The 118276-nt window shown below is 39.3% G+C and overlaps 5 protein-coding genes across 5 annotated transcripts; 1 reads left to right on the top strand and 4 right to left on the bottom strand.

Moving 5' to 3' along the window:
- Positions 1-25511: 25511 nt before the first annotated feature.
- LOC121379985 (G-protein coupled receptor GRL101-like) lies at positions 25512-36623 on the top strand. The gene is made up of 5 exons (XM_041508693.1): positions 25512-27080; positions 27962-28089; positions 29816-29867; positions 32578-32798; positions 35102-36623. Exons 1-5 carry the CDS (start codon positions 25553-25555, stop codon positions 35237-35239), a joined length of 2067 nt encoding a protein of 688 aa, XP_041364627.1. The 5' UTR covers positions 25512-25552; the 3' UTR covers positions 35240-36623.
- A 17000-nt stretch (positions 36624-53623) lies between these two features.
- Positions 53624-54448, bottom strand: LOC121379646 (KRAB-A domain-containing protein 2-like). Its single transcript, XM_041508293.1, has one exon. The coding sequence runs from the start codon at positions 54446-54448 to the stop codon at positions 53624-53626; it is 825 nt and encodes a 274-aa protein (XP_041364227.1).
- Positions 54449-65399: 10951 nt separating this feature from the next.
- LOC121379645 (sodium-dependent phosphate transport protein 2B-like) lies at positions 65400-83230 on the bottom strand. The gene is made up of 9 exons (XM_041508292.1): positions 83217-83230; positions 82750-82899; positions 78999-79127; positions 76958-77210; positions 75613-75620; positions 75127-75374; positions 70827-70914; positions 69393-69479; positions 65400-66696 (listed from the first exon to the last, which is right to left on the bottom strand). The coding sequence occupies exons 2-9, from the start codon at positions 82895-82897 to the stop codon at positions 65768-65770; spliced, it is 1890 nt and encodes a 629-aa protein (XP_041364226.1). The 5' UTR covers positions 82898-82899; positions 83217-83230; the 3' UTR covers positions 65400-65767.
- A 13459-nt stretch (positions 83231-96689) lies between these two features.
- LOC121378760 (toll-like receptor 4) lies at positions 96690-102050 on the bottom strand. Its single transcript, XM_041507062.1, has 2 exons — positions 101837-102050; positions 96690-99615 (listed from the first exon to the last, which is right to left on the bottom strand). The coding sequence occupies exon 2, from the start codon at positions 99602-99604 to the stop codon at positions 96929-96931; it is 2676 nt and encodes an 891-aa protein (XP_041362996.1). The 5' UTR covers positions 99605-99615; positions 101837-102050; the 3' UTR covers positions 96690-96928.
- Positions 102051-116709: 14659 nt separating this feature from the next.
- LOC121379644 (toll-like receptor 4) lies at positions 116710-117894 on the bottom strand. The gene has a single exon (XM_041508291.1). It carries the CDS (start codon positions 117325-117327, stop codon positions 116710-116712), a length of 618 nt encoding a protein of 205 aa, XP_041364225.1. The 5' UTR covers positions 117328-117894.
- Positions 117895-118276: the final 382 nt, after the last annotated feature.

Genomic DNA, 118276 nt, shown 5'->3' with positions numbered 1-118276 from the left:
TTTAATATGTGATGGACCACACCATTATTTATTTAAAGTTTAAAAAAAATTCTCTTACACTTTGTGAATTATTGATCAAATGTCCCATAAGTCACAATGTAATTCACCAAATAAGCTACCCCAAATGAAGACGGCTTTAAACTACATAGCCGTGATGCTCTACCGGCTGATGACATCGCGACACGTCACCACACCAAGTAAGCTACCCCAAATGAAGACGGCTTTAACCTACATAGCAGTGATGACTCTACCGGCTGATGACATCGCGAGACGTCACCACACCAAGTAAGCTACCCCAAATGAAGACGGCTTTAACCTACATAGCAGTGATGACTCTACCGGCTGGTGACATCGCGAGACGTCACCACACCAAGTAAGCTACCCAAATGAAGACGGCTTTAACCTACATAGCAGTGATGACTCTACCGGCTGATGACATCGCGAGACGTCACCACACCAAGTAAGCTACCCCAAATGAAGACGGCTTTAACCTACATAGCAGTGATGACTCTACCGGCTGGTGAAATCGCGAGACGTCACCACACCAAGTAAGCTACCCAAATGAAGACGGCTTTAACCTACATAGCAGTGATGACTCTACCGGCTGATGACATCGCGACACGTCACCACACCAAGTAAGCTACCCAAATGAAGACGGCTTTAACCTACATAGCAGTGATGACTCTACCGGCTGATGACATCGCGACACGTCACCACACCAAGTAAGCTACCCAAAATGAAGACGGCTTTAACCTACATAGCAGTGATGACTCTACCGGCTGATGACACCGCGACACGTCACCACACCAAGTAAGCTACCCAAAATGAAGGCAGCTTTAACCTACATAGCCGTGATGCCTCTACCGGCTGATGACATCGCGAGACGTCACCACACCAAGTAAGCTACCCAAAATGAAGACAACTTTAACCTACATAGCAGTGATGACTCTACCGGCTGATGACATCGCGACACGTCACCACACCAAGTAAGCTACCCCAAATGAAGACGGCTTTAACCTACATAGCAGTGATGCCTCTACCGGCTGATGACATCGCGACACGTCACCACACCAAGTAAGCTACCCCAAATGAAGACGGCTTTAACCTACATAGCCGTGATGCCTCTACCGGCTGATGACATCGCGACACGTCACCACACCAAGTAAGCTACCCAAAATGAAGACGGCTTTAACCTACATAGCCGTGATGCCTCTACCGGCTGATGACATCGCGAGACGTCACCACACCAAATAAGCTACCCAAAATGAAGACGGCTTTAACCTACATAGCAGTGATGATTCTACCGGCTGATGACATCGCGAGACGTCACCACACCAAGTAAGCTACCCAAAATGAAGACGGCTTTAACCTACATAGCAGTGATGCCTCTACCGGCTGATGACATCGCGAGACGTCACCACACCAAATAAGCTTCCCCAATTGAAGACGGCTTTAACCTACATAGCCGTAATGCCTCTACCGGCTGATGACATCGCGACACGTCACCACACCAAATAAGCTACCCAAAATGAAGACGGCTTTAACCTACATAGCAGTGATGATTCTACCGGCTGATGACATCGCGACACGTCACCACACCCAAACGTGAGTTTGGAAATGCTGCATTGAGTGGTTTTGAAAAACTGTTTTAGCGTATGTGGTACCCAAGCTAATGAACCAGGTTTGATGTTACCCACAATTGCTGAACAACCCTATACGAAAATGACTGTCCATTGTTTTGTGCTTCAAAGAGTCGGTGATCATGCTTTGACAGTGGATAACCATGCAGAACATCGGGCAATAAATGAACCAGATGATTATGTTATATGTAAAGATGATAGTGAGATGAAGCCGCCAGGGCACCAGATGGTAACTAGTATCTAGTATGTGGATATGAGGACGGTAGTATGCATAGCACTGTACTCATTTTATATATATTACCATTAGTGGTTTTCGTGTTATGGATTTGTTAACAATTCATTCATTCATTCATTGTTAATTCGCAAATGGTTTGGTATTGTATTTGTGGTAAATTGTGAGTGCTAATAGCTCTATAATGACAACAATGCTTGTAACTCAATGAGCAATAAATTAATCAATGGTATAGCATATATACCTCATCTTGATTTATCATTTTAGAAGAACAGCTACAATTTTAGGTTACATTTTGTTTTAGTAGTCTTCAAAACATGTCATCTAAACTTATGAACCATTAAAATTTAATATTTAACATAAAACGTGTCTTTCCAACAGAAATTATTATATTTTTATGCAAAAAAACCCACCGCCATTTTCGTCAGCCATTTTAACTGTTTGACAAACAATTATCTGACAGTATTAAGAAACCGTTTTGATGGAATTATTGACTCCATAAACATCAGTTTTGAAACCAAGATCACCTTTCTAAGTGTTGTAGATATGCAATTGTATTGATGGACTGGTGGCTATTTTGGAAAATGGCCGCCATCTTGTTCACACCAACTTTAGTAAATATCATCTTAGGTCTCACTACACAGATGTCATCTGCCATTGAAACCTATGTTAAATTGCCCAACTTCAAACGAAGATAGCCAATAGAACGGTTTCTCGTTGGCACTAACAACATACACCACTGCGAACATACATTATATAAGCATTTATTTTCACAAAATTGAGACCATTTTCGTCTCAGTTTTATGCTATATGACCGCATCTGACTGTAGTACCGGTCCGAACAGGTGGTTCATTAACTGATTCACTCCGGCTGTCACTTGAGCTATATACCCATGTCCCAAAAGGTCGGTGCACAATATTACAAAATTATATGGGCAAAATACAGCCAGAAGGCTTACCATTAAACATACATATTGTATTAATTCTTTACCATGTCCTAGAAGTGAATATGTGAACCATAACATGTGTCACAATTAGGAACTATAGTGGACCGTGATGAATGAACTCTCACCCGGAAGTGATCTGTGTAGTGAGACCTTAAAGTCTAGTGACAGATTTTGTCAAACTTGGTTTGAAGTCAGTTTGATAATTTGGGTCATTTACACCATGAAAAGCTATACTAGAGCCGTGTAACTTATGAACTCTAACCAATACACCAAAAGATAGATGCACCATACCATCCAATAACATTTCATATCACATTGTTACTCCTTGGTCATCCACACAATAGATGGCCATCAAACAAGCAGCCACAATATGGTAATGTATGACCTTGTTGGTAGTTCTGATATGGGGAACATACAAAGAAGCTAATTATCTAGTTAGTTCATTAAAAATATTAGTTTCATCAATTGTTGCTATGGGCAACAATTGTTTCATAATGAAGTGTTGAAATCCTGGGTTTTTTCTGTATATTTCAGCATGAAGATCCACATATTATTAATTGCAGATACAAATTCTACTTTTATAGTAGAATACTATGTTATATATTCGCCATCTTATATGGAGTAGCTGAAGGCCTCGCACTGGGCAGACGACAGACACAGAACGCTACAGCTACCAATACACGACGCGTTCATCCTGCCGGACACGGAGTCGAACACGGCTCAGACTAGCAAATGGATAGTCGTAGATGTCGTGACAGCAAAACATTGGCCAAATTCCTGTTGGCAGTAGGTAGTCTGATCCTAACATTAGTCTCCTAAAATTAAGCGAAGTCCTTAAACAGTTTTACTGGGACGGTACTATAAAATGGAGACGGGGAATAAAACGTCTTTTTTGTTTAAATCCCCAAAAGCAGATTTAGCGGATTTTGGTTTTGTTGTTTTACAAATAAATATGCTTCAAATGATATCAAAATACTTTCTATATCATTCCCCCCCCTCCCCCTCCCCCCTTTAACGTTCAGACTGTAATAGAAGTATTGACAGGTGAAGCTTAGTTATACTCACGAATGCAAATATATATATATACTACTCAAAAGAATTTAAGGGTCAGACGATATTTTCGACATTATTTTCTGAATGTCAATTATATTAGCTAGACCATAATGTCACACATGGTATTGTTCCATTTTGACGAAAGTGGGTCTAAGCAACCCATAAATGAATTAAAATCCACTGTCATTGACACTGTCGACTAGTTCTAATGGCGAAAACATGCTTACATTTGCACGTAAATTAGGGCGAAAGCGAAAGGTCTGCTAAGTGCCCATAACTTGCTTTTTCACAAAGCGCTTCATTTGCACGCTTTGCATCTGTATTCCATGTTACCAATGCTGAATTTCCGTATAATTGGAGCTTGCGTTCGTGTACGGTGCACACTCCAAATTCGACAATGGTACGACTTCAACTGACTATCGAAGATCGAGGAAGGGCTATTGCTTGGCTTCAGGATGGCAATTCGCAAAGAAATGTTGCTCTGAGACTTGGTGTCAGTCAGAGTGTCGTTGGCCGACTGTGGCAACGGTACCAAGCAACGAATTCTGTTCGAAATCGTCCACGTTCGGGAAGACCCCGAAGCACTACAAATAGAGAGGACCGCTACATCACCAATATGGCTCTACGTCAACGCACAACCACTGCACCCGATTACGTGACAATCTGCAAATTGCGACTGGAACTCGAGTGTCTGATCAAACCATACGCAATCGTCTGAGAGCCAGTAATCTACGCTGCCGTCGCCAGGCTGTTCGACCACCACTCCTACCACGTCACAGAACGGCCAGACGTCACTGGTGCACGCTTCATCTGCGGTGGCAACGTGTTCAGTGGGGTCGAGTGATGTTCACTGATGAGTCCAGGTTTAGTCTCCAGTTCAACGACGGTCGGGTTCGTTTCTACAGACGTCCTGGGGAGCGCTTCGCTGACGTTAACGTTAGACAACGTCACCGGTTCGGTGGTGGCAGCGTCATGGTGTGGGGCGGCATCTCTATCCACCACAGGACCCCCCTCTATGTGGTGGATGGCAATCTGAATGGAATCCGCTATCTGAATGAGATTATCCGGCCGTTGGTTCTCCCAGGCCTTCAGTAGATTGGCGGCGGGGCAGTTCTGCAGGATGACAATGCCAGACCCCACCGCGCCAGGGTGGTAACGGACTTTCTCAGACCACAAGGTATCGCCAGGATGGATTGGCCAGCATATTCGCCTGACTTGGCCCCAATAGAGTGCGCCTGGGACGAATTAGGCAGGAGAGTTCGGGATAACCATGCCCCTCCGGCCAACCTTCATGATCTGGGTCAACTTCTTATGGCAGAGTGGCAGGCCATTCCCCAAGAGTTCTTCAGACGTCTGATCAACAGCATGAGGCAACGATGTGTCGAGTGTATTCGCGCCAGCGGTGGATTCACACACTATTAAACGAATGTTCTAATGTGTAAAATCCATGTTTGACAACCTTCAACTTTGACAGCATGTCATGTGACTTTCTTGTATACAGTGACGTTTATTTGTGTTTTTTTGTAAATATGGAACAATAAATTTAATTTTTGGTGTAGTTTACATCATCAATCTAATACACTCTGAAACTTATTTGGTTATAAATTTTTGACCCTTAAATTCTTTTGAGTAGTATATATATATATAGTACTTAACACTTCAAGGTATCGCTCTCCGCTGACAGGTACGCACGGTGCGCGGCAGACCAAGCCAGGTATTTGACAGGTAAATTCAATAATAGAACATGGAGTGATCAACACTTATTAAACCAGAACCTGGCATAATTACCATTGGATGCTTACCCGATTCACTGTTGTCGCGGAAAGGTTATAATGACGAAATTCAAGCGAAATTTAGGTAAGTCACAAATGTTATTTATTTGTTGTTGCCTTCCAAAATTGTATTTCCATATCCACGCATTGTTTTGAACTGGTGTGGCGATAAATACGAACCATGGATAACAATTATAACGGAAGTACGTGAGCTACATAATTTTATTTTGGGATTTCTGCAATAATGGATGCGCCTCCACAGTTATATGGCGTCGAATCGTGTAGATGGATACAGAGATAACATCATATGATTTGATTATTAATAGTCATTTTGGTAGGACTTCCCTTTGGTACTGTGACGTATAAAGAACATTATCAATACTTATCATAAATAGAGTTAGGGTTAGTGACAGTGCCAAAGGAAAGTCCTTCCCCCAGTGGTAAAGCGTTCGCTTGATGCGCGGTCGGTTTGGGATCGATCCCCGTCAGTGGGCCCATTGGGCTATTTCTCGCTCCAGTCAGTGCACCATGACTGGTATATCAAAGGCCATGGTATGTGTTATCCTGTCTGTGGGATGGTGCATATAAAAGATCCCTTGCTGCTAATCGAAAAGAGTAGTGCATGAAGTGGCGATAGTGGGTTTCCTCTCTCTATATCTGTATGGTCCTGAACCATATGTCCGACGCAATTAAAATGTGTTGAATGCGTAGTTAAATAAAACATTTCCTTGTTTGTATGTTTGTATGTATGTATGTATGTCTGGCTGACTGGCTGACTGGCCGTTTGTATGTTTGTAATATATACCTGGATATTAATGATGCACCTGTTGGTTTTGATTGTGACTTGCACTTCACGAGTAATTGTGTATCGATCGTACAAAACACTGAAATTAACGAGGATATCATTTAAGATGTACAGTAAGTGACACTGTCATAAAATCGATATGTAATGTGTTCTGTTGGTAGAGGAAGGAAGGAAATGTTTTATTTAACGACGCACTCAACACATTTTATTTACGGTTATATGGCGTCGGATATATGGTTAAGAACCACACAGATATTGAGAGAGGAAACCCGCTGTTGCCACTTCATGGGTTACTCTTTTGGATTAGCAGCAAGGGATCTTTTATATGCACCATCCCATAGACAGGATAGCATATACCACGGCCTTTGATGTACCAGTCGTGGTGCACTGGCTGGAGCGAAAAGTAACCCAATGGGCCCACCGACGGGGATCGATCCCAGACCGACCGCGCATCGTGGGTATAGGGGGTAACACTGTCATTAAATCTATATTTATTGTGTTTTGGGGGTGGAGGGGGGGGGGGGGCGGGGCACTGTCATTAATCGATATTTAATGTGTTCTGAGGGTTGGGGGGGGGGGTGGAGGGAGAACAGAAAAAGTAAATATGCAAGAAAATATTTGGTAATTAACTGTGGAGCTGAAATCACACTAATATGCTTATTATATAAGTAGTTTATTCAAGCCATATCTCGATACATACCCAGTAGTTAGATAATATGTGAACACTCTATCACGATCCCGTCTGAATCCGTTTATATTACAACGAGTGTGTTTTCAATCATGTACGAGCGAAAGCGAGTGATGTACGATTAAAAATACACCAGTTGTAATATAAACATTTTCACATGGGAACGAGTTTAATAATTTATTTATTACACCGCACATCAATAATAATAATAATAATAATAATACAAATCGCACAGATGACTTCCAAAATAACTAAACAAGACATGAAAATGCACAGATTAAAGACCTGGGAAATGACGTCGCTTCACTTAGCTATTTATTAATGGAACGTTGTATTCTTGCGCCACACACCTATCAAAGAAGTTTACACAAACAGTATTATAAACATATTCTTCTAGGCGCCTTTTTGGCTGTAGTACAATTTGGATGGTGCTTACTTCGTTTCTAGGTGTATACATGTCTATCTTGGTTTCAGGTAGCCATAAACTGAAATGGATACTGATTACAAATGTGATCATTTGCCTGGTGACCGGACAACACGAACCAGAAGGTATGTATGGCTATTTTAAAAGACAGATTTAAACAAAAATTATAAATATTAAATTCCATGTCATGAGTTAAATATAGCGAAAGCATGTTACATGTTAATATAAAACATTAATTTATTTGAATATAATTTATTTATTGACAAGAGTGGTAAAGTGCTCGCTTGATGCGCGGTCGGTTTGGGATCGATCCCCGTCGGTGGGCCCATTGGGGTATTTCTCGTTCCAGCCAGTGCACCACGACTGGTGTATCAAAGACCGTGGTATGTGCTATCCTGTCTGGGGGATGGTGCATATAAAAGATTCCTTGCAGCATTAAAAAAATGTAGCGGGTTTCCTCTGATGACTATGAGTCAGAATTACAAATTGTTTGACATTCAATAGCCGATGATAAATCAATGTGCTCTAGTGATGTCGTTAAAGAAAATAAACTCTTTTTTTTTATTCGAATTACGAGGAGGTGGGATCTAGCTCAGCTGGTAGAGCGCTCACCTGAGGTGCTTGAGTCGTAGGATCCAACATCCCCCCCCCCCCCCTTTTGTTTTGTCGAGGGTTTTTTTTCGTGTTTTTTTGTTGTTGTCCCAACTAGTTCAGGCGCGTTTGCCAGAATTTTAGCGTGATGGAGAGTCTAGACTGTGGCGACCAAAGATTATAGGGAGAGTCGAGGCATGCTCAATCGGAAAATATATTGAGAAAAAAACCCATTTGCTTGAGCAGGGAGGGGTTTTGACCCGCGGAACCGTCCCCCTGCACACGCGCCTGCAATGCCCCACGACTGATATATCAAAGGCTGTGATATGTTCTGTCATGTCTGCAGAAAGGTGCATATAAAAGACCCCTTGCTTCTAATGGAAAGCATGCAGCGAGTTTCCTCTAAAACTATGTTAGAATGATTAAATGTTTCACATCAGTGGCTGATTATTAAGAAATCAATTTGCTCTAGTGATGTCATTAAACAAACAAACACTTTAACAAATACCTTTGAAATTCTAGATAAACATACACGATAAGAAAAAAGTTTGAAAAATTGTTCTCCATTGACGAAATGTCTACTGGAAAATAATTTTATAATAGTAATTACAGGTAATATGGTTATAAAAAGCATAATACTATTAAGTTAAAGTTTGTTTTGTTTAACCACACCGCCACAGCACATTTATTTATTGATCATCGGCTTTTGGATGTCAAACATTTAGTAATTCTGATATACATAGTTTTAGAGAGGAACGCGCTATATTATTTCATTAATAGCAAGGGATCTTTTATATCCACCATTCCACAGCCACGGCCTTTCATATGCCAGTCGTGGTACACTATCTGGGACCAGAAAATAATTAATACTAACAGACTGATCATTTGAATTTCAGATTCTAATGCAGATACACACTCTGGATTGCAAACCTGTGAAACGGGCAGGCCGCCGCTGTTCTCTGATTGTTCTCGGGCAGAAGCAAACTTTGTCTTTGTTTTGGGAACCTCTTTTGAAACACGCCTCGCCACCAAACAAATCTTGAAGGAAATTCTGAATCATTTCGACGTGGGCGACATGGTGCACGTTGCTATAGGAGTCGTCGTGGATGAACAGATCATGTTTTTAATCTACCCCGGGGAACACAGACGGAAATCTGAAATAGTCGACACCGTTGATCGACTCGACAGTTTTAGATCAAACAAACCCGAACGTCTGCTTCCGATTATAAAACGGGTTGATGCTGTCATTGATGCAAGTTCCAAAAATGGACGGAAGACTGTAGTGCTTTATCTTTGGGAAAAGCTGGTTTTTCTCGATGTTAATATTATATCTGAAGTGCTTAGTAAGATCCAGAATCGAAATGCAAGTGTGTTCCTGATCGGTGCGACCTCTGAATCATGGGTACTCTACTGTCATTTGTAGGCTTACTCAAGTTTTGAACAAGGGTTTCAAATAATTTATATTTCAGACACGGCGGAGCAGGGAAGGGGTGTTTCTAGCCCCTCCAATCATTCTGAATCAAAAATATTACTGGTAGTAAATCTTAAGGCAGAGATGAATTTTACTTGTAGAATGTAGGAAATTAGATTTCAAAATTTAAAGGGGGGAGGGGGGGGGGGCAGCTTAACCCCGAACACTTTGAAACTGCTTTGCGCCCTCGATCTCAGTCAGCCTCCCCCCTACCCCTGCCAATGTCGACTTGCTTCCCCCGTGCCTGTATTTATATAGTAGAGTTGTATGCACTGTAAATGATTTCAATTAATCTAAAGGCAAAAACTAACTGCAGCGCAGTGTTCTTGGGATAATCGTTTTATACAAGTTTTCACAACATGGATTTTATACTTTTGAATTCACGGGCTACGCTTAAATACAAAGCCATGCTACAACCGCTTAAAAATTAATATAAGGTTAAACTTAAATAAGTATTTCATGTACTCCGAGTTTTTAACATGATCGATGGAACTTTGTTGTCAGAATGTTCGCACTTTTAGCTAATTATAGGTAGGCAATCGCATGTAAGTAATCTTCGTGTTATGATTGGATCATACCATACAATACCATACCATACATTTACTGCCCAGTACCATATCATATATTTACTAAAATTACATGTGGATTGGTGTGCATTTCGAACTTTGACCCAGCCGGATTTTATTTGGTATAGTGCTACCTTATGTCCAAAACTGAGCTTACTTGTTTGTGGTTTGTCATTCCCGTAGGAACTCGAGTGCCGGAAGGGGTGAAGGTGAGAGAGAGAGAGAGAGAGAGAGAGAGAGAGAGAGAGAGAGAGAGAGAGAGAGAGAGAGAGAGAGAGAGAGAGGGGGGGGGGGGGGAGGGAGAGAGGAGGCAGTGGGCAGCTGCTAATTAAAAAATCTGAAGACTATGAGTCAAAATTAACAAATGTCTGACATCCAATAACCATTGATTAATAAATGAATCTGCTCTATTTGTGTTCTTAAACAAAACAAACCTGTTTTTTCCCCACTTTATTATTATTAAAATGGCTTTTATTTTACAGCAGTGTCCTGAGATTTATAGCTCGAGGCACGACTCGCTGCCTCTACGTATTATTACCGTCCAGTTACCGTGGCAGATGCCAAGAGTAGCAAGCACTGTGACAGACGCCCTTTGTCCAGGTAAGTATACGATGTCACGCTTCAGATTTATTTTTGTTTACCTAATAGGTTAATAGGCTAATAGGCCATACTACTGTTAATAGGCTATATATACTACACGACAATAATCATCAATATGTTATATTTATGTATATATATATAAATAATCGACGCAAAAGGAAATTATTTGAAATTAAAACTGCAGACTTTAGTATATTTTTAATGTTTAAGCTTTTGAAATAGACCATCAACTTCATTTTCATCCTTTAGATCGTATTTTATAATACAGGTCATATTGAAATGCAGACGAGTTGAAATAGACGCTTGGTGAATGCTACAATTAAAGAAATGCAAGTGCCGAATTCGTGTATGAAAATACGTGATCCGCACGAAGAAATGATGAAAAATATAGTTCTGAACATCTTATTACCAAAAGACTGGGGAAATATCCTTATTCATTAAAATATAAGGCACCTAAGGTCAAAAGCGATTACGAGTATTTATCTGTTTTATATGGCATATCTCAATGGCGAAGTCGGGCGCAGGACATAGCCCAGTGGTAAAGCGACCGCTCGATGCGCAATCGGTCTGGGATCGATCCCCGTCTGTGGTCCCATTGGGCTATTTCTTGCTCCAGCCAGTGCACCACGACTGGTATATCAAAAGCCGTGGTATGAGTTATCCTGTCTGTCGGATGGTGCATATAAAGGACCCCTTGCTGCTAATCGAAAAAGAGTAGCCCATGAAGTGGCGGCAGCGGGTTTCCCCTCTCAATATCTGTGTGGTCCTTAACCATATGTCCGACGCTATATAACCGTAAATAAAATGTGTTGAGTGCGTCGTTAAATAAAACATTTCCTTCCTTCAGTGGCAAAGTCAGCGGTTGTCTCCACAACAGATGAGCTTGGACAGGGTTTTTTTTAATGGAAGCACGCCAAAAATTACCCCCACTCATACAATGTTTTGTATTAACTTCTTCTTTTTAATGTCAACCAGTGTGTGATCCGGAATGGGTGTATTACGACAGTAGATGTTACGTCATGATGGTGCCAGCCGGAAACGCAACGGAAAGATCTGTGCGCGGGTGGAACGGGGTGAAGTGGTTTACCGCCAAAACCCTGTGTAATACCGTCAGCAGCAACCTCGTCAGCATCAACAGCTTAGAGGAGGAGACGTTCCTTGAGCAGACGTTCATTGAGGACCTGAGAACAAACCATACAGAGATGTTTGGGTCAAGTCAGGCAGCATACGTACACATTGGTATGTGTTTTACCCAAATAGTCAAAGCGTATTTTTCTGCTGGGTGTCGTTAAACATTGATTAATTCATGCGTTGCGTTTAATATCTTTTTAAAATGTTTGTAATACCGAAACGTCTAGATTTCATTATTCTGTGCTGTTTTGTTCTCAATGTTTGCAATTAAACGCTAAACAGTACTCCTTGTTACACAATTTCTAGGACTAAGGCGATATATATTTGACGATTTTTGCTACCATTGCGATATAATTGCACAACCATGTCGGAATTTGCACTGGCGGTGGTGGTTGGGAGAGGGGATAGAGGCCATGACCCTCAATCACACGTCTTTCATACTTACCTGTCGCCCCATCACACAACTCATAGACAGTGCGGGTGTCCTTTTTGCTAATGTAAAATCCTGGCTACGTCAATTACTGAAGATTCAAAATAATATTTGTAGGCCTGAAAAGAACTGGGAAGAGAAGTCTGAAAATATACGAGGGTACGTTTCACTGGGATGGAGGTGAACCAATGGTGTATGTCAAATGGTAAGCAACAGCTAAACGTAAAGTGGTTGATCAAGAAGATACCTTAACAAACAGCTAAAGTGTAAAGTCAGTGATCCAGATGATACCTTAACAAGCACCTAAAAGTAAAGTCGGTGATCCAGATGATACCTTAACAAACCGCTAAACGTAAAGTCGGTGATCCAGATGATACCTTAACAAACAGCTAAACGTAAAGTCGGTAATCCAGATGATACCTTAACAAGCACCTAAAAGTAAAGTCAGTGATCCAGATTATACCTTTACAAACAGCTAAACGTAAAATCAGTGATCCACAGATGATATCTTAACAAACAGCTAAACGTAAAGTCAGTGATCCAGATGATACCTTTACAAACTACTAAACGTAAAGTCAGTGATCCAGATGATACCGTAACAAACAGCTAAACGTAAAGTCGGTGATCCAGATGATAGCTTAACAAACCGCTAAACGTAAAGTCGGTGATCCAGATGATACCTTAACAAACAGCTAACCGTAAAGTCAGTGATCCAGATGATACCTTAACAAGCACCTAAAAGTAAAGTCGGTGATCCAGATGATACCTTAACAAACAGCTAAACGTAAAGTCAGTGATCCAGATGATACCTTAACAAGCACCTAAAAGTAAAGTCAGTGATCCAGATTATACCTTTAGAAACTACTAAACGTAAAGTCAGTGATCCAGATGATACTTTAACAAAGCTAAACGTAAAGACACTAATATAGAACACATTGCAAGAAACTGCTAAACGTGAAGGTCCTGAATTTTCGAATCCTGTTTTTCTTAAACGCAGTTATTTAAGCATTGCAAATGTTACACGTGTGTAAGACATAAACAGGCTTTGTAAATTCGGGTCGAACTGACTAAAATAGAAGACATCTTAAGAATCAACTAAACGTAAAGTGATTAATCCAGAAGACATCTTAAGAAACTGCTAAACGTAAAGTGACTAAACCAGAAGACATCTTAAGAACCAGCTAAACGTAAAGTGACTAAACCAGAAAACATCTTAAGAAACTGCTATACGTAAAGTGACTAAACCAGAAAACATCTTGAGAAACTGCTAAACGTAAAGTGACTAAACCAGAAAACATCTTGAGAAACTGCTAAACGTAAAGTGACTAAACCAGAAGACATCTTAGGAACCAGCTAAACGTAAAGTGACTAAACTAGAAGACATCTTGAGAAATTGCTAAACGTAAAGTGACTAAACCAGAAGACATCTTGAGAAACTTCTAAACGTAAAGTGAATAAACCAGAAAAACATCTTGAGAAACTTCTAAACGTAAAGTGACTAAACCAGAAGACATCTTCAGAAACTTCTAAACGTAAAGTGAATAAACCAGAAAAACATCTTGAGAAACTTCTAAACGTAAAGTGACTAAACCAGAAGACATCTTCAGAAACTTCTAAACGTAAAGTGACTAAACCAGAAGACATCTTGAGAAACTTCTAAACGTAAAGTGAATAAACCAGAAAAACATCTTGAGAAACATCTAAACGTAAAGTGAATAAACCAAAAGACATCTTAAGAAACTGCTAAATGTAAAGCGAGAAATCTAGAAAACATCCTATGAACCAACTAAATGTTACGTGTGCCTGAACCTTGAAAGGATATAGGCACGTAAATAGAGTTTAAGTCAAATGTAATGTAACTAAGCGATCTTAGCACTAAGATCACCTTAAGTGCACATGTTAGCTGTGCAGTTACGGTGATCTTAGGGCTTAGGATCGCTTCGTGGAACGGGGCCCATGTGTGTTATTAACCAACTTGTGACTCGTTAGTAAACGGTCAGTTTATTTAATTGTTAAATATATTGAATCATAAAAATATTTGAATTTAGTTAATATGCATTTTTTAGAAGTTCGTGGTTAGGCCATCGGTCTACAGGCTGGTAGGTACTGGGTTCGGATCCCAGTCGAGGCATGGGATTTTTAATCCAGATACCGACTCCATACCCTGAGTGAGTGCTCCGCAAGGCTCAGTGGGTAGGTGTAAACCACTTGCACCGACCAGTGATCCATAACTGGTTCAACAAAGGCCATGGTTTGTGCTATCCTGCCTGTGGGAAGCGCAAATAAAAGATCCCTTGCTGCTAATCGGAAGGAGTAGCCCATGTAGTGGCGACAGCGGGTTTCCTCTCAAAATCTGTGTGGTCCTTAACAATATGTCTGACGCCATATAACCGTAAATAAAATGTGTTGAGTGCGTCGTTAAATAAAACATTTCTTTCTTTTTAGAAGTTAGGATATGTTGAAAGTGAACACTGACATTTTTTATAGACATAGTAGACAGCGGTTTTGATATTTCTTCAATTCTGAGTATACAAATCACTTCGATATTTTCACTGTTTCTACAATTTACCAGTTTTCAATTTTCTTCTGTTTCAGGGACAATGAAAACATGTGCACTAACTCTACTCAGCCCGATGGAGCTAAACTAGAAGAGTGTGTTTCATGGAAGGTAACCCTGAAAGCGTCGTGTGGCTGGCACGACATTGGGTGTGGAGACCCTATCGGAAATGCGTTCATATGTGAAAAACCGGCCCACAACGCCACCATACGCAACGGTATTATCTACGAACGCTTTTTTTTACTTTTCTTTTTCTCATAAGCTACCGTTGAGGATATAATAGGCCTACCTTTTAACCACTTACAACAGCATTACCCACCTTTTAGAATCACATCATTAAGATGCCAGCTCCATTATAATTAATTATTCTACATTTTCATGCAAATTGACACTTTTTAAACGTTTTAGATAACTAGCACATCATTTTAAAGAATAGGTTTGATTTTAACTGTCTGTAGATAGGGTATGCTTTTTTTTTAAAGTTCACTCGTAACATTAAGCGTATGTTTCCATCTAGTACAATCGCTAAAACAAAAGACCCGATACCACTATAGGAAACGCAGTCTATTACGAATAGTGATGAGGGTATTCTCTATCACTGACCTAACATGTAAACGGACACAGCTTGCGGTTACTCGAGCTACTCTACCCGAATGCTTAAAATGTGTTTGTTGTTTTATTTAGGACTTCCATAACATTATCATAGCCTATGGGGGAGGGGTGTACTGAATATAAAATCTGCCAGGGCTGAAAATAGACATTTGAGTGGGGGGGGGGGGGGGGAGGAGAGACTAAGAAAAACAGGGCACATGGACTAACTTGTGAAAAGGACAACCCTATGACATCATATTGTTTTTTTAAGCTAGAAAAAACGAGACACCTGAATATATTTCAAGGACGGGTCCCCTAATAATCTCATTTGTATCCGCCGCTGACTGATACTAAGCCAATCGTTCATATTTGTATATAAATTTTGTATAATTGCAGTCACCCCGCGGCTACCAAAGGTCACTTCGTTTAACAGCACGTCTAAAATGGTCACGACATTTAAGTGTAGAAACCAGGAACTCATATCACTGTCTCTGGTCTGCGACAACACGTACCACTGCTACGATGGAAGCGACGAAATCGACTGTGGTATGTATAACATGTATATATTATACTCTTCAAAAAAAAGTAGGGGAACTCTAATAAGAATTTACAATTGCCAAAATTGTAAGGTATATTAGCTGTGGGGAATGGTTATATGATAATAGTCAATTAATTGGACAGACATTACAGTAGGTTTTATGACCACCAAAGATCTTGAAGGACGATTGGGGTCAGAAGTGAAATTTGAAAGTTGACGTTTTTTTTTATCAGTAAATCGCAAATTCAAACAATAAAAATTACTAAAAACAAAACAATAACAACTGTATGATCAACAGAATGAAAAATATTGACAGAAATAATGTTCCACAGTGATTAATCGACCTTCCTGGAAATTGTCAAAATCGAGAATGACACCACAAAAAACAACATGATGTACGGGGCAACTGCGTGATGCTCATGCAAACTATGGAATGTGTTTCGGTGTGTTGAATAAACAGACCAGAACGTTCTTTACTAGGATGTCTGTGGTTAAAATGTATGTTCGGTCTAATAGTTGATATTAACATTAATATTTCAGGTTCCCCTACTTTCAAGAGTATATATTCCATTTCTATTAACTATAGCAGGCCACTAGGAACCCAACATTATTGACCAGGCGTATTTTGACTCCACCACGCGTGGTGGAAGTGAAATAATAACCCCCTTCACCCGTACTATTTTCTTTGTTTCTTTTTTATTTTTTATCGTGTTTTTAAAAATATATAATATAAACGATTTTGCTGTATTCTGCGGCATTTTGAATTAGAAATATATGCTTCGATCAAGTGCATAATAATATTATATTTCGAGCCGGATTGATGATACTATGCTATACGTGGGTTTTTTTTACTTTAGTTTTTGTGTTTGCTTTGTTTTTGTTCTGTTTTGTTTTGTTTGTTTTAATTTTAAAATCAGGCATTACCGCTTACTACGGCCTTGTAAAGTCAGACTTAATGCGTAAATAGGGAAATGAGAAAAGCAATACCACGGTCAGTTTGTCATACCACGAAATCAATCTCATAATAGACAACAGAAGTAATATTATATGGTTAAAGCTTCATTCAAATGCATCCGGTGTAGTTGGTCGGTTTGTTTGTTTGTTTGTTTATTTGTTTATTTGTTTTTAAAAATAATTATTGTTACCAATATGAATTATTCGATCATCTAGCAAATAACCGCACCCCATAATGGCAAAATTAAGGTTCCCAGTTTTTTCGTTCATTTCTATTCTACGTCTTGAAAGAATATTTCTTTGTTACAAATAAAAGCGCCTGAAAACCAATACATAATTCATATGAAAGATGTGTGCAATGCAAGATATCGCCTGAATTCACCGGTAACAAATACCACACGTTGCACACCCGATGCATAAGAAAACTGCTCAACATTTCATTTTTAAAGTGCTGAATGATATTGTTTTTCTTAAAATCAGTTTTGAAGGAATATTTCTTTATATTGAAAAATGATTATCAACCGAATTTACAAAGCCTGTTTTTCTTAAGCATTGTAAACGTTTTATTTGTAGTTAAACGCGTGTAAGACATTTAGACTTTATAAATTTGTGGGTGGGACGTTGCCCAGTGGTAAAGCGCTCGCTTGATGCGCGATCAGTCTGGGATCGATCCCTGTTGGTGGGCCCATTAGGCTATTTCTCGTCACGGCCAGTGCACCACGACTGTTATATCAAAGGCCGTGGTATGCGCTAACCTGTCTGTAGAATGATGCATATAAAAGATCCCTTGCTACTAATGGAAAAATGTAGCGGGTTTCCTCTCTATGCCTTTGTTAAAATGACCATATGTTTGACATCCATTAGCCGATGATTAATAAATCAATGTGCTCTAGTGGTGTCGTTAAACAAAACAAACTTTGTAAATTCGGTCCTTGATCTTTTTCATAATGAGTATTTATTTTACAAGTACGAGACATGTAGTTGATTACACGTGAATTCTTTTGGACATGCGCAGGTGACGACTGTAACTGGAATCAATTCACATGCGCCAACACCAAATGCATTTCTATGAACTTCTACTGTGATTTCAAAGATGACTGCGGCGACAACTCCGATGAAGAAGAGTGTGGTAAGTTCTTTTACTTAACCCATATGCGGTAAGTTCTTTTTCTTAACCCATATGCGGATAAACGTACGGAACGGGGCGGGGGGGGGGGGGGGGGGGGGGTCAACTGTCCCCTAGTGCTGGAGCAAAACCTGAAATTCGGGCAAACATTATACAGATATTCAGGCAAAATGTGCTAACCTGAGACCTTTTTACCGTGTATTTCCATAATTCTACCCTCAAAATTAGTTGTAATCCATGTAAAAATGCATAGTCATTCATTTGCATTCCTATATAGCTGTTTGGCAGTAATATTAATATGAATAAATGTTGTTATGCAGATTCAGGCATTTTCGTTTAATGTGGGAAATAGCCAGCCTGCCCCCCCCCCCCCCATACAAAAAGGGAGCCCGTACACTTATGCATATGCTGATTCAGAGAGAGGTCACACAGGTCCCGTGACACCCCTTTCCTCCCCTTTTCAATGACTTTTCTGTTTCATTAACCACAATAGCCAACACTAAATTTCCGGGGAGCATGCTTCCGAACACCTCTACAGATCTCGCTATCGTTTTAGACTTTTGTCACACCCCCTCCTTTACAAAATCCTGGATCCTCCCCTGTATCCTGCAACCGCTATTGACAGATGGTCCAACCGGCCTCGGTGGCGCAGTGGTTAAGCCATCGGACTACAGGCTGGTAAGTACAGTGTTCGCAGCCTGGTACCGGCTCCAACCCAGAGTGAGTTCTTAAGGGCTCAATGGGTAGTAAGGCCACTACACCCTCTTCTCTCTCACTAACCACTAACAACTAACCCACTGTCCTGGACAAATAGCCCAGATATGTGTGCCCAGGACAGCGTGCTTGAACCTTAATTGGATATAAACACGAAAATAAGTTGAAATGACAGAAAGTCGTTTACTTTAACAGGATCTTTAGATCAAATACAGGAATTAAATTTAGTTGAAATAAAGTTTTTTACTCGGTATAAATTATTTTTACATAACATTTGTATTCAGTATGTACACCATAGCAGCAATGGGATACTCTGTAAACATACGATATAATATTTTGTACCATAGCAGAGAGGTAATTGTAAATGTGATATTTGTTACTCTAGCACAGGAGAGCAATAACTTGAAAATGTAATATATAGACGATATTTCATTTTTTTTTTATCAAATATGATTTATATCTCATCGAGTGAAGTTTGCAATCATATCTCACGAGTCGCGATTGAATATAACACTTTCTACAGTGACGATAACACATTTTAGAGTGAAATAGTCAAATCTTCACTCTAAAATGTGTTATCGTCACTGAGCGACTGATAACACTTTTATTTCACTGATATTTTAAGATTTTTTCACAAAATGTTATATAATATATATATATGTTATATGTTATATTGTACTGTAGCATGGGACACATGCCCTATTACGATGTTTGAGTGTAACAACCGTCAGTGGGTACCTCAGTCTGCACGCTGTGATCTTCGAGAGGACTGCATCGATAAGACGGACGAAACTGACTGTGGTAAGTACTTATTATTATTATTATTATTATTATTATTATTATTATTTTAATTATTATTATTATTATTATTATGATGCTAGGTTTAGCCCGCGTTTATCACGGGAATAGGGACGTGACATAGCCCAGTGGTAAAGTTCTCGCTTGATGCGCGGTCGGTCTGGGATCGATCCCCGTCGGTGGACCCATCGGGCTATTTCTCATCACAGCCAGTGCACCAAGACTGGTATATTAAATATCGTGGTATGTGCTGTTCTGTCTGTGGGATGGTGCATATAAAAGATCCCTTGCTACTAATGGAAAAATTTTAGCGGGTTTCCTCTCCATGACTGTTAAAATGACCATATATTTGACATCCAATAGCCGATGATTAATAAATCAATGTGCTCTAGTCGTGTCGTTAAACAAAACAAACAAATGACGGGAATATTCAGATGGGATGTAGTGACCTTAAACTGGGCTTTGCCCCCTAAAATACGACAGCCGTATAGATAGCGAGCCCTCATTCACCGAGGCTATATTCACGGCTGCCGTATATATATCCACTTTTATGTTAAGTTGTTAAGATTGTGGCTTCCATTGCCGTTGTATTTATGGAATTCATATTTGTACGCAATATTTAGCACGATGTATGTATAGTAGCAGATTGGACCTCAGCGCAAAAAAAAGATCCTTATGAATAGCAACATCTAGTAAGTACAAAGAAGGCTATCAGCAGTGCAGATCAAAAGTGATGAAGCGACCAGAACGATCGGAAACAGTTAAAATGGCCTTGATTGTTATATTCTAGATCCACCTTTGTGTTAGATTCCAGTGGGGCTGATAATGTTATCGATGATGAAACGATGACGATCATTTGCAGCCATCGTTGTACTAGATATTGCCATGGCTTTATAGTATTGCTGCAAAAGGTCAAGGTCAAAGGGTTTGACGTATACATTCAGAGCATGCTGTTGTAGCGCACGACTGTCATGAACGCAGACATCGACTTCCGCCGGCTCGTCAGACCAAGACAGGAAATGTTGGCTTTTATTGTGTTTGTTTTGTTTATTTGTTGTTGTTGTTGTTGTTGGGTTTTTTTGTTGTTTTTTTTGGGGGGGGGGGGGGTTGGATGTGTGGCGGGGGTGAGAGGGGGTCGCTTGCTCTGGGCCTAAGGCCTCCCCCCTTAATTTTAAATTTTACGAGTTATAATTTTATTACATATTAATTTTTTTTTTTTTTACGATTTCCCCCCAAACCTCCCCCAAAGTTCCTTTGGCATTCCACCTCATGTCCCTGCCCCCCACCCCACCCCTAAGTGGATTTTTCTGGATCCGCTACTGGACCCCACCCGAATTTTATAGAAATTCGAACAACTTGACCTAAACAAGTCTCAGCAGTTAAATCCCCAGAAAAGGCATATAATCAGTGACTATGTGACGTGCCGTTTTATCTGATCTTAAAATGCCTTCAGTATTAAAATTTGTATAAATTAATAAGTGTTTAACAATGATCATTATCCAAATAACGGTATATTAGACACCAAATAGCGATAGCTGAAATATTTTGATATAGTAATGTTAAACAAATAATCTTTAGGTTTGTTTTAAATCATTATATGTGTTTTGGGTGTGGGGGGGGGGGGGGGGGGGTTGTGATGCAGCTTGTATTTCAAATGTAACTAAGGACGAGTTTTGGTTCAGAGCACTTTAAGGGTGTTCGTGTTATGAGGGAACTTGCAAATGTAACATAAAGAAAACAAAAATCGTATCAGATCACTCTAAGGGGTTTTGGTGTTATGATGAAACATGTATTTCAAATGTATTTAAAGACAACGGGCCGAATGTACGAAGCCTGTTTTTCTTAAATGCATGTGTTTAAGCATTGTAATTGTATAAGCTATCAACAGGCTTTGTAAATTCGGCTCAACATGTTTGGTTTTAGACCACTGTAAGATATTTTTGTGTTAAGATGGAACTTGTATTTCAAACGTAACTGAAGACGTTTTGATTCAGATCACTTTAAAAAACATTTTAGATGTTTTTGAGGAAGCTTGTATTTCAAATATAACTAAATACATGTTTTGTTTTAGACCACTGTAACGGGTTTTGGTGTTATAATAGAAATAAAATGTAACTAAAGACAACATGTTTTGTATCAAACTACTGTAAGGGATTTTGGTATTATGGTGGGAGTTTTATTTCAAATGTAACTACTGACAGCGTGTTGTGTTTCAGACCACTGTAAGGGGCTCGGTGTTATGATGGAACTTGTGTTTAAAATGTAACTAAACACATTTCATCATAACACCAGTACCCCTTAAGTGGTCTGAAACAAAACATGTTACACCATAACACCAGAACCCCATACAGTGTTTTTTCTGACCACTGTAAGGGACTGTGGTGTTAATGATGGAACGTGTTTTGTTTCAAACCACTGTAAGGGGTTGTGGTGTTATGATGCAACATGTTTTGTTTTAAACCACTAAGCGATTCTGGTCTCATGATGCAACATGTTTTGTTTCAGACCACTGTAAGGGGTTCTGGTGTAACATGTTTTGTTTCAGACCACTTTAAGGGGTTCTGGTGTTATGGTGTAACGTGTTTTGTTTCAGACCACTGTAAGGGGTTGTGGTGTTATGATGCAACATGTTTTGTTTTAAACCACTAAGCGATTCTGGTCTCATGATGCAACATGTTTTGTTTCAGATCACTGTAAGGGGTTCTGGTGTAACATGTTTTGTTTCAGACCACTTTAAGGGGTTCTGGTGTTACATGTTTTGTTTCAGACCACTGTAAGGGGTTCTGGTGTTATGGTGTAACATGTTTTGTTTCAGACCACTGTAAGGGGTTCTGGTGTAACATGTTTTGTTTCAGACCACTGTAAGGGTTTCTGATGTTATAGTGTAACGTGTTTTGTTTCAGACTACTGTAAGGGGTACTGATGTTGTGACGGAACGTGTTTTGTTTCAGACCACTTTAAGGAATACTGGTGTTATGACGGAACGTGTTTTGTTTCAGACCACTTTAAGGGGTACTGGTGTTATGACGGAACGTGTTTTGTTTCAGACCACTTTAAGGGGTACTGGTGTTATGATGAAACGTGTTTTGTTTCAGACCACTTTAAGGGGTACTTGGTGTTATGACGAAACGTATTTTGTTTCAGACCACTTTAAGGGGTACTGGTGTTATGATGTAACGTGTTTTGTTTCAGACCACTGTAAGGGGTTCTGGTGTTATGATGAAACGTATTTTGTTTCAGACGACTGTAAGGAGTTCTGGTGTTACGATGGAACGTGTATTCCACATGAATGGACGTGTGACGGTTGGGTAGACTGTTTGGGTCGAACCATCAGCGAAGACGAAAACACCGAACTGGCATGCCCTAATGGTTCTCGATTCACCTCTCCTCAAAGCAAGTTTTGTTTTTCATTTGTCATTTTTAATACTTCGTATAATCTACCTGAAAATAAAGAGCTAAAGTCTTACATAATTATTAGTAAATTAACTGAACATCCTGGTATTAACGGTGACTGTTTGAGACTCGCAATGTCTTGAGGGATATTGATTTAATTGTTTACACTAATATGTATGCGGGTGCACAAGAAAAGACATTGCACGTTTATGTCATGTAATGTGTGTAACCTTTCTGTCACCATCTATTTTAGGAGGCGGGATTTAGCCCAGTCGGTTGTGTGCACGCTTGAGGTGCATGCGTCGCAGGATCGAATCACCTATGTGGATCCATTCAGCTGATTGGTTTTTTTTTCTCGTTCCAACCAGTACACCACAACTGGATAAAGGTATGTGCTTTCCTGTCTGTGGAAAAGTGCATATAAAAGATCCCTTGCTGCATTATGAAAAATGTAGCGAGTTTCCTCTGATGACTACGAGTCAGAATTACCAAATGTTTGACATCCAATAGCCGATGCTTAATTAATCAGTGTACTTCAGTGGTGTCGTTAAACAAAACAAACTTCCATCTGTTTTAATTTTAGATTATTCTGTTTTCAGAATCGGAGTACAGATGTCATCTGATACCAGATGGATATGGCAGATTCCTCGGACCACGAGACATGACGCATCTTCATAACTGTGGTTTGTTCTGTTTTTGTTATATGAAACCATCACGTTACTTTGTCCATTTATGGAATTTTAAATATTATATACTTAATACAAAAAAGGGAATTAATACACATTAATTTAAATAACATTAAAACAGATGTTTTTAGAACTTGAAGTAGGAGGGCTTTATTGTTGTTTTTAATTACATATATATTTTATATCATCATCATCATCATCATCATCATCATTTCATCATCATTAATATTATTATCATTAGTACTGTTATATTTATTTATTTTAACTGGGCCACAGCTTATTGTAAGCGTGTATTATTTATGTTAATGGACACCATTTAATGTTTTAGTATACGGTATATTTATACATTTTTATAAATAAAATAAATTAAAATACACATGCATTTCTTGTTTTATTTAAATGTTTTATAGCGAATTACCCCTGTCGGGATGAATTCTTCCGCTGTTCCACTAATGAGTACTGTATTTCACCTGAGCTGGTTTGTAATGGAGTACAGGACTGTCCACAAGGAAATGACGAAATGGACTGCGGTAATGCATACATGTACTATGTATTATACAGCCTATGCCATGTCATTTTAAACCTATTCCTTTTCACCCAGTCTCATGTTCATTTGTTGATTTAAGCCATGAAAAGAATCCAGTAATATACAGTGCTTCTACGCGAAAAAAAAAAATCACTTAATTTAACAGTTAATTTTGCAAACAAAATATCCATGTCACTAATTGTATGAAATTCGCTTTTCTAAACGAACACTCTGTGTCGGTAGTGATTTAATAAAATCCATTTTCTAAAGCAGCCAGCCGTTGTTACTTACTGTTTGTGAATAGTATTTATATACGTGATCTCATTGTGGCAACGGGTTCCCTCTCTTTCTCTTACCGGCCTCGGTAGCGCAGTGGTTAAGCCATCGGACTACAGACTGGTAGGTACTGGGTTCGAATCCCAGTCGAGGCATGGGATTTTTAATCCAGATACCCTGAGTGAGTGCTACGCAAGGCTCATTGGGTAGGTGTAAATCACTTGCACCGACCAGTGATTCATAACTGGTTCAACAAAGGCCATGGTTTGTGATATCCTTACTGTGGGAAGCGCAAATAAAAGATCCCTTGCTGCCTATCGTAAAAGAGTAGCCTATGTGGCGACAGCGGGTTTTCTCTAAAAAACAGTGTCAGAATGACCATATGTTTGACGTCCAATAGCCGATGATAAGATTAAAAATCAATGTGCTCTAGTGGCGTCGTTAAATAAAACAAACAAATAAAACCCTCTCTTTCTCCTTTTTTCTATCGGTCTCTCCATTCAGTTTCGAAATCGCCATATAGCCGAATTTTAAAATGGTCTGAGGTGTTCCTTTCCTTTTTACTGTTTTGATTTGTCACATATATATGCTTTATATTATGTCTAAATTTATTTAATAAAATTAAAGGCATATTGTCACAGACCACTGACCTATTTAATGGTCTAACAAAGTATTACCTGAACAAATATAATTCGATACTTTATTCATCCATCTTCATAACCATCATACTCCATTTATTAATGACATTTTGTAAAAATAATTGAATTATGGCAATGGTCCATAATTCAAAAACTAAAATTGCCGAGAGTGATGACATGGATTTTACTCCATCATCGTACAGTTAAGGTGATGCGATAGCTAGATTTGGTTTCCAACAATTAATGTAATTTTTATTTATTATCCATTTTCAGAGAAATACGGTCACAGTGACAGTATGCCTTTAATGATTTGTATACGGTAACAACGTGACTTGTATTGTTCTTCCAGACAATTTTACCTGTCCGGGGTATTTCCGATGTTCTGGAACGAAGACCTGTTTACGCATGCACAACATCTGTGACGGCGTGAAGAACTGTCCCAACGGCGACGACGAACTTCACTGTGTCCATTCTGACCACTGTCCGCCCGCCTGTCGTTGTACTGGTCAAGTGGTTGTCTGCCACGGTGAACTGTTCGACGGAAACTGGACAAACCTTCACAACCAGATACGCAAACTAGACCTCAGTGGGGCTAAGCTACAACTACTGCCGCAGAGTTACTTCGAGAGTTTAAGGAGTAACTTTCACTTTCTAGGCAGTCTTAATCTCTCCAATTCTGGACTTAAAATGGTGCCACGCTTTCCAAAAATGCCTAATCTTTATGCCCTAGATCTGAGTTACAACAATATCACTAAATTAGTCAATCGAACCTTTGCGACCTTAGCAAATTTGAAATACCTTAAAATTAGTAACAATCCATTCTTGGAATGCATTGCCAAGTACAGTTTTGTTAACCTTGGTAAACTGCTACTTCTCGATTTGTCTAACACCGCTTTAAGACACCTCACAAAGAAAATGTTTGAAAATCTGAATAATTTATTGCATCTAAATCTTTCGGACAGTCAGATAGTTTCTGTAGCAGACAATACATTTTATAACCTGCATCAACTCAGAGTGCTAGATATTACAAACAATCCCATAGAACTCTTTCACAGTAATATGTTTTCTGGTTTGGAAAGCATGGAACACTTGTATTCTCCATCATTCAAGTTCTGCTGCAAGGCTCTGTGGCCTGGACACAGTATGGACAGCGACGATTGTCATGCGTTAGAGGATTCTATTTCGTCATGTAAAAATCTTATGCAGCGATCCATTCTGCGACTATTTCTGTGGATTCTTGGCATCTGTGCCCTGATGGGCAACATTGTTGTCGTCAGTTATCAACACTTTTTCAACAAGCGATTTGTTGGTCGGACGTACAGTGTGTTTGTAACCAACCTAGGGATTTCCGATTTCTGCATGGGCATCTACATGATAATCATATCTGCAGCAGATGTTAAATATCGAGGAACGTACCTGTGGCACGAGTTGGACTGGCGAAACGGTATAATCTGTAAGATGGCCGGATTTCTCGCCACGCTATCCAGTGAAGCGTCTATTGTGTTTGTGTGTCTAATAACCACCGACCGATTTCTCGTTATCAGGTTTCCTTTCGGCCAGATTAGGTTCAGACGTCACTCTGCCATCACGACGGCCATCATTGTATGGGTTGTCGTTATTGTTGTAGCAACAATTCCTCTAATTCCGCCCATGGACCAGTGGGCACTCTATAGCCAAAATGGCGTCTGCTTACCTCTTCCCCTGTCTACGGAACAGCGTCCAGGGTGGCAGTTTACCACATCCATCTTCATTGGATTCAACTTTCTAGCGTTTCTCTTTATAGCCGTTGGCCAGATAGCAATATATAAGTCTATGATGAACACTTCAGTGTTACGCGATAAAGTAAGAACTGCACAGGAAATGAGGGTTGCCAGGCGACTGTCGCTCATTGTGTTGACAGATTTTATTTGTTGGTTCCCTGTTTGCCTCATGGGTAAGTTTGTGTCTCTTTAACAATATGTATATAGTAATGATTCTGCGTAATGTGTTACTTAAAATTCAAAAACATTGAGATAAAAAAAAATATATCTATATATTAACATTTTCTGTTATAATTTTATAATGGAATATCTGTTATAATTACAGTCCGGCTCTAAGATGACATTTCTTTAATCCTGAAATATGCCTTAAACACGGATCTCTCTGATGCGAATGTGGTATATTTTAACATGCTCATATATCACTAAGGTTTTGAGCATGTCTGTCCCGGATCTCGTCTCTGGATAGTCAGAAGCCTGATCCGGGACAGAATCTCTCTGATACGGAATCTGTATGTATCATCTATAATTAAAAATATTATGATTCCATAATAGAGGATATTGATGGGTTTTCTATGCTTAACTATAGACAATCGCTTTAGCTTTCCCCCATTCTAAAGCTGTTACCAATTGCCATATAAGTTTTCAGTGACTACTTAACTGTTCTTTATTGTTTTTGGACGAGATCTCGCTCAGTGGGTAGAGTGCTCACCTGGGGTGCTTTGATCGAACATAGAGCGCTCTCGGCTGACCCATTCTCTGATTGTTTGGGTTTTTTCTGTTGTCCCAAGCAGTGCCACACGACTGCCATGTCAAATACCGTGGTATGTGCTATTCTGTTTGTATGTGAGCGTGGGGTGTGTGTGTGTGTGTGTGTGTGTGTGTGTGTGTGTGTGTATAAAAAAAGATTCTTTGCTGCTAATGAAAAACAATATGTACAGTTTCCTCGGAAAACTACGTGTTAAAATTCAGAATTATATAATGTTTGACATCCTGTAGCCGATGATCATATAATAATATTTCTGCTCTAGTGTAGTTGAGTTTTATTCTCTATCAGGCCTGCTTGCACTGAGTGGAACAGAGATTGGCGGAGAGGTGTATGCCTGGACAGCAGTGTTTATTCTGCCAGTGAATTCCGCCCTCAATCCATTTCTCTACACCATCCCGTCACTGCTTCGCAGAAGGGTGGGTACATTCATTCATTTGTTGTTATATCCGTGCTTATAGCCAATTACGGTCCAAGCACACTGTCTGGACTGTTTGTCCAGAACAATGGGTTAGTTGTTAGTGAGAGACTAGTCAGTGTAGTGGTCATACACCTACCCATTGAGAAGTTAAACACGCTCTGGGTGGGATGCGGTACCAGGAGACGAACCCAGTACCTACGAGCCTTATGTCCGATGGGTTAACCACTAACACTACCTGAGGCCGGTGGGTACTGTACACAGCAGTCCTTATTACTACTTCAAGAGAAGAGTCATAATTTAAAAAAAAAAAAAACCTTTTTTGTTTTTTTTTTTTTGGGGGGGGGGGGGGGGGGAGGGGGAGGGCAAGGACAAAAGGGCACATGAAGTTAATATAGTAAACATCCTAGATGTGACAGATACTAATACCCATGAACAAACAAAAGTAAACTTGCTTATAAAACCTATCCAGTGTTGTAACGTTTGCTTCTAAAATGAATTGATCTTTGAATGTGATCCAACATTATGATTATCCAAACACACACTGGCACAAATTGTGAAAAAGGGGGTCTTTGAATTTTTAGGGGGTGAGGGCGCTGGCCCCTGTTGGATTCGTCTCTGGTCAGTTTGTGATCAGAAATCGGCCTTGGTGGTGTCGTGGTTAAGCCATCGCACATAAGGCTGGTAGGTACTGTGTTCGCATACCGGTACGGGCTCTCACCCAGAGCGAGTTTTAACGACTCTGTGGGTAGGTGTAAGACCACTACACACTCTTCTCTCTCACTAACCACTAACATCTAACCCACTGTCCTGGACAGACACCCCAGATAGCTGAGGTGTGTGCGCAGGACAGCGTGCTTGAACCTTAATTGGATATAAGCACGAAAATAAGTTGAAATGAAATTAAAATGGAATGTGATAAAAAAAAGTAGCTTTGTCCAATACTGGTGAATGCCTAGAAGATAGATTAGTGAAAGAAGAGTGTGTATATACTCAAAGTACCGTGCGTATTGTTTATTTTATTTTACGGCGTCGTGGTTAGGCCATCGGTCTACAGGCTGGTAGGTACTGGGTTCGTATCCCAGTCGACGCATCGGATTTTTAATCCAGATACCGACTCCAAACCCTGAGTGAGTGCTCCGCAAGGCTCAATGGGTAGGTGTAAACCACTTGCACCGACCAGTGATCCATATCTGGTTCAACAAAGGCCATGGTTTGTGTTATCCTGCCTGTGGAAAGCGCAAATAAAAGATCATTTGCTGCTAATCGGAAAGAGTAGCCCATGTAGTGGCGACAGCGGATTTCCTCTCAAAATCTGTGTGGTCCTTAACCATATGTCTGACGCCATATAACCGTAAATAAAATGTGTTGAGTGCGTCGTTAAATAAAACATTTCTTTCTTTTTTCATTTGTTTATTTTACGAGTGGAGGTAATGGGAGTGTTAAGTTAATCACCATCGCTGAATGTAATGGCCTACACTGATATCATTAAGGTGGCGTTAAACATTCATTCATTCAGTCATTCATTTACACTGATATCAGTCCATACTCGTGTTTACCCGGCAATTGATTTTTTTGTCTTCATGATATGTAATGGTAATGTGACATGATATACGTATTATTATATATATTAATTATTTATCACTCACAGAATATGGCTGACAGTAAAGAGAGGACACAATTATTGTTTTGTGACTATTCAATAAGCATTTCCTTTCTTTTATTAGGGGAAAGACGAACTCGCCTTTTTAAGCCAGTTTTCACCGGTGTTGAGATTATGTAAGAACTGTTGTAGTTATTTTACTATCTTTATACCATAAAATATAATGTATTTTCATATATAACCTGACTTAGATCTATAGCAGTCCCCCTCCACCCCTAATCCAGTAGACTGGTCCGAACACCCCAACAGTCTATCAAACGGCTTTTCTTTCTCTCACCGACGCCATATAACCTTAAATAAAATGTGTTGAGTGCGTCGTTAAATAAACTTTCCTTTCTCTTTTTCTTTTACTTAATTTCGTGCTTTTATTCAATTAAGGTTCAAGCACGCTCTCCATGGCACACATCTCAGTTATCTGGGCTACAGTGGGTTAGTTGTTAGTTGGTTAGTGATGGAGAAGAGGGTATAGTGGCCTAACACCTACCCACCGAGTCGTTAAAACTCGCTCTGGGTGGGAGCTATTACCGGGCTGCGAACCATGTACTTACCAGCCTTATGTCCGATGGCTTAACCAAGACGCCACCGAGGCCAAACGGCTAAAAAGTCTTCCAAAGAACCACAAGCATCCTGTTCCGGTCACATAATAGCTACTTCTTTATTCTGCCATTGAAACCCATGTTAAATTGCCCAACTTCAAATGAAGATTGCCAATAGAACGGGTTCTCGTTGGCACTAACAGCATACACCATTGCGGACATACATTATTCAAGCATTTATTTTCACTCCAAAATTGAGAACATTTCCATCTCACTGTTTTGCTATATGACCGCATCTGGCTGTAGTACCGGTCCGAACAGGTGGTTCATTAATCGATTCACTCCGGCTATCTCTTGCGCTATACACCCATGTCCCAAAAGGTCAATGCACAATATTACAAAATAACATGGGCAAAATACAGCCAGAAGGCTCACCATTAAACATACATATTGTTTTAATTCTTCCCCAATTCCTAGAAATGAATATGTGAACCACAACATATGTCAAATTGGGAACTATAGTGGACCGTGAAGAATGAACTCTCACCCGGAAGTGACCTGTGTAGTGAGACCTATTGCTCCTGCTTATCCAAACCATCATGTGTTTGGTTTTGGGTATGGCTATTCAAGAATTCATTTAATTAATTAAAACCCCCAGAATTGACATATATAAATAGGTTTTCGTGCTAACATCCAAAAAATAATTGGGGGGGGGGGGGGGGGGGGGGGGGGGTGTGTGTCTAGGGGACATTTTTTTTTTTTTAAATCTGGATACCTTGGAAAAAATTTAAATCAAAATCAATTTTAAACATAAAGTGAACATCATTTTCCTAAAGAACCCAATTCTGAGACCGATATTTCGAATTACGAGAGTAAAATTCATTAAACCCCTATCATGTTCAAAACATACAACATCGTACAATTGTAACGTCAGGATGATGCTATTGGTATCAAATGAAAGCAGCTACGATAGTGTAGAATAGCAACCAGGTAACATACATTCGATGTGTTCTAGTGAATAAGAAAATATTACAAAAATTGGGATATTTTATGGGAAGCCGCAATTGAAAGTGGAGCGTGGCCACTTAATGATGACTTAGTCATACATTTTTAGTGGATATCCTACATTAAAGCATGTTATGCGGACTAGTAGATCATAAGCTTTGATTTGATGTATAATACATGCCACTGACGCATGTGTGTGTATTTTGGTGCACAAAAATTAGTGGGTATCGATTATAGCCTGACGTCAACAAAATAAATATCATTTTCCCTTAAAGGGCGGGACGTAGCCCAGTGGTAAAGCGCTCGCTTGATGCGCGGTCGGTCTAGGATCGATCCCAGTCGGTGGGCCAATTGGGCTATTTCTCATTCCAGCCTTTGCACCACGACTGGCATATCAAAGGCCGTGGTCTGTGGGATGGAGCATATAAACGATCCCTTGCTGCTAATCGAAAAGAGTAGCCCATGAAGTGGCGACAGCGGGTTTCCTCCCTCGATATCTGTGTGGTCCTTAATCATATGTCTGACGCCATATAACCGTAAATAAAATGTGTTGAGTGCGTCGTTAAATAAAATATTTCCTTCTTTTTCCCTGAAACCCACAAACACTGGAGACAAATGAAATGGCAGTGTGTTCATTGTTACCAGTTAGTTGTACGCGGATCCTATGTAGCCCATAGCCTATTAAAAACAAACAAATATAGGACATTGTCTAAATAATGATCCATATATGAAATCTGCTGTGGTTTGGGCTTGTATCCCTGCATATGTAAAGAAAACTGGTATCGAACAGGTATCACCAGACTGGTTTTTGCGCCTAACGTTATATGATTAAGAATGTGGTACGATAGAAGACGATGGTACTAGTCAAATTGTTCGTCAGCGTCTGGGCTTCTGAATAATAATAATAATAATAATAATAATAATAATAATAAACACCCCTACCCCCCCCCCCCCCAACCCCCCCAAAAAAAACCCACCCCGCAAACAAACAAAACCCACCTCAAATTAAAAAAACACACAAAAAAACCCCAAACAAAAACAAAACCCAACACCAGATTATTATAGTCCGTCCCACAGGGAACACATTTTTCATACTATGAAATTTACAAGAAGTTATTAATTTCTGAGCCGACTGATTTGTAAATTGTACACAAGAATAGTATTTGTTTGTTAATTCCAAAACACTTTTACTTTTCTTCTTACGTGAAACCACCGAAATTATTTTTAAGAAAACATGTTTATAGAATGATTTGACGGATTATAATTTCGCAGTAATTTGTTTCAGCTAGGATCAGACGGAGGAGTTTTTCGCCAGATGTAAAGTTCGTGTACGCAGGATATCCAGCACCAAACATGAAGTCTTTCCATGATTTGATCAAACAGCGCATGCTCACTCCTGACCAGATTCAAGACCTGTGTGGCTACATCCTGGCCTCGCTTCCGTCATTGAACATTCGGTCGTCCGGATCGAAACACGTCAAGATATTTGTCAAGATGAACGGAAACGTAAGACACAAATCTTGTTAAAGGATATACCGAATATTTCTGTCTCTCTAAGGCCATCGGTCTACAGGCTGGTAGGTACTGGGTTCGGATCCCAGTCGAGGCATGGGATTTTTAATCCAGATACCGACTCCAAACACTGAGTGAGTGCTCCGCAAGGCTCAATGGGTAGGTGTAAACCACTTGCACTGACCAGTGATCCATAACTGGTTCAACAAAGGCCATGGTTTGTGCTATCCTGCCTGTGGGAAGCGCAAATAAAAGATCCCTTGCTGCCAATCGGAAGAGTAGCCCATGTAGTGGCGACAGCGGGTTTCCTCTCAAAATCTGTGTGGTCCTTAACCATATGTATGACGCCATATAACCGTAAATAAAATGTGTTGAGTGCGTCGTTAAATAAAACACTTCTTTCTTTTCTGTCTCTCTAAAGCAAATGGGCATAACATAGACTGATAATTTATATATAGCTTTACAGACAGAAATATTCGGTCGAGTTGAAGTCGAAGAGCCTAGTTTCAACCCGTGAAAATGGACACTAAGTATGTTTAGTCTACAAACCTATAACTCATTTGGATAAAGTTACAATAGAATGAAACAGAAGTGTATCTATCTCATGGTCCATTCCTTGGCGTGGTGAGGTAGCTTGCGTGTCTCAAGACTTTATTTACACTCGGGCCGTTACACAGCGGCATAGGAGGAATATATACAGAAACATTTTGTTATATACACGTGACAAGATGGTTGACAGTAAATACATTAATTACAATACATTCACAAACACATATACAAACATATACAATCACGCACATCAATATATTATGTAATAATACAGATATTTAATACAGATATACGGGTATCCAAGTATTTATAAACGAATAGATTGTTAAACTTGTATATGGTGCAGTGGATAATGATAGTATTTTGTTAAATATGTTTGGTTTTGATGGTGTTTGTAGTCAAGGGCGTTTGAATTCATTGGTTATTATATTTATGAAATATGATAATTTCTTTAGGGTATTAATTCGTTTATTCTCCATTAGTTCTCTAAATTTATAAGTACTTGGTCGCGTATAATAATATGGGTGTAGCAACTGGACTCTTGAATTATGGAAAAAATGGCAAATAAAAAGATAATGGAACTCGTCGCCAATGTCCATTACATTACATAATGTGCAAATTCTATCTTCTATGAGTATATTATTCCAACGTCCAATTTCAACATGACATGAATAAATTTTTCAACAATGTTAAAAATGAATTTGTTTTTCCAATGTATTCATTGTTAACAAAATCAGGTGACCCGGTGTAAATGCTTGTAATGTTCCCTCTTGAACAGAAAACTATGCAATTTTATATTTACATGCATAATATTAATGATTAAACTAGAATATTTTAAAACACAAAGTATTGTTATTTATTCATATATTTGTTTTAAATACGGAGTAACTTTGTAGTCATGTATGCAGGTGTGATTGTGATGGGAGGGGGTCGAAAATAAAATCGTAACAATCGCAAAAATTACATTTGTAGCTAACGCTAGCAGTCTAGGATGTTTGTAAAACTGCTTACGTTGAATGTTATTAGCTTTAAGCGAGCAGTCTAGGATGTTTGTAAAACTGCTTATGTTGAATATTATTGGCTTAAAGCGAACTGTCCTCAAATTATATGCTTCAAGTCACTCAATGACTGACATTAACACTACTTTTCAGTGCGGATAATGATACTTCAGTACAGTGAATTGTAGAAATCGTAGGTCCAAATTTGCAGAGCCTGTTTGTGTCTCACACGCGTATAACTACATATATTTATAATGCTTAAAGGCATATTGTCACAGACCACTGACCTATTTAATGGTCTGACAAAGTATTACCTGAACAAATATAATTTGATTTGTCCCTAAATGTACTTTATTCAATCATCTTCATAACCACCATACTCCATTTATTCATGACATTTTGTAAAAATAGTTGAATTATGGCAATGGTCCATAATTCAAAAACTAAAATTGCCGAGAGGGATGACATGGATTTCACTCCATCATGGTTCAGTTACGGTGATGCGATAGCTAAATTTGGTTTCCAACAATGAATGTAATTTTTATTTATTACCCATGTTTAGAGAAATACGGTCCTTAAGTCTGTGACAGTATGCCTTTAAGCATCCACGTTGTAAATTTGACCCATAAAGTTCATTGCGACTTGTCTTATACCAGCTGCAGTATTATGAAAGTATATTTTTATTTTCACACAATTTTGACGCTCATGTGTGTAGTTATTTAAAATGTTGCTATTTTTCTCAACTTGTAGGTACTTAGCAAAGTTTGTCTCAATATCGTGGATAGTGCAGCAGATGACCAGGAAGGTATTGAATATGGAATCAGTGCCGTGCTGAACAACTTGCATTACAACTCTACTGACGTCACCAGTAACGGTGACGGTTGTTAAACAACTAACGTCACAACTGTACTGACGTCACCAATAACAGTGACGGTCATAAAACAGCCACCAGTCTACCTGTCGTGTTGTTTTGTAACAAGTGACTCATTAAACAGCTAAGACTACAACTACTGGTATTCTCAACCACAGTGACGGTTATTAAACAGACACCAGTCTACCTGTCGTGTTGTTTTATAACAAATGGCGTCCACAACCACAGCGACGGCCATTAAACAGACACCAGTCTACCTGTCGTGTTGTTTTGTAACAAGTGACTCATTAAACAGCTAACACTACAACTACTGGTGTTCTCAACCACAGTGGCGGATATTAATCAGATACCAGTCTACCTGTCGTGTTGTTTTATAACAAGTGACTCATTAAACAGCTAACATACTGGTGTTCTCAACCACAGTGACGGTTATTAAATATACCCCAGTCTTCCTGTCGTGTTGTTTTATAACAAGAGACTCATTAAACAGCTAACATTACAACTACTAGTGTTGACAACCACAGTGACGGCTATTAATCAGATACCAGTCTACCTGTCGTGTTGTTTTATAACAAGTGACTCATTAAACAGCTAACATTACAACTACTGGTGTTCTCAACTACAGAGACGGCTATTAATCAGATACCAGTTTACCCATCGTGTTGTTTTATAACAAGTGACTCATTAAACAGCTAACATTACAACTACTGGTGTTCTCAACCACTGACGGCCATTAAACAGACACCAGTCTACCTGTCGTGTTGTTTTATAACAAGTGACTCATTAAACATTTAACATTACAACTACTGGTGTTCTCAACCACAGTGACGGCTATTAATCAGACACCAGTCTACCTGTCGTGTTGTTTTGTAACAAGTGACTCATTAAACAGCTAACATTACAACTACTGGTGTTCTCAACCACAGTGACGGTTATTAAATATACCCCAGTCTACCTGTCGTGTTGTTTTATAACAAGTGGCGTCGCCAACCACAGCGACGGCCATTACACAGACACCAGTCTACCTGTCGTGTTGTTTTGTAACAAGTGACTCATTAAACAGCTAACACTACAACTACTGCTGTTCTCAACCACAGTGGCGGCTATTAATCAGATACCAGTTTACCCATCGTGTTGTTTTATAACAAGTGACTCATTAAACACCTAACATTACAACTACTGGTGTTCTCAACCACTGACGACCATTAAACAGACACCAGTTTACCTGTCGTGTTGTTTTATAACAAGTGACTCATTAAACAGCTAACATTACAACTACTGGTGTTCTCAAACGCAGAGACGGCCATTAAACAGACACCAGTCTACCTGTCGTGTTGTTTTATAACAAGTGACTCATTAAACAGCTAACATTACAACTACTGGTGTTCTCAACTACAGAGACGGCTATTAATCAGATACCAGTTTACCCGTCGTGTTGTTTTATAACAAGTGACTCATTAAACAGCTAACACTAGACATGGCGAGAACTAGTGAACATTTGGTGTTGTTAACCACAGTTGCGGTTATTAATCAGATACCAGTCTACCTGTCGTGTTGTTTTTATAACATTACAACTCTACTGCGTCCTCAAACACAGTGACTGTCATTAATCAGAGACCAGGCTACCTTAGCTCGAGTACTCTGACGGTAAGAGAGCTAGACGGATATTTTGTCTCATGTGTGTCGATAACTGTCCAAATGACCGTCTAGCTGTCTTACCGCCAGAGTACTCGGGCTAAGGTAGCCTGATCTCTGATTAATGACAGCCACTGTGTTTGGGGACGCAGTAGAGCTGTCATGTTGTTTTTATAACATTAAACTAACCACAGTGACGGTCATTAAACAGATACAAGGCTACCTGGCGTGGTGTTTTCATAATAAGTGACTCATTAAACAGCTAATATTACAACTCTACTGGCATCACCAACCACAGTGACAGTCATTGAACAGACACAAGACTACCTGGCGTGGTGTTTTCATAATAAGTGACTCATTAAACAGCTAACATTACAACTCTGCTGGCGTCATCAAGTACAGTGACGAACATTAAACAGACTGTCTCCAACATGAGACAATGTCTCTAACAGATCGCATGGTGACCAATGTCTTCAACAAATTGCATGGTGATCAATGTCTTCAACAGATCACATGGTGGCCAGTGTCTCCAACGGATTGCATGGTGGCCAATGTCTTCAACAGATCACATGATAGCCAATGTCTCCAACAGATCACATGGTGGCCAATGTCTCCAACAGATCACATGGTGGCCAATGTCTCCAACAGATCACATAGTGGTCAATGTCTCCAACAGATCACATGGTGGCCAGTGTCTCCAACAGATCACATGGTGGCCAATGTCCCCAACAGATCACATGTTGGCCAGTGTCTCCAACGGATGTCTCCAATGGATTGCATGGTGGCCAATGTCTCCAACAGATCACATGGTGACCAATGTCTCCAACAGATCGCATAGTGGCCAATGCCAATGTCCCCAACAGATCACATAGTGGCCAATGTCTTGAATCGATCGCATGGCGGCTAATGTCTCTAACGGTTCGCATGATTGCCAGTGTTGTCCCCAACAGATCGCATGTTGCCCAGTGTTGTCTCCAACAGATCGCATGATGACCAGTGTTCTCTCCAACAGATCGCATGTTGCCCAGTGTTGTCTCCAACAGATCGCATGATGACCAGTGTTCTCTCCAACAGATCGCATGTTGCCCAGTGTTGTCTCCAACAGATCGCATGTTGCCCAGTGTTGTCTCCAATGAATCGCATGGTGGTCAATGTCTCCAGTAGATCGCATGATAGCTAGTGTTGTCTCCAACGGTTCGCATGATTGCCAGTGTTGTCCCCAACAGATCGCATGTTGCCCAGTGTTGTCTCCAACAGATCGCATGTTGCCCAGTGTTGTCTCCAACAGATCGCATGATGACCAGTGTTCTCTCCAGCAGATCGCATGTTGCCCAGTGTTGTCCCCAACAGATCGCATGTTGCACAGTGTTGTCTCCAACAGATCGCATGTTGCCCAGTGTTGTCTCCAACAGATCGCATGATGACCAGTGTTCTCTCCAGCAGATCGCATGTTGCCCAATGTTGTCCCCAACAGATCGCATGTTGCCCAGTGTTGTCTCCAATAGATCGCATGTTGCCCAGTGTTGTCTCCAATGAATCGCATGGTGGCCAATGTCTCCAGTGGATCGCATGATAGCCAGTGTTGTCTCCAACAGATCGCATGATTACCAGTGTTGGCTCCAACAGATCACATGGTTGCCAGTGTTGTCTCCAACAGATCGCATGATGACCAGTGTTGTCTCCAACAGATCGCATGATGACCAGTGCTGTCTCCAACAGATCGCATGGTGGCCAGTGATGTCTGCAACAGATCACATGGTGGCCAGTGTTCTCTCCAACATATCGCATGACGGCCAGTGTTGTCTCCAACAGATTGCATGGTGGCCAGTGATGTCTGCAACAGATCGCATGGTGGCCAGTGTTCTCTCCAACGGATCGCATGGTGGCCAGTAATGTCTCCAACAGATCGCATGATGACCAGTGTTGTCTCCAACAGATCGCATGGTGGCCAGTGATGTCTGCAACAGATCACATGGTGGCCAGTGTCTTCAACAAATTGCATGGTGATCAATGTCTTCAACAGATCACATGGTGGCCAGTGTCTCCAACGGATTGCATGGTGGCCAATGTCTTCAACAGATCACATGATAGCCAATGTCTCCAACAGATCACATGGTGGCTAATGTCTCCAACAGATCACATGGTGGCCAATGTCTCCAACAGATCACATAGTGGTCAATGTCTCCAACAGATCACATGGTGGCCAGTGTCGCCAACAGATCACATGGTGGCCAATGTCCCCAACAGATCACATGTTGGCCAGTGTCTCCAACGGATGTCTCCAATGGATTGCATGGTGGCCAATGTCTCCAACAGATCACATGGTGACCAATGTCTCCAACAGATCGCATAGTGGCCAATGCCAATGTCCCCAACATATCACATAGTGGCCAATGTCTTGAATCGATCGCATGGCGGCTAATGTCTCTAACGGTTCGCATGATTGCCAGTGTTGTCCCCAACAGATCGCATGTTGCCCAGTGTTGTCTCCAACAGATCGCATGATGACCAGTGTTCTCTCCAACAGATCGCATGTTGCCCAGTGTTGTCTCCAACAGATCGCATGATGACCAGTGTTCTCTCCAACAGATCGCATGTTGCCCAGTGTTGTCTCCAACAGATCGCATGTTGCCCAGTGTTGTCTCCAATGAATCGCATGGTGGTCAATGTCTCCAGTAGATCGCATGATAGCTAGTGTTGTCTCCAACGGTTCGCATGATTGCCAGTGTTGTCCCCAACAGATCGCATGTTGCCCAGTGTTGTCTCCAACAGATCGCATGTTGCCCAGTGTTGTCTCCAACAGATCGCATGATGACCAGTGTTCTCTCCAGCAGATCGCATGTTGCCCAGTGTTGTCCCCAACAGATCGCATGTTGCACAGTGTTGTCTCCAACAGATCGCATGTTGCCCAGTGTTGTCTCCAACAGATCGCATGATGACCAGTGTTCTCTCCAGCAGATCGCATGTTGCCCAATGTTGTCCCCAACAGATCGCATGTTGCCCAGTGTTGTCTCCAATAGATCGCATGTTGCCCAGTGTTGTCTCCAATGAATCGCATGGTGGCCAATGTCTCCAGTGGATCGCATGATAGCCAGTGTTGTCTCCAACAGATCGCATGATTACCAGTGTTGGCTCCAACAGATCACATGGTTGCCAGTGTTGTCTCCAACAGATCGCATGATGACCAGTGTTGTCTCCAACAGATCGCATGATGACCAGTGCTGTCTCCAACAGATCGCATGGTGGCCAGTGATGTCTGCAACAGATCACATGGTGGCCAGTGTTCTCTCCAACATATCGCATGACGGCCAGTGTTGTCTCCAACAGATTGCATGGTGGCCAGTGATGTCTGCAACAGATCGCATGGTGGCCAGTGTTCTCTCCAACGGATCGCATGGTGGCCAGTAATGTCTCCAACAGATCGCATGATGACCAGTTTTGGCTCCAACAGATCGCATGATGACCAGTGTTGTCTCCAACAGATCGCATGGTGGCCAGTGATGTCTGCAACAGATCACATGGTGGCCAGTGTTCTCTCCAACATATCGCATGACGGCCAGTGTTGTCTCCAACAGATTGCATGGTGGCCAGTGATGTCTGCAACAGATCGCATGGTGGCCAGTGTTCTCTCCAACGGATCGCATGGTGGCCAGTAATGTCTCCAACAGATCGCATGATGACCAGTGTTGTCTCCAACAGATCGCATGGTGGCCAGTGATGTCTGCAACAGATCACATGGTGGCCAGTGTCTTCAACAAATTGCATGGTGATCAATGTCTTCAACAGATCACATGGTGGCCAGTGTCTCCAACGGATTGCATGGTGGCCAATGTCTTCAACAGATCACATGATAGCCAATGTCTCCAACAGATCACATGGTGGCTAATGTCTCCAACAGATCACATGGTGGCCAATGTCTCCAACAGATCACATAGTGGTCAATGTCTCCAACAGATCACATGGTGGCCAGTGTCGCCAACAGATCACATGGTGGCCAATGTCCCCAACAGATCACATGTTGGCCAGTGTCTCCAACGGATGTCTCCAATGGATTGCATGGTGGCCAATGTCTCCAACAGATCACATGGTGACCAATGTCTCCAACAGATCGCATAGTGGCCAATGCCAATGTCCCCAACATATCACATAGTGGCCAATGTCTTGAATCGATCGCATGGCGGCTAATGTCTCTAACGGTTCGCATGATTGCCAGTGTTGTCCCCAACAGATCGCATGTTGCCCAGTGTTGTCTCCAACAGATCGCATGATGACCAGTGTTCTCTCCAACAGATCGCATGTTGCCCAGTGTTGTCTCCAACAGATCGCATGATGACCAGTGTTCTCTCCAACAGATCGCATGTTGCCCAGTGTTGTCTCCAACAGATCGCATGTTGCCCAGTGTTGTCTCCAATGAATCGCATGGTGGTCAATGTCTCCAGTAGATCGCATGATAGCTAGTGTTGTCTCCAACGGTTCGCATGATTGCCAGTGTTGTCCCCAACAGATCGCATGTTGCCCAGTGTTGTCTCCAACAGATCGCATGTTGCCCAGTGTTGTCTCCAACAGATCGCATGATGACCAGTGTTCTCTCCAGCAGATCGCATGTTGCCCAGTGTTGTCCCCAACAGATCGCATGTTGCACAGTGTTGTCTCCAACAGATCGCATGTTGCCCAGTGTTGTCTCCAACAGATCGCATGATGACCAGTGTTCTCTCCAGCAGATCGCATGTTGCCCAATGTTGTCCCCAACAGATCGCATGTTGCCCAGTGTTGTCTCCAATAGATCGCATGTTGCCCAGTGTTGTCTCCAATGAATCGCATGGTGGCCAATGTCTCCAGTGGATCGCATGATAGCCAGTGTTGTCTCCAACAGATCGCATGATTACCAGTGTTGGCTCCAACAGATCACATGGTTGCCAGTGTTGTCTCCAACAGATCGCATGATGACCAGTGTTGTCTCCAACAGATCGCATGATGACCAGTGCTGTCTCCAACAGATCGCATGGTGGCCAGTGATGTCTGCAACAGATCACATGGTGGCCAGTGTTCTCTCCAACATATCGCATGACGGCCAGTGTTGTCTCCAACAGATTGCATGGTGGCCAGTGATGTCTGCAACAGATCGCATGGTGGCCAGTGTTCTCTCCAACGGATCGCATGGTGGCCAGTAATGTCTCCAACAGATCGCATGATGACCAGTTTTGGCTCCAACAGATCGCATGATGACCAGTGTTGTCTCCAACAGATCGCATGGTGGCCAGTGATGTCTGCAACAGATCACATGGTGGCCAGTGTTCTCTCCAACATATCGCATGATGGTCAGTGTTGTCTCCAACAGATTGCATGGTGGCCAGTGTTCTCTCCAACAGATCGCATGTTGACCAGTTTTGTCTCCAACAGATCGCATGGTGGCCAGTGATGTCTGCAACAGATCGCATGGTGGCCAGTGTTCTCTCCAACGGATCGCATAGTGGCCAGTAATGTCTCCAACAGATCGTATGGTGGCCAGTGTTGTCCCCAACCACAAATGATGTTCGTTAAGAAAGCTACAGTTGACCGTACTGTCACGCTTGACAATAAGTGATGTTCATTAAACAAGCTACTGATATATTGGAACTCTGCTGCTGTCACCAACCAGATGTGACTTTAATTAAACAGACAACGTGTTATTTTACCCATTATTTTATGGTGTAGAACTCACAAACATGTTATTGCTCTGAATAAAGTTTGATTGGTTTACAGCATTTAATCGTTTTGCTTGGAACATCATCGTTACAACAGGTTTCTTGCCACGACAGAAACACCATAAACTTCGCCAACACAAAACAGGAATTCTAGAAATATGACATAAAGGCGGGAGTAACTGTCCAGTATCCACCTACAATAACATTATTTTAAATCATTTTCAACTCAAACATTTTTTTTTTTAATTGTTTATTTTCTACGGATTTTTTTTTTTTTTTATTATTTTTTTTTTAAAGTTTATTTTTATGAGAAGCCACATTTACATCCGTGTTATATACCCACGTGGCTTGGGTATATTATACACACACATATAAGTTATAAATACTATACATCTTATTTGAAGAAATAACATCGCAAAATAATAATAATAATAATAATGAAAAATAGCTGTGTACATCTATTACGTAACAGGGATTGGCAAAGTCATGAAGGACAGTTATATTGGTACGAAATTAAGGAAATGTTTTATCTCCAGCTGAAAGGATGTTTCCATTAGCGTAAAAATAAACTAAGTGGAATTAATGGACTTATTGTTATTATTAAACAACATTAAACCTTGGAAGGCTTTCGAAAATAAATAATTAATTGTAAAAATTAAAAATAAAAATCCAACAATGGAAATTGATGTTACAAACCCAAATTCACCTAACAGCGTTGCCAATGCTAATGTCTTTAATAAAAGCACGTATATTGGTGAATTCTGAAAAACAGTAACAAAACCCAAAGCAAAACAAAAATCCAAGAGCATAAAACAATATAAAACAACAAAATAAACGGGGTTATATTTTAACGACACCACTAAAACACATTGATTTATTAATCACCGGTTATTGAATGTCACATCATAAACAAACTGCAGGGACATTGTCTAGGATCGTTCTGTCTTTCTTTCCTTTAACAACAGCCACATGGTGTCAAGACAAGACGATGCTAGACCTCACCATTGGCAGCGTAACGGGGAACCTAAGAGCATTGCCAACCCACCTCCCCCTACCAACCGTAGTTTGATAGGAGGGATGGAATATTGTTGTTTCAAGATTTGTTTTTTAATTTTAAAAAAAGTTTTGTTTAACGACACTACTATAGCACATTGATTTATTAATCATCGGCTATTGGATGTCAAACATTTGGTAATTTTGACTCACTTACATTTTTCCATTAGTAGCAAGGGATCTTTGCTAGGAAAGCACATACCACAGCCTTTGACCAGTTGTGGTGCACTGGTTGGAATTAGAAAAAAATTCCTGCGAGGCAAGCACGTCAGACGAGCACTCGACATACTGAGCTAAATCACGCCCTGTTTATTAATATGTATATTCTTATATATCAGTAATCTACATTATATAATTACTGTATCCTGTTCCACTACCTCACTCGAGGTTCCCATCTCCGTCTTTATATGGTCTGTCCCGCCGCTTATGCTCCCGTGACACAATGTCCAATTATTTTTAACGATATCAGTAGAGCATTTTGATTTATAATTGTGAAACCCACTACATTTTTCCATTAGCAAACACAAATGGCCCAGCAAGAGGGTTCGATCCTGTGAACAAAGCACGCCAGGCGGCCCCTAGACTCGTTCAGGTCTGTAATAATACATCGCCGTTTTGTTTTGGCCATGACCCCAATGAAGGGGCGGAACCATGAACTATTATTAATATTATTATTTGGGTGCGTGGAGGACTAAAGGAAAAGGACATATCGACCAAATCGTTAAAAGGACATATCGACCAAATCGTGAAAAGGACATGTCGACCAACTCGTGAAAAGGACATATGGACCAAATCGTGAAAAGGACATATCGACCAACTCGTGAAAAGGACATATGGACCAACTCGTGAAAAGGACATATCGACCAAATCGTGAAAAGGACATATGGACCAACTCGTGAAAAGGACATATCGACCAACTCGTGAAAAGGACATGTCGACCAAATCGTGAAAAGGACATATCGACCAAATCGTGAAAAGGACATGTCGACCAACTCGTGAAAAGGACATATGGACCAAATCGTGAAAAGGACATATCGACCAACTCGTGAAAAGGACATATCGACCAACTCGTGAAAAGGACATATCGACCAAATCCATATGGACCAACTCGTGAAAAGGACATATCGACTCGTGAAAAGGACATGTCGACCAAATCGTGAAAAGGACATATCGACCAAATCGTGAAAAGGACATGTCGACCAACTCGTGAAAAGGACATATGGACCAAATCGTGAAAAGGACATATCGACCAACTCGTGAAAAGGACATATCGACCAACTCGTGAAAAGGACATATCGACCAAATCGTGAAAAGGACATGTCGACCAACTCGTGAAAAGGACATATCGACCAAATCGTGAAAAGGACATATCGACCAACTCGTGAAAAGGACATATCGACCAAATCGTGAAAAGGACATATGGACCAAATCGTGAAAAGGACATATCGACCAACTCGTGAAAAGGACATATGGACCAAATCGTGAAAAGGACATATCGACCAACTCGTGAAAAGGACATATGGACCAAATCGTGAAAAGGACATATCGACCAACTCGTGAAAAGGACATATGGACCAACTCGTGAAAAGGACATATCGACCAACTCGTGAAAAGGACATATCGACCAACTCGTGAAAAGGACATGTCGACCAACTCGTGAAAAGGACATATCGACCAACTCGTGAAAAGGACATATGGACCAACTCATGAAAAGGACATATCGACCAACTCGTGAAAAGGACATATGGACCAAATCGTGAAAAGGACATATCGACCAACTCGTGAAAAGGACATATCGACCAAATCGTGAAAAGGACATATCGACCAACTCGTGAAAAGGACATATGGACCAAATCGTGAAAAGGACATATCGACCAACTCGTGAAAAGGACATGTCGACCAACTCGTGAAAAGGACATATGGACCAAATCGTGAAAAGGACATATCGACCAAATCGTGAAAAGGACATATGGACCAACTCGTGAAAAGGACATATCGACCAACTCGTGAAAAGGACATATGGACCAGCTCGTGAAAAGGACATATCGACCAACTCGTGAAAAGGACATATGGACCAAACTCGTGAAAAGGACATATCGACCAAATCGTGAAAAGGACATATCGACCAACTCGTGAAAACGGCAACCCAACGATTTATTTATTTTAAAAGCCAGAACAAAGAGGCACTTAAATATATTTAGAGAGAGGGAACAGGTTCTCTGGATCCACCTCTGGAAAGCTAAGACAAACTCCAAATCCGCCAGTCACGACATCGTAAATGTAGGAGGTTACACACCATATATAGTAGTTGAATTTCTGACATTCCACTAAATTATACTCTGTTAAACACAAATAGTAGCACTGCCAAACATTTATATACACCTTTGACTCATCACTGTTTTATTGTAATCGTGATGAGTATTACAACTATCATCATTGGGTTACGACTACCTTGACTGTATATGGTTGTTTTGGGTTGGGTTTTTGTTTTGTTTTTTGTTTTTTAAATCGTCAGGTGTTTTTGTTTTAGAAATACTATTACACTATTGTCACTAGCCAGCTGTGTTGAAGTGTTTCCGATACACCAATGTATAATGGTCATTCCACAGAAAAGGTGAAAAATCATGGATTTTTTTTGTCCTCATCCATTTATTCAGTAAAAATGTACTTCACTTTTGAAAATAAATATAGCGGATGATGCTGTTACATTCATCATTTTAATGATAATTATTTTGCCGAAACTAATAGTCAAAAAACAAATTTTGTTAAATTTCTCCACTAGGTTACTGTCCCGGCCTCGGTGGTGTCGTGGTTAAGCCATCATACACAAGGCTAGTAGGTACAGGTTCGCAGCCCGGTACCGACTCCCACCCAGAGCGAGTTGTGTGAACAAAATATAAAGGTTTTATTATTTTTCATTTAAAACTATTTGATTCTGGATAATGTCTAGTGTTGAAATCAGTTTTATATATTACACAGTTGTTGGAATTGTAGAAATTAGTTACGTTTTACTTTGTGTCCCTATTTATTATATCCACTACGTATGTTATTATTTTATTTTACACCAGTACAGTCACTGAAAGATACACATGGAATGTTTTTAAATACTCACCAGATGGCATTGCAACCCCTAACAGTAATGAGAAGCATGTTTTTGATCAGATGTAATATATTTCTAATTTATTTCCAATTTTAGAAACATGAGTCAATAGTACCTTTATTATATGTCTGCAAGGTTACCAATGTAGTAAACCACTAATATACTGAATGAGTTTGACCATTATACCACAAAGTAGGTTAAGTATATCAAAACCTAAAACAAAAGCCTGAGTAGTAATAGGTCAGACTAGCAAGGTCATAGGATGAGACATTTAAGAAAATGTCTACTATGTTACCGTCTGCTAAGTTACCTTCAACAAAGTAACTTAGTAGACCAGTGTTGGTAATCAAGTAGACAGATGGGTAGAAATGTAATCACTAGATGGGGTTATTGCTAAAATGTTAATATTAATATGTCTCCTACATGTTTATACTGAATAATATTTTATCTATTTAAAGTGTAGTCCTAGAATATTAGCTTACTGCAATGTGCCAAACGATCATTTTATGTGCAGAAATAATAAATATCGAATGCAGTACTGCAAATCAAAAATAGATTGATGTTGTTTCATATTTAAGAAAAAAATATGACATATCCCCTTTTTTGTGGAATGATCCATAAGCCATATATATGTGCTGGTGTTGGGTCTTTCCCAGATCTACTTATTAGTCTTATGAATTTGATACAAATCGATATCCAGCTATTATACTGTGTCCCTTTAAATCACTTGTGTTTTCCCATTGACGTCCAAATAATGTGTACCATGTAGCCTATACTAAAAGAAAACAAGTTTTACCTGTTGAATTGTAATGTACATATACTAGCCGTCATTAATAACGCAATTTCCTTTTGTCAAAATAATATACGTTCCGGTTGGACTTCGTTGACGCTATTCGTCAATGTACATGGTACAGTGGTACACATTATTTCAGCAGCATGTAAAGGTCGACTTCCGGCCTGTTCCCAACATAAGGGGAACAACGCTAAAAACGCATTATCCGGTAAATCGCGCACACGCAACCACTTGGCGAAATAACACTTTGCACGTGCATTTCCTGATACCCGGGCACACTCAGAACACGCGGGTGGCAATGAGTATCTCACTCCTACACGATGCCTCGGTTGAACAACGCCGATCGGAATCAAGCCATTGGCTTGTTGAATGCCGGAAACTCGCAATTGCGGGTAGCACAACGGTTCCACGTGCACCCGTCAACCATTAATCGGCGCCTCAACCGATATCAGACGACAGGGACCGTCAATGACCGCCGTCGTTCGGGCACACCACGCGTAACGACCAATAGACAGGACCGGAACATACGGTTGCGGCACCTGCGCAATCGGTTTTTGACAGCCGCAAGCACTGCCAGGACTGAAGTGGGAACCAGGGGACGACTCATCAGCGCCCGAACTGTCCGGAGACGTCTTGCCGCAGCACGACTGCATTGCCACCGACCCTACCGTGGCCTTATCCTCCTGCACAGACATCGTCAAGCAAGACTCTTATGGGCCAGGAATGGTGGGCATTTGCGACCCAGGAGATGGCGAGATGTCATCTTCTCGGATGAATCGAGATTTAACGTGAGTGTCACGGACAGACGTCGTTGCATTTACCGCCGTCGTGGAGAACGTGTCGCGCAGGCCTGTGTTCTGGAGAGGGACCGCTACGGGGGCGGCGGAGTCATGGTTTGGGGCGCCATCAATGCTGACTTCCGGTCCGAACTCGTGGTGGTACAGGGAAACCTTAATGCGCAACACTACGTCGACAACATCCTGCGGCCGGTCCTCCTCCCATTGATGAGACGGTATGGCGGAAACAGGCTCGTCTTCCAGCAAGACAACGCTCGGCCGCACACTGCCAGGCGTACACAGGCGTTTCTTCGTGCCCACCATGTCACTGTGTTGGACTGGCCAGCAGTTTCCCCGGACATGAACCCAATAGAGCACATGTGGGACGAGCTGGGACGTCGTGTTCAAAACCAACCGAATCCACCACAGAACTTCGCTGAGCTGCAGCAGGCATTGCAGCATCACTGGGCAGCCATCCCACGACGTGTGGTGAGGCGCCTGTGCATGTCCATGCCTAGGAGGCTGCAGGCGTGCATCGCAGCACATGGAGGTCACACGAAATACTGACCCCCATGACGTTGACATCGCCAGAGACGTTATGCGCGATTCACTGTTGGCGGCTGACAGTGCCAGTCAGATGGGCCAGTGGTTGGTCTCACTGGTGGTATCAGTTTCATTTTTGTGGGATCTCGCATAATAAAATAAACCATGATCATTTCCGAGATTGCGTTTTTATTGCCGCCTAGTATAAATTACGGTCTGACAAGAGAAAACATTTGGACGGTAACAGTTTAAAAAAACCCACACCAACAAAATTAAAATGGGTTATTAGCGTGCCAGGTTATCATTTCATGTGCAGAAATAAATACTGAATACAGTATTGCAAATCAAAAATAGATCGATGTTGTTTATATTTAAAGGGACATTCCTGAGTTTGCTCCATTGTAAATGTTTCCGACCAATAAAATATTTCTACGATTAAACTTGCACATTAAATCTATTTTCTTGTTTAGAATATCAGTGTCTATATATTCGACGTGTTTCTGGTCGTTTTAATATTTGTAAGAAGCCCAACTGGATTTTGTCTTCAAATAATTTCGTACGTACGAAAAAACAATATTTTAGGAAATAAAATTAAATTCAACCTAGTACAAATATCAGACCTGTCAGAAACACGTTTAATATACAGCCACTAATATTTTATGCTGAAAAAATATAATTGATATGCAATTACAATTGTTAAAAAGTCTCTGTTAGTCGATAAAATCTTTAAAATTGCAGCAAACTCAGGAATGTCCCTTTAAGAAAAACAATATCTGACAGTTTTCCCTTTTCTGTGGAATGATCCATACGCCATATATATGTGCTGGTGTTTCATCCTTCCCAGGTTTACTAGTTTGATACAAATCCATCTCCAGCTATTATACTGTGTTCCTCTAAATCACTTGTGTTTTCCCATTGACGTCCAAATAACGTGTACCATGTAACCTATACTAAAAGAAAACAAGTTTTACCTCTTGAATTGTAATGTACATAAATTACGGTTCACATAAAAACTCAGTTATATAATTAATAACAATAAGTGTAATAGATACGTTTATTGCAATTGCATACATTTGATAGAATTATAACAAGGTGTTTTACCCCCCACCCCCACCCCCCAAAAAACACCCACACGAACAACAACTCGTGCACAGGTTAATTCTTACACTCTTTCCAGTGCTGTACATATCACTGATCAACCAGGCAACATAAAAGTTAGTTTGTTTTGTTTAACGACACCACTAGAGCACATTGTTTTATTAATCATCGGCTGTTGGATATCCTACATTCAATAATTCGGACACTTAGTCTTCAGAGGAAGCCCGCTACATTTCCCCTTTGGCTTTAGTAGCAAGGATCTTTTATATATACTTTCACACAGACAGGCAGCACATATCACGGCCTTTAACATGCCACTCGTAGGGCAGGGGAAAAACCCAATGGGTCCGCTAAGGAAGATTGGTTCTATGACACAAACACCTTAGGTGAGCACCCTTCCGACTTAAGTGGATCCCACCCCGTAATATACTATACTATACTATACTATACTATACTATACTATACTATACTGTATATTACTATAGATTTTTTCCCAGCTACACCAAAAGGGCAATGTTTTCGTAGTTTAAAAAATATTTCCAATATGCGTCGAAAGATGCCAATAACTAGTGTGGGGTCGGGTGCAAATTACATTTTAGCTCACCTTTCAACAGGGGTATGGTGGGGGAAGTGTGTGTGTGGGGGGGGGGGGGGAGGCATTGCATAATATTCAGCATTGACGGTTCAGTTGATTAGCGGCAAAAGAAAGATTACTGTATTCTCACATTAGTGGCAAACGAAAGAATCTTTCAATGATATATATATATATATATTGAACATATTACTATTTACAAGAAACTACCAAGACATACAATAAGCCATCTTTGGAAACTATTCTATCACCGGACATCAATATTTGAAAACAAAGTATAATAATTTTTGTACATTGTTTTATAGGGGGGGGGGGGGGGGGGGGGGTGAGAATGTAGTAGTATAATATAAGTTGACCAGTGAGACCAGTATTTATGGAGATTTTAATTTCGATGTTCGAGGTACAACTGTCTTCTTACATGACTGGATGTTTTTTTCTTTGATGCTGAAGGTGATGCTTTTTTCTCTTCAGTCATTTTCATCTTTTTATTCTTCGTTACATCACTGGGTGCTTTTTTCTTTGATGCTGAAGGTGGTGCTTTTTTCTCTTCAGTCATTTTCATCTTTTTATTCTTCGTTACATCACTGGGTGCTTTTTTCTTTGATGCTGAAGGTGATGCTTTTTTCTCTTCAGTCATTTTCATCTTTTTATTATTCGTTACACGACTGGGTGATTTTGTCTTTGATGCTTTTTTCTCTTCAGTCATTTTCATCTTTTTATTCTTCGTTACACGACTGGGTGATTTTGTCTTTGATGTTGAAGGTGATGCTGGTTTTTTTTCTGTCATTTTCATCTTTTTATTCTTCGTTACATCACTGGGTGCGTTTTTCTTTGATGCTACAGGTGATACTTTTTTCTCACTAGTAATTTTTATCTTTTTATTCTTTTGATTCGAAATGTCTGTGTTTCTTTTGGTAGCGGTGGATTTCGTCTTTGTATCTACTGTGGATTTTTTCTTGCTGGCTGCAGTCGCTTTTTCCTCTTTGTCTTTTGTAGCTGTAGACGTTGCTTTAGATGTTGTCTTGGACGATATAACCGGCTTGACCTTGACCACCGTGGTGGGTTTCTGTTTCCTGGTTGTGTTAGAAGTTGTCTTTACTGTTATCTTCTTGTTGTCATCGCTGCTATGTTTTGCTGTTTTCAAAGGTTTATTCTTCAGTAACTTTGTTTTCTCTGCGCTTTCAGATGCCTTTTTTGCAGCGAGTTCTTTCTTTTTCGCTGCCTTGTTCTCTGCTTCAAAGTACTCTTTTGTCAATTTGAAACGACCTGCAAAATAATAACAAATATATGGAATCACAATCGTAGTCTCTATTACCAAAAAAAGTGATTAAAGAAACTTTTCCCAGTAAAAGAAAGAAAGAAATGTTTTATTTAACGACGCACTCAACACATTTTATTTACGGTTATATGGCGTCAGACATATGGTTAAGGACCACACAGATTTTGATAGGAAACCCGCTATCGCCACTACATGGGCTACTCTTTCCGATTAGCAGCAAGGGATCTTTTATTTGCGCTTCCCACAGGCAGGATAGCACAAACCATGGCCTTTGTTGAACCAGTTATGGATCACTGGTCGGTGCAAGTGGTTTACACCTACCCATTGAGCCTTGCGGAGCACTCACCCAGGGTTTGGATTTTCCCAGTACGTCCAATCAATAATGTAATGACCAAGGCCGTTTTTACAGTTTCCGATCGTTCTGATAATGTGTACTACCGACAACTTTAGTACTTACTCGATGCCGCACTTCGCAATGATCGTTTTACGCTTAGGTCCAGTCACCTATTGTACACACACCGTGCTAAATATTGAAAGGCCACCACACCCTATTTAAAAGTATCCATGCTACACACAGGTTATATAAAATCACTACATATTCGCAAATATTCATTTGACTACATCCATCATTGACTAAGTAGTTTTGAATGACCAAACATCTTGATTTGAACCCGAGGTAAAAAAAAAAAAAAAAAAAAAAAAAAAAAAAAGAAATGTCGGTCTCTGATCAAACCAAAGGTCCAGCATTGATGCGGTTGATTTTGGTTTTATAGCATGGATTGTACAGAAAAGGTGGGTATATTTGATACCGAAATAAGGCGCATATTTAAATTGAAATCAGAATGCATATAGTTTCATTATCTTTTTGTTTGTAATTCTTTTCATGACTTAAGGGTCCAGTATATACATTCATATTACTATAAACGACCAAGTACTTACAAATTTAAAGAATTAATGAACAGTAAGCGAATCGGAATATTAAAGAAATTGGTATATTTTGTAAAAGTAATTATTAGTAACTTTAAACGTCCCTAACCAAACAAAACAAAAATATATAACTATTATTACGATGACATGTTTGCTTATAAGTATTTGGCCACACATGATGTATATCCAGATTATATTTATATGAACACCAACTTGTAAATATGTACATGTATCTAATGCATTTAGAGTTTTTGTTATACATATTGTTCTTATAGAAGTCTATTTATTGGTCTTTGTATATGTTCATTATCAACCATCTTGTCACGTGAATGTTACAAATTGTATATGTATATGTTACAGTTAATCTGTATATTTCAGGTAATATGTATATTACCTGTTTCACTCAGGTAATATGTATATTAGCTGAAAAAATCAGGTAATATACATATTACCTGAAATATACTTCACTAATTTATACAGATTACCTGAAACGTGCAGAATGATATTGACAACGTTGTTATTTGACTGAATGAATAACTATAAACAATAATATGCTGGCAATCTTTATTGGCTCAAAACACATACCATTTGCAACACACAACACACACACACTACTGCAGAACAAACAACAAGATCTTTTGATCAACAACAGTTCTTGTTTATGCATGGCAGGCTTGAATGGCAGCGGGAATTGCACACTAATCTGGCTTTGAAGCATTTACATCGATTTGTCTGACACCTCCTACTTCCAGCACAGTTACATCTCGTGAAACCTTGTCCACCGCATCTTGAGTCCAGTTGCACAGCGTGACGCAGGGAAATGTCCTTATCTGTACAGACATCATCGGGTGAATACAAGGTCGTAGCACACACATCGAATTGGTTTGGTTTGGATGGGATACTGCAGACAGGAGGTCGTCTTCAATCCCGTGTGTCATTGTCACTCATCCATGCAATCAACATGTATTTTATGTCGCAGTTGGCTCTTTCCACTGAACCCTGACTCTGGGGGTGTCTCGGCTTCCCATGAACGATGACGAGGTCAGGCCACATCTGCTTCAACTCAGTGATAACTTGCGCTGTGAATTCGGACCCGTTGTCACTTTGTAGTATTGAAGGGGCTCCCAGCAGAAGGTAGATGTCCAGCAACTGATAAGCTACTTCCGATGCACGCTTAGAAGTGAGAGGACGCAGGATGCAGAACTTGGTAAGATGGTCTTGGTACACCATGATCCATTTGTGTTGACCTTGGCACATAGACTGCATGTCGATGAGGTCAACTTGCGCTCTGGAACTGAAGTCCTTAGACAGGATTGGTTTGACGACAATTCCCTTGGTAGTTGTCCGTTTCCGTTTTCTCTGGCACTCGATGCACATGCACAAGGTAATAGCATCCTGGGTGATGTTGGCGTACTTCTTGTTGATCTCCTTGATCATCTTGTCTCGTCCTCCATGACCAGTAGCGATGTGGGCGCGCTTGATGATGTCAAAGGTCTCCTCGATGGTAGCGAAGTACAGTGGATGTTCCTGGTTTGGCTTCTTTCTGATGAGCTTTTGAACGTCCCCACACTGCAGTAGTTCATATTTCTTAAGCAAGTAAAACTGACGCGGTGATTTCTTGGGTGCCTGGGTGGCTTCCAGCAACTCGCCAACAGTCTTAATGTATTCGTCCTTAGGTAGCAAGATACACTTATTCTCTCCATAGCTCGTGTACAGCGAACGCCTGAAAGTCTCCTCTAGATCCATTTTTCTAGTGACAGAGAACACCATTCACCAGGATATTTATACCTACCAATCAAATGAAGCCCTAGCAGGCTGGCACAACTTTATTGTGCTCTACAGACAGGATTAGTTAAAACAGCAGTGGTGGATTATACAGATTAACTGTAACATTGTCTATGAAATGATTTAACAATGAACATGTACATCAAAGGTATTGTGACCAACTTGGACTACATTGATCAAAAGATTTGTTTTGAACTGAGAACTTGGTCTACATTGATCTAAAGACTTGTCAGTACCATTCTGCACGTTTCAGGTAATCTGTATAAATTAGTGAAGTATATTTCAGGTAATATGTATATTACTAGATTTTTTCAGCTAATATACATATTACCTGAGTGAAACAGGTAATATACATATTAGCTGAAAAAATCAGGTAATATACATATTACCTGATTATACAGATTAACTGTAACATATATATTCCTCCTATGCCGTTGTACAACGGCCCGAGTGTAAATAAATTCTTCTTGTCTTCTTGTCTTGTCTTGTTTGGGGCCCATTTTGTAATAAACGACCCATTTCGTTATTATGTACCCATTTTGTAATAAAAAACGACCCATTCTGTAATTAAACAATTTGGTGTCAATTTTGTAATATAAATGATCCATTCTGTAATAAATACTTTAAAACGTTGGAATGTGACCCAGGTATTAAATATATATTTACAAATTTAAATAATGTTAATCATTCGGTGACAGAGGGTCTACCTGTGGTGCGAGATGTCTAAGGTCGATCCCACTGACTAAATCTTACATAGACCAATTGACATTCCCTGTTCCATCTAGTGCTCCACCACTGATATATCAAAAACTAGGTATGTAATGTGGTTAGTGGCCAATGCGGATGTGGCAAATATCTTCAGTAGTCTTTGTATGAAAATTATCGAAGCATCTGACTAAAATTATCTGACATTTACAATTCGGCAATTATCCTTATTACGTCGTCTTTATTTTGATATCTGCTGAAAGGGACTTCCGACTGTCTTTTTCTCATAAAATTGATATTAATGTATATAAGTCTGATCTCCACTTTCCAGTGAGACACCTAGGCAATATAAAAAATTAGTTGTGTGATATTCTCTGTATTATGTGACTACATTGAATATCCCATTAGCTATTCAATGTCATATCTCTGAACAACAAAAGAAGTTATGATAGAGTTTAGACGGTTCATAACAATGAGTCATTATACAGTACATTGTATGTAGCAATAGCAGCGCTGGACTTCATCATAATCTATTATTTCCACAGCATATAGATCTGTCACTTCCAATAGCTTTTACTTTTTTCTACAACTACCGTAAGTAATGGGACGTCTAAATGCTTACCTGGATGTGCACATATTAATATATAAAATAAGGAACTATAGGTAGCAATCCACCAAATAGCATCTCACAGGGACAAAGTTCGAAGTGCACCCAACTTTGTACAGCACTAAATACTGACACGCCTGCGATTGGTACTATACATGACTTGGTGTCACATGGTGTTGTTTTATTACAAAATGGGCACGTACTTTTTATTACAAAATGGGTCTTTTTTTATTACAGAATTGGCACCTATGTTTATTACAGAATGGGTCATTTTTTCTATTACAAAATGGGTCATTTTTTATTACAAAATAGGTACTTATTATAAAATGGGTACATCTTATAAAATGGGTCATTTATTACAAATTGGCCCCAACACGTCTTAGTTCATGCTCGATGGCATTTTAGATGCAGATGTAGTTTTACGTTATAGCAAGCAAAGCCCGGCAAAAATTGACATCATACCGCGGAAAATAATAATAATAATAATAATGTTGACGCGCGCTCTAACCACAGACCACAAATGTATTTTGTTTGGCCTTAGCGACAGTTGAACACTAATTAGAAAGTACTAATCAACGTTTTACAATTGTATACCAATCATATATCTGTGAAATTTGCATATAGTGAATCACGTCGCGATACTGAACAAAATGTCACTTTATTTTACTTCTCACCTGTAATTCCAGTTCGGTTTTCGGAATGTTTGGGTCGAAAGATGATATTTTGGTCAAGACCCTTCATGATGGCCCTCCGTACTTTTGATTTCATCCGGTCCGGGTCAACGGTTTGATATGTCTCTGTGATGTATTTCTTAATGAATGACAGAGTAGCACCTTTTTCACTTTCGCTGTTTTTGATAGCCTCGACTACCATGTTGTAAAATGGAACTTTAACATGCCTTTGAATAATCTGCCGCATTTCTCCATTCGAAAAACTCGAAGGAAATTCCGTCATTTTTCGCTTAATAGTGTTGAAGACAAAATATTTTTGTCGTACTAGTCAGATGTTGGTAGCTAAAAAGCAACGTTGGCCTACGTGAGAACAACTCATTACACGTGTCACGTGACACAAGCTGCTTCACAGGTTTTCACTCGATTTGGATGTGTAGCCCAGTGGTATAGCGCTCGCTTGATGCGCGGTCGCTTTGGGATCGATTCTCGTCAGTGGGCCCATTGGGCTATTTCTCGCTCCAGCCAGTGGACCACGACTGGTACATCAAAGGCCGTGGTATGTGCTATCCTGTCTATGGGATGGTGCATATAAAAGATCCCTTGCTGCCAATCGAAAAGAGTAGCCCATGAAGTGGCGACAGCGGGTTTCCTCCTTCAATATGGCCTCAGACCACAATTAATTTCGCTATATTTTTCTATATAGCCTTAGTGGCTATAACATTTTTATTAATATCAGCAGGCCCGTGAAGTTTTGTATGTACCTTTGCCTGCATGGGGGACACATACCCTGAAAAGGACAACCCCTGTTGTCCAGCTCTTTCTCCCAGCATATTGGTTTAAACAGACACACCCTCTAAACCAGGCCGGAGTACACCCATTTTACACAAAAAGCACTACTTTTGCATGGGCCGGAATTACCACAAACAAGTCTTCAATGTCAACAAGTTACACATGTTTACAAACTACATGCTATCCCCTGTCACTTCAGTCAAACAGTTGCCACTTCATAGCTGTCTGCCATGAAATAATCACAGTCAAACAGCAGACTACTTGCGCGGTGAAACTTCCGGATTTTCGACAACCAAATGGGAAGATAACTGTAATCTGAGGCCATATCTGTGTGGTCCTTAACCATATGTCTGACGCCATATAACCGTAAATAAAATGTGTTGAGTGCGTCGTTAAATAAACCATTTCCTTCCTTCCTTCCAATAGCCGATGATTAATAAATCAATGTGCTCTAGTGGTATCGTTAAACAAAACAGACTTTAATGTATACTGGGACAAGAATTAATTTTAGAGACCGCAGTTTTCCCATTTGTTGCAAATTTTTTTTTTTAATTTATAGGTAGCATCCCACAGACAAGATAACACATACCACGGTAACTCTATTTGGATGTTGACCATCACTAAGTTTTGCCTTTACCATAGTTTGACACCCAATAGCCGATGTGTTTTTCGTGCTGAGGTGTCGTTAAACATTCATTCATTCATTCATCCATTCATCCATTCATTCATTCATTTATTTATTCATTCATTCATTCACTTTATTTGGGGGCGAGCGTAGTCTACCTTATCTCAATCAATTCTGTATTAAAGCCGCACACCCTAGTTCCATCCAGCGAAAATAAATTATAATTTGGTTAATCTACAAACCTGTAACACACTTAGATCACGTTTTTATCAAATGGAATGAAAAAGCAGGTTTTATATCGATAAATACCATGGGAATCCCTATGTCCCAATTACTTGAAATAATTTTGAAAGTTAGTATTCTGATGTCACCAGTAGAAGCACAACAATGCCTACGTCACGACAAATTTCACAGACTTGGGGTGCGTTCGTTTCACCTCTCCTGGACATGTTCCAACTGTTCTGTCCTGGTTGTATCCCCTCTCCAGATATCGTAAGACTTAGCAAAATTATTGGTTTTAAGGGTTTGTAACGTTTTGTATTGAGACACTTACTTGTCTGAACTTTATTGTTACTGAAAATGTTCACGAACTGTGAAGAAAAATCTCACAAATGAACAACAACAAATCGAATGTTGATTGCGCGAACCGTGCACGAGAAAACAAACCGAACCAAAATGATAACGGTCACGTGATATACCAACGTCTGTGACATTAAAAATAGATTGGACCTCGCTTGCTTAACGGTTTTTTCTCGACAACACGTTTTGTGAAAAAATGCAAAAAATGCATTTCGTGGTTTTACAAACATCAGGATTACCAAAAAGCACTTCAGGTGAATGGAAATGTGTATTCTAAATAATAAAATGTAAGTAAAGTGCAATTTTATTTGTGAAAAATGGGGTTTAATAGCGAAAAACAACGCCGTAATGGTTAACAAATAAACGTAACCAGCGTGTGTCCCTTTAACATTGAGCATTTACAGCTAGCTTATCAGGGTGTATACCACCAAATCAAATCCCATAGACGACAATAGTAACATGTGGCTAAAACTCCTACCTGCAGCTAGGACCTCCACAATTCCAAAATATTCGACTCAAGTACTCGAGGGTCAAACTCGACCCGGACCAGAGTACCTGACACTTACACAAGATGATAATAATATTAAGGAATAAAGTAAAATATCATTATGCATCTTAATTCCAGCACTGAACATGAATGCTAAATCATTCCATCGTATTGCATTTAGAAACTGATTGATACGTTCAGCATTGTGACGGACGGCCTGGGACCTATTTCTCTCAACATCGTAAGTTTACGCCTGCGGCTAGCAGTTATACCGTACATATTTTTTTACACGTGTTTGGCATCTATTTCACACAGAAAATGACATCATTACGGGAGATGGAGCATTTTAATGATCAGAGAACATGAAATGTGTACTTAAAACTATATTTGTTGTACTATAATAGTAATAAATATTGTGTTGTAGTAGTAGATTTACGTTTACGTGCAAAACTAGGCTTACGATTTTTGTGAAATTGGACCCAGATTAAAAAGAGAAACTAGCAAATAATCATATAATTATTGTATTTTTTGTATTGATGATTATTTTCTGCTGAAGTTAATGCTCTACATTGTCTCACGTGTACGGGTTCTCGAGTCCCGTGGACGGACTCCAGTCTTGCTAGACCCATCTTCATAAATGAAGGCTAATATTCGTTCCTGGTATTCAGCCTTGATACATGTCATCAAAAAATCGTGCCACAAAATGCTTAAATTTCATTGGATGAGATCTGATTGCAACGAATCGCAACGCTCCTTATAGATTCCCTTGTTATTGTAAACAAAGATGGCAGCGTCAGCGTCCGTGGAAACGTGTCGTGTTTGTCACGATATGTTAAAAAAAAGGTTTCGGCGGTTAATTTTTGGTATTGCTTTCAAGATTGTCACATGTTACCGATGCTGTGATTGGTCAGCGATGTCATCGTGTAAGGGACATAATCGGTATTACAAATTTTCTTCCAATAGAGGGCGCTAGTAGTGGATATCAGTAATCTTGACTACATGTATCAAGGCTGAATACGAGGAACGAATATTAGCCTTGATTTATGAAGATGGAGGAAACCCTACCTGCAGCATATCAATCGACATATATGTACGTCAGTGATATACATACCCCTCACCATTAAAGTAAATAAGAAACAATGAGCGTTAAGCTGCTCATTTTAGAGATAACGGATACTGTCTATGATTACCCTAATTCCGCACACAAATCGTCATGCTATTTTTAATAGGACCCTGCACATGTTTCAAGCACAATGATAGTTGTTGATACATTGACACTAGTTCGAATTTAATTAAATTACAGGAATTTACCGGCCAGAAAGAAAGAAGAAAGAAGGGTTTTATTTAACGACGCACTCAACACATTTTATTTACGGTTATATGGCGTCAGACATATGGTTCAGGACCACACAGATTTTGAGAGGAAACCCGCTGTCGCCACTACATGGGCTACTCTTCCGATTGGCAGCAAGGGATCTTTTATTTGCGCTTCCCACAGGCAGGATAGCACAAACCATGGCCTTTGTTGAACCAGTTATGGATCACTGGTCGGTGCAAGTGGTTTACACCTACCCACTGAGCCTCGCGGAGCACTCACTCAGGGTTTGGAGTCGGTATCTGGATTAAAAATCCCATGCCTCGACCGGGATCCGAACCCAGTACCTACCAGCCTGTAGACCGATGGCCTGCCACGACGCCACCGAGGCCGGTTTTACTGGCCAGATGAATTTTTTTTTCTTCACAACACACACTCTCACATTTATCACCAATGTCATGACTGGTAGTCTTAACTGTGGGATGCACCTCGCATAATGACCAAAATATTAATTTTTCTTGTGAGATGTAACTTTTAATTAAATATCTCTATCCCATCCAAAAATAAAAATACATACCAATAATTGTATCTACTACTATTTTTTTTTAAATTTATTTAATTTTAATAAAATAGCCAATACGGACGACAGACAGGTTAAGACGTAACATTAAATTTTGAATTTGACAAAGAACTGGCAGATATTTTAGTGCGTGAATATTTTTTTATGTACTTAATATTTTTTTGCGTCATCAATCCTGCCGGTGACGGACAATGGATTACGTGTGTACATAGTTCTGCGCTACTTTTATTCCCTGTCAGCCGCGAATCCAATGGAAGGTGCTGGAGATGCGCATTTCAAAAGTATTTCGACATTTTCCAGTACGTTACGAAAATTGCCGAAGACGTTACCATAAAAACAAACCTTTGACGTGACGTCAACAATGCTTTAACATTTTAATATGATTGTTGATGTCAAAACGATACTACGCATTTTAGTCTGAAATGTGCGAAAAGATCATCGTTTGACATTTATAATCATATTTATGTTAAATGCGTATAAATATAAAATATCTGGGCATGGAGCTATTTAATGTTGACATCTAACTGCTGTGCTGTTCTGTTCCAGTATTTCCTGCACATGTTTGAGTGGATGCATCAATAGAGGTAAGTGATTCATTGATTGTTTGTTTGTTTAACTGTTTCTTTATCAGGACCGATGAAATTGGAGGTGGGATGCGTAGGCATTGGCGTACCCAGTATCTTAAATGGGGGGGGGGGGGGGGAGGACAATTTAAGCATAATAACTGCTCCCGAAAGACTGCAAGCGTGGATCCAAGAGGAGGGTGTTGGAGGGGCGACACCCCTTCTGAAATTCGAAGTGTCCAGAAAAAGCCAGTGTTTAGCAGATGAAAATATTGCATTATGTTTACGATCAGCTGTAGGTGCCCCTTTTATGCGTTGCACCCACTGTCCTTGAGAAATCCTGCATCCGTCTGCCAGTTATGACAGTATTAAATCAATTGCTAAATTACCCCCTCCCCCCTTTCTCCATCGCAAGCTGCACAGCCCCGTTGTCACCCCTACTCAATTCCACGCTGGTTCCGCCACTGAATTCTAGATAATGCACAATTAGCCGTGGATTCGTGAAACATAACCTACAGCTAGAACAATAGTATGACGTCAGAAATGTTGTTTAAATCCAGTTACGGTTCAAATATACGTAGCAATTTTTTTTATTTTTTTTAAATGATTAAAATGATTTTTGGTAAAAAAAATCAATAAAAAAAAAATCAAGATTTATTGGTCTGAATCGAACCATAAGCATGTAGTGGCCAACGTTTCTTCTTCTGAAAATAGGTTATATCTGTGGCAATAAGATATGGTCATTTCTGAATTTTTCTACAAGTTACAAAATATCCTCGGTATACTGGCCAACTTATTAAACATACTTTGTCAAAGGGATGGAAGGGATGTAGCCAGTCGGTTGGGTGCTCGCTTGAGGTGTTTAGGTCGCAGGATCGAACCACCTCAGTGGATCCATTCAACTAATTTTTTTTCTTTCTCTCTCAATCCAACCAGTGCACCACAACTGGTCAAAGCCGTGGTATGTGCTTTCCTGTCTGTGGGAAAGTGCATATAAAAGATCCCTTTCTGCATTAGGAAAAATGTAACGGGTTTCCTCTTTTGACTTAAGAATTACCAAATGTTTGACATCCAATAGCCGATGATTAATTAATCAATGTGCTCTAGTATTATCGTTAAAACAAACTTCTTCTTGTGAAAGGGCCAATGTTGTTATCTCTTTGATGACAGTCAGTCAGTCATGTCTAAACAGTCGTTTTAAAATAATCGCTGAATAAAAAAAAAAAAAAGCGTTTAAATTGTCAAACAATATACTAATTAGTACAATATCCAAGTTATGACAGTTTGTTGATAGCCTATTTGTCTATCTTGTGCCCAAATTCCCCGACCTTTTGCTGAGAACATTTAGTTTCACTATTAGAGCTCATATTTTATTGTTTAGATTATCCATTTCCGTACAATCGTAGTGTTTCTGACACCACAAAATGCAGTTTTCATATTTTTAAAAACGCACGTGCGTCTGAGAAATAACGGTTATGGAGTCGCGTTTTAGACTATTTTTAAGGGTATTTCAACGTCACAGAATCTTGTTTCACTCTGTTGTATCCACATTTGTTACAAGTTTGTAAATTAACCAAACGTAGTGTCCATGGTTACGGGTTGAAACTAGGGTTCTAGGTGGAAAATATGCCTTAGTGTTTAAAAACTAGGGTTTGTCCCTTTAAAATATGGGTTACACATATTTTCAATTTCTCTGAGGCCAGAGGCCTGTATGCTAAATACAAACCCAAACCACGTCATTACCTGTGATGTGGCATTCAAAATAATCTGACCGGCCTCGGTGGTGTCGTGGTTAGGCCATCGGTCAACAGGCTGGTAGGTACTGGGTTCGGATCCCAGTCGAGGCATGGGATTTTTAATCCAGATACCGACTCCAAACCCTGAGTGAGTGCTCCGCAAGGCTCAATGACCGATCAGTGATCCATAACTGGTTCAACAAAGGCCATGGTTTGTGCTATCCTGCCTGTAGGAAGCGCAAATAAAAGATCCCTTGCTGCTAATCGGAAAGAGTAGTCCATGAAGTGTGGACAGCGGGTTTCCTCTCTCGATATATGTGTGGTCTTAACCATATGTCTGACGCCATATAACCGTAAATAAAATGTGTTGAGTGCGTCGTTAAATAAAACATTTCTCTCTCAAAATAATTTAGTACTTTTGTTTTACTTAGATAACAAAATAATGTATTTGTATGACATTATAAAACGGTCGCTTATTTCAAAATAATTAAATTTTCAGTAATGCGGAGTAGTGTTTTAACAAACTTTCTCATCGTGAGAGGAATGTTGTGGGTTCAAGGGTGTATACCACCCAATCAAATTACATAGACGACAATAGTAACATATTTGGCTAAACCGCCTACATGCAACGTTACAATCGACATATACACCATGGATATAAATACTACCCTCGCCCTTAAACTAAATCAAAAACAATTTTGGGGTTAAGCTGCTCATTTCAGAGATAACGGATAGCGTTTATGACTGCCTTATTATCACACAAAATTGGGGTACCTTTTTTTTTACAGGTATCCCATACCTGTTTCAAACACAAGGCTACTTGACACAGTGGTACTAGATGAAATAAAACTATATAAATTTTTTGCCCAGATGAAACTAAATGTTTTAAAAAACAACCATTTATCACACCAATGACAGAACTTGTGGTATTAACTGCTCTATCAAAAGTTGGGTGCACCTCGAACCTTGACTCAGCCGGATATTATTTGGTTTAGTACTACCTATAATGGTCTCTAAAATACCTTCACATATATTAGCACTGCAATTATGATGTAAATGGAACAGTGTGTGCTGAAAGACCCAGCGAAAACTCAGTAGTAGGTTTTTTAATAAGGAATACAGTTGCATCCTCGGACTAAAGAAACCGAGATACGCGATATCCATAATACTGACAACACCTATGACCCATTTCATGGTTTACCCTACATTTAGCCAACACGTTTCTAAAACATCCCTTACTGCAAATTTTGGTAAAATCTTCTCCACAGTCCTAAACAAAAGACTTGTAAACAAAACAATTATATAGGACAACCAATCTGGTTTTAGAAAAGGAAGAAGAACAATAGATAGATAATCTGTTTATTCTAAAAACCATTACAAACAAATATATTTCCTCAAAAAACTCCAACTATATTTAGTTTTTATATATTTAAAAAATGACAGTATATGGCACATAGTATATTAGTAAAACGTTTACCATCTAATATTGGTGGAAAGTTCTATAAAATTATTAAATCAACAATAAATAACAAAACAAGTGTAAAGTAAACCACAACAGAACAAGTCCCCCCCCCCCCCCCCCCATCTAATATAGGTTTAAAACAAGTAGACAATTTAAGTCGTACCTTTTATAATATTTTCCGTAACGACTTGTTCTTCCTACCAGGCATATTCTGCCCTGTTCCTATACATGTAAATAAAATATCACACTTGCTTTGGCCCGATGACCTTGTAGTAATCTCGGAAACGGCAACAGGTCTCCAAAAATCTCGACACACTAGGAGAGCATGATAAACGCTGACACCTCCAAATAAACATTTAAAAATCCAACACAGTGATCATCCAAATAGGTAGACAGGTCAATATTCCTAATTTTACATTAAACTCGGAAAAATGAAAAAAATACATCTGAATACTTTAGATACCTTAGATGCACGATGAATTATCAAGAAAACTTCACATCTACCAGAACAACACTTTATATTGGTTATACAAAAATAATTTTAGGTAACCCATTTCCTTTTTGCGTAACCTGTTATGTCCATGTAAATGATGTCCTATATTTAATGCGCGAACGAAAGATAGGTTATAAAAAAATATATATATTTGTATGAGTGACGCGCGAACGAAATGGTCGTTATCGCAGCTTCCAGATGCTTGAAGCTTTGTTAGATTCCTTTTTTATATTTATTACTTTCTGTTTGATAGTAAAAAATTAACCCCCCCCCCCCCCCCACACACACACACACAAAAAGACGTTTTAGAGTTGAATAACGGATGAAGTATGCAATGCAAATTTTTTTCACAATACCAGTTTCTTATGTTGTGTATTGATGGTAAAAGGTTTATTTGGATACTAGTATATGGCTTACTTTTAAAATGACGTGTCATACAAAACTTAATACAAAAAGGCTATACCACTGAAAAGCTTCTCAACATCGAAAAAAAGACTGATGCTTTTGTGTAATATTTCAATATTCTGCGTTTTCTACTTTTCCCGCTATTAAACTTCTAACAATGGGACCTTTTTAGTCACCCGGCATTTATCAGAATATGTTTTCATTGCGTTAAAGGTGATTTTATACCTGATGTATGTCCCCATGACTGGTACCCGAATATCATTTTATAAGACTGTTATTTCTAAGTTGAAACATTCATTATCATGTCCTGGTGTGACGTCACGTCTCATCTCCAGATCATTCTCCATTGTTTTTATTTTTCCATTGTCTTTCTTGCCGACAGCTTTGCGAAATCTATGTTGCATACTGACTATTTTCTCATCGTAAGGTTGGAGAGACCTAAGCCAAACAGGAAGTCCCGTGTTTTCCCACGTTCGTAGTCGTGTTGGAAGACAAGAGTTGGCTTTTCTTTGCAAGACGTTGACGATCACCACAAAGATGACGACGGCAAGGACGGGACAGCCGACACCGACCACGACCTCCCAGCCGGCAACAGACAAACCAAGCACAGTGACGGGGAATACAATGAAAACAAACATCACGTACACGACGGCAAACCACCTGTACTCCGCCACAACTCCTCCTAGGGTTTTGGCTATGCCAATGGGGATCTTTCGCATAAACGGAAGAGTGTACCAAAGCAGAACACCGGAAATATTAAAGAACAAATGGCAGAAAGCGATACGTAACGAGTTCTGGATTCCTGCGCCATCCGAAGCCAAAGCTGCTAGGATGCTCGTTGCCGTGGTGCCGATGTTGGCTCCAAGGGCGAGAGGGAAAACCCGGTCTATGTGGATGACGCCAAGTCCGACAAGGGGGGTCAAGGTCGACGTTAAAATAGAGCTGCTCTGCACCAAAAATGTCAGGCCCGCACCAATCAAGATGGCAAAGTAACCGGTCAAGAATTTGGCGTACCCTGGAAAATCTGCGTTGACGACCCTTTTAATAATGCTGGCAATGGATCCATGTAACAACGAATGGAGGATTTTCACAATGAGGATAAGGCATACAGCCAGCATTACCAGAGCGACAAACAAGATGATCAACCCAACATCCGTCTCACTTAGCTCAGTGTGGGAGAACAGATGATCGCCTAAAAAACGAAACCAATATGGGCTGTTAGGCTAGTACTACACAGTTCTCAACTATGCTCAACAATAAAGGCTAATATAGACTGGATGTGGCGCGTGCGTGCGGTCCGGGTAAAAAAACAACAACCCCGTAATACATTGGTTTCATTGAGAGTTTGTAGACTGGCTTCGTACGTCTGCAAAACGCATTTGGCCAGCCGTGCAATGAAATAATCGTATATGGATTTTATGCCCAAAACGCAAGTCGTATACACATCAGTCGTACCGCATGCATGTGCAGCATCCAGGCTATATGTGAGATTTAAGAAGCTATATTTGCGTATATAGTTCATTTAATGTTTAGTGAGCACGAATAGTAATAACGCGAGCGGCCACCATACCAAAGCTGTTTTGGTAATACAGTTAGAGTTGGGGAAAACGTTTTTATCATAATCTCATTGAGTACATGAACTCTGTGAAAGTGTATAATATTACAGAACAATCACTTTACTTTTAGTACTAAATTTTAATTTGAGTTTTGTGCCATTAAGGTTCAAGAATGCTTCCCTAGGCACACATTTTGGCTGTATGTCCAGGACAGTGCATTAATAGTGTGTGGTTAGTGAGAAAGAAGTCGACGTTGCCACACATCCCCCAGTTATAGGAACCGGCATTAGGCTTGATCACTATTCCGCCAAGTACGGTAAGATACTATAGTCCATCACATCCTCTTACAAAAATGCTTTTTGTTAATAATTTCAGTTTGATTTGACGTAAGAAGAAAAGTAAAAGTGTTTTTTAAAAATGGTGTGCACTTTAAACAACAATCGATTCAGAAATAAATAACTTGTTGTAAATTCCATAGTTTATCAAAAGGCGTTCCCAGTGGGACGGACTATAACTTATGCGCATTTGGTTGACTTGATAGTCACAATTACACCAAACGTCGTATGAGACTGATTGTTTCCTAAGGTAACTATTGGCAACCTAGCCCGAGTACTGCGATTGTAAGAGAGCAAGACGGACATTTGGACAGTTATGACGCTCTCATGCAAGACGGACATTTGGACAGTTCACGAGAGTGTCATAACTGTCCAACTGTCCGTCTTCCATCAGAGCGTCATAACTGTCCAACTGTCCGTCTTGCACGAGAGTGTCATAACTGTCCAAATGTCCGTCTTGCACGAGAGTGTCAGAACTGTGCAAATGTCCGTCTTGCAAGAGAATGTCATAATTGTCCAAATGTCCGTCTTGCACGAGAGTGTCATAACTGTCCAAATGTCCGTCTTCCATCAGAGCGTCATAACTGTCCAAATGTCCGTCTTGCACGAGAGCGTCATAACTGTCCAAATGTCCATCTTGAACGAGAGCGTCATAACTGTCCAAATGTCCGTCTTGCACGAGAGCGTCATAACTGTCCAATTGTCCGTCTTGCACGAGAGTGTCATAACTGTCCAAATGTCCGTCTTCCATCAGAGCGTCATAACTGTCCAAATGTCCGTCTTGCACGAGAGCGTCATAATTGTCCAAATGTCCATCTTGAACGAGAGCGTCATAACTGTCCAAATGTCCGTCTTGCACGAGAGCGTCATAACTGTCCAATTGTCCGTCTTGCACGAGAGCGTCATAACTGTCCAAATGACCGTCTTGCACGAAAGCGTCATAACTGTCCAAATGTCCGTCTTACACGAGAGCGTCATAACTGTCCAATTGTCCGTCTTACATGAGAGCGTCATAACTGTCCAAATGTCCGTCTTGTACGAGAGCGTCATAACTGTCCAAATTTCCGTCTTACACGAGAGCGTCATAACTGTCCAATTGTCCGTCTTGCACGAGAGCGTCATAACTGTCCAAATGTCCGTCTTGCACGAGAGTGTCAGAACTGTGCAAATGTCCGTCTTACACGAGAGCGTCATAACTGTCCAAATGTCCGTCTTGTACGAGAGCGTCATAACTGTCCAAATGTCCGTCTTGTACGAGAGCGTCATAAATGTCAAAATTTCCATCTTACACGAGAGCGTCATAACTGTCCAAATGTTCGTCTTCCATGAGAGCGTCATAACTGTCCAAATGTCCGTCTTGCACGAGAGCGTCATAACTGTCCAAATGTCCGTCTTGCACGAGAGCGTCATAACTGTCCAAATGTCCGTCTTGCACGAGAGTGTCGTAACTGTCCAAATGTCCGTCTTGCACGAGAGTGTCGTAACTGTCCAAATGTCCGTCTTGCACGAGAGTGTCAGAACTGTCCAAATGTCCGTCTTGCACGAGAGTGTCGTAACTGTCCAAATGTCCGTCTTGCACGAGAGTGTCAGAACTGTGCAAATGTCCGTCTTGCACGAGAATGTCATAATTGTCCAAATGTCCGTCTTGCACGAGAGTGTCATAACTGTCCAAATGTTCGTCTTCCATCAGAGCGTCATAACTGTCCAAATGTCTGTCTTGCACGAGAGTGTCAGAACTGTGCAAATGTCCGTCTTGCACGAGGGCGTCATAACTGTCCAAATTTCCGTCTTGCACGAGAGCGTCATAACTGTCCAAATGTCCGTCTTGCACGAGAGTGTCATATCTGTCCGTCTTGCTCTCTTACGGTCAGAGTACTCAGGCTATTACCTGCTCTAATGGTACATAGCCAAACGTCACTCTCTGGTCAAAATTAGCAAAATCATTTTCAGGTTTGTTTACATTTGGCTGGTGCGTGGTAAAATATTCACCGACTTACATTTCTGTTCGCACCTGTATAGTGGAAGATCGTCACTGAAAGAAGTATTGACCTTCGTTAATGCAGTTGTTGTCAGCGTGTCATTATCTGCAAAGATTTAGCAGACAATAGTATTAATAGGAGGTGAATGACAAGAACATCTTTAGTAACGAAACAAAACATACAGCAGTATTCAGTATTCACGACCGTAGATGGTGTAAAAGAGGTATGTGTGTGTGTGTGTGTGTGTGTGTGTGTGTTGTGGGCGCGCGCGTGCGTGTGTGTTTATAATAATGTTGTACTACTCTTCAATGCAAGGGTTGAATTTAATTCACTCGGTAGAGCGCTCTTCTGAGGTGCTTGCGTCGTAGCATGAATTGGTATGCCAAAAGGCATGGTATGTACTGTTCTGCCGCTATGGGAGTTCACATAAAAGAGCATATGCTGCTACTACAATAATGCATCGGGATTTTATGTGTCAGAATTATGAAACGTTTGACACCCAACACCAGATGATTAATTAATTAATTAATTAATGTGCACTAATTGTGTCTTTACCAAAATCGTATACACTATTTTAACGCCTAACCCGATGACTCAGTGGTTTTAAATGTTTTAAAATGCAAGCAAGTGAATACTTCAGTTAATGACCGTTCCGCCCGTGGTAAATAGCAACGAAGAATTCTGGAAAAGTTTTATTTAACGACGCACTCAACACATTTTATTTACGGTCATATGGCGTCAGACATATGGTTAAGGACCACACAGATAATGGAAGAGGAAAGCCGCTGTCGACACTTCATTGCATACTCTTTTCATTGAGCAGCAAGGGATCTTTTATATGCGCCATCCCACAGACAGGATAGTACATACCGCATCCTTTGTTACACCAGTTGTGTAGCACTGGCTGGAACGAGAAATAGCCCAATGGGCCCACCGACGGGAATCGATCCTAGATCGATCGCGCATCAGGCGAGCGCCGTACCACTTAGCTACGTCCCGCCCCACCCCTACTGGCAATGAAAGAAAGAAAGGAATGTTTTATTTAACGACGCACTCAACACATTTTATTTACGGTTATATGGCGTCAGACATATGGTTAAGGACCACACAGATTTTTTTAGAGGAAACCCGCTGTCGCCACATAGGCTACTCTTTTACGACAGGCAGCAAGGGATCTTTTATTTGCGCTTCCCACAGGCAGGATAGCACAAACCATGGCCTTTGTTGAACCAGTTATGGATCACTGGTCGGTGCAAGTGGTTTACACCTACCCATTGAGCCTTGCGGAGCACTCACTCAGGGTTTGGAGTCGGTATCTGGATTAAAAATTCCATGCCTCGACTGGGATCCGAACCCAGTACCTACCAGCCTGTAGACCGATGGCCTGCCACGACGCCACCGAGGCCGGTTACTAGCAATGAAATCACGACCATAAGTAGGCCTATGGTTTACCTATAGGAATCTTTTTACAGCAGAATTTGATGAGGCTGCCCGTTACATTATCTCCTTTGGCGATTCGAGTTATGACGTTCAAATCTAACTGCAATACAAATAATATTAACTTAAGAGCTGTTCCACAAATAGGGTTGCACGATCGAAAGACCGGAATTGTGAATGATTAACCAGCCACAAGTTGTGCGGGAAATCCTATTATCAGTCTTATTTATTTGTAATTAGTAATATATATATATATATTAAAAACATAAATTCCAATGACTCGTACTATTTATTACTTGTATAAGAAATCAATTAATCCACCCCAATAGACCTCTTTCACATTCCACTGCGCATGTGCCCATTGCGGGGTAACTTGAGGACACAAATCGCGAACTCACGCGAGATCTCGCAAAAATAGACCTGTGGACAAGTTGGGGGTGGGGTGGGGGGGGGGGGGGGGGGGGGGGGGAGCATAGACAATGGGAAGGCCACGCAATAGGAATGTGAATATCTCCATGATATATTAATTATTCTATCAGTAAGGAACCCGAAAATTCTGTCGACATCCAACAAGACTTATTGGAGACATTTGTGAATTATTGCTTATCACAAAATAAAAAAATATTTGGTTGTTAACTCCTGACAAACCATCGGTTCGGATTCGTATGCAATAAATATCAGATATAGGCTGAAATAATATTAATGTGTGCGCGCGTGTATGTATGCAGATATTTATTGTATTTAACATGATTTAAATATTTATATAGCATTATACAGATAAATACATTCAGGATTCTTGTCGGGATTTCTTTTCACCAAGTTATTTAAAATTTTGTTCGGTATTTGGAATAAAATTAAACGATACATATGAAATTTGAGCTATGGTATATAAAATTTAGAATCAAGCCCGTAGGAACGATATCTGGAGTTGGGAAAGGGGAGGGAGCACAATCTGTGTGTGTGTGTGGGGGGGGGGGGGGGGGGGGGGGGCAAAAGCCATATTTTAAACCGGGTCTATAAAAGTGGGGCTATAGTCTCCCCTCCGACGTCTCGGTTGCTACCGACCTAAGAATGGTCAGAAATGTAACTGCATTGCATATACAGCTATTTAAATTCGAAGCAAGATTATTTAACCTAAGAAAGATGTAAGTTTTATTTAGCCTATAACATATTTGACTAGCCGACAGCTTGATAATATAGCTACAAACTCAGGATGGTCTCTTTATTATAAACTCATGAGGGTTTATTATGCGCAGTCATAAGGTACCAGTCATAAGATACTTCGTTTGAATGTTTGAAACAAACATATTAAGTACCATGTCAGGCCCGTAGCCGGGGGGGGGGGGGGGGGGGGGGGGGGGGGGGGTGGGTATCGGACAATCCCCCCAGACAGGATTGAGTTCCGCTCAAATGAAAAAAAAATCGGATTTTACATATAAAAGTCCTTGTCCCCAAATGACCGGGATAACGTAGCAAGAACGTCTGTCTGAGGTTCCATTTGTTGAAGGTTCGATCCTCCTCAGTGGGCCCGTTTGATTATTTCCCGTCCCAACCAAAGATCCATCAAAGGACGTCGTGTATGCTATCCTGATTGTGGGATGTGAGAAGTATGCCATGTATCATTTATTATAAATACACTGGTACGACTGAAAACAAACGGTTTCTTGTCGTGGCTCTGTGACCAGTCCATTTTACATGCATACCACAACTTAATGTAACTTGTTAACGTATATTTCGCAACAAAAGTTTGTGTATTATTCTCGAGTGTAACCGGCGTCATCTCATTGTTTGGCAAGGGGTTGTATATACATGTACATATATATATATATCTGGGGAAACATTCCCCCCCCCCCCCCCCCCCCCCCCCCCCCCCCGTCTATGGCTCCGCGCTATCGGCGCTCGCGTTTGATGAGTTCCGTTTACATGAAATTTCGATCCCCCCCACCCCGCTAATCATTAATCATGCTGGCTACGGGCCTGAAGTTACATACAATATTCATAAGTTAGATCAAATTAGGATCGTATCGGGTTGCATGGGCTACCAATTTGGAAAAGTTGCTGAACTTTGTTATGTATAATCATGTACGTTATAAAATCGTGTGATACTTGAATACCATATTGATATATAGGACTTCTCCCTATGCTTGTAAATGTGTATCAAAGTACTGATGGTATCGCTAACGATCTCGACCAATGTTCTCAGGTACAAAATACAAAATACAAAGTAGTAACCAAACACTATTGTACATACAGATATATGTTTACTTCAAAATGATCTTCATGTAAAGAAGAAGATGTCATCTTCTAAATTCTCCAAAACAAACAACGCAAACAGCCGCGTTTACTCGGTTTCTGACGTCATGCGAAGTTGTAGGTTTGACAGCTCATATATGTTTTAAAACTTCGTAAATATCAGCTATTATTTCAAGTGAAGTTGTATGTATCTGATATAAATGATAGTGAAAATAAAATAATAAATAAAATAAGATAAATAAATCAGTTTTAAAGGGACATTCCCGAGTTTGCTGCATTGTAAGACGTTTCCGACTAACAAAATAGTTCTACGATTAAACTTTCATATTAAATATATTTTCTTGTTTAGAATATCAGTGTCTGTATATTCAATGTGTTTCTGATCGTCTTAATATTTGTAAGAAGCCCAAACTGGATTTCGTCTTTAAATAATTTCGTACGTACGAAAAAAAATGTTTTAGGAAATAAAGTGAAATTTAACCTAGTACAAATATTAGAACAATCAGAAACACATTTAATATACAGCCACTAATATTTTATATGCAGAAAAATATATTTGATATGTAATTACACTCGTTAAAAAGTCTATGTTAATCGATAACATCTTAAAACTTGCAGCAAACTCAGGAATGTCCCTTTAATGAAACAATAATGGGAAAATTGAGCTGTGATAAAGGTCTATGTGAGTTAGGGATTTTGTTGGGGTTTTTGTAGGGGGAAGGAGAGGCATATTTTATTAAATTTTAAATACTGATACATGTGGAGAATTAAACATCACTGGTAAATCCCAATCTAATTAAAATTAGCTCCTCTATTACATGTGGATCTAACAGCAGCGCGTTGGAGCTCATGTCCAGTTGACCTTTCATTCGACCAATCAAAACCTTACTTGCAAAATCATGCCATTGACTTGAAAAGAATTTGAAAACATTCGAGATTATGCCGAGGGTATACGAAATGATTCGGGTGAATTACGAAGTATGCCGGAAACTAATTTCAATATAAAATTCGTTTCAAGACGAAAAAACAAACAAAAAACGTGATGGTATAGACATAAAATCTGTTTATGCTAGTATACAATCCAGAGTTTATTACTGCACTTTTCCCCCTGTTTTTTCAATGTTGAAATAGACCAACAAGTTCGCCTATTGCACAAATAGTCTCGACCGATATTTTTAGAATTTGTATGCTCCCGAATAACGTTATAAAAGGCGAAGTGTAATTGGTCGATATTTAAATTGTTATTTATAGATGAAATGTCACCTGGACATGGGAGTCCATGCAATGCTAGTGAGACCAGTAGAGCTAATTTTAATCAGATTGTGGTAAATCCGCGTGAATAATTCTATAATTCTAATTGTCAAAAGTAGCAAACACATTCCACTAAAGTTAATTTTATTGTATGAATCTTTTAATTTTGCGCTGTTAAAATACCCTTGACAGGCGGCTCCAGAGACTTCGTCTAAGTTAATGTTTCACTGCTTTTGGTCTTAAACCATTCCGATGTAAACTTTAGTAGACCGTTTCTCGCAGCCATTTTAACATCTTATACGAAATATGTACGTTAGTCGCTAGAGATTCACAGCTCCTACGAAGCTACTCACGACGCTCATGACAACTGTCGATCATGCCCCCCAATTTGTATATAGCCTCGATACCGTCCAATTCGGCAAGGGGCGGTACTCTTCGCGCACATGCGCAATGGGAATGTGAAAGAGGTCTATTCCCGTCATCCTACAAAATTCACCCATAGTATGATTTTCCTTCTCTGAAGAAACCCCACCTGAAAAAATATTTATGTGGATCTTTTAACTTGATAAGATATAAAACTATATAATTAGAAACTAGGAGAGAGAGAGAGAGACAGAGAGAGAGAGAGAGAGAGAGAGAGAGAGAGAGAGAGAGAGAGAGAGAGAGAGAGAGAGAGAGAGAGAGAGAGAGAGAGAGAGAGAGAGATAGAGAGAGTGGGGGGAGGGGGTAGGTATTGAAATTTGTAACATACTTGAATTATCTTTTTCGTAAACGGTTTGGTAATTGTTTTTAACATCTCAGGATTTTGTACATCGGGGTCATTTTCAATGTTTGCCACCAGAACTCCAGAAAGATAGTACAAGTAACCAGTAGCGACCTCTAGCGGCAAAAACACCATCATGGTGAGCCAGTTGAACATGTCGTGGATGTTGGCAGCGGCGAAAGCTCGCCGAAAGGTGGTTCTGTCACTGGCTTGACTTAGCGAAACTAACAGGTTGGTGATGGTGGTCCCGATATTGGCACCCATGACGATTGGTATAGAAAGCCTTACCGTCAGTACTGAAAATATACGAAACTAAACTAAAAATAAACTACCTATTGTTGTCACAAAATTGGCACCCATGATGATTGGTAAACAAAGTCTTACTGTCAGTACTGAAAATATACAAAACTAAAAACTAAAACTAATTGGCACCCATGATGATTGGTACAGAAAGCGTTACCGTCAGTGCTGAAAATATACGTAACTGAACTTAAACTAATTGACACCCATGATGATTGGTACTAAAAGCGTTACCTTCAGTACTGAAAATACACGTAACTGAACTAAAACTAAGCTATGGTTGTCCCGATATTGGCACCTATTATGATTAGTAATCAAAGTTTTATTGTCAGTATTAAAAACATACGAAATGGGCTAAACTGAACTTTCCAAAGGAAATATACGAAACTAAAATAAACTGAGTCTTCTATCATCTTCTAACATCTTAAGTGCAAACTGATAATAAAACACTTATTTTAATTATTCGTTAAAATCGAGTAATTATGTATAATATCTTAGTATACCAGACATTATAAATGATTTCTGATATGTTCGGCAATTATACAGAGTATTAGTGTTATCGTTCTTAGCGTCGGATAAAAGTCAACGTTAATACTAAAGATACTAATGCTATCGTTTGCGTTTGTATTAAAGCCGCACACCCTAGTTCCATCCAGCGAAAATAAATTATAATTTGGTTAATCTACAAATCTGTAACACACGTTTTTATCAAATGGAGTGAAAAAGCAGGTTTTATATCGATAAATACCATGGGAATCCCCATGTCCCAATTGCTTGAAATAATTTTGAAAGTTAGTATTCTGATGTCACCGGTAGATGTCGCTCGAAGCACAACAATGCCTACGTCACGACAAATTTCACAGACTTGGGGTGCGTTCGTTTCACCTCTCCTGGACATGTTCCAACTGTTCTGTCCCGGTTGTATCCCCTCTCCAGATATCGTAAGACTTAGCAAAATTATTGGTTTTAAGGGTTTGTAACGTTTTGTATTGAGATACTTACTTGTCTGAACTTTATTGTTACTGAAAATGTTCATGAACTGTGAAGAAAAATCTCACAAATGAACAACAACAAATCGGATGTTGATTGCGCGAACCGTGCACGAGAAAACAAACCGAACCAAAATGATAACGGTCACGTGATATACCAACGTCTGTGACATTGAAATGGAAATATCCCCTTTAAAAATAGATTGGACCTCGCTTGCTTAACGGTTTTTTCTCGACAGCACGTCTTGTGAAAAAATGCATTTCGTGGTTTTACAAACATCAGGATTACCAAAAAGCACTTCAGGTGAATGGAAATGTGTATTGTAAATAATAAAATGTAAGTAAAGTGCAATTTTATTTGTGAAAAATGGGGTTTAATAGCGAAAAACAACGCCGTAATGGTTAACAAATAGCCGTAACTAGGGTGTGTCCCTTTAAGATGTAATACATTTATTATCTTCTTTATTTAGGTGATAATGGGTTTGTTTGTATGCACACATACCCCCCCCCCCCCCCCCCCCCCCCCACACACACACACACACACACACGCGGGGCATTAAACACATCATTGCTGTTAGCCGAGTCCTCACGGAACAAATAACAACCAATCAGTTAAAAGATAACAAATACGAGGACGGCCGATGATAAACGCTTGACAACCACTTATCGAGAATATGACGTGGGAATTGGTAAACGTACGATCAGCAGAAACCATGGACACAACAATGGACGTGGACGTCGATGAACTCTGAACTAATATAGTCGCCAGCACTCCGATTGTAACTCCTGCAATCGGATTGGTCAGCAGTTCCACGTCACTCAGGGCCTTTCCGGCTGCCTTTCCTGCAGAAAAAAAGAAGAAGAAAAAAGAGAGACAATTTTGAAAAATAGTTTACATACAGTAACCGGTGGACTAATTAAAGGCTAGAGTATGTAAAACAAAAGAAGAAGAAGAATGGGGGAAAAGGTTGTGCTAAATGTGTATTATATTTGTAAGGATAATGAACACATAATAACAATGAAATAAAAATATATTATAAATGTTGCCTATGTTTCTGTTCTCCTGTATGAACAACCAGTGGCCCACAATTGGTTCATCAAAGGCCGTGGTATGTGCTGTCCTGTCTGTGGGAAAGTGCATATAAAAGACCCCTGGCTGCTTATCGGAAAGAGTAGCCTATGTGGCTGCAGCGGGTTTCCTCTAAAGAAATATGTCAGAATGACCATATGTTTGACATCCAATAGCCGACGATAAGATAAAAATCAATGTGCTCTAAAGGCGTCTTTAAATAAAACAAACTTTGTTTTTCCTCTATGAAATGCTTGGATCAGACTGCCAACTGCTTCTACGACTTTTACGACAGTCCAGGGCCCAATTACACAAAACATCGTAAGCCTAGTAAACGTAAACCTAGGACTAAACCACAATTTTCATTACTATTATAGTACAACAAATATATAGTTAAAAGTACACGTATTTCATTTTCTTTTGTCCTTAAAATGTCCCATCTTCTGTAATGATGTAAATTTCTTCGTGAAATAGATGCCAAACACTTGTAAATGTATGCCTGGTACAACTGCTAGTCGCAGACGTAAACTTACGATGTTTTGTGAAAGAGGCCCCAGATGAGTTGTGAATGCACTCAGACTAACAACTGGGCGTCGCATTGAGTTGTAGTGCGCGCTCAACTAGCAACAAATGTCAGACCCGATTAAAAAATTTTAATCGGATACAACGGCCGTCGTAGAAGTCGTAAGAGCGCTCAGACTAGCAACTGGACCGTTTTGAAGTCGTGACAGCAGAACTTTGGCCAACCTTTGCAGGCAGCTGGCAGTCTGATCCTAGCATTAGGCCTAGTCTCCAACTCTCTATATCTGGCTTTGTGGTTTTAGCTTTCCGTCTTTACCTTTCTCACTATCTCCATTTTTCTTTTATGGTTTTGTTTGCTTGCTTTGTTTTACTGTACTACCAAGAAGCTTACATTAACCATTCAAGCCGGCCTCGGTGGCGTCGTGGCAGGCCATCGGTCTACAGGCTGGTAGGTACTGGGCTCGGATCCCAGTCGAGGCATGGAATTTTTAATCGAGATACCGACTCCAAACCCTGAGTGGGTGCTCCGCAAGGCTCAATGGGTAGGTGTAAACCACTTGCACCGACCAGTGATCCATAACTGGTTCAACAAAGGCCATGGTTTGTGCTATCCTGCCTGTGGGAAGCGCAAATAAAAGATCCCTTGCTGCCTGTCGTAAAAGAGTAGCCTATGTGGCGACAGCGGGTTTCCTCTAAAAAAATATGTGTGGTCCTTAACCATATGTCTGACGCCATATAACCGTAATTAAAATGTGTTGAGTGCGTCGTTAAATAAAACACTTCTTTCTTTCCATTCAACAACAGTAAAGATTTGTAGATGACCGTAAGAAGATGGAGTCCAGTGGCGGATCCAGAAAATCCATTGGGGGTGGGCTCCAGTGACATGAGGTGGAATGCCAAGGGGGAGGTTTGGAGGGAGATCGTACAAAAAAGAGAACATTAATATAATATAATAAAATTATAACTATCGCAAAATTTAAGGGGGGGGGGGGGCGGGCCCTTAGATCCCCCTCTAGATCCGCCTCTGGAGTCAGACGTACCTCCCAAAAGCCGGAACGCGGAGCTCAGGAAGTCGAGTGAACAGATGAACATGTAGAGAAATCCTAACACGAGCATGACACGGACTACAACCCACAGAACGCGTTTTAACGTCCCACATGCACTCAGCTCTGAAAATATAATTTAAAAAACTCAACCACGATGAACATGAACGCATTTAAACTTAAAAGATATCATCACAATGTCCACCCTCCAAATTATTCATTAACTTTTGTTTGGAAATGTGAGAATTATACCTTCAATAATATATTCATAAAAATATACTAGAAGAATTTTGTTTTGTTTTGGAAAAATATTTATTTGTCGCGTTCAGTTGAGACGAACACTTCATAACGTTATGCCAGTCGGATGTTTCCGACACGTTTACTATCTTCGTGCAACTCATCTGTCATTGACAGCTCTATTCAGAGGATGTTGTATACTCACCGATTTCACAAGAGTTGTTTTCTCACTCCTGTCATTTAAGTATTTAGGTGGGGTTTTATTTTTTAATTATTATTTTTAAATACAAAATTAAATTGGTAATTAAAAATTTAGTTTGCATACAAATGTAAAAGAATAGTAGTAATACCCCCACTATAGGGTATATCGATTTCACTATTGCATCATCCAAGATGGCCGCCAATCTGCGTAGTAAGGGGATGATGCCATACTGACGTCACTAGGCCCCGCCTCTAGAAGGGTGTGTACACATTTATTTTAAGAACTGACTGATGCAATGCTGACGTCACTAGGCCCCGCCCCCAGAAGGGTGTGGACACGTTTATTTTAAGAATTGGTGTAATATTGACGTCACTCTGACAGTGTACATTCCAGTTTTTGTTTTAAGAACCGATGTAATGCTCAATACATTAGTTTGTACAAATGTGTATTTGAAGACAAAGATTACTGAAAAGACATATGCTAATTAATATTCCCCACCCATTTTTTTTCACTCTTACTGTGTACATTCCAGTTTTTATTTTAAGAAACGATGTAGCAATTCAAGTGGTGGTGGTGGTGGTGGTGGTGTTGGTGGTGGTGGCGGCGGCGGTGGTGGTGATGGCGGCGGTGGTGGCGGTGGTGGTGGCGGTGGTGGCAGTGGTGGTGGTGGTGGTGGATGACTGGTGTTTAGATGTCGCACCATGGCATCCCTCCTGGAAAATATATTTTTACACTCAGGACACGAGCTCTGATACATTGTGACAGCGCCGCAATCTCACTCAAATTGAAATGGCGATGTCCGACTTCCGTGGCTCCTTTTATACAGTTTAAAATTGCCTCTGTCGTTTCGAGGCGTTACGCTTGTATCCCCCACCACTTTGTTGTTGTTGATTATGTTGCCTTTGGCGTTTGAGTTGAGCTTTAGCCTGTTCCACCACCTGTTGCGTGGGACATGTCATAATGACGGGAAGGTTGTTGTGTGACTCTTCGGGCTTCTTATTCTTCCTGTAATCTTTGTCGTACAGTTCCAAGAAACTATCCACGTCCATCCTTTCACCCGTCCGAGGAGAAATCATACATTTGCCTTGAGCTTGCAACTGATAATAGCGAGTCCATTTCTCGGTGTCGGGAACGTACAGTGTGTAGTTCATGGTTTGAAATGAAGTGTCACGACGACGGATCCGGCGATAAATGAAGCAGGGTGTCCCGTGGGGCTCTTTATATAGACGTGAATGACATCGCTGTTTTCTACTCTGACTGGTAGATAATGATAGTGTGGAAACGCAAAAGAGAGCTCTTGCTGTATATGTCACGACACTCGCTTCTCTTGCTGACGTCCCAGTTTTCAAAGGCAATCTTATGTGTATTTGCCGATCATATTTCAAATAAATAAATATGTACGTTAGGGGCACACCGCTCTCACATCCTCTCCCTGCCCTATCCGCCCCCTTCCCTACATCCAACACTGTGTATATATTTGTATATATATTATCGCCATCGAGATGTGTGTTATATGTCTTTTCAGTAATCTTTGTCTTCAAATACACATTTGTACAAAATAATGTATTGAGCATTACATCGGTTCTTAAAACAAAAACTGGAATGTACACTGTAAGAGTGACATCAATATTACACCAATTCTTAAAATAAATGTGTCCACACCCTTCTGGGGGCGGGGCCTAGTGACGTCAGCATTGCATCAGTACATGTACACACCCCTCTGGGGGGCGGGGCCCAATCTGCGTAGTAAGGGGATATTGATGTTTCACATCCCAACATTACTTTTTCTTCTTCTCTGGGATACTGGTATTCAATGTTGAGTGTGATGTCTTTAATAAGCTACTATAAGGGGGTGGGGGTGGGGTATTAATTAACATATGTCTTTTTTAGTAATCATTGTCTTCAAATACGCATTTAGACAAAATACTGTATTGAACATTACATCGTTTCTTAAAATAAAAACTGGAATGTACACAGTAAGAGTGAAAAAAAATGGGTGGGGAATATTAATTAGCATATGTCTTTTCAGTAATCTTTGTCTTCAAATACACATTTGGACAAAATACTGTATTGAGCATTACATCGGTTCTTAAAACAAAAACAGGAATGTACACTGTCGGAGTGACATCAATATTACACCAATTCTTAAAATAAACGTGTCCACACCCTTCTGGGGGGCGGGGCCTAGTGACGTGAGCATTGCATCACTCAGTTCTTAAAATAAATGTATACACACCCTTCTAGAGGCGGGGCCTAGTGACGTCAGTATGGCATCATCCCCTTACTACGCAGATTGGCGGCCATCTTGGATGATGCAATAGTGAAATCGATATACCCTATAGTGGGGGTATTACTACTAATAATTGCTAATGGTTTTGTGAGAGAAAACGAATGGCATTGCTTTGTCAGTTTGTTTAACCTAACAAGGTGACTTTTACTTTATTTTCATTATCGTAAGAAATTACTCTGGTTGGAAGTCATCAACGTACTGGACCGGCCTCGGTGGCGTCGTGGTTAGGCCATCGGTCTACAGGCTGGTAGGTACTGGGTTCGGATCCCAGTCGAGGCATGGGATTTTTAATCCAGATACCGACTCCAAACCCTGAGTGAGTGCTCCGCAAGGCTCAATGGGTAGGTGTAAACCACTTGCACCGACCAGTGATCCATAACTGGTTCAACAAAGGCCATGGTTTGTGCTATCCTGCCTGTGGGACGCGCAAATAAAAGATCCCTTGCTGCTAATCGGAAAGAGTAGCCCATGTAGTGGCGACAGCGGGTTTCCTCTCAAAATCTGTGTGGTCCTTAACCATATGTCTGACGTCATATAACCGTAAATAAAATATGTTAAATGCGTCGTTAAATAAAACATTTCTTTCTTTCTTTCTGTCAACGTACTGTGGTACGACATGACCAGGATATAAAGTGACATTAGTATGTAATGATAAAATCTGATGCGAAATGACCGTGGTACGAAAGTACTGTTGATACCTTGTTGGAATACTAATATATTTGACGTAGATTGTTTTTGGTCACCCATAATTCTCGAGGAAGTCACTGCACTGTCTACGCCGACTGTCAGCACATTACAATTTCAATATTCCCGCGTTAATTGTTCAAAGATTACGGGTGGAATATATTAATTTGTAATTATTTATCGCAAATAATATAAATGTTAAAATAGAAAATTAAGACACTTGGAACAATGATAATGTTTAGTCAAATTTAAAGTCAAGCTAAATGTTTTAAAATCCTAGTCCAGACTACAGCATACATGGATGGCATCGGTCAAGGGTAGAGGTGCAGACTTACCTGACCACGGCTGACTATTCGCAATTTCCGCTGTCAGACTCCAGGGGTCTTCTTCTTTACGGGTTACTTCCGCTTCTACAAATGAGTTTGTAGAAACTGTCGTATCGTCGAATACCGAATTTGCGTTGGATCGCTGGTTTGACATCATAACTATTTGGAAAGCCATTATAATTACTATTAAAAATAACAATAACCACACATATACACTTCTTCCAGTAAACACTTAATTTGCAGTAGAGTACGTATAATACATTCTGGGGTTTTATTTATGATTATTATTTTTTTTTTTTTTAAATCTTCATTTACATTTATTATTTTCATCTGAATTATCTTTTACCATAAACATGAAATTAGTTTAAATGCCATCAAAACATTTATTTTTAACTTTTAGATGCAGTTATATAATTTAATTATGTAAAGACCACCACAATACTAGTATTATATTCGACACAACAGTGTGATCTTACCTGGTTTCGTATGCTCTGGACTTCAGATGCCACAAACACCCAAGGACGATTTTATAGTCGTCTGCTTCTAGATGGGCGGGGCTTGTCGCGGTTCAATTTACAACTGTCAAGTCTTCACTTCTGGCTCACTTGTGCTTTCTGATCGGTCACAGTATTGAAAAACAATCACATTGTAAATTCCGAGGAAATAAGTTAAGAGCAATCATCATAGACGTACGGCCTCCCATTTTTGTAGGGGTGGGGGCAGGCTGACTTTTGCCCGAATTAAACGAAAATGCCCGAACCTGGATAACATTTATTCATAATTAGTATTACTACCAAACAGCTATATAGAGTTGCAAACGGATCACTACGCAGTTTTACGTGGACTACAACTAAGTTTGAATGTAGAATGATGGAAATAATGGTTAAAATGTCTCAAGTTAGCTCATTTTGCCTGAATCTGTGTATCATTTTTGCCCGAATTTGAGGTTTTGCTCCAGCACTAGGGGAACAGTAACCCCCCACCCCCACCCCACATACATACCTTCCTCGTACGCTTATGGCAATCAGTGGCGGAATGATAAGGGAACTTTGGGGGAGGTTTGGAGGGGGATCGTAAGAAATGTATAAATTAATATATAATAAAATTACAGCTGTCACAAAATGTAGGGCACCCCGCTAGATCCGCCTCTGGCAATCATGGTTTTCTGTGCATGAATGGGAACAATATGCCTGAAGCACAAACGATTTTAACATCAGCGTTGCCTCCGAACTTCATTGTTCCACGTCCATTTTAAATACATGATGGCTTCCATCTGCCATTCACGTGACCGGTAGAGCGGTTGCCTGAGGTGTGATGGGTCGCGTAATCGATCGCCTACTATGGACTCGAGTTTTCCCCCCGTACGAACCGCTGCTCCACGACTGGTACATCAAATACCGTGGTATGTACTGTCCTGTTTGTGGGGGTGGGGTTGGAGAAAGTACATTTAAAGATACATTTCTGTTTTACTAGTATAGTAGCCATTATCCATGTGACCGAGTATCGAAATACTAGTAACCACATGTTATGCACCCAAATAGCTGTAATTAGTGCTGATGTGTTGGTAAACATCTATTCCTTTCCTTTCCCCACTAACTAGTGTGTCATCTAGCCCTGTCTTATTTACATGTTGGGTCAGGGCTAGAGATTACTCCATGTAACAGATTGTCAATTTTTGACAACCAAATGGACGCCAAGGAATGTGTCAGAAAACTCCCATCTGTTTTCTTAAACCTCTACTACTCTAGCGACGTGGTTAAACAAAACAAACTTTACTCATGACATTAAACTAACATACCGGCATCGGTGGCGTCGTGGCAGGCCATCGGTCTACAGGCTGGTAGGTACTGGGTTCGGATCCCAGTCGAGGCATGGGATTTTTAATCCAGATACCGACTCCAAACCCTGAGTGAGTGCTCCGCAAGGCTCAATGGGTAGGTGTAAACCACTTGCACCGACCAGTGATCCATAACTGGTTCAACAAAGGCCATGGTTTGTGCTATCCTGCCTGTGGGAAGTGCAAATAAAAGATCCCTTGCTGCCAATCGGAAGAGTAGCCCATGTAATGGCGACAGCGGGTTTCCTCTCAAAATCTGTGTGGTCCTGAACCATATGTCTGACGCCATATAACCGTAAATAAAATGTGTTGAGTGCGTCGTTAAATAAAACACTTCTTTCTTTCTTTCTTTCTTTAAACTAACATGTTATTGACTTCAAAGCTACCAGAAGAAACCCAACATCTCTATTTGAAAGCAGCTGTGTTTGGGATAAGGGTGACGGTTTTCTTCTTCTTGTGTTTGTACTAGTCAAAAGCAGAAACGTTTAATGTTATGAGTGAGGTTCGAGACGTAGCCCAGTGGTAAAGCGTTCGCTTGATGCGCGGTCGGTCTGGGATAGATCCCCGTCGGTGAGCCCATTGGGCTATTTCTTGCTCCAGCCAGTGTACCACGACTGGTATATCAAAGACCGTCGTATGTGTTATCCTGTCTGTGGAATGATGCATATAAAAGATCCCTTGCTGCTAATCGAAAAGAGTAGCCCATGAAGTGGCGACAGCGGGTTTCCTCTCTCGATATATGTGTGGTCTTAACCATATGTCCGACGCCATATAACCGTAAATAAAATGTGTTTAGTGCGTCGTTAAATAAAACATTTCCTTTGTTGAAGTGAACCTATCTAGCCCTATTCTCTCTTATCTAGCCCTATTCTCTCTTATCTAGCCCTATTCTCTCTCATCTAACCTTAGTCTCTCTTATCTAGCCCTAGTCTCTCTTATCTAGCCCTAGTGTCTCTTATCTAGCCCTATTCTCTCTTATCTAGCCTTAGTCTCTCTTATCTAGCCCTAGTCTCTCTTATCTAGCCCTATTCTCTCTTATCTAGCCTTAGTCTCTCTTATCTAGCCCTATTCTCTCTTATCTAGCCCTATTCTCTCTTATCTAGCCTTAGTCTCTCTTATCTAGCCCTAGTCTCTCTTATCTAGCCCTAGTCTCTCTTATCTAGCCCTATTCTCTCTTATCTAGCCTTAGTCTCTCTTATCTAGCCATATTCTCTCTTATCTAGCCCTATTCTCTCTTATCTAGCCCTATTCTCTCTTATCTAGCCCTAGTCTCTCTTATCTAGCCATATTCTCTCTAATCTAGCCCTATTCTCACATATAAACAGAACAGGAGTAGAGGACACTCGAGCTATTTCCCTACGTGACCATCTAATCTATTACACTGCACCGGCCTCAGTGGCGTTGTGGTTAAGCCATCGAACTAAAGGCTGGTAGGTACATGGTTCGCAGGCCGTTACCGGCTCCCACATAGAGCACGTTTTAACGACTAAGACCACTACACCCTCTTCTCTCTCACTAACCACTAACAACTAACCCACTGTCCTGAACAGACAGCCCAGATAGCTGAGGTGTGTGCCCAGGACAGCGTGTTTGAACCTTAATTGGATATGAGCACGAAAATAAGTTGAAATGAAATGAAAATCAAACAGCACTATACTTTATTAAAACAAAACTCAATGTGCTCTAGCGGTGTCGTTAAACAATACAAACTTTAACTTTTTATTCAAAGTTCTATGTTCATCTGTCCCAGACAGACATATTGGAAAGGGGTCTGGAGGTGGGCACAATCTCTAGTGATGGGCCAAAGTCGCTACTGAGGTGTACAAGCCTATTAAATAAATATATATTTAGAGAATAACTAACGAGCTACGAGGAATTACGGAATATCTGTCCCGAGTTAATTAATGTTGTAAACCCGAGCCTCTGGCGATGGTTTTACAGCATTAATTCACGAGGGACAGATAATCCGTAATTCCTCGTAGTGAGTTGGTTATTCTCTTTATTACCCATTGTCAGTCTTTAACGATTTTAAAAGTATATTTACGTTCTCGCTGCTGTAACAACTAAGAAGCTCTACCAGCCATAACAATATATTCATACGCGCCGTTACCGGTGCACACCCAACAGTATCCACCAAAGAATAGTTCCAAAAAAACCCAGTCAAAATAATAAAATAAAAACATTTTTAAACATTTGTACATATATTTTTATTTTTAATTCCGTAAATGTTCGTATCGTAAAAAAATATTTGAAGTTCGTAGTAATAGTTTGACCGATGAATGGAATCATGAATGAACAAAAAGTAGTCCCGGCAGTATGTAATTGCCAATAAAATCTTGTCTTTTTAAAGCCAGCCAATCAGTGACTGTCACTACGGCTTACGATGCGGCAAGACGTGTGCGCCTGCTCTCTCGAGTTACCCCCCCCCCCCCCCCCCACCTGGGGGGACTCATAGCCAGTTATGGAGTGTTACTCGAATACCGCGTCACGTACACCGGGCCACGGGCAACCGTGACCCTGGTGTACGGTGACCCGGTCAAGAAGCCACCGAGGAAGAGAGGAAGGAGGAAGACGGACGCGCCAGGGATGGCCCGGGGGGGTGCAAAACCGGCAGCTCAACTGCCGGCGGAGGCCCCTTACGTTGGACATCCCCGGCACCGATCTACACCGGGGAGACCAGAGGATCCAGCCCAGCCGGAACCAACTGTCGAACCACCAGGGGCAGACCTTAACCAGGCGGTTATGGAGTCGCCCCCACAAACTCCAGTGAACTCAGCTTCCGGGACTCCTGCGATGCCACCTCCACCTAGGAAGAGTGCCGCAGTCGAGTCCCAGGCCCGATCGATAGCCGTTGCCAAGCGGAAAGCGATTGCGTCACCAGGAGACCAACCAGTCAAGCCAGGACCCCCGACGCAACCGCCGAAGCCTGTTGTTGTTGAAACTGAGGAGCAGTGGTCACTCAAGGCCGGCAAATTACCAACGCGCTACTCCCAGTTAGTCAAAACCAACATCGAGGACGTGCGGAGCTTATTCACACAACCGAAGCTCAGCGCCTTCATGCCGTTACCAGCAAGTCCGACAGAGGGAGAATTTTGTGTATGCGCCGTCACAATGCGGGATGGCCAGGGAATCTGTCTCACCGTACGCCGGAGTGGGAGCTATAATCAAGCACTGCTACTCCCAGAAATGGACAACCCGACCATCCATCGAATCATCAAAATCATCGCCGGGAAAGAGTATCGCGCATTAGCCAAGGCGATAGCAGGATCCACTTACCGGCTGGGCATCCCGCATTTTGACGCCTCCAACTTCATCGGCTCACCGTGACGTCCTCCCCTTTGCCAAGATCCTTCACCTCCGTGAGTACCAACCTCCTTTTTGGGGCTAGTTAGACTTTAAACGTTTTGGAAGCAGTTCAAAATTCTTATGTTTATTTTTTTTATAAGTAGTCTAACGCATTTTACTTTGGCGCCCGTTCAATTGCTCAAAATCACCTTAAAACCTTTTGGATGAGCAGTCTTACCTACTTTGGGTTAAATTTTAGAGTCCAGACATGTTTTGGTATGCAGTTACTCTTCATAGACTTAGGTAAAAAACAGGCTTCACCGAGGAATCGAAATTCAGCCAATCAGAGCACGGCTCCCACTCGGTGTACTTCAAGCTTTATGAAGTGTCTGCTATTTGGTCCGCGCTTGCGTTGACCGTACTAAATGGCTTTCTTCCAAATTCCGCCCACTTCAAACTTACCCCCCCCCCCCCCCCCCTGCTCCGGAGTTAGTCACTGGCGAAGTCAGAGGCTAAATCCGTAGTGGGCGTGCCTGAACCTCTGTGGATAGGGGCACGAGAAAATAGTTCCCACTCCCACTCAGTGACTGTAGAAGCAATCTGCACACTGTGCAGAGATCGAAAAAATATTACCCCGTATATTTGAGCCCATATGGGTAATAAATATATATATTATTTAGACAAACTTAGACTTGGATTTGGGATGGATATGGCTGAACCTTAATGGATATAATGCTAAGCATGATTAAAGTATTTGACTTGACTCTGTGTTCATTCTCTAAAGAAAGTTAGTCCCTTAGTGACAGTCCACACATTAAAATACATTTAGCTTTACATTACTACAATATATATATATATATATATATATATATATATATATAGATTAAATGTCATTATCAATACATTTTTTTCAGTCTTGTAATTTCATTTGTCCATGGACAATTATTACTCTCAGGGTAAATGCCACCTTGTCCAATCAATGCTCTTAATATATGTCATGTGATGTGATTTGTCTGCATATCCTAAAACAAAACAAAACCGTACTGAAAAACTTGTGTTACTCTTTTACGAAAGGTTTGACGTAAAATGGTATACTGAGTATTTAAAAGGTAACTAATTGATATCATGCAAAGACGTAAGAACTTAAGTCACGTTTTATTTAAACATTTATCAGACCAAACATACCCAACATTTATAACATACAAAAACAAGGACATGGTCTTAATTACATAACATATTTGTATGAAAACGAAATAACTCTGTTATAATGAAAATGCAATACCAGTATGTAGTAAAGTTGCCAAACTGATAATACTCGGAATGTTTGTTTAAATTTCTATATTTCTGTTTTCTGTCACCCCTATGAGATGATGTGTTCACGACAGACGTGTTTGAACATGTGATAAACTGTGAACTGAACAATTGCAAAGTGTTTTGTTGTTGTTGTTGTTGTTGTTGTTTTTGTTTTGTTTGTTTTTTGTTTTTGTTGTTTTTTTTGTGTGTTTTTTTTGTGTGTTTTTTGTTTTGGGGGGGGGGGGGGGGGGTAATGACACCACTAGAGCACACTGATGTATTAATCATTGGCTACTGAAAGAAAACCGGCTCCGGCTACATTTTTCCATTAGTAACAAGGGATCTTTTTAAATGCACCATCCCAGGCCTTTGATATACCAATGGGCTCACCGTCGGGTATCGATCCTAGACCGACTGCGCATCAGGCGAGCGCTTTACCGCTAGGTATGTCCCGCCCTCGCATTGTAGTTGTCAAAGTCATCGCCGCAGAGGGTGTGAAGCACGAGTGATCTCTCGTGAGTTGGTTGTCATACCTGGAGATTTTACACCAACCACAATAAATAGTCCAAGTCGTATATCTGTCGCTAACCAGGCACGCTGAGTGTAGCCGAGTGCTGTAACTGTCTTCTATCAACCTAGCAAATTTATAAAGGTAAATATGTAGACTTGGGGGGGGGGGGCTTGATGCGCAGTCGGCAGTCGCAAGGCTCAATGGATGGGTGTAAACCACTTGCACCGACCAATGATCCATAACTGGTTCAACAAAGGCCATGGTTTGTGCTATCCTGCCTGTGGGAAGCGCAAATAAAAGATCCCTTGCTGCTAATCGGAAAGAGTAGCCCATATAGTGGCGACAGCGGGTTTCCTCTCAAAATCTGTGTGGTCCTTAACCATATGTCTGACGCCATATAACCGTAAATAAAATGTGTTGAGTGCGTCGTTAAATAAAACATTTCTTTCTTTCTAACAAACAAACGATCACTATTTTTGTGTTACAGTTTATCAAAAATATCAGATGGCGTCCTATCTTTTTGCAAGGTTAGATTGTACAGTGTGTTATGTTGACATCTGTCAAAATAACTAAATGCACTCATTTCAAAAATAAAACAATTCTCAATCAGTAACCGGATGTCATCAAATGCAAGTATCAGCCATGTCATCAATGACTATAGTGTATCACTTCTTTTTTAGCATGTGTATTTCATGAGTTCTAGATTATTTCCAAAGCGAGTTCTTCCAGGTTATTTCTACAGCGAGTTCTTCTTTATTATTTCTATAGCGAGTTCTTCTAGGTTATTTCTATAGCGAGTTCTTCCAGGTTATTTCTACAGCGAGTTCTTCTAGATTATTTCTATAGCGAGTTCTTCTAGGTTATTTCTGTAGTAGTGTTGGTATAAAGTGCTCCTACTGGCAGTAGCTAGTGGGAATTTCCCTATTAGCTCAGTTGGTAGAGCGCTGGACTCTGGTACTGAGAGTCTGTGGTTCGAATCCCTTCAGTGAAGGTTGATATTTTTCTGTTACATTTGGAGCCGACGTAGGGACTGGGTGTGTTCTTAACACAAGAATACAATTATAACCCAGTCAGGACCCGTAACAGTTCAACTGCCCATGGCCCACAGCTCCGGGACGTAGCTTCACTTGAGTGGGGGAGTATATAGTAGTGTTGGTATAAAGTGCTCCTACTGGCAGTAGCTAGTGGGAATTTCCCTATTAGCTCAGTTGGTAGAGCGCTGGACTCTGGTACTGAGAGTCTGTGGTTCGAATCCCTTCAGTGAAGGTTGATATTTTTCTGTTACATTTCTACAGCGAATTCTTCTAGATTATTTATGTAGCGAGTTCTTCCAGGTTATTTCTACATCGAGTTCTTGTAGATTATTTCTATAGCGAGTTCTTCTAGGTTATTTCTGTAGCGAGTTCTTCCAGGTTATTTCTACAGCGAGTTCTTCTAGATTATTTCTATAGCGAGTTCTTCCAGGTTATTTCTACAGCGATTTCTTCTAGGTTATTTCTATAGCGAGTTCTTCCAGGTTATTTCTATAACGTCAACAAATCTCTGTCAAAGATAATTATTTTCGTCAGCCTGATATTCAAGATATTCCACGGCCTCTAATATACCAGTGGTAGTGTACTAGCTAGAACAAGAAATAGTCCAATGGGCCCACTGACGGGGATCGAAAATGCGTTCGATCCCACGTCCAAAGCACCTTAGGCGACCGCTCTACCCACTGAGCTAGAACTTCCGCGCGCGGGTGGTTGGGTAACACCAGCTTTCAAAACGATAGCAATATTGTTGATAATAGTAGTCCTTAAAACATCAAGTCTTGATGTACTCTTTTAAGGAGGAAGGTAGAAAAGACGAATACGCTTTGTACGCTTCTGATGACGTCAAGAATTGTGAACGGCCCCTAGGAAGAACAAGATAAGTTAAATATACTGAGTCAAATAAAAACTTGACAATCTAAAATTTGAATAAAGTCAATGAGTGTGGAAAGCAGGTATTTTTTCAGGAATAAATATTGTAATGACAATGTCGACACTCCATTTGAAGCCCATCACAGACCACGTGACCCGATCCATAGCACGGGCACAGCACCATTAAGGCAAAAGTGGTTTCGCACGTGCCAATGGTCACGTTACTACAATAGCACGCGTGTTTCCATCGTTACTTGCTCACAGTAGTCTCGATGCCACGCCTCACATATGTGCAGCGTGAACGTACCGTCGACATGTTGCATGCGGGGACGTCAGTAACTGACGTTGCAAGGGCGCTGGGTTGCAGTTGACAGGCAATTTATGATCTGCGGACACAAGTACAACAAACGATCACCACAGCTGATCGCCATCGACCTGGTAGACCACGTGTGACGACATATTGTGCTACGTCACGTCACCTCTGCAACCGTTTCATGACTGCTACAGCAACCAGTTAATGAACTTTTCAGACGTCGGGTGTCCGCGCAAACGATCCGAAATCGGCTGCAAACCGCTCACCTCCATGCACGGCGCCCATATGTTGAACCGATTTTGATCCAATTTCATTGACATCAACGTCAACTGTGGGCACAACGCCACTTGCGATGGACTCGGAGGGAATGGAATAGAGTCGTGTTTAGCGATGAATCAGGATTCACACTGCGATTTGCCGATGGCAGGCAGAGGAGACGACGTGGTGAACGGCATGCTCAGTGTTGTGTCAGTGAAGTTGACAGATTCGCAGGCGGACGTGTAATGGTTTGGGGTGCTTTCTGTGGATATGGACGTTCTCGACTTCTTGTCATCCGTGGTAACCTCAATGCTGCTGCATACCGCGACCAGGTGCTGGCCCAGAAACTAGTACCCTTCATGGCAGTTCATGGTCCAAGCCTGATCTTTCAGCATGATAACGCCAGATCCTGCACGGCCATCTTGACATGGAATTACCTCAGGAACGCGGGCATCAATGTCATGGATTGACTTTCAAGGTCGCCCGACCTGAATCCCATCGAGCACGTCTGGGATGTGCTGGGAAGACGCCTGCGCACGCTTTTCTTTTGTGGTTCGGTATATTTGAAACGAAAAACAATTTATTCATAAATTCTGCAAAACAGAATATTTATTCACGTATTTTACATAGTTACATTAGTATTGCGTCTTTAACTGTAATCATTAATGTAGAAGAATATAACACTTACATTTGCTGGATGTCCCCATTTGTGAAAACACTAACAATTATGTCGCTTTATATAATTGCTATGTGTGTGCTAAGTTTCATCGTAATACATGTATTAAAATAAATAATTATATTTTTTAGTTTAAAAATAATTGCTGCTATTCGATTCATTTTGTAAAAAATAAAATAAAAAATAAAAAAAAAAATAAAAAAATAAAAAAATCTGTAGTCTACTTGCAAACCAATGAAGGCTTCATCCAGAATATTTAAGCTATTTAAAAATACCAAAATAAAAAGTATAGCAGAAGGGTTCACCTTGAACCTGTTTTTTTTTAGCACGATTTCACTTGTGGCTCCCTGACTATTAAGTGAGCGGGGTGAAGGAAAACACTTCCATTATTTGAACACTTTGTTTACAAACCTCGTGATCCGCGCCTCAGGTTACACGAAGGGAAGGCCGGTTTGTACGGATAAGTCACCAACATGCTACACGCTTTGTTCACTTCCTTTTGTTAAAAAACAGATTCAGAAATATTTCCCTGTTTCAGTTTCTAAATTTATTCCAATCCAGGAGGTTATTATTCAAATTTTATAAATAGTTTAGTTTTAACATTTAAGTGACATTTATAAAATGAGTCCATTGTTGTTACTAGGGGTATTTGGTTTTGATGTGTGATCTAGATCCTTTGAAATTCATTAGACAGAACATTTGAAAGAAGTATTCACAAAGAGAATATAATGATAACAATATAGTATTATGCGAATGTAAATGCACTCAATATGTGCTTCGTGTCACGTATGCTATCGAACAATATTGCTCAATAACATGCTATTCTGTGGGGGGTTTTCAACCGATTATTTGTGCAGCTTTGATCTCAGTCTGTCCTTCGCTGAGTTCTACTAAAGTTAAGATAAAAAATCTTATGCAGAACAATGATATAGTCAGATGTGCTATGGTATTAATATGTGTGGTGCACAGGTTGATTAAGAGAATAGATGTAGCAGCTGCAGCTGCATGCACAGTTAGTCATATTACTAATGCTATCTATTGAATTTGATTTACCCTAATATACCCTAATCAAATGTGTTCTCTACCTAGCACACGAAGTATATATACTTCACTTCTGATCTATATATATATATATATACACACACACACACACACAAACTATTCTGACCAAAGATGCCAGTTGTTTTCATTCAAAAGCTGACCTGTACAATGAATAATGAATATAATAATGAACGAATGTTTAACGGCACCCCAGCACGAACAGTACATCGGCTATTGGGGTTCAATCTGACCTGTACAAATGCATTTCTTCTGCAGAGTTCATGTCTGTCTTCTGTAGAGTCAAGTTGATTATGAAAATTAAACCGGCCTCGGTGGCGTCGTGCTTAAGCCATCGGATATAAGGCTAGGAGGGTACAGGGTTCGCAGCCCGGTATCAGCTCCCACCCAGAGCGAGTTTTAACGACTCAATGGGTAGGTGTAAGACCACTACACCCTCTTCTATCTCACTAACCACTAACAAAATAACCACTAACTCACCGTCCTGGACAGACAGCCCAGATCGCTGAGGTGTGTGTCCAGGACAGCGTGATTGAACCTTAATTGGATATAAGCACGAGAAGAAGTTAAAAGGAACGGAAAGAATGAAAATTAATAACGCTAACACTACTTTTACTCAAACTACAGCATAAATAAGCAAACCAACACTGAAATGACTGTTGGTGGATCGTCTTGTGTATCAGTCACATGAGTTGAATTGTTAAATCCTGGTCATTCTTGTACCTCACAAACTACTACAAATAGAGAATATATGTAACGCTTTGCCCTGTCTGTATTGTTCTGTGTTGAACTATGATCACCCTTCATTACTAGGCATCAAAGGATGTCTATTATATATGATCAAACAACTGCCCAGGTGGAAAAGTAAAGTTTGTTTTATTTAACGACGCCACTAGAGCACATTGATTTTTGTATCTTATCATCGGCTATTGGACGTCAAACATATGGTCATTCTGACACTGTTTTTAGAGGAAACCCGCTGTCGCCACATAGGCTACTCTTTTTACGACAGGCAGCAAGGGATCTTTTAATTGCACTTCCCACAGGCAGGATAGCACAAACCATGGCCTTTGTTGAACCAGTTATGGATCACTGGTCGGTGCAAGTGGTTTACACCTACCCATTGAGCCTTGCGGAACACTCACTCAGGGTTTGGAGTCGGTATCTGGATTAAAAAGCCCATGCCTCGACTGGGATCCGAACCCAGTACCTACCAGCCTGTAGACCGATGACCTGCCACGACGCCACCGAGGCCGGTTGCCCAGGTGGAATACATTTTACTTCAAAATTAAGGAAGGAAATGTTTTATTTAACGACGCACTCAACACATTTTATTTACGGTTATATGGCGTCAGACATATGGTTAAGGACCACTCATATATTGAGAGAGGAAACCCGCTGTCGCCACTTCATGGGCTACTCTTTCGATTAGCAGCAAGGGATCTTTTATATGCACCATCCCATAGACAGGGTAGTACACACCACGGCCTTTCATATACCAGTCGTGGTGCACTGGCTGGAACGAGAAATAGCCCGATGGGCATATTTAAACAAGTGTCCTTGTTATTTATTCGTATTACTATATCAGTCTGTTCTGGTACCGCATATCATTTAGTTCATTTGATGGGTTATGATAAGTAACTTAATGGAATTTAAACCTGGTTGGTTATTTTACCACGTCAGTTCTATATTACTTTCATGAACAAGTGTGGGGTTTTTTTTTTTAAATGGAAATATATGTTGTTAATGGACATTAGTATATATTTAGGATGGTTGATATATAGCAAAACTAATTCTTACAACAAATAGGAAATAATTACCGAATTATACGAGATACGTATATGATAACAGTGATTATACGACAAAGTAACAAAGGAACTGTTTGCCTAAATTGTATATGTTTAGTGCAGTGATTGTTTTTGATATTGTTCGTAACCGTGTGCATACTATTTCTTAGCGGTGATAATGTTCAATACACACACCTGCAAAATTGAATTGGGTTTTAGCGTGTCAAACCAACATTTTATGTGCCAAAAATTTATACTAGTATTGAACACACACACACACACACACACACACACACATATATATATATATATATATATATATATATATATATATATATATATATATACATTGTATATATATTTTGATGTTGTTGAAAATTCTATCCTTTTCTCAGAAATAACTCTATACTGTTTGTATTTTCTACTTAATTCACAAAATCTGATATCCAATGGTTCACAGTTACAAATAGACAAGACAAGACAAGACAAGACAATTTTTATTCAGTATAAAAGCCATAGGCCCAAAATACAGTCAGAAACTGTTTGCGCATGTGTAGTGTTTGCACATTTTACTATAGGTATCTATTTAAATATTTAAGTATTTCTAAGTTACAAATAGATATCAACAGTTAACCAGTAAATACTCATGAATGCAGTTGATGAAAACAATTTATATAAAATTTAATATTATAAAATATGAATGGGTTATGTTTTCAGTGGATTACACAGGTTTTGATTATATATAATTTCAGAGAAGTTAGTCACCGACACTTAATGAAACTGAATAACATAAGCGTTAAAATATGTCATGAATAATCATATAATAATCACACACACACACATCATACACACACACACACACACACACATATATATATATATATATATATATATGTGTGTGTGTGTGTGTGTATGATGTGTGTGTGTATGATTATATATTATATATATATATATATATATATATATATATATATATGTGTGTGTGTGTGTGTGTGTGTGTGTGTGTGTGTGTGTGTGTGTGTACTGGGCACACACCTCAGTTATTTGAGTTGTCTGTTCAGGACAATGGGTTAGTTATTAGTTTATTAGTGGTTAGTGGTTAGTGAGAGAGAAGATGGTGTAGTTGTCTTATACCTACCCACTGAGTCGTTATACTGCCACGTAACTCTGTTTTATGCCCAGTAGCCAGTATGTTATTAATGCTGGGCGTCGTATCAACAAATGTATATTACAATTATACTGAATTAATTTCAACGTTATACAGTCTTCTAGATTCTTTCTATAGCATCAACAAATCGCTGCCAAAAGAGATCATTATTTTCGTCAGCCTGATACTCAAGATACGAATCTGACTGAATCAAATGTAGTATTTCCTTTGGAAGTACCTCACAAGGAATGTTCCCCAGCATGAGAACAAGTAGAACATCTCTGCCAGTGTGGGCAGACTCATAAACAGCCATCTGCATTTCATACTCACACCAATAACTTTTCAGGAAGTCTCTCGATAAAACAAGGACAGTCTTTCTGCTCTTCTTAACAGACTCTAAGATGTTCGATACTATTGGCTGCCCAGGAACAAAATCTCTCTGGTGAATGATCAGTTTCTTTCCTGCCCTTGATTCCACCATTACCATCATCTCCTTAAAAACAAATGCCCTGTCTTCATCAGCATACGAAATAAAAGCATCAAACTCAAAATGCATCTGTCCGTTTTCAGCATTGGCCTGCTGACGTTTGAAGTAATATCTGGCACCGTAATACCAGTACCTCAGTTTCCAGCGATATCTGTACATGATGCCACCAAGAAAGATACATAGCAACAGGAGTACAGCGAATACACTTCCCAATGCCAAACCAAAATAATTTATACAGCTATCTTCTAACATCTCAACAGTAGCACGAATATCTGATAAAGGCACTACTGCTCCAATATAATTAAGGCAAATATAATGTTCTACATTCATTTGTTCTACCTTTGAATTTAACATCCATTTTAAATAATGCAAGTTTTTGCAGTTACAACTGATTGGATTGAAACTTAAATCTATGCCAACCGAATTATTTGGGAGTTGTGCTAAAGTGTCCAGTTCTGACATGATCGGCCCCTGCAGCGATCGTATCATATTGTGTGACATATTAATCAGGTGGAGATTTGTCATATGTTTTACATGTAAATGCACTTTAAATAAACCATTTCGTGACATCTCCAGCATCTCCAAATTTCGAAGTGCTTGAAACACATTTTTATGTAACTTGTTGATATTGTTATTGTTCAATTTTAATACTTTTAGCGATATTAGTTTTCCAAACAACATTCCATTTTTGTCTTCTGATATTTGATTACGTAGCAAATTATATGACATATCTAAGATTTCTAATGATTTAAAGTTTTCAAAGAAACTTGGGTAAGCAGCATAAACAAAATTATGTGACAAATTCAAGTAAGTAATATTTTCAAACCCTAGAACCGGACCATACAACAATGAAAGGAAATTGTAGGACAGATCAAGGTGGGTTAAGTTGTTGTCTGCTACCATTACTGTAGATACGTTGTACCATAATTGTGAATATGTGTACCTGAGTATTTTCAAATTTGGAGGAAGGCATAATGACAACTTGCATATATTAGTACTGTTAGAGTAATTTTGTGTATGTCTGCTATTTACTGTCTGCTGACATGTGTCCTCGCTGCTTGTGGCAAGAGCAGGCTTTGAATGCAAGCCATAAGACAAAGCGTTCTCTTCAAGATAAGCCGAAACAGCAAGATCTACTAACGAGGGTGGTTCCGGTGAAGGTAAATTACTTGCTTTCGTAACTCCACCAAGACTTATTTCCTTCAATCCTGTTAAAGACTTAAACTCAAAAATGTACGCGCCAATAATAAATCTACTATTTTTCAATGAGACTTTCTGCAAGGTTTGGGGAAGACGTTCCAAAACACCCTTTTCAATGAATTCTATCATGTTGTCGTCTGCATATAGTTCTTGTACTTGTGTATGGGAGAAAAACTGTACATTCTTCACAGTAATATCAACACACCTGTCGTATTTCCCAACAATACCACTAATATTTAGAACACGAAGAGTAGAATTCTGTAGGCCAAACGAAGCAATGCCAAAGTTGTCAAACCTCAAATTCCTATTGTAGGAAAGATCGAGGACGTCCAGGGAGGATTTCAAGGGGGAGAATGTAGTGGGCTCAATGTATCTAACATCGCAGTGTGACAGACTCAGTCGTCGAATGTTCTTCACGTTAATAAAAGTAGTATTAAACAAAAATTGCAAAGAACATTGTCCATCTTGACCAGTCAGACTAAGATGTGTAAGAGAGGACAAATTTGAAAATCCTTTTCCAAAACTTTGGTTAGTTAGTCCATCCACATAGAGTTGTTTTAGCGATGCAAGATCAGATATAGCCTTGTCTGGATAAGTAAGACTTTCGTTTGACTTTGTGAATTTGTTATTATTATTCAAAGTTAACATCTTCAAGTTCTGTAGTGGCTTGAAAATTTTGCTTTTGTAAATAGTTTCGGTATATTTTAACTTGTTTCCTGTTAAATTCAAAATTTGCAAATGGCGCAAGTTTTGAAAAGATCCTATTTCTATTGTCGTAATCATATTGAAAGCCAAGTTCAGCTCTGCGAGATTAAGATATTTGGAGAAGCAGCCAGACGTAAGGTTGACTAACTGGTTGGAATCCATGAGCAACACATCGATCACACTGGATATGTTTGGAACTGACGTGAGGTTTCTTGCCGTGCAGTTTGCGATAATTCGCAGATCTTTTGTTATGTTGCAAACACATGGTTTGCAACTAAGTTTTGTTTGATACATTTGCGAAGGCACTGAAATGATTTCACTGTATTGTTCGTTTGTTTCTACCGCGGCTGGAACAACAAAAAGTCCAAGTAACACTCCAGTGATGACTGTCAGTAGTAAAGCCATGGTTTTGGTTTCTGCAAACACAAAAATAAATCAATAAAGGTAAATGCAGGTAGTGTCTATGCATTTATCTGTCAGTAGTTAAAAATGTGATACAGTATTCCGCAACATGTTGTCTTGAATTTACATACAGGATATTCTAGTGATGGCAAGATTCTGTTGTTTAATAAAATACATGGTCCATAGTAGAGTTTCTCCACTTGCTAAAATAGTTTTGGTCACAAAGACAGAACGAACGTTAATATTAACTGCATCTAACATCCATAAAATAAAGTAATATATATATATATATATATATACATAGATAGATAGATAGATAGACAGACAGACAGACAGACAGCGAGAGAGATAAATTTGATACATAATATAATTGTTCTAAACTACACATTTTATACAAATAAATGTTTGAATATTTACAACACAAAAACACACACACAAACACACACACACACACACACACACACACACACACACACACGCATACATACATATATATATGTGTGTGTGTGTGTGTGTGTGGTGTGTGCGTATGTATGTATGTGTGTGTGTGTGTGTGTGTGTGTGTGTAGTGTGTGCGTATGTGTGTGTGTGTGTGTGTGTGTGTGTGTGTGTGTGTGTGTGTGTGTGTGTGTGTGTGTATATATACACACACACATACATATATGAATAGAAAACACATGAAAACAAGTGTACATCATAATATATGATTAAAAAATCCTTAAAAGAAATAATATCCTTTGACATGTTTCATTTTCTTTTCATTAGAACGGAATATATACATGTATACATACACACACCTATACGTGTGTGTGCGTGTGTGTGTGTGTGTGTGTGTGTATGCGTGCGTGTGTGTGTGTGAGAGAGTTTGTGTGTGTGTGTGTGTGTGGAGAGAGAGAGAGAGAGAGAGAGAGAGAGAGAGAGAGAGAGAGAGAGAGAGAGAGAGAGAGAGAGAGAGAGAGAGAGAGAGAGAGAGTATAAAACAAGAAAACATTTGGAGTAATCCTGCACAACTGGATGTTAAACATTTGATAATTCTGACACTATCTCAAAGGAAAGAAAAAGAAAGAAATGTTTGATTTAACGACGCACTCAACACATTTTATTTACGGTTATATGGCGTCAGACATATGGTTAAGGACCACACAGATAGTGAGAGAGGAAACCCGCTGTCGCCACTTCATGGGCTACTCTTTTCGATTAGCAGCCAGGGATCTTTTATATGCACCATCCCACAGATGGCCTTTGGTATACCAGTCGTGGTGCACTGGCTGGAACGAGAAATAGCCCAATGGGCCCACCGACGGGGATCGATCCCACACCCACCGCGCATCGAGCGAGCGCTGTACCACTGGGCTACGTCCCGCCCCTCAAAGGAAACCCTCAACATGATTATGTTAGCAAAAAGGGGTATTTTATACGCACTTTCACAAAAACTAATACGCTTTTGATGAAGTTGATAAATGTGAGAGTCCCATAACAACTAAAAGTAAATAATATATATATATTTATTACACACCAATGTACGATATTGGTCATGTCATACATGGGCGTACATAGGATTTTGAAAAGGGGGGTTCCAAAATAGAGGATTTTGAAAAGGGGGGTTCCAAAATAGATTGCAGAGATATTGGGCATATATTTCTATGTCGAGTAAATATAATAATGTCAGATATCAATGTCTGATATATTAAATTATAAAAAAAGCGATTTCGGGGGGGGGGGGGGTGTTTCGGTCGAACCCCACCCCCACCCCCACCCCCACCCCTATGTTCGCCCATGTCATAACAATATCACTCAATATCTAACTGGTGTAATATCGACGTAACGAGAGCGTGACGTAGATCACCTGCTGACCCAATTCGTAAAAATAACAAAAAAACATTTAGTAGATCTCAACATCTGCTTACTTCTGCGTTGCGGCTTGTTTGCAGTTGGTTTGCAATAAATAAAATACTGAACTAGCTTGCCTGTCATACCATTATTATGAAACTCGTGAACAGTGTTGGTGTCTGTCTCGCTTTCACTCGTCAGATTCCAAAACTATTCACTCATTTCATAAAAATGGTATGACAGGCAAGCTTGTTTAGTATTTTATATATATTTTTAAGCGAGTAAATATCGATTCACAAAGCATACAAACCTGAATATTTAGTTACGTATTTTACATAGCTACATTACTAGTAGTATTGAGTCCATGAATGCAGTCACAAGTGTAAAATGATATATAATACTCACATTTTGTGAATGTCTAAGTGTGAGAAGGCTGATTCTCAGGTCTGTTTAAGTCAGAGGAACGGACATGCTTCATCTAAACACTCCGTCATTTGAATACCCTGTTTTTAGTCTCATGAACCGGGCAGTACATTACCTCTATTGGCAATTCGCCAGGAAACTACACGCTTTGTTTAGTTGCCCTTATGTCAAACATCGGTTTAGAAATATTTTCCTGTTTCGGTTTGTAAATGTATCCCAGTCTAGGTTGCATAGTACCAAAGAAGAGACTTCCGTGTCAATGTTCGAGGATAAATGACATTTGCTATTAAAAACATTAATTAAATCTCTTAAATGGTATGTGACCCCCCATTTTCTTGTAGGTAGATTAGATGTGAGGTGCCACACTTTTTTTTATTGCTGTACTTCCTGGGTGTATTGATACGCTGCTTATATCAGTTTTATTAGTAAACGTTAACATTATCGGCAATAGGAATTGATTTGGTCTATTAGAACCTTAAGGAAGTAGATTATTATTCGGTCTAGAGTTATGCTAATTTAAATCTACAAAATAATAAAATTATTAAAACTGGATTATAAAATAGTTAAGTTTTTATAACTGGATTATTTTGTACATTTAAAAAGTTTGTTCTGTTTAACAACACCACTAGAGCACATTGATTAATTAATCATCGGCTACTGGGTGTCAAACTTTTGGTAATTCTGACACGTAGTCAGTGATCAGTGGAAATCCGCTATGTTTTTTCTAATGCAGCTAGGTATCTTTTATATGCACTTTCCCACAGACAGGAAATCACATACCACGGCCTTTGACCAGTCGTAGTGCACTGGTTGGGACAACACCAATCAGATGAATGGATCCACCAAGGTGGTTCGATCCCGTGACACAAGCACCTCAAGCGAGCACTTAACCGACAAAGATAAATCCCGCTCCTTGCACATTTAAATGACAGTTATAAAATATCATAATTCAATTGTTCAGTGCTATTATTAAAAGTGTATGAAGTGGTTTCGATGTAAGCTATACAGGCATGTGTGCAGTAATTGTAGCAGGAAGGGATTTAGACTGTGTTGAGCGAACTTTAAAGTTGGGTTGAGTCATGGTTAACCCCGGAAAATGTATTGCTTGAGCAAGGAGAGGTTTCGACCCCTGATCCCCCCCCCCTCCCCCATACACACGCCTGTTATAGATCCTTAGAAGGAAGGACGGAAGGAAATTTTTTATTTAATGACGCAGTCAGCACATTGTTGTTACGGATATAAGACGGCGTCGGACATAAGATTAACAATAGCCCAGTGGTAAATCGCTCACTTGATGTGCGATCGGTTTCGGATCGATCCCCGTCGCTGACCTATTGGGCTATTTCACTTTCCAGCCAGTACACCACGACTGATGTATCAAAGGCCATGGTATGTGCCATCCTGTCTGTGGGATGGTGAATATAAAAAATCCCTTTCTAACAATGGAAAATTATAGCGGGTTTCCACCACTCCACCAACTCCACTGGTTTATATCTGTTTCCTGTGACCAGTAGAGATCATTTTAATCACATTGAAAGAAAAAAGTTTGTTTTGTTTACCGACACTACTAGAGCACATTGATTTATTCATCATCGGCTATTGGATGTCAAACATTTGGTAATTTTTACATATACTCTTAGAGAGGAAACCCACTACAGTTTCCCATTAGTATCAAGGGATCTTTTATATGCACCATCCCATAGGCAGGGTAGCACATGCCACGGCTTTTAATATACCAGTCGTGGTGCACTGGCTGGAACAGATTGAAAGAAAACCATCGAACAAAACATAGTAGCAGGGGTTGTTTTCATACCGATTATTTGCACTATTTAATCTGAATGACAAAACCGTATTCCTTGATCAAAATCGTATCTATGACAAGACAGAGTCGAAAGGATGTTATGCAAAGTCGTGATTGCTTCCATGGTGGTCTATCAGTTTGTCGTCATTGGGAGGATTGCCACTCCCCTAGGAGATCCGTAACTTGCTCATCAAATTTGATATTTACATCAAATTATATTATTGAAAGTGTCTCCACAAATTTAATGAGGCATTTATAAAATCAATATACACAGAAAAGACATCTAGTTCACCTTTAATACCAGAATGGGTACCTGTTTATGAGTGCTCAATATAATAGCAGTGTGCAATAACCTTTTCAATCCCGTTTTTCAATGACATTAGTTTCAAACAACTTTTCTATTTCAAAACGTGTTTTTAGATCCAACTTGCTTTTTATTCGGCAGTCCCCAAATTTCATCTGTTTTAGTACCAAATTTTGAAGGTACGTCACAGTTAAGAAAACTTTTATACTGAACATGGCTTTTCTAGTTTTGTCCCGTATATTTTGATTGGCATTCATCATTTGTCCAATTGAACTGAGGAGAATTCCTAAATATTTTTTTATGTTTTAACGCATTCGATCAGAGAATTATCTATATAAACCGTATAAGTAAAGAGTTTTCCGTTATCACAAAAGAGTTTATAACGTAAGGGCTTAATACGTCGCCTTGTTTTACTCGAATGTTACAATAAAAAAAGTGTGTGTTCCTGACCAATTTTAGCACATGATATATTGTTTTTGTACACATTTTGTACAATTATGAAACGTTTGCCACTTACATTAGTACGATGGAATCCTTTTCACCATGCATTATCAATTCCTTTCCGTAAATCTAGAAAACCAGCATAAAGAGGATCATCATGTCCATTGTGTATCAATGTTTTAAGAATAAAAATATGATAGATGTGCTGTCCGTCTATCTTCTTGATATGCACCATGTTCATTACAGAACTTTTTGTCTTCTGTATATGGTTTAAGTCTAGTCAAGATGGTTACACTAAAACGTTTACTCCATGCAGTTCAATACACTTTCTATGTCAGAATATATTCTGTGAAAAATACAACACTATTGAGAAGGTCATGTGACTACTAATTTTAGGAAGTGCTCTCAACGGACAAGTACCGTGTACAAAATCAACATATTTCAACCATGAACGTTTTTATGTAACAGCCTTCATGACTGAGCACCGCCTCGTGTTGCTGTTATACAAGTGGCACTATACCTCTTGAACAGTTGTTAGTACAGTGAAACCCCTCTAAACCGGACACCCTCGGGACCAAGTAAAATGTCCGGTTTTTAGAGGTATCCGGTCTAGAGAGGTTAAGTTCTTTACTGATTATTTTTAAAAAGACCATGAAAGATGTCCGGTTTTGAGGGAATTCCGGTTTACAGAGGGTCCGGTTTTGAGGGGTTTCACTGTACTACATATAACAAGTAACTTCAAACCAATGGATAATTTAAATATTACAGAGATCAACCTACGTGTAATCATCAAAGAAAGATTTCAAAAAGCATATCAGAATTTTGTAGTATTTTTTTTATGAGGAACTATTTCCCAAACTGGACTATATTAAGCTGCTACAACAAGTAACGACATGGGGATAGTTTTAAGAACGTTAATTTCATCATCAGAAAAGATAGTTCGCTTAGTGTTAAGAACTGTCAATTTAGATATTTTAGACGACCAAAGCATAGTTAAGTATTGTGCTTAAAATACACAATTTTATAAAGCTGATGCTACAGATCTTTAGTTTCATTATTTTAGAATTCATTCATAGAGTTAAACTTATATTTCCTCGGCTGTATTGTTCAAACTCTCTAAAAGAGGTATAAAGAATATATATATATATATATATATATATATATATATATATATATATATATACTACCAAATCAAATCCCATAGACGACAATTGTAACATATGTGGCTAAAACTCCTACCTGCAGCATATCAATCAACATAAACGCCACGGATATAAATACTACCACCCCTCAACCTTAAAGTGAATCAGAAAAAATGGGGGTCAAGCTGCTCATTTCTGATAACGGGTAGCGTCTATGTCTACCCTAGTTCCGCATAAAATTCGAGTACTTTTTTACAGGTACCACATACATCATAAGGCTACTTCACACAGTGGTACTAGATGAAATAAAATTGCATACATTGTTTGCCCAGATGAAACTCTTTTTTTTTACAACCAACACACTCACATTTATCACCAATCACAGGACTTGTGGTGTTCACTTCTTTGTATAGGTTTAAATGGTTGATACATATACATGATACTCTAAATAAACTGGTTAAACCAAAACATTTTAAATAAAAAAACTTTTATTCGCACAGTTTCTGAACGACTAAAAGATCAATACCTACAAGCTTGGAATGATAACTTAAACTCTTATCCAAAATGCATTACCTACAGGATATTTAAAACAAAACATGAATGCGAAAACTACCTTCTGTACTTGCTTGAAAAACTTCACATTATTTTAGCCGCTTCAGAACAAGCAATCATTATCTACCGATTGAAACAGGCAGATTTCCTCTCTGTAACATTGCAGTAGGTGATGAGTTCCATTATTTATTTCAGTGAAGTACATATCTAAAAAAATATTTTTTATATTACACCCAAAACCTTTTAATTAAGTCAGCTATTTAACTCCACAGAAATATCAAATATAAAGAAATTATGTACATTTATCAATTTGATTAACGACGTGTTTAAAATTATTTATCTGTCGTAAGTTACTCAGTTGTAAGTTTGATTATATTACCTGTATATTTATTGTGTGCATGTGTGTTGTAAATTTATTTATTTAGTTATTTGAATGTTTAAGCAGTAAACCAAAATGTTTGTAAACCACCTCAAATGTAACACCATAGGTGTCCTGAGTGAATAAAGATCTGTTCTGTTCTATCAAAAGTTGGGTGCACCTCGAACTTTAACCCAGTCGGAAATTATTTGGTTTAGTAGTACCTATATATATATATATATATACCCACGCACGCACGCGCGCACACGCACACACACACACACACACACACACACACACACACACACAAACACATATGCTGCAAGAAGAAACCCGACAGCCGTATACAAAACATAAAAGTCGGCAGGTTTTATATAGAGGTGTCGGATCTCTTGTTGTAAGGTTTGTGCTAATCAGGTGCATATGACGGGAATTGTGCGAGTGTGTGTGTGTGTGTGGGGGGGGGGGGCGGGTCTATAATGCGGCGAGTGGAGTTATAAGGAGGTTCGCGTTATGTTCCTCCGGAAAATAAGTAAATAAATACCCCCTCCTCCCTACACATGCGCCTGGTACAAATACTGCAAAAAGAAACTCGACACACTAAAGGTTTAATATTTTCAGATTTAGAAAATATGTGAGCTTTAAACGCAGTATTTGGCGACCGCTTGGTTATCAAAAATTAACAATCTCACATATAACAAAATACGACTAGAGAACCCTCATTTCAATTCAATTCTTTTATTGTTTTAAGCTACAAGCTTATCAGCACAGCGTATATTCACACACGATAATATCGTTGATATATATGTACACACAAAAGAATTCGATTTATAACAAAAATGCGCGTCGATCAAATATACCGAAACTTACTGAAAACGCACCAATCAGAATTGTTGTCGTGAAAAGGACAAGAAGAGAAATAATAGTACATTTAACTATTTTGTTTATAACTAGACGTATTCTTGTAGGCATTAAATAACCTCAAAACTGTATACAAGGTTTACAGTTATTGTATGGTACAGCAATTTATCATCCATTAACGGCTTTTGTAGGAGATATCGCTGGCACTATAATTTGCGATATCTCCTGCGATATTCTTATAATCTTGATTGGTCAAATTTTAATCACAACACAATATTTTGTAACGTCACTGTGTTTGTTTTAGCGCTAAACCTATAATTAGTGACGTCACGCCACTGCCGTTCTGCTAGTTAACGAGTCTACCGCTGCCAAATATAGTGACATTCAACCCACATTACTGACATTGTTTACAAAAGAATATTTATAAAAAGAATACCCCTTCGTGTCTTGTGCTATCATAATTTGTTAGCACTCGTTGATAAAAAGTATAAAAATCCTCGGCAAGCCTCGGATTTCATATTTTTATCGACTCGTGCTGATAAATTATATCATAAGACACTCGGAAGTATCCTCTATATAGCGTTAGCAATAACAACTGAACATTGGGTGATACGTTTTCATTGGAGTTCAGTGATATATATATATATATATGTATGTATGTATGTGTGTGTGTGTGTGTGTGTGTGTGTGTGTGTGTGTGTGTGTGTGTGTGTGTGTGTGTGTGTGTGTGTGTGTGACACGTGTGTGTTTGTGTGTGTGCGCGCGCGCGTATTCATAACAAGAATAATACAACAGATAATCCAAAACAAATTTAGAATAAATGCTTATAGGATTCATAACAAGAATAATACAACAGATAATCCAAAACAAATTTAGAATAAATGCTAATAGGATTTAGTAATCACATTAGACAAGTTTCGTGTGTCTTAACATGTATGCCAAAAGACATTTAAACAGTGAGGTTACTGTTATATTACACAAAACCGGAGTATATTAATTCGTATATGCCAAACAGATATATCATATGTAGTTATCATTATATTAAACAAACAAACAAACAAATTAGTGTCTTAATTAGTATGCAAAATAAATATATTTACCAATATTAATCAGGGCACATGCTTATAAACCTTTTAGAGTCCAGCCTCAATCTTTAACGACGTCACACGCATACAGTTTGTATGGCGTTGTTATGACATTACTGTCTCAGACTATTACAGTCTCGAATCTAGACTCTCAACGTTTTATAAGCACCAGGCCTGATCTTTAGTATGTTCTGTATACATCAGCTGAATATATATGAAAACAGAAGGATTTCATCTGTAGTATAACGTAATGTAATATGTTTTCCTTAAATCTTGAAATACTGGGCAACCAACATGAAATGATATCCATCAAACTTACATATTAAATATGTTTTCTTGTTTAGAATATCAGTGTCTGTATATTCAATGTGTTTCTGGTCATCTTAATATTTGTAAGAAGCCCAAACTGGATTCTGCTTTGAAATAATTTCGTACGTACGAAAAAATAATATTTTAGGAAATAAAATGAAATTTAACCTAGTAAAATTATTAAAAAGATCAGAAACAGGTTTAATATACAGCCACTAATATTTTATGCAGAAAAATATATTTGATCTGTAATTACAATTGTTAAAAAGGCTATGTTAGTCGATAACACCTTAAACGTTGCAGAAAACTCGGGAATGTCCCTTTAACGCGTTTTGCTGTGCTTGGTCAAAATTATGTTGCTTGATTTCTAATAAAAGGTAATGTTCATTAGCAACATTATGGTTTATCTACAGATAGCCAAATTTCAGTTCATTTAAGCTTCTTTTCACAAAACCTACCCAATTATTTGAACATGCTTTTAGTGTGTTATTCAGTAAAACCAAATTGTTATATGCTGTTTTCAAGATACAATTATGAGTTTTCAATAGTTTTACTATGTCTGGATATCTTCCATACATTTAATACGTTACCACAATCAAATGTGTAACATGTCAACATACTGTCGAATATAATTCAAGGCACCCCAACCTTGACATTGCTAGTGATCTGGGGACAATAAATCATTTTAAAAAACAAAACAAAACCATACTGTCGAATGCCATTCTTCCATATCCTTTTAACACTTTCGGCTCTGCTTTGTGTTAATTGATGATGATGATGATGATGACGATGATGATGACGACGACGATGATGATGACGACGACGACGACGATGATGGTGATGATGGTGATGATGAAGATGACGATGATGATGACGACGATGATGATGATGACGATGATGATGATGACGACGACGACGACGATGGTGATGATGAAGATGATGATGACGACGACGATGATGATGACGACGACGACGACGGTGATGGTGATGATGAAGATGACGATGATGATGACGACGACGATGATGATGACGACGACGATGATGATAATGACGACGACGATGATGATAATGATGACGATGATGATGATGATGACGACGACGATGATGGTGATGATGAAGATGACGATGATGATGACGACGTTGATGCTAATGATGATGATTATTATGATGATGGTCATAATATAATAAACAAAATGGTGACACTCAGACAGACATGTACGGAGACAGTTGCCAGTAACCAATAATAGCTATTGTAGGCAAAATAAGTTTATTAAACCTGTAAGAGTATTTGTATTCTGCAGTAGTAAAGATGTCATGGCAAGGCGTCACTTTGCACATGTAAACAATGACATTTAACAAAACTGAATAACATCTGTGTTACAATATATACAAACAAATAATCAATACAGATTTTTAAAATATACATATCATAAAACAATTACATGCATATCAAAAAAGCACAAAGTACGTTACATATTAATATTAAAGACAACTCTGTAACAAGGAGATGGTAAAATAAATCTAAACATTTTATCACTGGAATGAGATGAACGGCGAATCAGCATTTTGAATAGCTTACCTGCTTACCTAATGCTTACCTGCTTACCTAATGCTTACCTGCTTACCTATTTCTGGTCTACAACTAAGTTGTTTTGTTGTTTTTAAAAAAACCTGCACAAACATAATCTTTTTTTCTTTTTTTTTTACAGTAAATTAAAATTAAAACTTTAGCATTTAGTCTAAATTTAGTCTGATTTTTACACTGACACGGCAAATGAAAATCGAATTAGCAGCTGACTTGTGAAGTAGGAGGGAAATTTCGTCTCCATCTCCGGTGCAGATATAAAATCAATAGAAACTCATGTTGCTGAGAGGTTTAAAACCACTAATCTATCTTTTTATCAGTTTCAGTCTCCAACATACCCTCCGTTATATAAATACTAATAATATCTGACAAATAACCATTGTAACAGTAATAAAATCAGAGATGCAATTATTGTGTTAGTTCAAAGGAAAGGAGATATTTTATTTAACGACACACTCAACACATTTTATTCACGGTTATATGACATCAGACATGGTTAAGGACCCCATTAGATATATAGAGAGGAAACCCACTGTCGCCACTTCATGGGCTACTTTTTTCGATTAGCAGCAAGGGATCTTTTATATGCACCATCCCACAGACAGGATAGTACATACCACGGTCTATGTTAAACCAGTTGTGGAGCAGTGGCTGTAACGAGAAATGAATGAATGAATGAATGAATGAATGAACGAACGAACGAACGAACGAATGTTTAACGAGAAATAGCCCAATGGGGCCACCGACGGGGATCAATCCTGAAGTTGCCGCTCATCAAGAGAGCGCTTTACCACTAGGCTACTGTCAATGCAATTCATGAACATCATTATATGGGATCGGGTTCTTTTCTGTCTCATGATGCGACTTAAAACGAGCTATACATCTGATATGATAACAAGCCAATTTAAATGTCTCTTTTCTTTTGTTCCCCTGCGCGTGCTGTAACCTCACCGTGGTGCAGGGGTGTAACATTCTCTTTGAGAATGGCCAATACAGCACAAATTGAAATTTTGAGTAAAAGTCAGTATCTATCTGTGATATTTGTATTTTTGCACAGTTCTTTACACTGTTTTTATTTAAATCTTGAATTTTTATATTGATGTTGATCATTACCATAGTTTAACACCCAATAGCCGATGTATTTTTCGTGCTGGGGTGTCGTTAAACATTCATTCATTTATTCATTCATTCATTTTCTTTTGTCCCACAGAACTCTTGGTGTAATTGACAAAACAAAACATTTGCAATTAATACGTTATCACAGGCAAATGTGTAACACATCAATTCGTCTACAGAAATCTTTTATATAACACATTCGTATTGACTGTTGTGATCCAAAATAATTACATTCAATTCCAATACAACCTCATTACTTCGTTTGTGTTGGCATTCACTGCGTCAAACAGAATGACTGATACATGAGTAGAATTCTTCTACTATTACATTAACACGGTACCAAACAACGTATTTTCGTAGAGAAACTTCATACAGAATATAATTATTCTAAACTAAACATCTGACGCAAGCAAATCTTTGAATATATTTACAACACAAAACTTTAGCTTCTCAGTCACACACCCTAGTTTCAACCGGTGAAAATTGACACTAAGTTTGGTCAATCTATAAACCTGTAACACATCTGGATAAAGTTACAATAATGTGCTTTGTTTAACGACACCACCACTAGAGCACATTGATTAATTAACCAATGGGCATTAGATGTAAGTTACAATAGAGTGAGAAACAAGAATCTATGATGTTTAAGCGGAGAAAAACCCTTAAAAAGTATAATAGACCTCTTTACTATAACCGGCATTTATCAGACTCATGTGCGTTTTTAAGTATAATTAGAAACACCAGGATGATCAGAAACACTTCGGATGTACGGAACTCATCTAAACAATACAATCTAAGTAACGTCTGACTTCAATTTACAAAAACGGCTCTAATAGAGAAAACTACGCCATCGGGTTTAAAAACTAGGGTCTGTCATAAAGCCATATTATTATAAAAACCCTAGCATACTTAAATTCAAAGAACTGTTTAATTGTAATATCATAAGCACCCTCCGTAAAATGTCAAATTTTATTTCTGAAATTACAAGTAAATTCCAGTAAACCATAGACAGACATATATCATTTGATACTTTTAAAGGGACATTCCTGAGTTTGCTGCATTGTAAGATGTTTCCGACTACCGGTAATACAATATTACTACGATTAAACTTACATATTAAATATATTTTTTGTTTAGAATATCAGTGTCCATATATTCAATGTTTTTCTGGTCATCTTAATATTTGTAAAAAGCCCAAACTGGATTTTGTCTTCAAATAACTCTGTACGTACGAAAAAACATATTTTAGGAAATAAAATGAAAGTTAACCTAGTACAAATATTAGAACGATTAGAAACACGTTTGATATACAGCTACTAATATTTTATACAGAAAAAAAATATATTTGATATGTAATTACAATCGTTAAAAGTCTCTGTTAATCGATAACATCTTTAAAATTGCAGCAAACTCAGGAATGTCCCTTTAAAAATACCGACTTGTAAAAAAAAAATTGTTATATTTTATTGTCTTGTCACCATATGTCTTCATTTTCAAAATGTGTATGTAGCTATTTCGAATTATGTTTGTATATATTGTACAAAGAACTCTTGTTGTCATCTAGTGACTGTAAATGCCCATTGTACAACAATTCCTCATATATTGTCGTTTGACGGCCTGAGGGTATCGAAATAAAGTTTCAAAAAGCATATATCAGAGCACAATGGGGTTATGAATGCCTTACTAATTCGTTTAATAGCACCTCCAGGGGAGTAGCAATTCTTTTTAAGCCTAACTTTGAATATACATTGGGTAGAACAAAATGTGACGATAAGGGCAATTTACTAGTTATTGAAATAGAAACGAGCTTCTACAGAATAACTATTGTAAATATATATGGCCCAAACAAAGACACTCCTGATTTCTATAAAACTATTTCTGAATCTATTGAAGAATTTGTTAATGAATTTAATATCGTCTGTGGGGATTTCAATCTTGTACTTGACCAAGAGTTGGATACTTATAATTATAAACACAGAAATAACCCTCAGGCCCGTAATGAGATACTAAAAATTATGAATAAATTTAATTTATGTGATCCATGGAGAATAAATAACCCAGAAAGTAGACGATATACATGGTCAAGGAAATCACCATTAAAAAAAAGCAAGGCTGGATTTTTTCCTGATAACGGAAAAATTATTATCTTGTATCTTAAAAACTAGTATTGTTCCAGGGTATAAAACAGACCATAATGCCATAGAGATCTTTATAAAACTTTCTGAATTTACTAAAGGCAAAGGTTTTTGGAAATTTAACAACTCCCTATTAAATAATACTCAGTATGTCGAACGCGTGAAATCGGTTATTTATACAGTAATAGAGGAGTATGCTTTACTTCCCTATAATAGAAATTACCTGTTGTCTGCAGACCCATATCTTATATCCTTTATGATAAGTGACCATCTATTTTTGGAAATCCTCCTTACAAAAATAAGGGGCATGTCAATAAGTTTTAGTGCAGCTCTTAAAAAGGAAAAGGAATTAAAAAGAAAACAACTGGAAAATCGAATTAATTTTTTAACTGAGTTAGTGGATAAAAATTCTGAATCAAAGATATTTGTTGAATGGTCGGAAGAAAAGAATAAACAGGAGGAATTAGATAGAAAAGAATATATGAAGGGTTTAATTTTGAGAAGCCGAGCTAGGTGGATAGAAGACGGAGAAAAGCCATCGAAATATTTTTTAAATCTAGAAAAAAGAAACTATGTAAATAAAACAATAACCCAACTTGTTTGTGAGGATAGTAACATTATTATTGAACAAAATCAAATGTTGGAAGAAGCCGGATCGTACTACTCGAAACTATATATGTCACAGGATGAATATCTAATAGATATTGATTTAGATGAGGTTTTTAGAAATACAAATATTCCCAAAGTTGAAAATGTTAGCGAATATGTAGGTCAAATAACAGCAAGTGAGGCATTGTATGTATTAAAAAATATGAAAAATAATAAAACGCCGGGGTCAGATGGGTTCTCAGTCGAAATTGTTTTATTCTTTTGGCAGGACGTTGGAAAATATTTACTTCGAAGCATTAACTATTCGTTTGAAATTGGCGAGCTGTCAATAACTCAAAAACAAGGCATTATTACTCTGTTGCCAAAAGGAAATAAACCCCGTGATGTTCTAAAAAAAACTGGAGACCAATATCTTTACTAAATACCACTTATAAAATCATTTCTGGCTGTATAGCCAATAGAATAAAGCAATCTATAGATAAATTAATTCATGAAAATCAAAAGGGTTTCCTAGCAGGCAGGTGTATAGCCGAAAATACCAGATTATTATATGACCTGATGCATTACACTAGTGAAAATAGTATTCCGGCACTCCTTTTGTTAGTAGATTTTGAGAAAGCTTTTGATTCAGTATCTTGGGGATTTATTAACAAAACCTTAATTTTTTTTAACTATGGCGAGGACATTATAAAATGGGTCAATATATTAAATAAGGACTGTATGTTAACTGTAATTCAAAATGGTGTTTTTACTAAAACAATTCCAGTAGGGAGGTGATGTAGACAGGGTGATCCAATAGCACCATATCTTTTTATATTGTGCGCTGAGATCATGGGAAATTTGTTTAGAAAGGAGGAGTCAATTAAAGGAATAGTAATAGAAAAAAGAGAATATAAAATAATGCAGTATGCAGACGATACAGCTATAACACTCGATGGGACAGAAGCTTCACTAAGGAACACATTAAATTTAATAGATCAATTTTCTAAATTCTCAGGATTGAAACCAAATATTGAAAAAACTATCGCTATTTGGATCGGATCAAATTCAAATAATACTCATAATCTATGTAAAGATAAAATCTTAAAATGGTCACAAAAGAATTTTACCTTCTTGGGAATTAAATTTAGTGTCCAGTTAAATCAAATTGTACAATTAAACTATACTGACAAAACTGAAGAGATCGCAAAGTTACTGAATACCTGGTCTAAACGTCATCTTACTATGCTGGGTAGAATTACCGTTGTCAAATCCTTAGCTCTATCTAAACTTGTTCACCTTATTCTCAGTATCCCCAATCCAGACAAGGGCATAATAAAAGCAATCAACAAGATCTTTCATTCATATATTTGGAAGAGTTCCATAGATAGAATCTGTCGGAATTCGCTAATGCAGGATATAGAAAATGGTGGTTTTAAAATGGTAAACTTAGAATATTTTATGAATTCCTTAAAATTAACATGGATTAGAAGAGCAATAAATGGACATGATTCATTATGGCATCATATCCTTAGATGTTACCTCCCAAACAAAAATATTTTATTTATTAATATAGGAGATGATTACCATAAACTGTGTGGGAAAAAAAATTCAAATATGTTCTGGAAACAGGTATTCAATATACTAGCATTATTCAAAAAGAAAGTGGAACTTAACGAAAATGATGTAAGTTCTGAACCACTGTGGTTCAACTCCCTAATTAAAATTGGTAACAAAACTGTTCATTACCAGAATTGGAATATAATAGGTATAACAAACGTACATGATATGTATGACCCAGATGGCAACTTATTTAAATATGATGGATTTTGTGAATTTTATGGCTTTCATCCACCATTTACTACATTTGAAGGGCTAAAGGCTGCAATATTACATACATGGCCATTTTTATCCACCAAACCACTTTCAGCTGACTTTCTATTTTGGCCAAAGTATATAAATACCATAATACAAAACAAACAGGGGTCAAAACATATATATAACACCTATATAAAGTCGTCTTTTTCTCCACCAAAAAATATATCTAAATGGGAAAGAGAATTAAATTTTGAACAAGAATACAATTGGTGGAAAAGTATCAACAGCAATATGTTCAGTATATCTAAGGATACCAAATTAAGATGGTTCCAATATAGAATAATCCAAAGAATTCTCCCTACAAACAAGTTTCTCTATAATATTAAAGTGATAAGCAGCCCAAATTGTAGCTTCTGTAATGCGTCTATTGAAACGTATACGCATTTGTTTTTTGATTGTGTACACGTCCAAAATTTAATTAAACAAGTCGAGCAAGTATATTAATTTTGATCTGTGTATGTATGTATAAAAATATATATATATACTGTGTGAAAATGTGACCAAAAATTAAAATAAAATATTCAAATGAAAAAAAAAAAAGTTTCAAAGATACTAACGTATTGTCACATTAGCCACTGTGAAATCATTCCTGGATTCCATAGACGTGAAAGATTAACAAAATCTTCTGTCAGTTGCATCAGCAAATATAAGCTATATCACTACTATACGGAATTCATTTAACTGAACGTTACACAATCTTCTATATTCTTTCTATAGCATCAACAAATCGCTGCCAAAAGAGATCATTATTTTCGTCAGCCTGATACTCAAGATATGAATCTGACTGAATCAAATGTAGTATTTCCTTTGGAAGCACCTCACAAGGAATGTTCTCCAGCATGAGAACAAGTAGAACATCTCTGCCAGTGTGGGCAGACTCATAAACAGCCATCTGCATTTCATACTCACACCAATCACTTTTCAGGAAGTCTCTCGATAAAACAAGGACAGTCTTTCTACTCTTCTTAACAGACTCTAAGATGTTCGATACTATTGGCTGCCCAGGAACAAAATCTCTCTGGTGAATGATCAGTTTCTTTCCTGCCCTTGATTCCACCATCTCTATCATCTCATTAAAAACAAATGCCCTGTCTTCATCAGCATACGAAATAAAAGCATCAAACTCAAAATGCATCTGTCCGTTTTCAGCATTGGCCTGCTGACGTTTGAAGTGATACCTGGCACCGTAATACCAGTACCTCAGTTTCCAGCGATATCTGTACATGACGCCACCCAGGAAAGTGCACAGTAACAGGAGTACAACTGAAACGGTCCCAATTATTAAGCCAAAGTAAGTTGTGCATGAATTTTCGATCATCCCAACGACAGTTTTAATGTCGGATAAATTAGTTTTTTTCCACTAGAAATAAGGCAATAATAATTTTGTTTGTTTATTTGTGTTATATTTGAATTTGACAACCACCTCAAAAAGTTCAAGTTGACGCATTCACATGCTATGGGATTAACGCTAAGGTCTGTAGTTACTGTGTGGTGCTGCACTATAGTGTCAAGTTCGGATCTCAATATTTGGGGCAAAAATCGCAGGTAGTTCCTAGAAAAGTTCATTGTGCCAAGATTGTTCATGTGTTTTACGTATAACGGTGCGTGATACAGGCGATTTTTTGACAAATCCAAACTCTGCAAATTTAGAAGACCTTGGAAGACATTCTTTGGTAACCAATATATTTCATTTAATGATAGATTGAGTATTTTTAGCGATGTTAAGTCTCTAAATATTGTTCCATTTGTGTCTTTGTATAATGGCGTGCCTAATAAATTATACGAGAGGTCTAGCACTTCTAAGGAAATAAAATTCTGAAAGAATGTTGGAGACACAATATGTACAACATTATTTGACAAATTTAGATCAATGATGCTCTCCACTCCACTGACTGGACCATACAACTTGGAAAGCATATTGTACGAAAAGTCAACGTGAATCAGGCGGTTGTATCCTAGCATTATCGTTGATACATTGTACCACAATTCTGAAAATCTGTAGTTAAGATATTGCAGATTGGGAGGAGGACAAACCTTGGGTAATGAGCACTTAACAGTCCCGTTGGAGAGAGTCTGACTGCAGATGTTGTGTAACATTCTCTTAACACTTAGAACATCTGTCGCTGTCACTGTATTGTCTCTGTTGTACGCAGCAGTAGAACATGAACGATGGGAAACTCCATCTTGTTTGTGATATCTTGACAGAGCTACTTCCATATCAGATCCTGAGACAGGGAAATGTAAGTGGTGGGCTTCTGTACTTCCAG

Source organism: Gigantopelta aegis, chromosome 8, assembly GCF_016097555.1.
Source record: "Gigantopelta aegis isolate Gae_Host chromosome 8, Gae_host_genome, whole genome shotgun sequence".
NCBI classification, from domain to species: domain Eukaryota; kingdom Metazoa; phylum Mollusca; class Gastropoda; order Neomphalida; family Peltospiridae; genus Gigantopelta; species Gigantopelta aegis.
This window is presented reverse-complemented; position numbering and strand designations above follow the sequence as displayed.

Bases quoted from the DNA above. Each gene is read 5' to 3' on its own strand.
- LOC121379985 (XM_041508693.1), top strand. From the start codon at position 25,553: ATGCACAACATCTGTGACGGCGTGAAGAACTGTCCCAACGGCGACGAC. The intron at 27,081-27,961 runs GTAAGTTTGTGT...ATTCTCTATCAG, and splicing joins GTTCCCTGTTTGCCTCATGG to GCCTGCTTGCACTGAGTGGA. The intron at 32,799-35,101 runs GTAAGACACAAA...CTCAACTTGTAG, and splicing joins TTGTCAAGATGAACGGAAAC to GTACTTAGCAAAGTTTGTCT.
- LOC121379646 (XM_041508293.1), bottom strand. From the start codon at position 54,448: ATGGATCTAGAGGAGACTTTCAGGCGTTCGCTGTACACGAGCTATGGA.
- LOC121379645 (XM_041508292.1), bottom strand. From the start codon at position 82,897: ATGATGTCAAACCAGCGATCCAACGCAAATTCGGTATTCGACGATACG. The intron at 69,480-70,826 runs GTAAACCATAGG...AAATCTTTGCAG, and splicing joins CTGTAAAAAGATTCCTATAG to ATAATGACACGCTGACAACA. The intron at 66,697-69,392 runs GTAAGTCGGTGA...TTCGTTTTTTAG, and splicing joins ATACAGGTGCGAACAGAAAT to GCGATCATCTGTTCTCCCAC.
- LOC121378760 (XM_041507062.1), bottom strand. From the start codon at position 99,604: ATGGCTTTACTACTGACAGTCATCACTGGAGTGTTACTTGGACTTTTT.
- LOC121379644 (XM_041508291.1), bottom strand. From the start codon at position 117,327: ATGATCGAAAATTCATGCACAACTTACTTTGGCTTAATAATTGGGACC.